Source organism: Eschscholzia californica, unplaced genomic scaffold (genome assembly GCF_041429995.1).
Source record: "Eschscholzia californica isolate CP2 unplaced genomic scaffold, dmEscCali1.0.p SCAF_2, whole genome shotgun sequence".
In the NCBI taxonomy this organism is placed as follows: Eukaryota; Viridiplantae; Streptophyta; class Magnoliopsida; order Ranunculales; family Papaveraceae; genus Eschscholzia; species Eschscholzia californica.
The window spans coordinates 44029486-44171412 of NW_028238309.1; the positions used below are offsets into that span (position 1 = coordinate 44029486).

A 141927-nucleotide genomic window follows, 5' to 3' on the forward strand; every position below is an offset into this window, starting at 1 on the left:
TAGCGCTTTCTGGGAGGCAACCCATGCATAGGACTTATGAATCTGGTAACATCTTTCCCTAATCCTGTTATTTTGCATAGTCTTCAGAACATTGAGGACAATGTTCGGTTTAAGTTTGGGGATGGGGGATTGAATTTTAGTCCTTATTTCAAAAATTCAAAAGGGTTCAAAATTTTTAATTTTTGGATTAGAAACGTGAGTCTAGTTGTTTTTGCTTGTTAATAGTTATAGAGTCTAGTTGGTTGTACTATGCTTTTGCTAAAGGTTTTTCCATGAATTTCGAGTCTTGAAGTTGTCTGTACTAGCCATGTGAGTATTAGATAGGTGAAGAGTAGACTTTTCTAAGAGAACTTAATCGATCATTAGTGGAGACTTAACCCATGTGAGATTCTGAGCCTTTCTTTTTGTTTTGAGTGATCTCTTCTGAGCTAATTCTGAGTAGAATGAAGAGCTACTCAACCTCGCAATATTCATTACAACTCAGTTGATCTCTTGAGTTCAAATTTTACAACCACTAGGGATGTTATTAGGAAGCGAACTTTACTCTTGTAGTCTGAGAAACTTGAAAACAGTGTCAACTATAGGAAGATAGGAACTTCATCATTTAGAACCCTGAGAATAAGGCATGAAGCAAAGTTGAAAGAATTTTACCCAAGGAAAAAAAAAATAATGTGAAGAAAGCATGTTATGCATTTTGAGTTTTATTACCAGAGTCGGCAGCAAAAAAAAAAAAAAAAAAAAAAAAAAAAAAAAAAAAAAAAGAAAAAAAAGTGTTTGATTAGTTTTGTTTGAGTGTTTATCCTTTAAAGTAGTTTTTGAAGATTTGAAGACGTCGAGTTCTCAAATGTTCTAGTCACATCATCATTACTGTCTATCGACCTCTAGGAAGCATTGTTAGATAGTAGATCAGGTGAGAAGAGTTGGTTAGCTTCCCCATTCCATATTAGTGGTTGTTTCCTTCTTTGAGATCAGTCGTCCACAGAATTTTAGTCCGTCTTTTTCATGTGTTGAGTTTTCCTTCATATTCATACTAACACATATAGTGAACCATTCTTGAGTGACTTTGATTTTTGAGTGTACGACCGTGAGGCAGCAGTCGAGGCGAAATGTATCGAGACGGTAATCGAGGTCTTGTCTTTTCAGAATCGAAATGATACTCATATTGGCTGGTCACGTACACTTCGAGTCTTGATTACTAGTGAAAAGATTTTTAGCGTATGTATGGTTTGATTGACTTGGATTTCATTTCTATTAACTTTCGAAAATCTACCGGATGAACATTTTTAGTCTACATCATGTTTAGACCCTTTTGCATTTTTTGATCTTTGAATTTTGTGGGTATATTCACTGCAAACCCTCACGAGACAAAACTCGTCCTCTAGGGTAGCCTAGAGGTTTAACGGCTTGTTGCACGTGCTAAGTGCAATCGCGAGTACCTGCGAAAGTGAGTTAGGATTTACTTTTCTTAGTACAGTATTTTTCTGTTTTGCTCGAGGACTAGCAAAATGTAAGTTTGGGGATGCTTGATGGGTTCGTTAGAACTCAATTATTTGTTGTCAATTTACGTTTGTTAGTCGTTGATTTTGATAAACTAATGGAATTAATTGAGTTTTTCAGGAACAACCCAAAAAGAAAGAGAAAAGAGCATAATGCATGATTTGGTGCCAAGTGAATTGATTCATGCAACAAAAATTAGTTTTGGAACTATGTTGCAGTAGAAATATCTCAAAGGGGTGAATTATAGTGACGACCACCTTTCAGGGACTTGAAACGAATAAATCAAAGTTTCCAAAACTAACCCACGTGCAAGTATGAGGATGATGTCACCGTGGCCATTGAAATAGATTTACCCTCTCTGTTGAAAGCAAAAGGGTCCCACCATCCATCATATCACTTTGTGGGTATGATTCATATTTATCCAACTTATTTAATTGACCCAGCCTCCATCTCCAACGAGATTCCGGGATGGGTTTGTTAGTGAAATTTTGAACCCTAATTTAATCGACCAAGGGGGAGATATAAAGGGCAGTTGGGAAGCAGAAAAGGGGCATCGCTGGAGTTGAAAACAGGAGAAGTTGGCCGAGACTTACATTATTTGTGAGCAGGACTTGAGTACAAAATCGGGTAGCAAAGGAGGAGCAAAGGAACTAAGAGTTTCGGTGATATTTTTTATTGTTACTTCTCTTTTGTTATCATTCTGTGACTATGACCATGATTATTGTACTCATGGGTTTCTAATCCTCCATCTAGAGAGGATGATGAAACCCACGAGATTGCTTTTAGAGATACAGTAATAAATTAATCCGATACTCTATTGTTCTTCATGTATTGATTCTCACTTGGTATTTATTATTTAAATTAATTTTTCATTACTCATGCTTTTAGATTTGATATATCATGCTTAGATTAAGTCTTTGATGGTCTATTCTTATTTGTTTGATGAGTAATAGTTAAACTATTTTAAATGTTAAAACGATAGTGGATATAAAGCTAAGACTGTTTTAAAGAAAATATTTTCCGGACTTTAGATACATCATATTCTATAGTTTGAGTGATAAAAAAGTGTTTGATTAATTTGTTAGATGTTCTTTCTAAGTATTTCGTGGGTGGATTCAAAATCTCTAGGTTTTTTTTCCGTATTGATTTTCTTTCAATCATTTATTATTTTCGCTTTGTTATTTAACTTTATCATCAAAACGATTTCGAAGTTTCTTATTCACTAGTTTAAGATTAAAATATAGTTTCGACTTGTCTTCGTGGGATCGACCCGTACTTGCTAGGTCTACACTACATAGACCCGTGCACTTGCGGGTCGATCCCACGAAGACAAGTCGAAACTATATTTTAATCTTAAACTAGTGAATAAGAAACTTCGAAATCGTTTTGATGATAAAGTTAAATAACAAAGCGAAAATAATAAATGATTGAAAGAAAATCAATACGGAAAAAAAACCTAGAGATTTTGAATCCACCCACGAAATACTTAAAAAGAACATCTAACAAATTAATCAAACACTTTTTTATCACTCAAACTATAGAATATGATGTATCTAAAGTCCGGAAAATATTTTCTTTAAAACAGTCTTAGCTTTATATCCACTATCGTTTTAACATTTAAAATAGTTTAACTATTACTCATCAAACAAATAAGAATAGACCATCAAAGACTTAATCTAAGCATGATATATCAAATCTAAAAGCATGAGTAATGAAAAATTAATTTAAATAATAAGTACCAAGTGGGAATCAATACATGAAGAACAATAGAGTATCGGATTAATTTATTACTGTATCTCTAAAAGCAATCTCGTGGGTTTCATCATCCTCTCTAGATGGAGGATTAGAAACCCATGAGTACAATAATCATGGTCATAGTCACAGAATGATAACAAAAGAGAAGTAACAATAAAAAATATCACCGAAACTCTTAGTTCCTTTGCTCCTCCTTTGCTACCCGATTTTGTACTCAAGTCCTGCTCACAAATAATGTAAGTCTCGGCCAACTTCTCCTGTTTTCAACTCCAGCGATGCCCCTTTTCTGCTTCCCAACTGCCCTTTATATCTCCCCCTTGGTCGATTAAATTAGGGTTCAAAATTTCACTAACAAACCCATCCCGGAATCTCGTTGGAGATGGAGGCTGGGTCAATTAAATAAGTTGGATAAATATGAATCATACCCACAAAGTGATATGATGGATGGTGGGACCCTTTTGCTTTCAACAGAGAGGGTAAATCTATTTCAATGGCCACGGTGACATCATCCTCATACTTGCACGTGGGTTAGTTTTGGAAACTTTGATTTATTCGTTTCAAGTCCCTGAAAGGTGGTCGTCACTATAATTCACCCCTTTGAGATATTTCTACTGCAACATAGTTCCAAAACTAATTTTTGTTGCATGAATCAATTCACTTGGCACCAAATCATGCATTATGCTCTTTTCTCTTTCTTTTTGGGTTGTTCCTGAAAAACTCAATTAATTCCATTAGTTTATCAAAATCAACGACTAACAAACGTAAATTGACAACAAATAATTGAGTTCTAACGAACCCATCAGTGGATTTGAATCAGGCTATCTCAATGGTTTCGTATTGTGCTTCTTCTTCAGAGGCAGGCAGGCAGCTCAAGTTCGTGGTAAAACTGTATACATTCGATATTCTAATAGACATGAAATTGTAAACAACAAAAACTCTGGAGACGTTGCTGGGAGTGTCTTGTTGGTTACCATTAAAGGTGTTGAAGCTGGTGATGTTAGCATAGATGTTATTCACTTGGTAAGCTCTTTTTTTGAACTATTACGCTTCTTTACTTGGTGAGAATCGATGTCTTCGATACTTCCTATGACAACTCAGTCGTAACAGTGTCGAAATGGTATTTGGTATTATAATGACTACAACAATTTGATTTTCGAGAAACAAGCAATTAAGCATTATGTAACATCTGAGGGTATCAGTGTTGGTAAAGAGATAATTTATTACTTCGATAAGTTTCATTCTTATGTGTTGGTTTTGCTGATTATCTTGATTTTGTTCTCAGAATGAAACCACAAAGACCACAACTATTCTCTTACGTACACGGGTGGTGGATGTTGTGATTGTGGAGATGAGCTGCTTGGAAGCGTGAGGGCTTCTATTTGAAGCATAAAGGTGCTGAGAAGATCCAACCTTTGCTAGAAGAGATTGCGTTTAAGTCAAATCCACTACTAATGTTTGGTCACATGAACAACAAAATTAGAAGAAAAATTCACAGCAGCTGTAGCTGCTAAATGGGGTATATCCACTCAAGAAAACTTTTTAAATCTGTTACAAATTGGTAAGGATTTAGTGAATAAACCTGTTTCAAGATCTAATGTGGAGACTGATATGTTTGAAGTGGCTAAAGATGAAGGAACAAATGTTGATGCTCTTACTCGATTCGCTAAAATTCTTTCAAACGAAAGCCGTAGTCAACATGGTTTCGAGTTGCTTGTTTAGATTGTGTATGACTTACTTGGTTTTAAATTCAAGGTACTTCATGAGGACCAATTTGGGGATTTCGTTTGCAATGTACATCATGAGGGCTTGTTGGTGTTTTGATTTTCTCAAGTAAGATCTTTTGCGGTGTTTGTTTTTTTTTTTTTGGGTAATTTCTTTTGCAATCTATATTTTGCAAACACAGTTTGCAGTTTACATTATGCAAACACATGTTTGCAGTACAGATTGGTGCAAACACGTATGCAGAACAGATTGTTGCAAACACGTTTGCATAACAGATTGTTGCAAACACGTTTGCATAACAGATTTTTGCAAACACGTTTGCATAACAGATTTTTGCAAACACGTTTGCAGAAAACCGTAAACGAAAAAAACACAGTTTTTTCCTAGGTTTTTTTTTTTGAAAAAAAGTATTGAAAGTGGATCTTGTTAGAAAGCTAATGAAAAATCATTTCTAAATATATAATTTTTATAGAAATCCGACATCTCAAACAAAAGTTATATCGATTTAAAATTTAAAGAAAAATAAAAGAATTTAGTTACACAAAATGACAAAAAAAGGTATTTTTGTATTTGCACACTTTTTGACCTGAATAATAATTTTCAAATATTTTGTGCTTTTCTACTCATTTTCAATATTAGAAATTACCTCATTATCCACCCTGTCATGAGGTTGTTGTTTTGATTTTATTTAAGGTTGTTTCTCTGTTTTAGTATGTTTGAGATTAACTCTATTAATTAAACAACATTGAGTCATTGAACACAATCTGATTAATGTACAGTATCACAATTTTGATTTGATAAAAAAAAAACGTGGAACTGGGAAATTTCATAATTTATTGGTAGTTCTTATTTTATTAAAGGAAATTTGGTCAAAACTCCCTAAAAATTTAGACTTTGGTTAAAAAATATAAGTCAATTTTTTTTGTCTTCAGCTCCTTGAGTACTTTTATAATTTGCAACACATTGCGACAGCTTTGCAACGCCTTGCGACAACTTTACAGCACCTTGTGGCAGCTTTGCAACGCCTTGCGACAACTGTACAACTGTTTTACAACAGCTTTGGAGCGCCTTGCAACACCTTAGAACAGTTTTGCAACCCTTTGCAACACTTTTTTAAAAAATATTGGGCTTTTTAACTAAACAGAATGAAATATTTGGATTAAAAAAAAAAGGAACAAAATTTGTGTTTTTAACAAAAAAGAATATAACTTGTTTTTTAACTGAAAAAAAAAGTTTCAAATTGGGTTTATCAAATTCTTCATTAATTTTTTATAATTTATATTTATCTTATTTGAGGATACAACCTATGTTTTCAGCATAGTGAAATTTAAATTAAAAAAAATCCCAAAAGTAACACTTAATATCTTATTTGGTAAAAGATATCTTCTCTGGTGCAACATTAACACAATTGTGAGAGAGAAAGTGAGTGAGAGTCTAGGGTTGGTGGCAATTCGGTCAAAACCGTTGGGTTTTCGTCCAAACTCACTCCTAAAGGAACGGGTTTTGCCAACCCGTTTATTTAACAGCTCAGGTATGGTATGAAGTTAAAAAAAATAATCGAGTTCCGGGACGGGTTTGGTATCAGATAGTAATCCCCGCCCCTCCCCCAGTAGTATGTTATATATTAAATGTATATTACATTTAAAGTTGTGTTTGTAAAACTTTAATCTTCCATTACCAATTTATTTTTATAATATTGGAGTAGTTATAGTGTTTATGGTTGATAAACTCAAATTCTTAGTATAAAATTTTGTTAACAATAATATATTACTTCAAATTAAAATAACTTTTTCGAAACAAAATACGAATGTTGTTTGAACCCGACTCATTTCATATTATACAGGACGGGGCGGTAATGCATGGTTTAGCAATTTTAATTGGGGTGGATATCGTAATTGAATACTCACCCCGATTAATTATTGGGACGGTTATGGTAAGACCCGTTTACTAACGAGACGGAATTGAGAAAGGGGATCAAACCCTCCCTTTCACATCCCTAAGTGAGAGAGATTGAGGTTACAATAAATTCGGTTTAAGGAGTTGAGTATTATTCATAAAATGAAGACAGGGTCTTCAAATGTTTCTAAGTTTTTCAGGAACCATAAAAATGACTAAATACAAAAAAATAGTTGAAAAGACACCTAAAAATATAACAATGACAAAGTTGCCCTTCTGTATGATCTATTTTTTCTTGGCCCGTTCCTCTCTAACTGTATCTCTCTTACCGTTTTCAGATCTAGGTTTTCCACTGGCGAAGGGTCCTCCCTTTGTCGGAACACTGTTTCCTTTCCATTTTAGTTTGTTTTCCCACCATTAATAATCTCTCGGATCCTCCATATTGTAGTTTTTTGCAGAGTTTCTTCTTTGCAGAGAAAGGGAAGAAATCTTCTTGCTCTTTTTTTTTTTTTTTCTCTCTCTTTCTATCTCTACAGTTTATTGCATTGGGAGTTACATCATTGGTGATAAAATCGTTGGAGGAAGTGAAAGAATATTATTATTTAGACCATCATTTCAAATCAATCACTAAACTACGTTATTGGACAAAAGGTGGAGTTCTTCGTAATGTTCCGATAGGTGGTGGTTGTCGAAAATCAAAGAAATCGAAACAAAAAGCGAATCATGATCTTATTGATGAAAGGGTAATTTTGAAGATGGGTTATTTCTAGAATCTGAAAGTTTTAGTAGTTTGATGATGATGAATGGTTCAGAAATTCCAAACAGAATTAATTCAAATTATCAAGGATGGTGTGATTTCCAAGGATCAGTAATCGATTCTGATGTTGCCGATCTTGTTATTATTGATTAATTGATCTTCTCAGAAGAATTGATGTTGGTGGTATTATGATATGCGACTTTATCAAGGATAATTAATCTACTACAACAATGACAGTTGAGAGGAATGTAAATTAGTATTTTCGTTATTATTTGTATTTTGTTGACCTTTAGGGTCCTTTCATCAGTGATCTTTAAGATCCTTTTATCTTTCGACCTTTAGGGTCATTTTATTGAGTTGGTGTCTAGTCTCATTTCTTTCTCTTCATGAGGCACTTTGCATTTAAATGTATGCAACTCTCATGAAGTTTTTAGAGGAGAGAAATAATTATGATCATCCATGTAACATTGCGATTTAATCGCTTATGACTGAAATTTGTTTCGCTTGGTTTCAAAAAAAAAAAAAAAAAAAAACTAACAATAACAAGATTGATTATAAAATGAGTTTGACAATCATTTTTCTAGCATTTTCTCAGCAACAGATCGTACAACATTCTAATTTTTAGATGAAGATCGGTCTAGAGAGATCAACAATATGGAATCAGATCTTTAAATTCTTAAGACTATCGTTTCTCTCACTAAATTATATGATTTTAAACGATAATTATTTATTTTTTATACAACTTTGATTACCTAAACTACATTAGTTCGCTGAACACCAAACAATAATTTTTTGAAGACAAACTTCAGATTGTTCAAGACAAACAACAGTTTGTTCAAGGTAAACAAAAATTATTTGTTCAATACAACAGTTTGTTTAAGACAAACAACAATTTGTTCAAGACAAACATCAGTCTGTTCAAGACAAACATCGGGTTGTTCAAGACAAACATTAGTTAGTTCAAGACAAACAATAATTATTTGTTCGATACAAGCAATAGTTATTTGTTTGATACAAACGGTTGAGGCCAATAAGATAAAAGGTTATCTGAAAAATAAAAAGAGAAAAAAAACAACGAACAAACAACTGTTTGTTCAAGACAAACAATATGGTGTTCGAAGTAAACATCAGTCTGTTTAAGTCAAACATCAATTATTTGTTCCAGATAAACTGTTGTTTGCGCGATACTTGTCGGTTCAATACAAGCGGTTGGGCCAATAGGCAAAAGGTTACCTGGAAAATAGTGAAAAGGAAAAAAGAAAGGGTTAATTCCGTTTATCTACCAATTTGTGACCTACTAACTGTTTTGACTCCCACAAGTGTCCGACAGTTTGATTTGGCCCCAAGGGCAACAAAAAATTCAACCTTTTCTGCCCATACCCTTGGAGGCCAAAATGAAATTAACTCTGAATTTTTTTTGAAAACATCAAGGACACCTCATCTCCTCTTAGTTATTCCACTTCATTACATCTCACTTCCATCTCATATCGCCACCTCATCATCTTCTCCGTATGTCGCGTACCGACTAATTTTTCCAACAACCTTCAAGCATAAAAAAAAAAGTTATTTCTTCTTCACTTTCCCTCTTTCTTCTTCCTCTTCTCCCCTCTTCTTCTAAGTCTTTGGGACACTCACAACTAACTACACCCCTTAAAAAATAAGAATAATTGTTTTAACGACAACTCAAATTAGGTAACGATATTTTTTTTTTGTTGAAAGGGTAACGATATTAATAACATAAAACTATTTTGAGTGTTTAGGTTGATTTTTAGAATGAAAAGTGGCATTCGGGAATACATGTACGTGGCCACTTTATATTAGGGTTAACATCCTTTTCACTTAAGGGGGCATATTTACCTTTCAGCTCAAAAAGTCACATGGTTGAATTTTGCCTTCTAGTTTTCATCTTTTCTTCTCTCTCCTTCATTCCATCTCTCCTACTCGTTTCTCTCCCTCTCTCTATCTATTTCTCACACTCTCTCGGCCAACTATCACTTTTAGAAACACCACACAAATAATTAGATAGTGAATATTTTTCAAATCGTGCAAAACCCACTCCTCAAACCCAAATAATAGGTGATTTTAGGATTGGGGAAACAAGCAAAACAAAGACAAACAACTAATGTTGATGTTTACCAAATCATCTTCATAATAGGAGTTTGATGTTGGATCAAAGTTACATCTTTTTCTAGTTAGGGTTTGATATAGGATTTTTTTCTCTCTGGTTTTCTGAGAGGGAGATCGAGAGAACGTCAGTGAGAGGGAGAAAATCAACATGAGAGAAAGACAAAGATAAGAGAGAGGATGAGCAGAAGAGAGAATGAGATAAAGATTAAGGGCAAAGTTCAATCAAATGAATTTTTGGGCTAAAAAATAAATATACCCATTAGGTCAGTCTTGATTCCCCAGAGAATTTCCTTTATGTCCCAAAGCGACATTCTTGGCAAAAAAATCTTTTTAGGAAGACTCAATCCTTGTACCTCCCTCTCACAATCAAACGATTATATATACCAGTAAGACTACACACTTAACAATGTATTTAGTTGGTTGAGCATTTATATGGAACAATAATACTCCCTCCGTCCTATTTTGTTTGGTTGTTATTCTTTTTATGGATGTCCCAAAATGTTTGATCACTTTCCTTTTATAACATTCATCTTGATGAAACTTCCAAGACTACCCTTTAGTTTGAATACCATTCAAATGTTTTAATTGGTTCTACACTTCTACCAATGTTGTATTTAATGAAATACTCTATATTAAATGAGGGTAATTTAGGAAAAGTCTTTATATTTGTCAACAATAAATAACATTCCTTAATAAGTTGGATACCCCAAAACTACAAACAAAATGGGACGGAAGGAGTATTTTTTTTTTTTTGAAACAGAACAATAATATCTTTCACATATATATATGTGCTTCCCTCGTGGGGCCACTTGGGAGTGGGGTCAGGGTCGTGGATGGGCCAGTGCGGGCAGGGCGCTCGCACTGGGCCCCCCATCGCAAAGGGCCCATTTAGTTCTTTAGACAATCTTTAGACATTGGGTGGTAACGTACAATAGCAAGAAGAGCAGATTTACTATAGTGAATGAGTCTCGGCTCAGCTGGTAAGTTATTACATTTTTGCATACCTGGTCGTGGGTTCAACTCCCGCTACAAGCATTTTTCAATTTTTTTTGTAAGTTGTAAGGCTAACTCTCTCTAGACATCTCTCACTTTCAAATTTCTATGTAATCTTTTTCCCTTAGCAATTTTTCTCTATAAATCTATCTTTCCAAACCTTAATTTTCAAATTATATGAAAAGGAAAAAACCAAAGCTCTAACTTTTGTAAAATCCTACACGAATTAGGGGACTTTTATTTGGTTAGGACAATCACAGAGCAACACCATTCATTTGAGGTAATCAATGACTTATTATAACGTTTTACAGATAATTATTTCAAATTTGTGCTTATTACTTCGTTTATAAAAGATTTTTTATCTCAAAATTTGTATAAAAGAACCCCGATTGAAATTTGACACTGGGCCCCAAATTTGTCAGCCACGGTCCTGAGTGGGGTGGGGGCAGGGGGCGGTGCGACTGCACCTCTTATCACTCCACGCTCCTGGCTGCCTGGTTCCCAATGATAGTAGCTTGAATATCTTGGACGTGCATACCGAGGGACGAATTCTTCAATTGCTCCCTGTTCTATGAAAAATCTCTAATTGTTTCAAAGTTGAACTAATCACCGCAATTGATTCACCAGGATCATCCAATTTAGGAGATAATATGTCTAACATTTCTTCATGTTTATCAAATCTTGGTTAAAATTTATTTTCTCACTGATAAAATTCAATCCTTATTTATGTGACCCCTATTGAGAAGAAAAACTAGGTGATGAAGACGGTGAGCTCCTTCAAGTCATATTACTAGTCCAGGAAATTGGGTCGAAGGCCCTATTTCTTGTATTTTTTTGTTAAAAAGACAAACCATCTTTTTTACTAGCTAGGCCCCAAGTAAGTTATAAAAATAGGCTTGAAGGACATTTTTAAAAGCACCAACTTTTTAAGAGTCAAAAATACCCTTCATTCAATTAGAAATACCTAGTAATAATCTAACTAAAAAATTAGGAACTTGAGTTTTTCTCATGAACGAACCAAGTTGGATTGTCGAGGCCGATTAGAATTTCTGGGGTTTGAATTGATTTTGGCTATAAGATAGGTTGATGTTTTTAGGTTTTGGTGATTTAATCTATTTGCTTGTTGTTTGAAGAGGTTTTTAAGGGGTTTGATTTAGTTTTTGGTTCTAAATTCTAGAGAGAGAAAGTTTTATATACTTTCAATGGAAGGAGAATTTGATAGTGTTTCAAGGTATAATCCAACTTCTTCATTGCTTTATTTTCATTGAGTTATGAATGATGGATGACAATTTGTTAGTTTTGATGTTTATGTTCAAACTTATTTGTTGGATTTATATGGAAGTTGTGAAAGTATAGTTGATGCATGCAATGTGTTTGATAAAATGCTTGAAAGAGATGTTGTTGCTTGGAATGCAACGTTAATTGGTTATACAAGACTTAGGTAGGTTCAAATAGCTATAAAGTTGTTAGATGAAATGCCTATGAGAAATATTTTTTCTTGGACAATCATGATTGGTATTTATGTTCAAATTGAGAATTTCATGAAAGCTTTGGAAGTTTTTCGAAGAAATGTAAAATGATGGTGCTAGAGCTTATAAAATGACTATTATGAATTTGTAGGGGTTTTAGCTAGTTTTTAGATACAACATTCTATTAGACAATATATAATAATTTGAACAAATTTCATGTTAAATCAATTCAAAAACTAATTTGCATGGCATTGCAAGGTGTTTGCAAGGCTCTGCAAGGTGTTTGCAAGGCTCTGCAAGGTATTTGCAAAGCTTTGCAAGGCTCTGCAAGGTGTTCGCAAGGTTGTGCAAGGTAGCAAAAGTCATGCAAGGTGTTCGCAAGGCTCTGCAAAGTTTTTGCAAGGCTCTGCAAGGTGTTCGCAAGGCTCTGCAATTTGTTTGCAAAAACCATGCAAGGTGTTTGCAAAAACCATGCAAGGTGTTTGCAAGGCTCTGCAAGGTGTTTGCAAGGCAGTGCAAAGTGTTTGCAAGGCAGTGCAAGGTGTTTGCAAGGTATTTTCTTAGACTGGGGTTAGGTTGGTCTTTTTACTGAAATTGAAATTTACATAATTGCCATCAGGGAGGTGAAGCTTAAAAAACTTTGATGAATCCTTTTTAACCAAAGTCATAATTTCTTAGGGAGTTTTGGTCAAATTCCCGTTACTAGTCACAGATGTAGACTAATCAGGCAATGTAGAAGCCATACAAAAAATATTGCTTTTTTACATGTATACCTTAGTAAAAAAGACTACGAGTTAAATCAAAATAAAGATATGAATCAAAGTAAAAAAACATAAAATAATATTGATTTACTTTGATCTATAATAACTGTTTTTGGAGAAATTTCGTATTTTTTTCGTGAAAATGATCACTGAATTTTTCTAGTCTACTTTCGTAATTTGCAACAACTTGCAAGAGATTTGCAGCAGCTTGCAACAATTTATAAGAGTTTTGCAACGGTTTCCAGCAAGTTTACAACAATTTGCAAGAGGGTTAAAGACACTGGATTTTTAACTAAACAAAATACAAATATTTGAGTTTTTAACAAAATGAAATACAAATATTGAGTTTTTATCCAACAAAATACAACTTGTCTCTCGAACATAAAAATTTGAATGAGTTATTTCCTTTTTGCCCCCTACTTTGTGATCAGCTTCTTTTGTGGCCCCCTGTTTTCGGTAAATTCAAATATGACATTTTTAATGTAAATGTCATAACTACCCTTCCAATATATATTTTTCAAAATAAAATTAAATAGAAAACATGAATTCCACCTAACCTCTCTCTCAATTTCACATATCTCTCCACATCACCTCTCTCTCTCTCTCTCCAACTCAACTCTCTCTTCACCGACGAAGGTCGCCGACCGACGACCTCCAAACATAAAAAAAACTCTCATCTCTCTCTCTCTCTCACGAGCAGACTTCGTGAACAGACCTTGAGACCTTCGTCGGAGAAGAGAGAGGTGAGTTGGAGAGAGGTGAGGTGGTGAGAGAGAGAGAGAGGTGACGTGGAGAGAGATGTGAGGTAGAAGTGACCGGAAATCATGCTTTTTATTTAATCTTATTTTGAAAAAATATATAGGAAGGGTAGTTATGACATTTACATTAAAAGAAATAACTTAATTTAAAATTAGGTCTTCCGCCTAATTGATATTAGCAAAAAATTAGTTGACTTTTAGCATATATATAAAGGAGCACACTCATAATTATGACAAAAAATACAAAAAAGTATCATTACATAAATTTGTGACATGATAATTCTGTTTAATAGATATACTCACTAAATGCTATGTTTGAGACAAGGGCTGGATATAGCATCAGACTTAACAATCACTATCCGAAATTTGCAACATAAAAATATTACTATTCCAAATATCATAATAACAAACATAAAAACACCACTACAATTATTTATTTGAGAAAATAACTACATACTTCCAATATTGATTAATTAGAAGTTAGTACTAGAATTAATCACCAATAATATAAATAGCTTTAGCTGACTGTGACGGTGGTGGTTGGAGTGTATGAAAAAATAATACGATTATTGAGTGATTGTAGAGGTCTTGCATTATCCTTCTGCATTCATCAAAACAAATGATAATCACTAAACATACGTAATTTCAAATTTATATTATAAGCACATCCGTTGACACTTACATTGTTAACGGCATTTTTAAATAACTGTAGTTGTTCTTTTGAAATAGTTCTAATCTGAAACATATTAAAACATATAAAATAATCAGAATTAAATTAAGAATGTGAAAATTACTTTTTATGTATAAAGTTGAACGAACTACTATCTTAATAAAACCCTAATAATTTTACTTACATTTTTCTTGATTGTCCAAATAACAATTTCGGAACAAGGAGGAGTAGTGAGAGAACCCAAATATCTATAGTACTCCAATCCATCAGAGAAAACCCTTGGTCTAAGTTTTCCCACGGGAACTTTCTTCTTTCCCTTAATTATTTCATTGATATAGGGTTCCAACTGAGATTAAGTAGTAAAACAAACACTTATAAATATATTGTTGTAAGTTGGTTATATTTATAGTGTTTTTCGATACAAATTTTGTCATTTCAAAAGAAAGAATGAAGAAATTTACCACTTTAATATTGGAATCTTCGTTTCCGAGTATATATAGGGCAGCGATAACAGCGTACTCATCCTTTTCATTTTTATGAACCATATGTTGTTCTAAATCAAACCTAATCAAATTTAAATATTTAAGTTAATCGAATAGTTAGATTCGTCATCGTCACCTAATATATATTATCATACATTAGAGAAGAGAGATAGAGACTTATTCCCATTGATGGTGTGCTCCGAAGGTGAATGCCAATGCATCTGTAGGAAGGAGTAATTGGTGCCGTTGATTTGAATTGAACCAGCCTTACCAGCCTTAAACTTAACCTACAAAAACAGACCACCATAAGTAGGATTTTTCAGTTTTAACGGACCTCTCTTTGCGAAAGTAATAACTACAGTTACGTTAAAAAACCGTTGCGGTTAGTGTTTCCGGAAAAAACTGTTGCCATTTCTAGACCTAGTTATTTTTCTTTTTTTGAATATTGAGACCTAGTTATATGTAATCCATGATGATGAAAAGTATCTAATGGTATATAGGGAAACGAGTAGTGCTGCTTAAGTAGATAATCATGTCTAAGACTTACTTCGAGATTATGGCCTTTATCTATTAAAGTTGCTTCAGTGGAATCTGCATAATTTTCTGTAACTTTTTTTGATTCATCCATATCTACCAACCGATCATCCGATACGTTAATTGGAGACTGTAAATTTCCTTTATTACATTCACCTCCCCAATGCTTAGGTCCTTTATCGCCTTCCGAATAATCAAAGTCTTCTCCATTTTATCATCATCACCCAAAATCATAAATTAGTAAGGAGTATTAATCTAAACATCAAAGTTTATGAAAACATAATTAAGGGGTGTACAATCACTAAGAACCTAACTCATAGCCAAACAAAGCATTAACGTGTTAATTTTTCATCGGTACAAATTACAAATTTTGATATATCTATATGATCAGGGTGGTGCGACATCACCTTCCGACTGATATGTTATGTAAAATATATGAGAAACTGAAAGAAATGTACTTATCAAATTTTGAGCTGAGACCCTTTCCGCGTGACAAACTTTAAGAGTGATGGAAATCCTAAATAGAAAAGAAAAAACTACTCTTTGTAGTGAGGGCCTAAATAATGAATGAAATGTACAAAATAACAAATGAAATGACTCTATACATATATTATATATGTACGAGGAATGATACAACCACGGGGAAGGTAGAAAGATTGGGGAAAAATGAAATCGAGGGCTAAGATTTTTCGGAAACTTATACGCAAATCTAGAGAAAGTTGATCTTCAAATCAAAGCTGTTTATACATAGATGCAATCATGACAAGTGAGTAAAAGGGAGTCTTTGTATAAGGCCTCTGTGCTATGGTACTATTGTGGCACCTTTATTGAAACCCATAGGACAGATGAATAAACCAACTTACCAGATTCTTGAGATGAGGTTAATACTGATTTCAATATCAAAGCCATAAATAGAAATTTGAGAATGGGGATGGGTTTGTTCAGCTTCCTCATGTTTGAAATATTTGGAATCAGGTGGAGAATGAACTACTTAGATGGTAGGGTTTATATAAGAACCCAATCCGAGTGTACAGTATCTGTGTCAGAGTATATTCAAAATTGGCAAACACATGAATTATAGAAATATAAGAAGAAGCTTGCACAAGAAATGTTTGTTGGCCTCAAATGTGTAGGATCTTTCCTTAGAGTATTGCAATTTCTAAGAAAACGAAATAGTATTTAAAATTGACAAACTAATCAGAAATATTTACTATTTGTATAACGGCGTAAGTAGTTGAACTGTTTGACTGAGCAACCATATCATGATCGTGGAATATTTTTTTGTGAAGCGGCGAGATCTGAACTCCCATGTTCTGATTGTACTTTACCAAATTTCGCCATATTTTCTTCCATCTAATGAGATACTTGAATAACGTGACGAATCGAGAAGACGAAGATCCGAGACCAACAAGAGTTGAATATTTGAAGACATTCCAAGATATATGAAGATCCAGAAGATTTAGTTTTATTTATTTAAACTATCTCATGTAATGATCTTCATATATCTTGGAATATCTTCAAATATCTTCAACGCTTGTTAATTGTCGGATCTTCGTCCACTCAGTTTCTCCTCTCAGTCCGTCTCGTTATTCAAGTATTTACATTAAATCAAGTATTTACATTAAATAAAAAAAAAATGGAATATAATCCGTCTCAGTTTGTCCTCTCAATTGTCGGATCTTCATATATCTAGGAATATAATCCGTCTTGTTAAATCTAGTATTTACATTAAATCTCCTTATTAAAAAAAATGGGCCTTAGTAACACCATCAATCTAGTATTTACATTAAATCTACAAAAAGTCCAAAATTTTACAATTGTGAGATTCACTAGACAAAATTATTTTTGAATGACACCGTTATCTTAATACATTAAAAAAAATGTAAATGACCTACGACATTTAATATTGAATTTCATGCAACTTAGTTGAGTTGCGTAAACAACATGCATCTTTCGACACATATCTACATCTTTTTTTTTTTGTTGTTGAATAACACATATCTAAACAATTAACACATTATTGACGCATTTGTATTTGTATGAAAAAAAATTAAGGATTCGAAAATATGGACTTATTACTTATTCTTTACTAATATTGGACCTTAAACCCACTATATTTTTATTTTGGACCTATTACCCACCGAACCTCTTAAGATATTTGATTTGATAAAAAGAGTGGGGCAGAATCTCATAACTGAGACTTAATGTGTTACTGGATAGACGGTTAATGTCTTACTTTTTTTTTGTGAAGTACCTGTTTAGTTGTTACCAACAATAAAGAAAAGAAACCTTCAACAAAAAAAAAACAATAAAGAAAAGAAATAAAAAGCTATTCCAGGGAATTGGAAATCCAATTTCTTGTTGTCTTCTTTCAAGACAGATGTTAACAGTTTTAAAACTTTAGTTAATTCCTATTTGATCCCCTATATTGTGACCAACTTTCTTTATGTCCCCTTGTTTTTTGTAAATTCAAATATGACCCTCTTTTGTTAACACCGTCAATTAACTTTGGTGGTTAACTCTTTCGTTTCCATTATGGCCCTTGTTATAAAAGAGATTTTGAAAATTTAAATTTGACCCCTTCAAATATGGGTTGATTCCCAAAAAAATTTAACTTGTTTAGAAAAAATTAGGGGACCAAAGTAGAATTTCTTTTAAAAGATATTAAAGACACTTCTCTCACCTCGATCTCATCACTTATCTGTCCCACGTCATCATTCACCTGCCACCTCATCATCTTCTCCGGCGATGGTCGCCGGCCGCCAAAAATTCCGGTGACCATCAATTTTTTTTCTCTCTCTTCTTCTTTCTCCATCTTCTTTATTCCCTCTCTCTCCCTCCTTTCTACTCTCTCTCTCTCTCTAAAACTCCGGGCCATCAAAATCAAGAGCCAAAGAAGGCAATTAGAAGAGGCAGACACTAGTACCTGAAGGAGTTGAAGGAGATGTCCTTCGACCAAGATGGCAATGCGAGCAATATGTCGGATAGGATAATTGATGTGGAAGATCATCAAGTCCGATTGATTTAAGGATCGTAGAGTTGTAGCTAGAGACCAACTACGATCGTCGAATTACGAAGTAATTCGCGGCTAACTTCGATCGGATCCTACAACGGGTTACACATAAGAGTGACAAATTGATCTAGGATATGACTAGTGGGAGTGAGATATAATCATGGGAGTGTCCCATAAACATATCTCATAGGCCTAAAAAGGAATTAGGCAAAGATAGTACAAAAGGGCCAAAAACAGGGTTTTTGGGCCTTAGCCGATTCGGGCACTTCTAGGGCTCGGATTGGGCTGATTTCTGGAGGGACGTTTCCTTATGTTATGAACATTAAATCTGCCAATTTTGGCTGGGTTTGGACGTCATCTCCTTAGGGAATTGAGAAAATACCAATAGTTGCTATTTTCGACTATTTCCCTAAATCTTATTCTAAAGGGTGTTTTAGGAAACCTAAAAGGAGGTGGATTCTTATTAGGGTTCTATATAAACACTCTTAGGGCAGAGAATAAGGTGTGGAATTTCTCTCTAAGCTTTCTTACTCTACCACATCAAGTAGAGAGGAGAAAGTGAGCTAATTCCCATTAACTATCTATCTAGTCAAAGAAGAAGGTGTTCTTCTATCCAACCACCATTGGTGTGCTAGCTATACAACAAGGTGGGAGATCAAATTGATTGCTCGTGTCCCAAGTAGAGGAGCTACACTTGAAGCTCTTGGTCTTCTTCAATCAATTCAACTAGTTCGAGGGAAAAGCGATTAAGGTAATCTACTATCTCCATTAGATTAACTACTAGTTTTGCATGTGATCCTGGGAATACTAGTGTAGACATTAGATGTCATATTTCCGCTATAAACACTAGTAGAATGGTGTAAATCCCTACAGTACCCACTTATTTAATTTTCGTGGACATAACCATGCTTCGTTCATGCTCAATTAATCCAGAGCAGCGGCTTATTGTCCACGAATCTAGCCCTAATTTATAAAAAGTTTTTTTGTTAACCGAATTGGCCAAATAGTATTATCAAGTACTTAAAAAGAGTAGCAAACTTTTAATCATCATCAGAAATAGAAATGTTTTTCTCATCCACAGTTAAAACTGTGTAGGAAGGTGTCCTAAGATAATACTTTCAAATTTCATCATGTGATAAAACTCAATATAAAACACTAATCCTAGATACTAAATATATAGATCTAAATATAGATTCAGAAGTTAAACTAAACATCATTTGGAGATTAATCCTCATATCAAGTGTTGGATTATAATTATTTATGCTTCATCGCAATCATAGATTCATAATCAAAGAGAAAAGTAATTGAATTTGGAATTAAACAAGAAATTTTGGGGGGAAATTAGATTATTCAGTAGTGGCGATAATATTAGGTTCGATTCTGCCGACGATTGTCCTCAATTTTAAATCAGAAGAGGGATTTATTATCCTCATCGTTACTAAGATTATGATATGTTGACATAATTTGCCAACGACGGGAAAATTAGATTACTCAGTAGTGGCGACAATATTAGGTTCGATTCCCTTTAACTTGTGATTTATTCATCATGTTTTCTATTCTGATTTTGTTTTTATCTTCCCGTCGTTGGCAACTTATGTGAACATATCATGATCTATTCATCATGGTTACAAAGTTATTTTTTTGGGTTAATTCCGTTTTGGCCCCCGATTTGTGATTAACTCGCCGTTTTGGCCCCAATAAGTGTCCGACAGTTCGTTTTGGCCCCAAAATCCATTTTTCGGGCAGTACTGACAACATCAAGTCAAACCTAATACTTTTCAATACCCAAAATACCCCTCAAACCAAATAAAAAGTTGATCTTGAGTTGTCACATCTAGTTATTTAATACCCTATTATTTATTTTCCCAAGACATTTACTTTCTTCTCCATTAATTTACTTTTTCTCCATTAACTTCATCAGTCAATACTCAACTCCCTCCATTAACTTATTTATCTTTCTAAACTTCTTTTTTCACCAACAATAAAACTTCCATTAAAGCTTTCTTAGCTTCATCTTCATTTTTATAAGTCTTTTCATGATGCAGGCGCATAAACGTGTGGGCCCACGTCCACGCGTGTCCACACCCTATTGGGTCATAATAGTAGTTTATTTAGTAGAGGAGAAGTTACTTTAATTTGATATTTCTTTAATTTTAAGTTTCTATGTTTGAGTAGTTTATTATTTTAGGAATTCTAGATTGAGTCTATCTAGGAAGGTTTATTATCTTATAAAAGGAGATCTAGTCTATGTTATTATTCACCTTGAAGAGAAAAACAATTGAGTTATTAAGAATTTAAGTTTAGTTTATTGTTTCTTACAGTTTTCTTTAATTGTTCCTAGTTTATTTTATTGTTCTTTAATTATTCCGCTGCGTCTACCTCAAGTGGTATTCAGAGCCAAATTTTTTTTAACCAATCACAATGGTTAATCCTACCGTTCCTACTCCAACAATCAAAGAGAAGACACCAACTTTTGCCTCCGAATGGGACAACATCAACAAGAAGTTATCCTCGGTTACAAAATTGGAAGAAGCTTTCGAAAATTACAAGAAGGAAACTATGGAAAAATTCGAAAATCATAAGAAGGAAACTATGGAAAAATTCGATCAAGTCAATGATTCGATCATGATGCTAGCTAAACAACTCGAAGGCATATGTAAGTCTCCCTCTTTTACCACCACTCCTTCATCTACTACTTCCATTCAAACATCATTACCACAACCACTCCCAACCACAACACCAATTTCAATTCCCCTACTTGGTCAACCTATCACTAACCCATGCCCGACCACTTTCCTCCCACCGATTCACATCAACCCTACATCACCACTCTTACCAGCTTTCCCATTAACATACATAAACCCTACAACCACTCCAACCACACCACCTTTTTCCTTCAACGACAACCAATCTACTACCAACCCAAGTATAACCCAACCGTACCCATTCCAGACCCCTCGACAATATTATTCACTAAGCACCATTCCACTCGAAACCCACCACCAAAACCGCAACCCCGAACCCTTCTCCAACCAAACATTCCACCACACATATACAAACCCTAATTATGTAGGCTACAACCTGGATTCTATAGGCACCCCTAGTTTCCCTATACATAATATTCAAATCCCATCTATAGCCACCACCCAAATAACCCTACCCCAATATCACCAACATGTTCCTGTTTCCCTCCCAATCTTTTGGTGTCAAACACCATCACCAACACAACAAACCTCTCCTTACTATTCCATATCCCCAACACTTCTACCAGAAAATTTTGAATCTTCCATATCCCCAACACTTCTGTCAGAAAATTTTGAATCTTCTCCTCAAGTTGAAACTCAGTTATCAACACACCCAAGTAATCAAAACCCAGAATTTAGTGAAGGAAAAGAAGAACAAAAAGCAATTATCAAAACCCATCACAACCAAGAAGAAGAACAACAAGAGAAACAATTAAGAAAAAGAAGAACAAGAAGAACAACCCAGAATTTTCCGAATCAATTATGTCCCACATCACCGCTTTCTCTATCAAATCTCTTCCTACCAAATTTTCTTCAAACAATTAAGAAAAAGAGGATCAATTTCCCAATTCTTACAATGAACCTATACTCAATGGTCAAAGATCACATACCAATTGAACAACTTCCATCTAGGTTTCACATATCAATTGAAGAAAACAAACAGTGGGCTCCAGGTATTGATCACGTTAGAGTACATAAACTACATGAAGATGAACGTGGAAAAGTCAATTTTGCGTGGCATATCTACACTACATGGTTCCATATCGATATCTTAGTTAGCGATGGTTATGCTTATACTTTGGCTATTGATGAAGTATTTTGGAAATTTGTTACAATTACTCTTACTTCACACTTGCTCATAGTACTTCACACTTTCTTGAAGATTCAGTGGTTGAGCCTACCGTGGGAAGATGGCGAGATGAACATTATTTATTCACTAAGGTTAATTTTGCGAGAATCATTGGCATATGAGTTTGGGTACGAGGTTGACGATTACTTGCACATTAGTATCCTTCCATTCCAGTGCAAACTTCGTTCGAAGTGGAAATTACGGATCGCCATGACAAAGTTCATCGTCTGCGGGTGCATCAACTTGTTTTCTTCATCGAAATCGGTTCGGGACGAACCTTCTGGGGAACAGGGTGCTGATGCAGGCGCATAAACGTGTGGGCCCACGTCCACGCGTGTCCACACCCTATTGGGTCATAATAGTAGTTTATTTAGTAGAGGAGAAGTTACTTTAATTTGATATTTCTTTAATTTTAAGTTTCTATGTTTGAGTAGTTTATTATTTTAGGAATTCTAGTTTGAGTCTATCTAGGAAGGTTTATTATCTTATAAAAGGAGATCTAGTCTATGTTATTATTCACCTTGAAGAGAAAAACAATTGAGTTATTAAGAATTTAAGTTTAGTTTATCGTTTCTTACAGTTTTCTTTAATTGTTCCTAGTTTATTTTATTGTTCTTTAATTATTCCGCTGCGTCTACATCATTTCCTGAACCCAATTTTTGATGAATTTGATGTTGCTTTCCATATGTTAGTTCTAATTTATGAACTTCATTTGAAATTGGGGAAGTGGAATTCATTAGGGTTATCAGTTAAGTAATTACTGAAGTTCAATTGCTTAGTTAATTTACTTGGATTTATTTGATATAGAGTTACTCCATGAGGCTTCAGCAATCCCACGAAGAACTCTTCTTTCTCTCTCTAGAAAAAAAATCTCATCATCAAAAGATAAGGATCACTGTCACAGACTTTTCCCAAATTATGATTGCTGAAGCCTTTCACTCAAACTTGAAGATCTTCCACCATACACAATAAATAACCTAATAGCAAAGCAAAAAAAAAAAAAAATCAAATAACATAGAGAAAGAGAGAAGTAGAATTGCTTACTCTTTGGACATAGTGTGATGAACGTCAGACATATTGCCCTAATCTAGAAAAATCATGATTCGTTAATGATCCAAGCATGAACTAGTAGATAATGTTATCAATGAATAAAAAATCAATTTCAGTCCTCATTTTCAACTTTCTTTTTCTTCTCTATTATATACCTAATCCATCTTCATGGTGGTGGATTAGCTTTTCTAGTCTCACTAGATGATCAATCAGTTGGAATTCTTGACATTAGTAAAAATCATGTTGGGGTTGGATTTAAACAACTTAGTTGCTGAAAAATGATTGATTGGATACTATTGGGGTTGATCTCAAGAGTGAAAATCTAATAAATGTTTGGATCGGTTATTATGGGTCAACAACTTAATGTTTCTGTTTCTTATTCAAATCTCTTCAACCTAAAAATCCTCCTTTCCATTCAAAATCATTTGAATATTTTGCGAAACATTTCATGTTTGTGGAGTTTTATGGATCGACTCAAGGAAGTAGATAGATTAGTATGATTTCTTTGGTAAAAGAACTTTGCTAGAGATTAATGAAGGAGAAAAAAAAAATCTAGAAATGGAGAAGAAGGTGTCTTGGGGGAAGGAAATGCACTTAATAGTTAGGGTTAATTGATGTGACAACTCAGGACCAGCTTTTGATTTGGTTTGAGTAGGGGTGTACACGAGCCGAGCTCTTAACGAGCTGCTCGAGCTCGGCTCGACTATTGCTCGTGCTCGACTCGAATATTAACGAGCCCGAGCTTAACACGAGCTCAAAATCAAGCTCGTTTACATAAACGAGCCGAGCTTGAACATTCTTTAGTGTATCACGAGCTACTCGTGAACAGCTCGTTTAACATACTCTTATAATAGTATAGTACATAATTACGTATTAGTATTGAAACTTGTACATGAAATATCAACCATTAAAAAATTATCGGAATATGAATCATTAATCATTATTATTGTATGTGACAAATGATCATTGAAGTATTTTGATGATTTAGAAAGTTTTAATTTGAAGTATTTTGATAAACGAGCTTAAAACAATGCGAGCTCGAGTTCGAGCTCGAGCTCGTTCAAACTTATACGAACCGAGCTTGAACAAGTGGACAACTACTCGAACGAGCTCGAGCTCGAGCTCGACAGTCAAATACACGAACCGAGCTTGAACATCTTACTACTCGGCTCGGCTCGACTTGAGTACACCCCTAGGTTTGAGGGGTATTTTGGATATTGAAAAGTATTAGGTTTGAAATGATGATGTCAGCACTGCCTGAAAAATTGATTTTGGGGCCAAAACGAACTGTCGGACACTTATTGGGGCCAAAACGACGAGTTGGTTACAAAATGGAATTAACCCTTTTTTTTAACGTTTTTCCATAAATATTTCTCTTAATATCTTGTTGTTTCTAATGTATTCTGGTACCGCTTTTTCGTTGATCTTTTGCCGTAATCGTTTTTCAACATAAATATGATTGTCTTTCGAAGCGTAGTTTTTTTCTTTTTGTCACAGACAACTGTTTATTTCTATTTGTGTGACCAATAAAAATACTTATTTGTCTAACAAACAAGATTTTGCAATAAACAACCTGTTTTTTGCCTTGAACAAATTGATGTTTGTCTTGAAAAACAGATGTTTGCCTCGAAAAATTTGTTGTTTGTTTAATATTTTTTCCCTTTTCATTCTTTTCTAGATAACCTGTTTGTCCCAGTAGTGCAACAGTTTGTATTGTTTGTATCGAGCAAACAACAATTGGAAAAACATATCTGATTTACAAAACATCGCAAACATACATAAAAAACAATCAAATATATACAAAAATATATCAAAGATAGATAAAAACATCATGAAACATCTATTTGACAGATTTAAAAGAAAAACTAAAGTTTCATTAAAATTTATAACATATCAAAAAACCTCATCATAACTCAAAACAAGTTTGAATTTAAAAAACAAACAATAGTTTGTTTGAAAACAGACAAAAATTTTTAGAAGCAAACAATTGTTTTTAGAAAACAAACAACTGTATCTACAGAAGGCTAGTTTGCCATTATTAAAAAAATGTGAACGTCAACCGGGTGGGTGGAAAAAAATGATAGCAGAAACTGCCATTAGAATATATTTTGGCTTTTCCACATATTGATATTCTGGTGGTTTTTTTTTTTCATTTGATCAAATTATTTTGTACCGAACTTGGTAAACGTGAATTCATTTTTGTTAACAATGTTGATAATATCAAACTTGGTTCCCCTACTAGTTATATTCCTTTGAACAATGTATTTCTTGTGTCTTTTCTTTCAAAAGATTTATTTTCGGTTTCTCAACTAACAAAAGATCTAGATTGTTGTGTTGTTCTTTTTATCGTGATACAATTTTCGTATGGGATCGCGAAGGGGGAATTAGGTCCTTCAAGGTCTAAACAAAGGGGAACTTTATAGTGCTCGGGGAACACACTAAAAGATTTCTTTAAGAGCCCAATTGTTGAATTTTTGTTTCAATTGGAGGTCTCCAATCAAGCATTAGGATTTTTGCAGATGTCGATTGGGTTGGTGACCCAAATTCATGCCGGTCAATCTCAAGTACTTGTGTATATCTTGTTAATCATCTGATTACTTGGTCATCCAAGAAAAAACCAATTGTTTTAAGGAGCAGTGCATAGGCGAAATATAGGGTTATAACCTACACTACGGTAGAGCTAGCATCGATTCACCCCTTAGGTACTCAAAGGTGTTGTCGTTTTTCTAAAGACATCTCCAACTCTATATTGTGGCAACGTTTAGGCCTGTAAACGGTAACTCATCGGATCAGATATAGGCATATCCATATCCGATATCCGATAATTATCCGACAGATATTATAAATCAATATCTGAATCCGAATTCGATAATATTAACGGATATCGGATCCGAAACGAATATAAAATTTTATACTTTAAGTTTAAATTTGTAACCATTAGATCTAACTAATAAATCTCAACCATACATTTTATATATTATTATTAATAAATTTTTATTTTTATTGTTTTTATATTACTAATCGGATACGAATATTTATCGGATCGAATATTGGTGTATCCGATATCCGATAAGCAAATATCCGATAAGTAATATCCGAATCCGTATCCGATATTCGAAATTTCAGATATTTTCTTGAAATTCGAATATGGATAAGGACAGGATGTCAAATATTCGGATATCCATTCACAGGCTTAGCAACATCTGTGCAACGTCGACGACCCACAATCATTTTCTTCACTTTCGAAGCAAACAAATTGAATTAGACTATTATTTTGTTCGAGAAAGGGTTGTTTGTGGTTCATTACATGTTCGGTATGCCCCGACACAAGAACAAATTGTCAATGTTTTCACCAAAGGACTGGTCAAAGCTCATCATTTACTTTTATGTTTCAAGTTTTCACTACGTGATCCAGACGTTCAGATTGAGGGAGGAATGATAATGATACGTGATTCTCCAACATGATTGGAGATGATTTTTTTAATTTCAATTCTTGAGTTTTGATACCTGTCTATCTTATTCCCATCTTTAGATTAATTCTTTAGATTTGATTACATATATTACATCTAGGTGCAAATATTATTTCCTTAGTTAGATTGTAACTCAATTAGGATTATAAAGAGTCTATGAATTCCATTCAAGAGGCAGATAAATCCACTCTTTCAATTTTCACATCAACAAAAACTATTAAACACAAATACCTTAGTTAAATTGACTTGAGAACAGTAAATTACAAGGGAAATAGTTTAGCGAGTCTAAGAGAGACTAGATACAACATCGAAGTACCGAACGTACTAAATAATAACCATTAAGAAAGTCATGACAGTTCTCATGAGTACCGCCAACGTTTATTTGTAATACTGCCCAAGATTGAATCCACTAAATCTTGCATTATGTTTTATTCAAGTAGATATTAGTTTTTCATGCTAATCAGATGTCGGCAACGGTACTAGAGCCACTAACTGACTCAAGATGAAGATTGTGTGTTTTGTAGAAGAAAACATTACGATCATTGAGCTTTTGTATAGGTCTTGCATGATCCTGTTGCATCAAAATAATAATGAAAATAAGTGAAAATATCAAACACAAATATGCAATTAATAAGGCATATTTTTGCAACATACTCCGCCTGCCGCTTTTTTAAGCAACTCTAATTGTTCTTTCGAAACAGTCCTTATCTAAAAAAATAAAACCAATCAGAGTCAGTTTAAGAGTATGAAGAAACTTATTATTAATAGTAATATTTTGAGATATAATGTTTATGCATAGGATTAGATAACCTAATTAGTATTTAAAATATGCAAGAATTTCTTACCTTTTTCTTGATATTCCAAATAACGCTTTCAGTACAAGGTGGAGTAGTGAGAGAACCTATGTATCTGTAATAAGAATATACACCAGAGTACTTAATTGGTTCAATCTCCCCTATGTTCACCTCCATTTCTCCATCAATTATTTTCTGGATAGACCCCTCCAACTGAGATTCATAATGAGTAAAACAAACGTCAATTAGTTGTTACTGGTTCGCTAATTACATAGATTCTGAAAGATAATTAAAGATGTTTTATCACTGTAAGAATAGTCCCACATGAGAAAAGGGTGATCTAGTAATCAAAAATATAGTGTCGAGGTCATCTCTTCTCATTTGTCAATTGATTTTGAGTTGGATGACCACAAATTTAACAATCATTCTATTAACTTTTCTTTACGAACCGATTTTTAAGTGTAAGTAGAAATGTTGAGCTTCTGAGTAATAGGATGGGTTAGAATCACCATTTCTTGTATGGATCTTGTTTGATTATGATACATATCTTTTTTTTAGTATAACTTTATACTTTATCTTGTCAAAGCGAGGGCCACACGTGATAGACTTAAAAGCCACATGTGCTCTACGTCACCCGAAAAATAAAAACACGTGTTAGGCTAACCACGCCACACGTGAGGGAGAAGGGTTGTCTAGCAACCAAGAATATCATGACTAGGTCTTCTCCACTCATTGCCAATTGATTTTGAGTTGGATGACCACAAACTTAACAAATACATATAATACATTGTAACTAGGAAATATTTTACCTGTTTAATAAGAGGATCCGGAGTTCCCAGGCTATATAGTACTGCAATAACAGCAATCTTGCCTCCATCAGTTCTATGAACCATATGAAGTTCTAAATCATACCTGATCAAATTAGCAAATTAATACAAGGTTATGTAGACATATTATCGATCTATTCACGATTTGCCCAACCAACATTTTATTGGGAGTGAGAGTGAAAGAGAAAGAGAGAGATACTTTATGTTATCGATAGAGTGCTCAGAAGGCGTATGCCAATGCATTTGTCGGAGAGGGTAAACAAGGCCGGTAATTTTAATGGAACCAGCCTGGCCATTCTTGATCACAATCTACAAAAATGAATTACCAGAATGAGGACAATAGTTAAACAACAAAGATTTGTTATGAGTTTAGCCAATAAAGTTGTGCAATTAATCAAGATTAATAATGGATTTACTTTTACAAGAAAAACAATTGTTTAAGACTTAAGCCGTCACCATATATAAAACCGTAACACTTACAGCAATATCGTGGTCTCTTTTCTTTAGAGTTGCTTCGGCTGAAGGTTTATAATCTAGGATAAGTTTTCTTGGCTCAGGCAAACCTTTTATAGAACCTCCACTCACGTCTATATCAATTGGTGATTGTCTTTTCCCATTCGTGCATAAATCACCCCCATCACCACCGCTTTCTGAATTATCAAAATTTCCTTCGTTTGTGTTATACTCACGAAAAAAAAATCATTAATATCTAAAAGTTAGGATAGGTATTATTCAACAAATGGATGGATAAATAAAATACCTGATCCTAGAGATGGATTTAGTCTTGAATTGAAGATGAAAACCATAAACACAAATTTTAAAACCAGCATGGGTGTGTTTAAGTTCTTCATGTTTGATACCCAATCTAAAGTATTTTGGAATTAAATCAAACCAATAGATGAGAAAAATATTAGAAGTTCTAATTGGTAGCTGAGATGATGGTATAGCTTAGTAGATGAAGAATGAAATGAGATGATGGTGGGTTTATATAAGAATTTAATCTGATACTTCCTATTATTAAAAATTAATTTTTAAAAAAACGTGTAACTTTCATGAATGAGTAGCTGTTTGCTAATAATTTATGGGGATTAAGTTCTTAATAATATTTCTTTTTTTATTTATCTATTTATTTATTAAAAACATGTAAATTTCATGAACAGCCATGCAATGAATTATGAAAGTTATGGTCATGTGCAGGGATATGTGTGGTGGGAGGGCGGACCATACGCCTGCACTCAAGGGCGGACCGGCGGAGCCACATGGAAACCATCTTTGGCTGAAGGCAGAAGTAAAGTTTCGTATTTAAGTGTTTTAGGTATATTTCTTACACAAGACATTTCCAGCCGAGATGATACGCTGACTCCCCTACACTCACTTGGTCAAGAGATCGAATCTTAGATGGTACTCTTTTTTTGGTCTCTCTTTTCATCCCCAGGTTTTAACATTTTTGGTCTCTCTTGTCGTTCCCAAGTTTTATGTATAGTATATTAATTTATGTACAGTACATAACAAAATGTCTTATACTTTCTTCTCAGAAAGTGTAAGAAATTTGAAAACTGTATGTGACGTAATCATATGTACAATATGGTACATAAAATATGTTATGTAAATTTTTATGAGAATAAGTTACGTTTTGCAAGGAATGTATAGGAGATTTAATTATGCAAAGTACATAACAAAATTTTCTATACTTTCTTCTGAGAAAGTGTAAGAAAATTGAAAAGTGTGTAGGACATAATCATATGTACAGTACAGTTAGTTGTGTACAGTACATTTACCTATGTGTTGTACATAACAAAATGTCTCATTTATGTGTTGTACATCTCATCACCTCTCTCTTCTTCCACATCGTCTTCTCCGCGAAGGTTGCCTGCCGACCAATTTCCGGCCGACGACCTACAAATATTAAAAAAAAAAAATATATTATTTTCTCTCTCCTCTCTCTCTCTAAAAAAAAGTAATTTTAATTTTCTCTCCTCTCTCTCTCTAAATACTCCGGCGAGAGGGTTTCCCTTCGCCGAAGCTAGGTTTGTTAGTGAACAGACCTTGTTGTTCAGTTTACGAACAGACCTAGCTCCGGCGAAGGGAAACCCCTTCGCTGGAGTATTTAGAGAGAGAGAAAATAAAAAAACAATTAGAGAGAGAGAGAATAAAAAAATTTAGAAAGAGAGAGAGAATAAAAAAAAATTTAGAGAGAGAGGAGAGATAAAATAAAATAAAACTTCTTTCTAATATTTGAAGGTTGTCGGTCGGAAAATTGGTTGGCCGACGACCTTCGCCGGAGAAGACGATGAGGTGGCAGAGAGAGTTGATGAGATGTAGGAGAGAGTTGATGACTGGTTAACGGTGTTCTAACGGTAACTGAAAAAAGGGCTATCTGGAAATTTTTGATAAAGTTAGGGGCTAGGCAGGAAGTTGGTCACAAAGTTAGGGGCTAGGCAAGAAGTTGGTCACAAAGTTAGGGGCTATTTGGGAAATAACTCATTATTTTAATTTATTTTTTTTTTTTTGAAATTAAGCGAAACAGATTTTCATTCATAAGTGGTTAGATCACAATGTTACACGGATGATTATAATTATTTCTCTCCTCCGGAAACTTCATGAGAGTTACATAACAGGAAAAAACTAAAAGAAGCGTCGCCGCTGTGACCGAAAAACCGCCGCTGTTCCCGGAAAACCGCCTCCGTCACCGGAGAACCGCTGCCATCACCGGAAAACCGCCACCACCATAGAAGAATTACCTTCCTTTTCGACCTCTCTGCCCCATCTCCACTGCCACAGGAAAACCACGAAACACACCACCACCTGTAAACACAAGTCAACAACAACACCACAAAATACCACAGAACCTACCGCCACCACCACCACCACCCTCACCATTAAACCCATCCATATCTCCACATTACCACCACCATCACTGATTCACAGAACCCGCCATCACCACCACCGCCACTAACACCACGTTACACACCACCAGGTCTGAAACCAACACCACCACGAATCACACAACCACAGCCATATTTAGCCATTAAATCAAATTATTCCACCACCATATTCAACCCCACCACCACAACCACTAATCACCACTGGATTTCCACCAAATCCGCAAAACACCACCAACCTTAAACCCATCACCACAACCAGATCGTGCCTTCAAATCCACCACCATAACCAAACCACCACCACCAATACCAATCAACACCACCGAAACTCCACCATAACCGATCACCAACACCACCACTTAACCCATCACTTCGAAACCCACCACCACCACAACCAGATCTTCCGCAAAGTCAAAGCACACCACCACACACCACCAAAATTTAAGAGGGAGAGGGGGGAAAAGACTGAACCCTCGCCAAATCTGGCGAGGATATAACTAAACAAAAACGATAGGAGGAAGTTTATTGAGAGAGAGAGGGAAGAAGGAGGTTTAAAGTATATTGGATAAGAGAGAGAGATTTGAACGAAGAGTGAAAAGGGGTTGCGCCACCAGCAGTTACAAACCCTCAGCCCGGGAGCATTTGTTAAGATTTCATTATTTTAATATTATCATTATTGTCTAATCATATGAAATAATATGTATGTACCAATATTTCAAAAATATATTTTTCAATGTTTCTAGACATTTGTTGATATCTGTGGGCATTGATGGATAATTGACAGATATTTATTATTTAATATAATATAATGATACAATAATATAATATAATATAATGATACAATAACATAGTAATATAATAATAAGATAATATAATAATAAGATAACATTATAATAATATAATATAGTAATATTATTATTACTATAATATAGTATCATAATAATTAATATTGTGATATATTATTTATTATATATTATTTATTACATATTATTAACCTAATTTGATATTATTTTTTTTTTTGAGAAATCGACCATGATCTACGTTAGTTGTTACAAGGGATTGATATATCATGAATATGTGATGAGCACGATAACCACCTAATTTAAACCATAATGAAAGAGGCCTAAAACCCGACAATATGAAAGAGACCTAAAGCCCGACAAATTTATTACAATATTTACTTTATATATTGCGTAAATTATATGGGATAAATCTTGATGGCAAACTGCTTCCACCAACACTCGATCCAAAACCTCATGGGCATAAGAGGGGTGTCCAACCGTAACACCAAAGGTGGCAAACTACTATAATAGAGTATTATAATAATATAATAATTAACAATATTGTTATATATCATTTATTATATATTAGTATTAATCTAATTTGATAATAATAATCATTAATATTATCTTCTTTACTGAAATGTCCCCAAGTGTCCTCAAGTGTCTTCCACATTTTTAGAAACATTCTTTCTCCAAAAGCTCCCAAATTTACACTAAAATGTCCCTATAACCAATTTGTCTTGAACTGTCCATAATTTTGTGTCTCAAACGAATAACAGAGACGTTTCGGGACATTTGAAATGTCTCAAACAAAGAACACAGACATTTAGGGGCATTTAACCGATAACACAGATATTTGAGAGCATTTAACCGATAACACAAACATTGGGGGACATTTGAAATGTCCCCAACCAATAATACAGACATTTGGAGACATTTGAAATGTCCCCAACCAATAACACAGACATTATTGGACATGCCCTGAACCACTACCACCTCTGTCATTCAACGTGGCTTTACATATTAATAATACGAGAATTTGGACAAAACTCCCTAACAAATTATGATTGTGGTTAAAAATATTACATGTAATCCTCATCTGATTATCTTATTCTGCATTTTTCACATTTATCAAAAAAAAAGTTGAGAGTTATTAAGAAGTCTTCTTGGGATCATTTAGTAGGATCTAAAGAATTTGGGAGAATCTCTCGTTTTGCATGACATTGGGAGAATATTTGTTTTATCTTTGAGATTAGGTATATTGATTTAATATTTGACAAACATAGTTTGCTTTTAATATTTGTGATCGACTAAATAAATTATTAGTATAATGGATCATATTTAATGAGTTCAGACCTGAATTATATAATTTAGGGAAGTTTTATAAGGCTCTCCCATTTTTGTTAAAAGGCCTCTCCGTGATAAACACAGACATTTAGGGGCATTTAACCGATAACACAGATATTTGAGGGCATTTAACCGATAACACAAACATTGGGGGACATTTGAAATGTCCCCAACCAATAACACAGACATTTGGAGACATTTGAAATGTCCTCAACCAATAACACGGACATTGTTGGACATGAAAAATGCCTCCTAATGCCCTGAACCACTACCACCTCTGTCATTCAACGTGGCTTTAGATATTAATAATACGGGAATTTGGACAAAAATCCCTAACAAATTATGATTGTGGTTAAAAATATTGCATGTAATCCTCATCTGATTATCTTATTCTGCATTTTTCACATTTATCAAAAAAAAAAGTTGGGAGCTATTAAGAAGTCTTCTTGGGATCATTCTAAAGAATTTGGGAGAATCTCTCGTTAGGTATATTAATTTAATAATTGATAAACATAGTTTGCTTTTAATATTTGTGATTGACTAAATAAATTATTAGTATAATGGATCATATTTAATGAGTTCAGACCTGAATTATATAATTTAGGGAAGTTTTATGAGGCTCTCCCATTTTTGTTAAAAGGCCTCTCCGTGAATTTATTGACTGGGTAAATAGTCATTGACCTTGTTGGGATAAAGAGCCATCCATGCAATGGTGTAAAAAACTCACTTTAAGGTTGTATATCACCCACATTAGCAATTTACATATCTCAACACTATATCTCTCCAAAACTCAAATCTCTAAACATTCTTCTTCTTCCACTTCGGTGATAACCAAGCGCTCAAAAAACTAAACCTAGGATTTGAGGAAGATGAAAGAGGAAGAGATGAAGATGAAAAGAGGAAGAGAGAAACCGAGATAGAATGAGGGAGAAATGTAGATGAAAATGACGATAGTGATAGAGGTGATAGATTTTACAGAGAGAGAGAGAGAGAGAAGATAAATTGAATATGAAACAGAGTTACTGATGCTACTAGCCCAATTTTCAGTTGGCTCAGACTGAATTATGCAATATTTACGGATCGAGCCCACCGTAAAATGTTACATAGCTCGACCTGAGCACACCGTAAAATGGTACTTCGGCCCGAGCCCACCGTAAAATGTTACATAATTCGGTCTGAGCCCATCAAGAATTGATCCAACATCTACTGGCTCAATTTTCGGTGGGCCCAAGCCGAATTATGTAACATTTACTGCTCGAGCCCACCGTATTTACCACCAATAGCTTTTCGGTCTGGTGCGGCCGGAAAGCTCACTTGGGGTTTTCTTCCTCTCTTGATTTTCACCCGCTTCCAGACGAAATGCTTCCAAATAAGGTCCGCAAATCTTCTTCCTTGTGTTGCTAACTAGTAGAATCAAATATTCAACCAATGTAGTTTCAAAAAATCGAAAAAAACTAAACCTAGGATTATGAAGAAGATGAAAGAGGAAGAGATGAAGATGAAAAGAGTGAACGAGAGAGAATGAGGGAGAGATGAAGATGAAAATGGCGGTAGTGATAGATTTTACAGAGAGAATTGAAGAAGAAGATGAAACAAAGGTTATGAGGAAGATGAAAGAGGGGTGGGGCTTTTGATCAGTCAAAGGATTTTTTCTTGGTTTGAATAATTTTGACCTAACTGCGTTAACTTTACCTTTAGGTCAAACTAGAGAAGGGAGAATGCCTTTTTCTAGAGGGGCCCTTCTAACCAAAATAGGAGATTTGAGGGACACTTTTAAAGGAGGGGCCCTTTTAACAAAAATGGGGGGCCCCTATAAAATCTCCCTATACTGTATATACTAGGTAGAATCCGTACCTTCGACACAGACACTTTCGTTAAGCATTGTACGTGTATAAAGTGGTAAGCTTACTGTTATCAAAATACCATCACATAAATAGACACTTGGTTATTATAATTATTTGATCTCTTCACTAAAAACAAACCAAACCGAATATTTGAGGATGTAAATTTTCAAAACTAATAATAGTATACAACCAAAATTTTGCTTATAAATTAGAATTGCTAACTACCATTATGCAATATGAAAAATATAAAAACTACAAAATCTGTAACAAAATCATTATCAGATATTCTTATCAACTTCTTTGATTTAATTCTTCAATTATTTTTAAATTCTGCAAAATGTAATGGACAAAAGAAATTAGAATTGACTAAATCGACAGAAGTTGAACTAAGTCGTGCGTCATATTTTCCTCTTGATTGCAATTTCTTTACCTTCTCCACAGCGGAAGAAAAAAAACAAAAGATCCCTTTTAATTCAGCAAAAATTAATTAAAGTCAAACAGATAAATTCCTAAAAATGTTGAGATTAAAAAGTTACAGAATTTAGTGGCAAGAACTGAGTTTTTGACGATGGGGATTTAGTCTTAAATTTGTTCTGATCTTCTTTCTATTTTTGGAAAGTTTTTATTTTCGGTGACTTTTGACTTTTTGACCACTTTGACTTGCTTCTCTATTTTTGTCGTGTAGAACAATCAGGAGCGAAGGAGAAGGCGCAATAAAGAGAAGCTCGAGGAGAAGAAATTTATAATTTTATTTATTTATTTTGGTGAGAGAGAGACTTTTTAACTTTTTATTTTTGGTTTTAAATTTTGACCCTTTTACGGGTTCGAACTGTGATTTGTGAAGTCAAGATACCCTCAATGTAGGGTATGTGTAGTATTTATAGAAGAAGTAAAGTGATTACAATTACATGAGTACCCTTATCAATAATGATAAATACAATGTGTATATACAACTATACTAACACCCCCCCCTCAAGCCGAACGTCCTTGAAAAAGAGAGAGCTTGAAACGTAATTCATGAAATCTAGATGTTGATAATCCTTTGGTGAATATATCCGCTACCTGAGACTTGCTAGGAATGAATCTCACTTGTAATTTTCCATCCTTTACTTGTTCTCTAACAAAGTGAAAATCAATTGCCGCATGTCGTGTACGTGAATGTAATATCGGATTAAGTGCCAAGTATGTGGTACTGATGTTATCACAATGAACTGTCGGTGGTGTAGGTAACATAATGCCAAGTTCTAGGAGAAGGTTTTGAACCCAAATTATATCGGCACTCGTGTGGGCCACCGCCCTATATTCAGCCTCGGTGGAGGATCGAGCCACCGTGGGCTGGGTTTTTGAGGCCCACATAATGAGGTTTGGCCCAAAGAAAACACAGGAACCAGTGACGGATCGTCGGTCATCCGGTGAACCGGCCCAATCTGCATCTGAAAAACCAAGTAAGGGAGAAGATTGTGCTCGATGAAGACGAAGGCCATCATTCGAAGAACCCTTTAGAAATCGAAGTATACGTTTAGCTGCAACAAGATGAACTGAAGAAGGAGCATTCATAAACTTAGAAACCTGATTGACAGCATAGGAAATGTCCGGTCGAGTCAATGTTAAATACTGTAATGCTCCGACCAAGCTTCGAAAGTATTGAGGGTTTGATAATGGCGACCCATCTGATTTGGATAACTTTTTACCTGGTAATACTGGTGTGGATACGGATTTACAATCCATCATTCCAAAACGACTAAGCAGATCATTGATATATTTGTGTTGAGTGAGAGTTAATGTGTCATTGCCCCTATGTGCTTCCATACCAAGAAAATAAGATAGATTTCCCATGTCTGTCATTTCAAAATTTTGCTTGAGACTAGTGATGAGAGAATGCAACAGAGATGATGAAGAACCAGTGACTAATATGTCATCTACGTAAAGTAGTAAAATAGTCAACCCAAGTGAGGAACGATGATAAAACAATGAAGGATCAGAGATGGATTGAGTGAATCCTATTTGAAGAAGGAAAGAACTGAATTTCGAATACCATGCCCTAGGGGCTTGTTTTAGTCCATAAATCGCATTAAGAAACCCTTGAGGTTGAGTCATAAACCCTTGAGGTTGAGGTTGAGGTTGAGGTGAATCGCTTTTTTTAATCTACAAACATGATTGGGAAATTCCGGACTAATAAACCCTTGAGGTTGAGTCATGAACACAGACTCAGAAAGTTCACCATTAAGAAATGCGTTTTTAACGTCTAATTGACGAATCAACCAATTTTCAGAAATAGCCGTTGACAAAACAGTTCTAATAGTAGGAGGTCTTACCACCGGACTAAAGGTTTCCTCATAATCGAGGCCTTGTTGTTGTGTAAACCCTCGAGCAACCAATCGTGCCTTGTAGCGTAAAATCGTGCCATCCGAACGTTGCTTGATCTTATATATCCATTTGCAATCAACCAAGTTCATGCTAGGATCATAAGGAACCAGAACCCAAGTGTTGTTTTTATTTAAAGCTGTGATTTCATCTTTCATGGCCTGCTGCCAATAACTGTTTTTCGAAGCTTGAAGAAACGAATGAGGTTCTTCTATAATAGGAATCTTAGAATCAGATGAGAGAGATGAAGAAGAAGATGTTAAAAGTATTTTCGGTTTTCTTGTGCCATCTTTGCTCCTTGTAACCATTGGGTGGATTGAAGAAGTTGATTTGGACGGAGGAGGAATAGTTGGAGAAGACGAGCTAGAATTAGGGTTTGTGGGATTTTCGAGTGAAGAAGGTACAATTGGTAAAGTTAAATTAGTACCTGTTGGGACAGAGGAATGGACAGGTTGGACCACTGGTGAAAAAGAGGTGGTGGGTGGAGGTGTGCTGGAAAGAGAGGGGACAATTGGAACAGGTGAAGAGGTAGATGTGCTGACATGATCAGAACGGTCCTGCTGACTAGGCAAGGAAGAAGGACGTGGGTGAGTGGCTGGAGAATGAGATAATGTGGGGACAGCTGATGAAGGCAGAGAACGTTGAGATGGTAGGGTGACAGGTGGTGATAATCCGACGGAAGAAAATGGAGAGTGGAGATTAATTCGCCATGGACCAGGAGAAGAGGAGAAATTAGGGTTTTTGTGTTTGAGATGTGGTGAAGAAGAAGATGCAAAAGGAAAGATATCTTCATCAAAAAGGACATTCCTTGAGATATAAACCCTATTTGAGGATTCGTCAAGACAACGATAACCCCTATGTTGTGGACTATACCCCAAGAAGATGCACGGTTTGGATTTGAAGTCTAATTTAGAAGATCGATAGGGAGATAGTAGAGGAAAACATCTGCATCCAAAGGTGCGAAGAAAATTGTAATCTGGTGCTTTATTAAAGAGTTTCTGATAAGGAGAACAGTCATTGAGTGTGGAAGAGGGTAATCGATTAATTGTGTATATGGCAGTGAGAAAAGCATCTGGCCAAAACTGAAAAGGAACAGAGGCCTGGTGCAACAGACAAATTGATGTCTCGACAAGATGACGAATTTTCCTCTCTGCTACGCCGTTCTGCTGAGGCGTATGAGGACAAGTTCGTCGATGAAGAATTCCATTTTTGGTAAGGAAAGTGGCTAAGTTTGAATTGACATACTCCCCACCCCCATCAGTCTGTAGTATTTTAATTGGTGCAGCAAATTGATTTTCCACCATTGATTTGAAGGTTTGAAAAATGGAGTAAACTTCTGATTTGTGTTTTAAAAAGTAAATCCAGGTGAACCTGGTATAATCATCCACAAATAGAAGAACAAAACGATAACCTAAATTTGAAAGAACAGGGGAAGGTCCCCACAAATCAGAGTGAATCATTTCATTAGGTGAATTAGTCATATGATGAACAGAGTTAAATGGAAATTGATGATGCTTTCCAGAAACACAGCTAATACATTGAAATTTAGGTAAAACAGTAGAAGTTAAAGGTAGATTGTGCTTGGTAACTAATGATTTGAACTTTTGAAGATGCACATGAGCAAGACGACGATGCCAAACAGCTGGAGAAGCTCTTGTGCCAGGAGACAATGGTTGAGTAAAGAGGAGAAGTGGTGGAGAAGAGGTTGGAGCATTGGATAGACGAAATAACCCATCATCAATCGTTCCTTCGAGTAGTATCTTCCCTGTGGGAAGATCCTGAATATAAAAACCAGAACGATGGAAAATAGCTAAGCAGTTAAACTCTTGAAGGAGACGAGATAAGGAGATGAGGTTTTTCTTGAAAGTAGGAACAACAAGAGTATTTTTAAGTAGAAAGTTGTGATAAGGTAAAAGAATGTTACCAGCAGCAGAAACAGAGGCAGTATTGCCATTGCCAACCATTACATGTTCAGGAGTTGAAGCTTCAGAACGAGCAACCATAGAAACAGAGTCGGAAGCAATGTGAGTTGTAGCTCCAGAATCAACGTACCAGTTGGGATCAGTTGTGATATTATCAAGCCCCAAAGTAGCAAAGGATTGGTGAAGATCATTGGGACGATGAATACTGTAGCATTGACGAGCAGTGTGGCCAATCTTCCCACAATATTGACAAATTAATGGTTGTCTTTTAGGAGGTGGTCCTAAAACAGAGGAGCGAGAATAGCCACCTCTGTTATAGTTTCTACCACGACCACCACGAGGGGAGAAGCGACCTCGACCACCAGAGCGACCAGAAGGATTATAGGGTCGAGGAGAAGGAGGCATTGAAGTCATAAAAGCTGTTGGGGATGGGGTTGAAGCAGCAAGAAGCTGAATACGACATTCATGAGTAAGAAGAAGAGACTGAAGTTCTGAATAAGAAGGGGGAAGAGATCTAGTGGTGATGGAAGTGACAAAACTCTCATAGTCACTTCCTAGGCCAGCTAAAACAATGAGTACAAGCTCATCATCAGCAACAGGGTGGCATATGGCCGCAAGAGAATCAGAAAGGGATTTGAGGCGAAGAAGATAGTCAGAAATGGAGAGATTTCCTTTCTTGGTTGTCTGAAGTTGGAGCTTAAGATTCATAAGCCTTGCTGAGTTGAGTGAGGAAAAGGTTCTTTCAAGAGAATCCCAGACAGCCTTTGAAGAGGTGAGACCTAGAACCTGAGTGAGTATTGGTTCAGTTAATGTGGCATTAAGCCATGAAAGGAGCATCTGGTCCACTCTATACCAGTATGCAAAGTCAGGGTTTGGGAGAGGAGTGGTGGTTTCAGAAGAAGATGGAAGATATTCAGGAGGAGCTGGGAATGTGCCATTAACAAACTTGAACAAGTCTTGAGAGTGAAGAATGGGTAAGAGTTGGCTCCTCCAGAGAAGGTAATTGGAGCTGTCAAGTCGAATAGAAATGAGATTTGAGATGTTGGTTAGAGAAGGAAGTGTAGAAACAGAGGGGGATGATAAGTCTTGGGAAGAAATGGTGATTGGAGGTTGGTTAGGAGATTCGGCCATTAGAACAGGGTAAAAGGAGAGGAAGAAGAGGAAATGTTGAAGGAGATGGAGAAGAAGATGATGGCACTGAAAACCACAAAAAAAATCAGAGAAAGATGGCTCTTGATACCATGTGATTTGTGAAGTCAAGATACCCTCAATGTAGGGTATGTGTAGTATTTATAGAAGAAGTAAAGTGATTACAATTACATGAGTACCCTTATCAATAATGATAAATACAATGTGTATACACAACTATACTAACACGAACACTTGAAGAAAGAGTGGTTTGGGTCGTCTACAAAGGTCATCGCCCGTCTTGAACGGAGGATAACTTTCTTGATCACCCACGAAGCTCATGTAAGTGGGTACTTGTGTGAATTCATGTGCCTAATTGTTTTGCCGAACTGTTTAGTGTAATCATCTATTATATATAGCGCAATGGTCTTTTTTGAGGTGGATTGTACGATTTATCTCCAGATATTCATGATCGTTGGATTTTTATCAACAAATTTGTTATCTAACTACTGAAATCGAATTTGAAACCCACTAAATCAGAACTTCCTTAATTTTCTCCCACTTTTTTGATAACCACCTCTATAAACCCACTATATCTACCGCCAAAACTACCCACCAATGCACATTTGTGATTGCAACAAAAAGAAGTTCCTTAATTTTCTCAATAAATCTAAACTAATTTGAGTAGTTACATTTAGACTCCCTCTCTCAACGTGGGACATTCGGTTTTAATTTCATCTTTAAAACCTCACAGTTTCTTTTTTACTTCTTAAACTCTAAGAAGTTCTTTATCCGATTTGTCTGTGAAGAGATCTTCTTTTTAAACTAAATTTGGTTTCAATCTCCAAAAAGTCTTTCTCCTTTAAAATGCAGGAAGTTCTTATGCACCAGGTGTTTGAATAAAATTCTCCACTGGACAACTGGGGTTATTTCCGAGTACATAAAATTAGTTATATGTTTTGTAAATTTTTTTTTTTGTTGAGCTTACATGTTTTGTAATTTAGTATTTTAACTTTTGTATTTGTGAATGTTAATATAATGCCTATCTCCTTATCTTCAGTTTTTATTGCTTGACTGAATGTACTTTTAGTTTCTTACTATTTTTATATTTTTGAGAGATTGTTATTTACATTTTTGTTACTGTTGTATATGCTAATTTGGTTGTGAACCAAACTTTAGTTCTTGTCTTATGTTTGAATAAATGCTTGATCCCTCTATTCTATGAAGTATTACACTCACAAATGTCTGAATCCCTTTATTCTCTTCATTAGCACATTGGTTTTCTTCTTCAGTTTGCTGGTGAGGAACAATTTATTTCTTTGGTTTTTTTCGTTAACTTATATTCTAAATTATCCGAACTAATTGTATGTACCTGACTAACAAAGTAGGAGCTAATGTTTTTCATTCTCCAACGAAAAAGAGTAACCTAAGCATGAACAAATATTTATTCTTAATTTCTTTGTTAGGCTTTTCATTCTCAAGGTCATTGAGTTATACTCTTATCTTATATTTTGTTTTCTTCGTGACTTCATAGATTTGTCCTCTAGTTGTACGCAGTAGTTATATATGGTACGGAGTATCTTTTTATGGTTGATAACCAAATATATATGTACATTATGGATGATCAAATTTATCCTAATCTTTCTATCTCTCTAATTCTATTTACCTGTACTTCTAATTTTGTCTTTCCCATATTCTGTTTGTTTCAAGGAATTATCATAATCGTTAGTTATTTTCTTCATGACCAATTTTTTTTTTAAATTAGTATCATTGTAATTTGTGCTTGAAAGACTTGCTAAAGAATGAAATATATGTCTAATTATATCTCTTTCATCTTCTATATTATGTATCTCTCACACACTATATATCTCCCTAAATCTCCCTTCCAACTGCCACTGTGTGCTACCACCCACTTGGGTTGCTCCCAAATACCATAATAATTCATAGAAACAAAATATGACAATCTTTTGATGTCATTGTGTTAATAATGTCATTCATATTAAATGTCTAACACTTTTTTAAGGGGGTTTGAGAAAGTAAACAAATGAACAATGTTGATAGAGTTAATATTTGTAAAATGAAACTATAAAAATATTCATATGTGAAGTTATTCGATATGAATTTTCTGATCAAGTGAAGTTAACTTATCCATCTTGATAGTTACTATAGGAATTTTGTAGGTCCTTTTTTCCTTATGAAAGTTTTTTTTATTCATCATTTAAGCTCAAAGCTCATGTTTATGGTATCATTTGAGTAATAATCAAATTTATTCATTGCCTAATTTGAAGTTCTTCCCCTCTTTGACAGTAGGTACAATCCGTTATATGATTAATGATAAATAAAATTAATTAGTTTGGACTTATGTTGCTCAAGGTTGATACTTTGATTATTGATATTATTTATTCATATCGAACATTCCTATTGTAAAGTTATAGATATAATATATAGGTATTGGTTATATTTTAGGTTTTACTGAACCACTTCATTCCTCCCCCTATTTTTTCTTTTTATTGTCTTTATCAATCAAGTGCCACATTATTCTACTCGGGTATTTTTCAAATTTCTAATTTTACGGGTAATTATACATATTATCCTTTCAATGTAATTTCTACACGGGTAGTTTTTCAAATTTCTATACGGGTAGTTATACATTCTTTTAACAACTAGGTGTCCACCGGAAGATCCCTTTTGGCTTACGCCTTCATGTATGAGCCAACCTAAAATATCGCGATACATACACGTCTAGGTTATGCATGACCCTAATATACACGTACCACTAAGACACTCAACACAATCGATATACACGTCTAGGTTACGCATGACCCTAATATACACGTACCACTAAGACACTCAACACAATCGATGAGGAGCAAGGCCACATATTTTAGGTTGGCTCATACATGAAAGCGTAAGCCAAAAGGGATCTACCGCGTCCTACGGACGCGGTGGACACCTAGTTTTAGTAAGGGCACTAACCCAGTTACAAAATAGGAGTCTGATTTCATCATTGTTCTCTTGCCCAATTAGGAAATAACATAAGCGTTCACCTCACTTGAGTTAAAATTTGGTTTAGACATTAGCCTCTAAGATATGGAACTCATAGGATCTTTGCAAACAATTTTAAAGCTCGATTATTATCCGGGCATTCCCAAAGGGAACGTGTCGAGCATACAATTCTTTTCAAAATCCGCTTCCAGAAGAGGAAACATTGTCAAAGGTAAGACGATTATCTAGCTTTCAAAGTTGATTGTCTCCTAGTGAATTGCTTGACCATTGTACTGTGACGGAGTAACCCTTATAACAATCATTATTCAAGCTTTGTTACGAAGTAAGAGTTGTCTAGATTTTTAGGTGAATCTGACTAACACATACACTAAATCTAGGTCTAATCAACCTGTTGGTAGATTTTGTTTAGGTTGCTTGATGGAATCAGCTTGATTGTGTTTTTTTTTCAAAACCAATAAATCACTACGGAGATCATATAGGAAAACAAGCACAATCAAGCTGACTCCCTCAATCAACTTAAACAAAATCTCGGAACAGCTTGACAAGAATGGGTTAGTCATATTCACCTAAAAGTCTAGACAGCTCTTACTTTGTAACAAAGCTTAACCATGATTGTTATAAGGGTTACTCTTTCACATTAAAACGGTTAAGCAATTCTCCAAGAGACAGTCAGCTATAAAAGTTGGATAACTGTCCTACTTTTAACAACGTTTCGTCTTCTCGAAACAGCCTTTGAAAAGAATAATATGATCGACATGTTCCTTCTGAGAATGTCTAAATAATAATCGAGGTGTAAATTATTCGCAAAGATCCTATGAGCTCGGTACTTTAAAGGCTAATGGTTAAACCAAATTTTAGTTAAAGTGAGGTTTAAGATCGCTTATGTTGTTCTTAATTGGGCAAGAAACTGTGATGAAATTTGACACCTATCTTATAACTGGGTTAGTTCGTTACTAAAATGATTACACTAAAAAGTTCGGCAAAGCAATTAGGCACACAAATTTACATAAGTACCCACTAACAGGAGATTTGTGTGTGATCAAGAAAGTTACCTCCCGTTCAAGATTAGCGGTGACTTTATATACGATCCGGGCCACTCTTCTCTTAAGTGTTCGAACCCGGGGCTTCTTTGATTTCGGTTACAAATTAAATTTGCCCCCGAATTTAGGGTCAAAACTTGAACCAAAAATTAAAAAAACTAAAAAGTCTAAAGTCTCTCTTTTAGCAAAATAAAAAATTGTAAATTTCTTCTTCTTGAGCTCCTCCTATTTGTTGCTCCTTCGCTTTTTAGTGTTCTAGACATCAAAAATAGAGAAGCAAGTCAAAGTGGTGAAAAAGTCAAAATATATCAAAAATAAAACTTTCCAAAAATAAAAACAAGATTATAACAAATTTAAAACTAAATTCCCGACAACGGCACCAAAAACTTGATGGACCTGAAAGGTCTCCACACGTAAGTATACGAACGTCAAGTAATATCTCGGTAAGACTAAAGTCAATCCCGCAGAGACTTAGTCAAACTTATTGTGAAACCTTATAACTAGCATGGTTTCTCTTTAAAAGTGGTTTTGGTGAATATAACAAAATATTGAAACAAAAAAAAACTCAATTAAATAGTAGTATAAAAATCAAGACGGGTGAAGAAAATCTACGGTTTCGAATTCCAAAACTATGACCTATTCATTTATATATTTCTTTTCTTTTTTTTGTTGAAGGGTCATTCATATATTTCAAGTAACTCAAGATTTGATAACCTCAGAAGATAATTTCTAACTAAAATCGAATACACAATCATAAACTCCTTAAATCAATCAGTGCTCACAATGACTATGTATCAACTAATAAGCATAAAATATTAAGGGTAAGATCCAAATATAATACGTCAAATCTGAAGCATAGATAGTAAAGCAGAAAATCATAACTTGAATACAAGAAGATTGATAAACCAAAGGATGAAGCACATCAAAGATGATCATGTGATAAAAAGGTCATTATTCATGCATATCAAAATATCATCCTGCCCCTAGATTAGATGATTAGCTACTCATGTTCAAGCAAATGTTAATATTCAAAGTAAAGGAAAACACACACATGATTTCATAATTTGGAGTGCTTGAACAAGATAACAACTAGTTAGTATGAAAGCACAAGAGAGAAAGTGGAAGAAGAAATTGGGATTTTCTCACTGAAAATTATTTTCCCTCCAGCAGCCAAACGCACTCCTTAAGAAGAATAATTTTCCAGCAAAAACTCCGGAACCAAACAGGTCTTTCTTCTCAACAGCAAGTCTCCTCTCTTTATTCTCTTATTCTTCTCTGAACTCTCTGTTGGTATTAATCTCTCTCATTAGATTTGAAGGAATGAAGAAGGGAGCAAACGAAGACCCAAAATCGATCAAGAGATGGATGATGAAGTGATCTTCTTCTCCAAGAACGAGAAGAAGATGATGATTCCAGCCTAATATATGAATTAAAAAATGATAATTCCAAGATGATGATTTAAAAATTGATTAATAAAATAATAGTCAATACAATCAAATAATCACAGTGAAATAATCCTCTCCAACTCTCTGCCTCTCTCTCAATATTTTCTTTCTATTCTGTTTCTCTCTCTCTCTCTCTCTATTCTGTTTCTCAATTTCTCTCACTAATAGAAAAGAACAGAGGAAGCTGGTTTTTTTTTTCTGTTCTCTTCCTTCTCCTTTTATAAACGAACAGAAACAAACTAGTAGCAACCCCACTTTCTCTAAGAAAATATCTCCTTCAATCTCAATCTCTCTCTCTCTCTAATTTCCTAATTTTCTTCTTTTCATATGGAAATCTCAAGAAATATCTTTCCAAATAGTCTTAGATCACTCCAACTTTCCAGCTATTACAATCTCTCTACAAATCTCTCTTTCAATATCTCTTTCCTTTTCCGTATCCTTTCTCCAGCAAAATAAACTCAAAATCTTTATCTTTCAATTGGCACCAATCACTAATGAGATTTGGGTGCTTCTAAAGGCACCGGGCTAAAAGGCTGTTAGCATCCATCTCTGTTAGCACCAGGCCCAACCACTCCCTTCTCTATTAGCACCAACCAATTATGTAGGCATCGATCCCTTCTCAGTTAACCCTAATCCCTCCATCCATCTCTTACAAAATCTGAACCAAATTGAGAATTCCAAACTTTCTCTATAAGCTTTCAAAACCAACTATGTAGCCACCAACAACACAAGCATGGTCTCTCTCGAAGGGCTCAAGTGTGACTTGTTCCGATGGTTTGAACTGATCTTGCTGCGATTTCTTCACTTCTTGTGCAAAAACTGCCTCCGCTGGAACTGTTGAGCCTATGCAGTTTGCCTATTGACACACAAATAAGCTAGTAAGAATCTCTTAAATATACATAACTATTCTCTTCATATGTAGATTTGGATAGAATCAGACGATTTGGATATAATCTCCATTCTCTTCGGAGTTTAAAGCTACATATGTTGGCAGTGGCTTCAGGCTAAGAGTTATTTGTAAATTTTACCAGCCATCTCAAGCAGTAATATGTTTCCCAATATGGACTTCAATCCATCGAAATATTAATTTGAGAGAGAAAAAGAACGGGGATTTTTCATCATAACAAACTAAGTAGTTGAAGATTTTACCTGAGTTAGGGGCTGTAAAATGTTTGTTCCACCAACTGCAACAAAGTTTATCTGTTCCATTGAGTAGCTTTTTGAATTCTCTCTTCTGTTGCAATTTCCAGTGACGACGAGAATATGAAAGTCTCTCCATTGAAAGCTATAATGTTAAAACCTAAAAGTATCCTCAGGATTTAGTTTCAATAGAGCTTCAGAAACAGGTTTCTTCACACTCCCGAGTGGACTTCCTCTCATGCTTCCACTTAGATCAATAAGGAATACCACTTCCCTCCTGAATAGCTATCAGTTTACAAGAATGACATAAGGGTGAAAATCATAATATATTATATAACCTTCATACAATTCTTACTAGATTTTAAGCAAAAAGAGGTTCGGAACTCTCACGACATAATTTCTAATAATTCACTTAAGAGTCCTCTTCTGCCCGATAAGAACTTCAGGTTACGGGTCACAATGACCAAAACTAATTACTCATACGTTTTCACTCTGGTTGTTGTTAGGGAAAAGGTAGAAGCAGAAAATCTCTCTTTGGTCAAAATCTTCCATTGATGGAGAGTGTAAGAGCAACCCACCCAATATATCACCCGAAGAAACCTGCAAAATATTTAGAGAAACCAAGAAAATATGCTTAGTTGACATTAAATGAAAATGGGTTACTTCTCAAAGAATTGAAGAACCGGTCCACATACATCCTTTGTATCTATATATACAACAAAAGTGTAAAGCAACTAACCACTTCGCAACTGATAGGATATGAAAAACTGAGAATTGAAGTCCTTATCCTATGCACACAAATAAGCTAGTACGAAGAAAAATCAATTGGGATTCCTTTTGCTTTGGAAGAAAAAGATGGAAGAAGTCAACGAAGGTTAACATCACCCACATTAAAAACCGGTGCTTATAGAAAACTCAGGTCAATGGCCATTGACCCGAGTCAATAAAATTTTCGGATGCTAACAGCCTTTTGACCCGGTGGCTTTAAAAGCACCCATGAGATTTCCTTACCTTTCCATTTTGATTCCCCATCAATCTTTCTAACAATCTATCAGGAAAAGATTTCCTGTTGAGATTTACGAAAAGGAAGGAGATAGGCAGCGCCCAATCTACGTGTGCTTTGGCAAGAGGGGTAGAATCAGTGCTTTGCGGCGTATCGGGAAAAGATGCAACGCGCTCCTTGTGTTGTCACGATAAATCTGGTCGTCGAATCTAGTTGCGAGCGGAGGGAACATCGTAGTATCACGCGACACATTACACGGGATCAGAGCCTAGAGAAAATCCCGAACATGTCTCGCTCGTGCCTATCGGTGTACATAAATTTTCATATCAACTCTCCGATCTGTGCCGTATGTTTTACTTTGGCCCAAACTTGGACTTGGTCTAACATTTTCTTACGGACGATTTGACTTTCTGCTTTCGCCATTGGATTCGTCTTAGACTCTACTTTTCAACTGAGTATCAAAATTGACAAAAATTTCCAGAATCATCAAATGACCAAAATGACGCTCATGTGTATTTCTCCTGTTTTTCACGCTCAACTCCTTAAAAAACACCTGAGTAAGACAAATAAGCAAATCATAGAAATAACATTTCAAAATGGACTAGCGTACTAAAGTTAAAAGAATGAGATCGGATATTTTCATGCCTCTTCACTTACACTAAAGATTTTACTCAGTCAATTTTCGATCATTTGTTTTTCAACCTATTTAAAGGTCAGACGTCAATTTACATTCTGTCTATGGTGATATAATGTCATCACAGACACTGATTACACAATCATCCACTTTCTTTGACGACCTTTCGAAAAACAATGCTCTCTCGAGAATGTTAAACATCTCCATTATTTTCTTAGACTTAAGGTTTCTAGAGTTCTAAAGGGCATTTTTCAGAGGAAATAATACCATAGACATTCTTCGTGGTTCAAGCCTTCTCGGCGCAAAACCTAGTATTTTTCTTATGGAACAGCGTTTAAAAATGTTACCTACATATGGAACCCCTCTATACGACGCAAAGTCTTTCAGTCGTCTCATTGGTAGACTTATTTATGTGACTGTTACACATCCTGATATTATATTCAGTGCATTATCTCCATTAGTTAATGAAGTCCTCTTTCATCTCATATGGATGCGGCAACTCAAGTACTACGTTATGTGAAAGGAAAACTCGATCACGTGATCCAGCTTTCCTCTTCTAGTTCTTTGACTCTTTCAGGGTTCACTGACTCAAATTGGACTAGTTGCTCACTTACTCGTCGTTTCACCACTGGTTACTTTATCATGTTTGGTGAGAGCCAGTTGTCTTGGCCCTCCACGGAACAATCGACTATTTTTCGATCTTATATCAAGGAGGAATACCAACCTCTTGCTTCTCTGACTATGGTATTGTTGCCAAACCAGTCTTTCATGTGCCAATCAGGATGCCCTACATATTACTGTCAACCCAGTCTTTCATGAATGAATTTAAGCATATCGAGTTTGATATTCACTTGGTTCGTGAGAAACTCGCTTAAGGTCTTATATAGAATAATCATTTTCACTTTATTGATCAATTAGCTGACATTTTTACCAAGCTGCTTGCTTCTGACTAATTTTATGTTGTTATCCAGGGGGGATCTTATTGATCAATTAGCTGACATTTTCGCTTTATTGATCAATTACCAAGCTGCTTGATCAATCAGAAAGAGTCTTCTTTTACTTTCTAAATTCTTGTATTTCTATTTTTCTAATTCTATTTGTGTATTATATATCATTATAGACTCACCTTTTTTTAATCTCAGTGTTATTCCTCATCGTTCCTTGTTCTTTGATAGCAAGTTTGATGTTCTCACATTTCGTACACATTTTCTTAAATGTGAAAATATAATGTGAGATGGCCCATCCTTTTCTTACATATAAGAATTCATCATCTAATTCGATTTTCTGAAATCAAAGTTGGATATCTGAGATTGAATCATTCATGAATACATTGTGTACCGACATACTAGTTTGAAAAGCTTCCAGAAAGTTGTTTTTTTGGGCAGTTTTCTTTCTTCATATCTTCTCTTTTATCTCCAATCTCCTTTTGCAGAACTTCTTCTAAACCTTATCTCGCTATTTAAACTTCCCTATGTGAAAATCTTATTCATTTTCCCTCTGAATCTAGATTCAGTATGGTTGGGAAACAGGTCCAAAACAAAGGATGCCTATAGGCATGGAAAATTTCAACTCCGTTGACGAAGGGTCAATGAGATTATGTCCTGCTTTTAGCCCAAACAGCAGTGCATATAGAATTCCCCGAACTCAGACATGTAGAAGCCCCACTAGGCCTTACCCCAAATGTTCTTCAAACTGAAGTTGGTGATTCCTATTGATGTTACCACTACTATTTGTACGAGTTGATGATCTAAACGTTGCTTTTCAAGTCGCTCGTGCTCAAATGATCAACCAAGATGAATGCATTTAAATATGAATTGTTCGGCACAGTATCACTCATTAACTTTCAAAGAGAATGTATTGGAACATTAAACAAAGATTCTTTCAGCAAATGCCTCAGAATTTCTCTGGGTATAAGCAATCATGAGCAATCTATTTCCTGATCAAGCTAGTCCAAGACTCAATGGATATCATTTTTGCTTATCAGTTTGATCTTCGACTAACTAATTATAGCTACATTTGGTAGATGAACCTAAACTCAGTAACTTCTGTTTCAGTATAGATTTCTCACCATCACCAAGAGCCCAGAGCACAGCCACCACAACCACCAGTGTTGGATATGTCACTCGTTTACTCGTCTATTGTGTCGCTTGTATTATACAATTTTCATCTATATATGTTGTATCTCCATATAGTTGTTACAACTTTATATGTATGTACTTCATTTAAAAGTAATCTCGTAAGTTCGGACAAATACATCTAATATTAGTACTCTGTACAAAATTTGAATTCCATATTACAGTAAATCATTAAGGACAAACAATAAGATTAAAAGAAAAAAGTTTGATAGGATAAGATAACAATCATTCTCATTCAACAAAGCCAAACCTAGCCTAGCCTATAACTCTCTCTCTCTCTCTCTCAAATGAAGTTAGATCGCTTCATCCCTATGATAAACTATTGTACATAGTGCCAGATAGACACATACCCATCAACCATTCCATCCTACTTAATGTTCTATGCTAATTCTAAATGTTGAAAGAATTAGATCAAACATATGATCCATAGACAAATATAATATATCAGTGGAGAATAACCCTTTGGTACTTGTGGGAATTGATGGATGAATCAGAACCTTCACACACCACTAAACTTCTCTTTCTCTTGTTAACACCCCCACAATTATGGCCATGAACATTGATCCCAAATGGTGTTGGTGCTGGTGATGATGGTGGTGGTGGTGGTGCAGATGGGGAAGGAATTGCAACTCCAACTGGTGGGATCTCAATGGATTCTAATGGTGGAGGTGGGTGTTTCCATTGTGGGAGTGGCCCAGCCAACAGAAGTGTCTGAAGCAATGGCCCAGCATTCATCACTGCCTGTAAAAATTTCCCTTTTTCCGGCAATGGCTTCTCTGGTGTTAAGTGTACTAGTGGTGGTGGTGGTAGTGGAATTGGGTCTAAAGCCTCCGCCATAGCCATCACCGGGGACGACACGATGCTCTCTTGACAGTCTGACGAGGATATTCCAGTGCTAGAATCTCCTCCTCCTCCGCCTCGTTTCCATGCTTCATCTTCAATGCTTGATAATCCAGAAACATAAGTTATTTGGTGGAGTGGTTGATGGTATAATTGTTGTTGTTGTTGAAGTAAGAGTTTGTCAATGAGAAGATTATGAAATTGTTCTTTAGCTTCGTCTCTCTCGGAAATGACTCTGTTTAATAGATCTTTGAGGTAAGTTAATTGTTCTTCTCTCCTACTAATCTCCTCTTGAGCTGCGACTTTCGCCGTTTCTAGCTCCATAGTTGTGTATAACAAATTATACCTCAAGTCTTCTATACCCTGCATAATTTTAAGCAAACTTATTAACAAGATGTAGTTATGTAATTAGATAAACTCATTAGGAAATGAATTAGAGCAAGAAATTCTTTACATTTCCCTGGTTGAAGTATGCCCAATTAAGACAACTTCTTGAACCATCCATTTTCTTCTATAATGTATTACTCAACTTGAATTGAGTTAGAGAGAGGGGGAGAGAGAGAGATGTGGTTGGGGAGGTAGTATAGGGTAGTAAGGTTATTCACTCTTTATAACAATTACTTTATTACTGTTAACTTTTGAGAATGATATGACTATTTCTATATTTTTCTTGTATAATGGATTACAGTTAGGGTTTGTAAATTTAAATTGAATTATTGAAAGGTTAATATAAGCTAGAAATGTCAATGAGATGTTACTTAATTCGTATGGGTACAGAGAAAAAGTGTACATGTCAATAGTACTGCTCTGTTGTGTTTCTCTTTCTCTCTAGATTCTATTCAAATGTATAGAAATATAAAGAGACTAATTTTAAGAGTCAAATAAAGACATAAAAGAATTAAAAACTCCAAATTAGACCTACAAAATCTTTCGTGATCCCTCCTTCGAAATACTTTTTTTTACTAATCAGTGTTGGATCGAAAAAGGTGGTTAAAAGCACTTTGCAAGAATTCTACCGTTTCCATGGAATGTTCAGAGGATCAAAGTCGATAAAGCTTTGTTTGTTCCTTAGTTTGTTGAAAAAGGCGTCAATGTGTGATGCTATTAAACTTTTTCACTGAATTATAGTGATTTATAGTCTTCGTTTGAAATGAAAATAACGGTATATAAATCTTTAAGATGATCTTGTTTATAGCCGGCTTAAAAATACAAGGGGAAAAGATGCATGATAAAAATGAGGACCCCATCTTCCCATGCCAAGAGCAAATGGTTTAACCGAAAAAATCATTTCAACTGTCTATAAATCTTTAAACCCTACATCATCAACTATAAAATTAAAAGAAAAAATAATCTAAAAGCAAATAAATAGTAATGAATATAGTAGTTTACTAAAAGACGAAAATATTGGTATTTAACGCCCTTTTAAGAGTTAGTTGAACATTTTCATGGACAAGTAACAAACCAACAAGATGACCAAGAAAAAGAAGAGGAAATATATATCGTCTTTAGATTAAATATAAGAATATAATAATCTTCCAGACCAGATATAATAGGTTACATTATTAAAACATCCACCAAACAAAAGAGCAGACATCAAAAATCATCAATAAGATTCTTTTTACCAACACAATCTTCACTATATAATATAAATTCTATTAAAAGGTGAAACAAGGATAATATTATTGTTTCTCGCTTAATTGTGTATAATCACATGACCATCCTATAGTTATGCTTTCAACATCAAATAAAAGTAAATGATTATTCCATGTTGTCAAGAGACACGATTTGTAGTATATAAAGGAGCTACAACATCAATCCAACTCCTTCGGACTTGTTGATATTGTGGTGGATTAGTCGTTATTGTACGCGGCGAGAACTTTGTTCAATTGTTTGTAGACACAAGATTTGTGAAGGGCATTGAAAGGCTAACACTCCAAAGTGCGGGCATCCTCACGTGTAGCCTAAAGAGAATTGATGCTGACCTAAATGATGTGAAACTAAATGTGGTTCTTCTCAAGTTGAATCTCTTACCCATTCTTTAAACCAACTTTATGCGTGGCCTGAACACTATGTTATTATAGTACTCTCGGAGCATCGAGGCCTAGGCTGGACTCTGGAGCTATCACAATGGGATGTGAGAATTGGTGGTGCGGTCTCGTGTGGGTCCATCCAACGAAGAGCACTATATACGTGGGTTTGTGACCCACTAGAATCTCAATCGCGTCACCAAATTAAAACACAGAAAATAAAATATACACTAGCATCATTTCAAAATATTTTGTTTATGCAGGGAAAACCGTTGGATTGAGTAACCCTTGGAGTTTTTAATTGGAAGTGATCATCCAACGGCTTCTATTTACTGATGATGATGACGTTGAAAAGATTTTTTGTCTTTGGGATAATAAGTCTTTTTCACATATCACTATTTCTGACGCGTTTTGTGTAGATTTATGGGACCTTCCGATCTGGTATTTCCCTTTAATTAAAATTAATTACTTTCTCTCTCTCTCTCTCTACCTCTCATTATCTGATATGTTGCTTTCAATCTGCATGTGAGAGTGATTCGTTTTACACTGTTGAGCAGTTACTTCGGTTGCTTGTGGGAGTTGTCACCGACTTCATTTTGAATATGACGCGTTTTATGTGTCCGACTGGATTTTTTTATGTGTCTGACTGGTTTTACATTCATTTTTTATTTTTGTAAGTTTGTCAATGGATATTCACGTGTCTGAATATGAATATTTCACATCCAGTCCGTATCTGTATTCGATTTCTTAAAAAAATTTAAAATTTCGGATATTAGATACGGATTTGGATATTTCTTATTAAATATCTATTTATCGAATATTGGATACGGATATATCAATATGAAAAATATGGGAATTGGAAAATTAAATTTATACCGTTTATTCACTACAGAAAATAAAATTTAGGTGTTTGGTTCATCACCATGCCTACATACATGGTACATTCTTTATATCTCCTCTATTTGAGCTCCAAATTGAAACTCTCTTAGCAAAATATAATGTTAAGAAAATAAGTGTAAGAGGAGTGTATGTTTTTGTTATGTTAGATCACTCGTGTATAACTGAAATGATATTTTGTAATCTCTCATTCATTTGATAAACATTTCACCTGAGGTTTCATGATATCGGAGCTCTCTCATTATGTTTCTTCATGCATGCACCTACGCAAAAAGCTCAAAAATGAAAATGCATCAAACCATATCAACTATTCAAGATCTTGTTGCTAATTGAATTGTTAAACCAGTTTGTATGTAAACTTCGCTTCAGCTGGCAGACATCTTCACCAAGAGGCTCCCACTTCAGAATTTTCATCACGTCCGAAGCATACTCATGCATGCTACTAAGTCTTAGTTTAAGATGGAGCGGGGAGGGCAAGGTTTAACGATTTAGCAATGTTTTGATATGTTAGATCACTCACTATATAAGTTTAACAATTTTCTGTAATATCTCATTCATTCAATACACGTTTCACCTGAGATTACACGGTTCAAGTAGACAACATCAATGAAGAAGTTGGGTGGCACTATACTTCTGCAAGTATGAACAACACCCTCGAGTGAAGATCATTGAAGAAGTAACAGATGCGAGTAACTTCATGTTACTTATACAAAAAGATCACAGGTTAATACACAATCACTAAGATGTAAAAAAATGGCGAAGATTACATAGCTAATTTCCATTCTGCAACTCATTCTGGTCTTCTCATTTTGATGTTAACGGGAACTTCCTTGTAAGACTTAACTTTCACTGCTGCTCTTCGAGTTGGTCTTCCAGTTGAAGATCTTCGCAAATCTGGGGTATCATTCATGGAGAAACTTGTTTCATCTTTCTCTTCTTTGAATGAGGATGAAGTAGTTTCAGTTTCGTGCATTGAGTCGTCTGGCAGTGGATGCACAGGGAATTTTGCATCATCTACTTTGAACAAATCTTCAGTTGGTTCTAGACTTTTGGACTTAAGTCTGGTGGAGTGCCTTCTCAAAGGAACCCTTTAAAAAGCAAAAGACAAATTCAAACAAGGGTATTATAGGATACTAACAACACTTGCTGTAAAATCCATATCTGTGTACTGCAAAGAATCGGGCAAACCTTATTTCCTCAAATTTTCCAGTAGCATCCTGCAGTTCAGGCGGCTTAAACCTAGCAGATTGTCTGCGTGAAACTATCCTGCTTAAGGGAAAGAAGGAGAATGAATACTCGGTTCATCGAAGTCATTGAAGTTATCAAACTGATGTTGAGGAATTGGCCGAGAAATTCATGGAAGAAATCATATGCAAATTCAGACATACCTTTTGTTGTCAACCTTTTCTTCGGCAGATTTTGGTTGATCACATTTAAACTTAGCAAATTTCGTTCTATTGTCAACCTTTCCTTCGATGAATTCTGGTTGATCAGACTTAAACAAAGCCGATTTCCTTTTGCCAATGAAGACAGAGATGTAAGAAATTGAAGGAAGAATCATATATATGATGATCATGTTCATGCCTTTAGTATCAAAATAACAAAATAACAAAATGACAAACCTTTTGTTAGTCTTTTCCTTCATTGGTATTTGTTCAGTCACAGCAGAAAATTCAGGAGCTGCAATTCATTCATCAACACTTCAGAATCAGCGAGAAAAAAAGAGAGACGAAAGGAGGAATATCCGATTCAAGGGTTGAAGAAATTACATTGATTTGTTGATTGACATCTTTTGATAGGATTACTCGTCGCGTTTATCTCCTAGAATCCATGACAGTAAAATAAGGTATAATGATGGAAGGAACCTAAGAGCAAGATACTAACAACTTAACGATATCAACTTTGATACCTTTGTCTGAGCTTTTTCATATGGTCCCTTCTTATCGTCTCTCTCCTGTGAAAATAAGCGTTCATTGCTTAGTGAGGCAATGCTCTTACTGCTAATAACAGGCAAATATATCGAAATACACTGACCTGTAGTTCAAAAATCTTCAGCAAAGCATTCCTACATCCGATCTCGTGTTGCATTGCTTTTAGCTAAAAACACACATTTCCATATGAATTAACAGAGGCAACAAAATACGAAGGTCTAACAAGAGTCTTCACTAGAACTTATCAGAAAAAAAAAAATATTCACAACTTGGGCGTTCATAGTAATCTTACTCGGTCTTTCCCTCTGTTGAGTTCCTGCGGAAAAAGTAAGAGAATTACAACCAATCAGTTCATCAACCAATCACCCATTTCTACAGATAAAAAAGATCAATAACTGATGGTTGAAATTGGTAAGAAAACAGACCACTAACATATTACTATTAGCTTGAGCTAGCTGCCAATTTTGTTGCTGAGTTTTCTGTAAATTGACTCGCATTTTCGTCAACTCAATCCCAGCCAGTTCGATGAGTTTACTATCAACCAAAAGTAAGAGAATTAACCTTCCAAAACAAATTTAGAAGATAAAACAGAACAAAAGTAACCCTTGTTTCGTAAAGCAATAGATCTACATTGAAATTCAATCTAATAGAGTGTAATAAGATAAAGCTAGTAAAAGGAAAAGTAGATACTTTCTCTCTGCAAGAAGCTTCATAAGCGCCATGTTTTCCTGAAATGAAAATTTTAAAAGAAGTATGAAAGACCATTAATAAGCTAATTAAACAAGTACCCAGAAAAGAGATACAAGAATCCAGTAAGAAAAATAGTACCTTGTGAAGTTGTTCAATGTGATCTTGAGATGACGCTGAAATTAGTTCTGGTTTCTGAACTTGATTAGGGGAATTGACTGTATTAGTGATATCAGATAGTCCTTTTCTTACAGCACTCCCCAAATTGGGTTTCTTCTTCTGATGTTTCTCTTCATTCATCTTCTTCCCTAATAATCATAACAAATTGCATTCAATCCTACATCACTTATATACAGTTAAAAACCCTAGAACAACAATCAAGAAATTCTAATACCCAAAACTGAAATTTGAAAATGGGTAAGCATAATTTTGGTTTTGGTAACAAAAGAACGAAATCCCCATGATGCTCAGAGAAAAAGTAGTTCAAGGGGATTCAAATTAGGGTTTCTTAGAACATGTACGAAGAATATGATCAGTTACTTAGCTTATAAATAAAAGCTTATAAGAAGAATTAAACAATTACCTCCACGTTCACAATTTCCTGTATCGTGAAACACAAACTCTTCCATGAATAAGAAAGAACGTATAAACCCTAAACCTAACCTAACTTTCTCTCTTTTCAATGGTATAGAAATGAGTACGAGATAGATGATCAGTAATTTCGACCGGACGGGAAAGGAAGTCAGCGACCTGAGACAAGAAAATAGGGATAGAAAGGCAAAGTAGGAACGGAATTAGAGGGGTCAGTCAGAGTTCAACGGCTCTCCGGCCGGACCTACTAAACTGGCAGTTATATATATACTAGTGAAGTCATTCCTAGTGAACCACCAAAATGTTATGGGTTAATTAGGATAACACTTAAATTGAAGATCTTTTAGCTTCTCTACGAATCGGTAAGATTCGAACTCTAATCTTTCTTGTAAATAACAAAAGCAATATGGCTCAACTAAAGTGAGCTCTACCAAATCTATGTTGTGGGTTAATTAGGATCGTACTTAAATTGAAGATCTTTTAGCTTCTCTACGAATCGGTACGATTTGAGCTTTGATCTTTCTTGTAAAATAAACATACGCAATATGGCTCAACTAAAGTGAGCTCTACCAAATCTCTTTGTTCCACTAGGATTACACAAAGATCCTAAATACTCACGCAAATAAGTAATTCTTTTAATGAATGGAAAATCAAAATTTGATCATTTTATTCAGAACCCCACTGAATAAGAGTTAAGAATAAGAATATTGATATACCTGTATAGCATGTAGAAAAAAAAATTCATAGGTGTCCATTATAATGTTAAAGGTGTTTTCTTTCACAAGTTTCCCCTCAAATTTACCTTAAAGGAGGGATACTTTTAAAACTTCCCTAGTAGTAACAATATTTGTTACTTGTTAGTAATTGTTTTTTTCGATACGACCGTGTCAGTTAATACGACCACTTCATTACAAAAAAAAAAAAAAAAAAACGAAAACAAAAGAAAAAAAGAAAGTGGTATAAGGCTACAATCCCACTAATTAGTTTGTTTTTTTTTGAACTCCCACTAGTTAGCTTTTTTTTTTGATGAAAGTCCCACTAATTAGCTATATGGATGGAAAGGCAAAGTAGAAATGTATTTAAAGGGTCAGAGTTCAACGACCCTCCTATTAAAAAACTATACGAGTGAATAACCAAAACCTTCATGGTAAACTAGAAGCATCTTCAATGCAAGACATAATTTTAAATTCTTAAGTGTCACGTAGGATGTTAGAATTTTTCTTCTACAAAAATTTTTCCAATGCAAAATTTAATTGAGATCTTAAGATAATGCTAAAGAATTTAACTTTGAGATGTCTCAATTACAAACTCTATACTTGAGTGTCTTAGGTATCCTAGTCATTTTTCATATAAAAACAGTTCAATCAGTTATTTTGGATAAGTGTGACCGTCTATTTTTTTGAGAGTTTGATGGAGATCATATCTGACGGATGGTATAAAATCTTTTTTATGTAAATAACTAAAAAGAGAAGGGTATTAGTGCCAAAATCGTTTATGATCTCCCTACGATAACTTTAAAGAAAGATTAAGAATACTTTCATCTTCGCCAATAGGGATTTGTCGCGTCCGTAGGACGCGGCAGAAACCTAGTCAAATCTAATGTTAGGACCGGTAAAAAATATTTCTTTCTCAACTATTTTTTCTTATTAAATGTATGTGTGAGATATGTAACTATTAAGATGGCAAAACCCCAAATCCAAAATCTTTTATTTCTTTTGAGCAAAAAAATTTAAACTCTGATTTGTGAAATATGTATGTTTATGTATTTATTTATATATATATATTATTGCTCAATAAAAGTTTAGATTTTCAAGCTCGAGAGATTTACATAATTATTAGACTATCAACTCACATGTAATAACTCATTTGTTTTATCCATCAATTAATCCTTTTGTCAACAATCTTTGGTCAAAGTGGTATGAGAATCTCCAATGCAAGACTCAAATGGAAAAATTGAACCTTAAGATGATGTGGCAACATATAATATTGAGATGTCTCAAGAAGAAACTCAATATTTGAGATTTCTTTTGAGTATCTCAATTGGCCACACCAATATTTTTATATTAAAACAATAGAAAAATAATATTTATTTGTTCCAAAACAACTGCTCGTATCCTTCTCTTTCTTCTCCAACAAGTTCCCTTTCTTCTCCAACGAATTTTCTTCCCACTTTTTCTTCAACACAAAGCTAAGGTATGTGTTTCTTTTTCTAGATTTTTGAAAGATAAGTTTATAACTTTTTATCTTTATTAATTTTGATTTGATGTTCTGAAAATCTGATTACAAATTAGGTCTACTTTCATCAATCTTAGACTGTGTTTCAATTGTCCAACAATGAAAACTAATTAGGTTATTTTTATTTGTGAAAGTATAATTATAAAACTTTTCTCTTGATTCTTCACTTTTCATAAAATTAGATTATAAGTCAATGTATGTTCTTGTTTTTTGCTTATTTTAATCAATCTAAAATTAATTTATTTTTTGAAGTTTCATAAATTTTAGGTTATTTGATTTGTGAATATCAGATTATAATATTCCTCTTTCTAAATTTTTCATCTTTTTCATAAAAATCATATCAATGCGGTTTATTCACAAATCTGACTAGTGTTTTGCTTCTTCTTTTTCTTTTGATAACAATGAAAGTTATCAAACTTTTAAGTTTCATAAATTTTTCTTTCTCCTGACTTGTGAAAGTCATTTGATAGATTTTCTCAATCTCATGATGTCTCACATAAATTTTTGAGTTTCATAAATCATAGGTCTTTTTTGTTTCTTTTCTTCTTTTAATCAAACAATGAAGATATTTAAAAAATTAAGCTTCATAAATTTTTGTTGCTTTTGATATATAAAAATCAGATTTTAATTCGATTTGTTGTTTTATACAATTTGCAGTGCATAATGTCGATATCTAGTTCAACATAGACGTTTGAGAGTTCGACTAGTAGTGATGACCCTTATTCTTGCACAAATTGCTCACTAGATGAGATATCAAGTGATATCTCAAAATCTAAAGAAATAACACGGAGCTTGGCGGAAGCAGTTGGAATATATATTCAACTTATTGTTGCAACTACAATGATGGATCGTAAACGCCTGCATGGTGGATCTGTTTACGGCAGACATTATATTCACGGTGAAAGAAAGGTTTGCCATGATTTCATAATTAATGATTACTTCAAGGGTGAAGATTCGAAGCATTTGTCTGAGCATTTTCGTCGTCGTTTTCGGATGGATATCAGCCTCTTCAATCGAATTTTACTTCAAATTGGCAGAAACAATAAATATTTTACACTACAAATTGATTCTGTGGAAAAGAGAGGATTAAGTCCACTATAAAAAGTGATTGCGGCGATCTGTATGCTTGCATATGGGTGTTCAATTGATCTTCTTGATGAATATGTACAAATAAGTGAAAGCACTGCAATCGAAAGTCTTCAATATTTATGTGATTCTGTGATTGAGATTTTTGAAGAAGAATATTTGACACGTCCTAATAAACATGACATCGAAATGTTACTTTAAGAAGGAGAGAAACGAGGTTTACCTAGTATGCTTGGCAGTCTTGATTTTATGCATTGGCATTAGAAAAATTGTCATACATCATGGCATGGTACACATACAAATGGTTTTAAAAGGGTACCTACTCTGATTTTAGAGGTTGTTGCATCACAAAACTTATGGATTTGACATGCATTTTTTTGTATGGTCGGTACACATAATGATATTACTGTTCTTGATAGGTCCCCATTATTTGATGATCTTATACATGAAACGACTCCAACATGTAATTTCGTATTGCAAGGTCATAAATACAATATGGACACTACCTAACTGATGGGATTTATCAAGAATATGCTACTCTTATTCAAACTATTTCTCAACCATCTAGCATGAAAGAAAAAAAAATTGTCAAGCAACAAGAAGCTGTAAGGAATGACGTGAAACGTGCATTTGGAGTGTTGCAAAGCAGATAACATATTATCAAAGATTTGTCCTGTATGTGGCAGGTAAAGGATCTTGGTAAGACTATGAAGACGTGCATCATATTGCACAATATGATCATTGAGAGTAAGCATACTCAAGGAATCGATCTTGATCGCTGTGAGCCACATATAAATGAAAATGCTACACATGTCGAATTAGAGCGTAATATTATGTCTTTCTATCAAATATCATTAGTTGGATGAATCAAATTCGAGACAAAAGTGTACACAAAGAATTAAAGAATAACCTTGTTAATCACTTGTTGGAAATTTATGGAGATGTAGAAATTTAACTTCGCTTAGACTAGTATTTGATTTGCTTTAGTCTAATTTCATGTTAATTTAGTTGATGAAAAAACTTAACTAAGTTATAGTATTTGTTTTGCTTTAGTTTGATTTTGTAGCTATTTTAGTTGATGAAAAATTTAACTGGGTTTTCGTATTTTATTTGTTTATTATGAAATTCGTCGTTCCGCTCTGGGGAGTTCTTTCAAGTGCTTCATACATCCCGTGGAATTTGTTGACAGATGTTTGTATGGTTTTTCATCGCCATTGTAAGATTTTGACATTTCTTGACTCATCGTGTGTTCCCATTTTATCATTTCAATTGTTAAAAATGCGATCCCACATACAATGACTAGTCTGATCTTTTCCTACAATCGCATCAGTAGACATACAAATATGACTTTACAAGCACGATGTCCTCATGTACAGTCCAACGCCGATTAAACGCTTGGTTTGTCTTTTTGGCTCCTTTGGAAGCAACAGAAGTTTGGGGATTAGGAGCACTTAGGAGAGTTTGAAAAAAAACCTTCATTACCATGTAATTGTTCATTCATAAGAGGATGTGTAGCAAGATCTCGATTTAAACCCCTAGGTTGAAATAGGATTTCTGGCGTGTTTAGATTGGGTGAATAGAAAAACTGATTATAAGCAACATGTAATTGCAGTTGCTCATTTAAATAGTCAGTATGTCTCTCTGTTTGGAGAGAATTGTTAACTGTGACCCTCTCATTGTGCTTATCATATTGTCGAGACTCCATAACTCTATAGTCTTTTGAATCCAAGAGTACATGCAAACAAAATAAGATAAAAATAGTCATTGAATATTATTTATGATTTCAGACATGTTAATAACAATACAAACACATTAATACTTATGAATTAAAAGAATTCATGTGAATGAAAATTGATAACAATAAAACTAATTCAGCTAAATAGATGTATTTTTGCAACTCATTATTGGTCGAATGTATTCAACAACTTCATCTTTTCTAAGAATGGACATCTTAGTCCAAGACTCACTTACCGATACTTCTCCATTATCCATACATTAGTATGAAATTTGTTAATATCATCATCAAATATTCAAAGATGGTCACTGAAAACAACATTCAGTGCACTGATGTTGAAAACTTGTCATTAACAAACTTAGGAGGTATTGACACTTCTTTAAATGGGTAATGGGTAATCTAAAAAGTTTATTATTAATAGATTATAAGGAATTAGGTCTAAATATTACTTCATCCGTCCCAAAATGAATGACCTAATTTCCTTTTTGGGTTAGTTCCATTTTAATGTCCCATTTCTAAAAATAAAGAAAAGAACTTTTCGTGCTTTCCAATAATACCCATTACTTTAAATTTAATGACAATTTTATTTAAAAGTAAGTTAAACTTTTCATTGTGTTGTAAAGAAGTTAATGAGGGTACAATTAAAGATATTATGTTATTTTTTAAAGTCAAACTTTAATTAATGATCAAAATAGGTCAATAACAATACAAACACACTAATATGGTGAAGTTTAGTCTTTTGAACCCAACTTTTGTTCAATGAATAGAACAAAATGTACTTAATTGAGAACTAGAGTAAATTTTTCGTGTATGGATAGCATGATATGGTGAAGTTTAGTTCAAGTAGGGCCAGAGAAGAGAGAATCAAGGTTTATGTATTGAAAGCCATCAATACAAACACCGGATATAGTATATAATTGAACAACAAAATCCATTTTGCACTGAGTTGCTTTTGAATTAATATAATTTAGCTTGAGAATTTCTACGAACAGTTGATGAGCGAAACTCAGAACTTGCACATGTTCGATAACAATAGTTAGGGTAAACAAATTCAACAGTTACAGTGATAGAGACGAAACTTTGCACTTAATATAAAAATTATGATGATGAATAAGAGAAAAAAAAAATTAACAATGTAATCAAACTAGTTTACTAATCTAGAGATTTTGACGATGGAAAATATCATAAATCTCATTCATCTATCACAAGTAGAACTAAAGAACTTGAAGAAAAAATTACCTTTGTTGCAATTGATGGTTCTTCTCTCTGTAATCTTCAAAGAAAACTGAATTTTCGGAAAAAGTAATTCACCAATTATATTTAGCCCAAAATAATGAAATCTTCCTCCAAAAATTTAAACCCAAAAGCTCCTCCCACATTTGTGAAAATGTAATTTTGGGGAGACCATTAAAATTTTGGTTTTTTTTTATAATTTAAAATCTTATAAATAAATGCCACCTAACCAAATTTCAAGATTTTAGAGTGTTGCATTGGAGATGGGTTTTAAATTGAGGATCTCAAAAGTGACATGTAGGAAAGGGAATCTCAATTCACACTCAACATATAGGACTAATTAAGTTTTTCTGAGTTTTACATTGGAGATACTCTAAGAGGTTTAGTTTTCCATCTTCTAGGGCAAGAGTTCAAGGTATGATGCCAATACAAAAAGAATCAATTAATTCTTGAAGCATGATAAAATAACTTTACCAATTTAAAAAAGTAGTTACTTCTTTTAGGAACGCTCCAAAATATAAAGAAGAAAAACTCTATTCCTCCCTCCAACTTTTCCCTCCCCCAACCCGTTTGGTGATGTGGTTGTGCCACGTCACCAACCTAAAAGCAAAGAACAAAGGGAGAGATGGAATTACCGTGACTACTAAAATTTTGTTGATTGAACTATTTCTTATCCCTATAATATATCCTTAATTAGAAACTAGTCCCCCTTATTTAGATTTAACCCTAATAGAAAGAATAAGATCTGGGGTGTTGAGAAGAAAGAATGGTCAAGATTAAAAGGGAAACCTTGTTCCTTGGAACCCTAACCCTCACTTCTCTTCGCTGTCGCTCCCTGCATCTTTTCTTTCTTCGTCTTGCCAGCAACTTGTTCATCGAGCCTGTAATTTTGCGTCGTTTCAGGAGCAAAAGGTACCCTTCTTTATCACAACCATTATCATCATGACTACCTGAACCAATAACTATAAGAACCCACTAGTAATGCATTAGATATTAAAAATTTTATACAACATTGAAGTTTTAAGTTTATGAATTCACATTGCTATATGCGTATGTCCAAATTTTCAATTGCATTAGATATTTAAAAATTGAGTTATGTATTCGATAAATTAATCTTGTTAATTATTAACTAATTTCTTTTAGAGATTGATTGATTTAGAAATCTGAATTTCATTCGGGAGGAACTAGGAAAGGTAGCTTCAACACTTTCTTCCTTCTCCAATCCCTCTCAGATTAATGTCTTCAAATTTTAACCAAGAAGCAGCACCAGGTAGCTCCAATGTTCATCTTCTACATATATCTTGATTTCTTGAACTCATACGTTATTATTTACTATTTGTATTGATAATTTATATATTATCTTCATATTTTGAACTTATTCTTAGTTAATTATAACATGTTTTATTATTTTATTTTATTTTGATTATTTTTCTTTGTTATCTTGTTAATACATATTTTGTACAGAAGTGCAGTCGGATAACAATGAGAATGATGTATTTGAGATAATGTCTGAAGATGGAGGAGATGAAGAAGAAGAAGTTAAAATTGGAGAAGGGGATGAGCAACCGGTTCAAATTCCATCAGTTGGGTTAGAATTTAGTCGTGTTGAGGATATTTATGAATTTTATCTCATTTATGCGAGAAAAACAAGGTTTGCAGTAACGAAAAGGACACGAAAAATGATAGATGGAGTTTTAAGGTATGTTACAGTAATCTGTGCAAGAGGCGAAAGAAATAAGTCAGATAGAAACAATCTCGTACGACCGAAACCTAGTATGAAAATTGGATGTAAAGCCAAAATTAGAGCTAAGTTAGAAAACAATGGGAAACAACAAATTAGTCAAGTCTGTCTCGAGCACAATCACGACGTTAGTCCTGGAAAAGGTCGTTACTACAGATGTAATAGAAAGATTAATCCACATGTCCAGAGACAACTAAAAATCTCAGACATGGCAGGTATTAAAGTTAGTCGGAATTATAGACAATACGTGGTGGCAGTTGGTGGACACGAGAACGTTACGTTTCGAGAAAAAGATGCTAGGAATTACATTTAAAAAATGAGGAGGTTACGCCTTAGAGAAGGAGATAGTATGGCGATTCAACAATATTTTCTATCTATGCAAGGGAAGAACAATGGGTTCATGTTCAGTATGGATTTAGATGATGATTGTCGCTTACGCAATGTTTTTTGGGCAGATGGGAGGAGTAGAGAAGCATACAAAGAATTTGGCGATGTTGTGACATTCGATACCACATATCTTACTAATAGATATAAACTTCCTTTTGCTCCATTTGTTAGTGTTAACCATCATGGACATTCTATTCTACTTGGTTGTGGTTTATTATCTAATGAAGACACAAAGTCTTTTATTTGGTTATTTAGGACATGGCTTTCATGTATGGGTGATCGTGCTCCCGATGTCATTATTACTGATCAAAGTAAAGCTATGCAAAATGCTATTGAGAAAGTATTTCCTGCTACGAGACATCGTTGGTGTCTTTGGCATGTAATGAAAAAGGTTCCGGATAAGTTTCGAAGCAACAAACAGTCACTCCATAAACTCAGCTATTCAGGAGTGTATATACGAGACTTATAGTCCGGAAGAATTTGATTATAAGTGGGGTGATATGATAAGAAAATATGGGTTACAAGAACACGACTGGTTGGATAATCTCTATAAAGAGAGAAAACGATGGGTACCTGCATATGTGAAAATGAATTTTTGGGCGGGAATGTCTAGTACTTAACGCAGTGAAAGTATGAACGCATTTTTTGATGGATACGTGAACTCAAAAACCAGCTTAAAACTTTTTGTTGAACAATACAACGTCGCTTTAAAAGACAAAGTTGAAAAAGAGTCTGCAGCAGATTTTTTGTCATTTTCATTTGAGCTTGAATGTGTAACTCCATTAGAAATTGAATTGCAAATGAGGAGTATTTACACACTTGATAAATTTAAAGATTTCCAAAAAGAAATGATTGGAATGATGGCATGTTACGTGGAAGAAGTTAAAGAATTTGGTAAAGCATTTGAATATGTAATTGTAGAGTGGAAGAAGATTGGGGACTCTGAAATCACAAAAAAGTTTGCTTATAATGTTTTGTATCATCCAGGTGAATGTGATGTAAGATGTCGATGTCATTTATTTGAGTTTAAGAGAATATTGTGTCGGCATTCACTTATGGTGTTGTGTAGAAATGAAGTGAAGGTAATACCCGATAAATTCATCCTAAGAAGATTGAGAAAAGATGTGAAAAGGTCTCACACCAAGATTAATGTTAATTATGGGGGTTGGGATACTACACCGCATCAGAAACGTTATGAGAGTCTATGTCAAGTGTTGACTGAAGTGGCCGATATCGCAGTTGTGGATGAAAAAAGTACAGCTCATTTGCGACAATGGATAAAAGAATATAAGTTGAAAAATAATAAAGATGATGCATTGACAAGTAAACCTAGGGATTCAGGTTTTACTGTTAACTGTGAAGACAATGCTCGTGAAGACATTCGTGATCCAGATTTTTGTAAGTCAAAGGGGCGTCCTCGAGTGAATAGATTGAAAAAGAAAACATACAAATCAAAGAAAAATGTAAAGCCTTTGATATACTACATTTAGGTTGTACTCGTGCTTGTAGTAGCTTATATTTTATTTATTTTTGTAGTAACTTATATTTCATTTATTTTGCAGTGTACCACATCTCCAATTCGTACAAGTGTTCCAATGAGTAATCTGATGTCAACTGGTAATGTGACGACAACACATTATCCAGTGCCAACATATGACCCTAGGCCAACATATGATCCTATGGCAACACAAGAATGTGGCTTACTTCGTCGTAATTTCCCGCCAAATGACGCAAAGGTGGTAATTTATATATTTTGAAATTCATGTTTTAATACATCATGATTAAATAATGATTTTTATTTATGTTTCTATGTAGTCTAACATGGACCTGTTGTTGGGAGTTTATCATTATGATTACTATCTTCATGGAGCCTATAGCGGAAACGATGGGTCGGCAAGTACTTCAAATTATTAGTCGAGGAATGAGTAGAAATTCTTGGTTGGATACTCTGAATGAAGACTATTTAATTTTGTGACTACTTTATGTTTCAGACTATTAGTAGTTCAGATTTATTTTGGTTCATACTATTATCAGTTTTAGACTATTTGCAGTTTAGGTTCATTTTGTTTCATACTATTTTTCGTTTCAGTCTAATTGTTATTCGGATTTGTTTCAGTCATAGTTGAATACTTTGGATGAAGACTACTTAATTTCGTGACTATTATCAGTTTCAGACTATTAGTAGTCCAGATTATATGTATTTTGATTTAAGACGATTTTAGTTTTTAGTTTCAAAATACTCGTAACTTTTTTTTTCTACTCAAATCTTTCGACTTCGAAAAATTGCTTTATTTTCCAAATCACCCACCATTCCAATTTGAGAAACTTAGAAATTCAAATACTAACAAAACCTAAGACAAAATATGAAAATAAAAAGAGGAGTTCTCAACAAAAAAAAAAAGTTTCGTACCAAAACCAGTTTTCAATGGGGTTAAGACCTAGACTCCGGTCATAAATCAACATGCAAGGTTGATTATAAATAGGAGGATTTGTTTGTAAATAGGTATATACTTTACGGACCAGAAATAGATAACGCAAAGAACCACTTCTTAATCCCGTGATTCCGTCTCTCATTGTATTCCTTGCCCCCATGTTGATGACGTGGCAAAGCCACATCACCAGACGGGCTGGGGGAGGGAAATATTGGAGGGGGAATAGCGGCTTTGTATAAAGAATATATATTGAGCTAGGTAGGTCAAATGCACATTTCAAATTCTTTTATATGCTTAAGGACTTCTTCATAGATCGTTTCATTAACAAGTGTAATGGTAACACCATCTGCACTCATTGCAAAAAAGACGGATTACTCCATTGAGTGGTGTTCCATAGTTATTTAGATCGTAATTAAGGTACCACCAAATGGTAGGGGTGAAACGGGTGGACTGATTTTTTGACATATTTGAACAGGTACTTATTATGGTGGTCTGGTTGTTATATGGAAAAAAAACTGTACAAAATAAAATAGATCACCCGTTCAAAAATCGGTCTTTCAGTCCGGCCTTCGGTCTTAGACGCGATGAAGATCCCGCATTCCGAAAAGTCATAGTTGTTTCTTCTTTCAAACTTCAATGTCAATTTCACAAGTACTCTAAAAAATTGGTCCAAAATGGACTCCCCAAAGTTAATTAGGGATTCGGCCACATAAATAAATAATAAACTGATCATCCCAAAAGTGATGCACTGTTGTACAACCCAGTTTTCCCTTTTAAAAGCGTATATTATACAGGTCTGCTAGTACCTGCTAGTCGAGATTTCCCACATTAGATTAATTTAAAATAACATAAAAAACTTTTATATATTTTTTTTTTCCTTAATTCCCTAATACATAACATTTACTTCGGTTCGCTACGGAGCCCACAGACATGTTAGAAAAAAGACTGAACCAAATTTAAAGACTATTTCAATCAAAAAAAGACCAACCATTCTAAACCACAGTTTTTTTGTCCGGTTTTTCTTGGTTCGGTCTGATTCGGTTTTCATCCGTCTTTCAGTCTCCACGGTCTTCAGTTTCAGCCCTACCAAATGGTCTTTAGGTGTCTAGGGCTCCAACTATTTCTTTGGAAGACTGTGACAACATAATTTCCCTTATTCTAGCCGCTACACAAGGTGAATAACGAGAGGAATTTCCCCACTTCCATCTTCTTATATTATACACTAGGTATAACCCGTGTTTGCATTTGTTATAAACCACCACGGACACGGGTTGTTTGCATTTGTGATAAACAACCAAAAAAAATATTAGAAATTTATACATCTCATTAGTCGTTATCTAATAGAATCCTCACTGGAGAAAAACTAACCAGAAGATCACTCAAACCTCGTCCACAAGTATTCTCTAGAATTTTACAAACTATTTGTTCTTTCAAGGAGAAGCAAACTATACAATAAAGTAAAAAATGAAAAGTAAAAAAAATACGTAATTATTTGCGTTGAAGTTTGTTGCATTTATTCCCCATTAGACAAAGCAAAACACTATTTCCACCACATAATTATTGGTGTATAACTCCAAAAGCCAATAAAGAATACAAACTTTCTGAAAATATGTTAAAATACGCGAAGTAAGAAAATCAGTGTAATCACTTTTGCCCTGCAATATATTTATATAGTTTAGCTTTATGACCCCATAATCTAAGCGATTACATTGCTGAATAAGAAATCGAAGCTCGATTGCAGCAAAACAATATACAAGCACACAATGCAGCCTTCAATCCTTCAAAATAATAATTGAAAGCCTGTACGAAAAAAAATTACAAACAATTAAAATTTGAATGAATTAGCAGGAAATAAACACAAGAAAACACAAAATATGTCAAAATTACACAAAAAAACCTCCTCAATGTTGAAGTTACACAAATTATGTATTTCAAAATCCTAATGGTTCTTACATAGCCACAATCTTTTGAAGTTCTAATGCACTCCAAAAGCATTATTTGTTTGGACCCTTATCTATATGGTTTGCAAGGTTTTTACATTCAAGATACCTTATGCCAAATAAAGAATGTTTACCCTAATCCTACCATTTCCACGTACTCCATAAGTGATCAGTGTTAAAATAAAAGGATAAACAAGTAGGCACATTTACCTGTAAAAATAGATAATCAAAACGAAGAAAGCATTAGCTCAAAATGAAACTCGACCAAATCAAAACTAAGTAACCAGATCAATCCAATTACCTGATGATGAATATAATCATTATCACTAATTCACTACTAAATTAAACTTCGGAATCCAACTAATTTGTGTGCTTTCCCATATATAAATCTTTATCCTGACTATGAATATAGTTCAATATCACTAACAATTTCATATTAGATTCTACAAAAATAGAAATGATTAATAATAAACCATGTGGAGAAGGAATGAGTTTTCTTATTTTAATGCACGTGCGATGAAGCTGCAGCATGAACAACTTTTTTCTGAAATATTGAAGAAAATAGAATGTAATTAGAATCAAAAGATGAACTTTTTAATAGAATTGTAGAAGACTTGTTCTTTTAGACTCTAACATAAAGAAAATAAGCTAAAGACCTAAAGGTCTGAGAACAATTAGTCCTCCTTTAAATCCTCTCGTTGAATGCCTAATGGAACTCTTCGCCTTGCCGAATGGTCTTCTCCAACCGTTTGCAGTCTCTTGGGTTTTGCTTTTTCTTTAAGTTAAGGTTGTCCAAAAAAATGTGACTGAGGAACATAAAACGCTTGGGGAAATAAGGAGGTGCATGTAAGATTAATTAGCCTAATTAATTTACATTAAAAGCGAGATAAGAAAGAAAGAAACGCATAATTTTAATTCCCAATACCCACCACATTAATTCATGCAATTAGTGTTGTAATTAGATAGATCTAAAGGCCACAACTGAAGCTCAACCCAGATTGACGAATATGATATCATGGATGAACGGTTTTTATGATAGATTTAAAGAGAAGGTGAACAAATTTTATTTTTTAAAAGTAGGTAATAGATCTAATGGTTGATATTAGAGAAAATTCAGAATGAACGATCAGATTTATGTTTCGGTTTGTCCCAGTCAGCACAAAACATTGTGTTTTGTTATATAGATTTGTAAAGTATCGTATTTTCCTTAAATGTAAACCCAATGTAACTCTATATGCATTCACAACTAAGAGCATCTCCAATGTAAGACTAAAAAAACTCTAAAAATCCAATGTGTCAAGTGTAAAAAATTGATCTCTAAATGGTCTCTTTCCTATTTAGTTATCTAGAGATACTTTATTGGAAAACTTTCTCTAATGCAAAACTCAAGAGAAACTGTGTAAAATTAATTAATTTACTTACGTGACACTTAGAGATCTTCAAGAGGACACTTTAGGATCTCTAAAATAACTACCGCCACCTCATTTTAGAGATCCAAGTTAAGTGTTGCATTGTAGATGGATTTTGAAGAAGAACTCTAATAGAATCCTATGTGACACTCTAAGATTTAGAGTTTGAGTGTTGCAGTGGAGATGCTCTAAACATTAATAAAATTAACTTATCTTTTTTTAGGCCGCAACTTTGGGGAATAAAAAAAAGTCTCCAGGGAATAAAGATTTTAGTCAATAAATATTGACTCAGGGGCATATGTGTTTTTAATCCAAAAATTAACTTGATCAAACGTTTCCCCCTAATTCATCTTCCCTCCTTCTCTTTCTCTCATATTGCTATCGCTCTTCCACTGCCACGCACCATTTCTATCTTGTTCTTTAATTCTTTCCCTCTTCTTCTCTTAGTTTCTCTCTCTCGATTCCTCATTGTGTATCTCTTACTATATCTCTTTATTGCTCTCAATATCCATGTGTCTCGACCTCTCATTGTTTTTCTTTCACTCTTTCACTATTTCTCAATCGATCTCTCATTGTTTCTCCCCCTCTCTCGCACAGACACAACTTCGGCAAAGGAAAATGTTTCTTTCCTCGGAACCTGACATCGAGATTTCGCGGCCACGAGCTCTGTGATTTCCACATATGGATCTATACAGACTGGGAAAGAGACTACAAAAAAAAGAGATAAAGACTGCGGGAGAGATATAGATAGTGAGAGAGCAATCTGTCTGCACGAGAGAAAGAATGAGAGTGATCTCAATAAAAGAGAGAAAGAGAGATCTAGAGTGCGAGCGACAGAGAAATAGTCAGTGAGAGCGAGAGAGAGGGTAACAGTGAGTTAGAGGGTAACAGTGAGTTAGAGAGGAGAAAAGATGAAAGAAAAGAAAAGGGAATGGTGGTCGGAATGGTGGTGGTGGGAAGTTGGTGTGGTGAAGGTGATAAAGAAGATGAATTATAGGGGGCAATGTGTAGGATTATGAGTGTATTTAATATATTTAATTGTCTAATGTTCTAAGCGGAATCTCAAACATCTATATGTTTAACACTAGTTTACCAGGATCTATACATGAACATATCAATGAACTAGAATAGAAAGAAGATTACCTCTAATTGCTTTCCCACGAACTAAATCCCGACCAGTATTCGGAAGATAAGAGCTCCAATTGTCGCTCCTCTACTTGAGACACCGAGTATATAACTTGAACTCCCTCCTTCGAGTTAGCTAGGACCTTGAAGGTTGAGATGAAGAACTCCTTCTTCTTGACTAGATAGTTGAGAAAAAACTTCTTTTCTCTCTCTCTCTGAGATGTATATTCTGAACTCTTTCAGTTGACTTGTCTTTTCTTTTCAGTCAAGTCCTCCTTTAGGTTTGTCTAATTAGGTCCTTATATAGAAATCCCTAGAAAATGTGCCAAACTAGGATTCCTAAAGCCTAATTATAAGATGTTTCCCAAAACACCCTTTTAGGGTTTCTTAGTGTGGCCGACCAACATAGCCCTTTATGGGCTTCCTTGGCCGGCCCACTTAGGGCCTAACCGGCCATGTAATGGCTGGCCTCTTGCTTTGGTCGGCCATCACATGGCCAGACCACCTAAAGCCCTTCCGGGCCTCCCTTTCGGGCCTCCCTTTCGGGCCTGGATGAGTTTATCTTTCTTCGGACTTCTCCGAACTAATTGGACTTACCAATAATGGATCCAATCCACTTATTTACCATTCTCTTTCTAGTCAATTCTCTCCGTTCAAATCATTACTCTTATGTGTAACCCTTGTAGGATCCAGTCTATGTTAGCCGCGGATTACCGAAGTTATCCGACGATCGAAAGCGGCTTCTAGCTAAGCATTACGATCCCTAATTGGACCGGACTAATGATCTTCCGAGTAAGGTCATCATGATCCTATTCGCCAAATCGTACGCATTGCATCCTTGGTCGAAGGACATTCCTTCGAAAGGATACCATTCCTTCTGACCGAGGGAATATATCCTTCACAATGTTTGATCAAGTGAGTCTTTAGACTAAAATAAAATATTCCCCCGAGAATATACAAAAAAACATGGATTCTTTAGAGAATTTATTCCACAGAGATTTTTCTTTATTCCCGCAAAGGCGCGACCTTTTTTTATCTCAATTGAATTCTCCATTTGTAATTCCCTAAGTTGAAAATTTTAGTAGTAAGGCTGGCTCTAAAGGGACCGAGCCAAACGACTGTTAGCGGGCAGCCATTTCGTTGACTCGGGTCAATGACCATTGACCTGAGTTCTCTATAAGCACCCAGTCAACCAACTTAGGTGAAGTTCACCTCCATTTTCTTCTTTTATCTTCTTCTTCCAAAACAAAATTCTTTTTTTCTTCCAAAACAAAATCCTAGGTTGTGGACTACTACCGACATTCTCCGGCAACCACGTCGACACCTACTAGCAGCCACTCAAATAAGCGGAACCATCAATCCGAGTGAGATATTCATCTTTCAACTGTGTCATATCATCTTTTTAAAAGAAGTCAACTATCATCGATATTCTTAGGTCCCGGGTCAGCTAATCCGCTTGGTCCTCTATGGTCCCGGATCAGCTGATTCGTTTTGTCCTCTTAGGTCCCGGATCAACTAATCCGTTTGATTCTCTTACGTCCCGGACCGGTCCAGTCCGTCCGATAGATTTTTAGGGCAAATTAAAATTTTAATCTTTTATCACTATCCGTCTTCACCAAATGATTGTTGATTCTAACACTTCAAGAGTGAAAGGATGATTGAGAGCAAAATTTGAGGTTTGGTTTTGAGCTTTAGAGAGAAAAATGACGATTTTTCTCCAAATTGATTTTCAAATTATGAGATTCAGATGGAAGTAAGGGTTAGATGAGGCCGGTGCTAACAGAGAAATTAGTTGCTAGGCCTGGTGCTAATAGAATCCGCCCGCTAATAGCCTTTTGATCCGGTGCCTTTTAAAAGGCACCCTAGTAGTAATTATGTTTGACGAATAAACTGTCACAATAACTATATTTTTGTTTTGATGGTAAACATAACTGCATCATGATGGTAACCAAATATTTTCCTCCAAATTATATCAGAGAAAATAGCAATCTTTTTCTCAATTGAATCATTATCGATACTCCTCAATTATATATACCATCCAATGGTAGAGTTGGATAAGGAGAATATTTCATTTTGGGTCCATATGTTCTAACAGATGCATTAGTTAATTGTACTCTCTCTTGTTTTGAAAACAATTATTGATTTAATTTTTTTATATGGATCCGAAAAAGAACAAGTATAACCAATAAGAGTAGGTCTAGACCATTGATACATGATAAAAACTATATACACGGTGAGAAACAAATAATAATTATTTTATTAATTTGGTACATGTAGACAAAAATGCCACTCACTGCCAAGATTAAAAGTTACATAGAAGTTGTTTATTAATAGACCATTGAAACCTGATTAGATCTGTTTATTCAAAAATACACCGGCTAAGAATAAGAATAAAAGTATTAATATATAATATTCTCTTGGCAGTTATTTTTTTTTTTTTTTTTGTTGAAAAGTAATATATTTATTAGCTAGAAATTAAAGTTCTAATACAATACAACTTACAAAGAAAATAAGGTACATGTTTCCAAACCTTCGATCTATTTTTCTTTCTTGCCCATTTAGCCAACTTATCCGCTGCTTTATTGAAGTTCCTGCTTGTATGTGAGAATTTAACTATTTCCAACCTCCTTTTTATTTCTTGGATTCTATTCAGGGGCGGAACCAGGATTTTTAGGTAGCCTGGGCAAGTCTAAATATGATGTATTAAAGAAAAAAAAATTAAAAGTTATTTTAGGGTCAATTGTAGAAGATGGTAAAATTTGGAGGTCTTTTTTGTAACTTATTCATATTGCAAGGGCAAAACGAGAATTAGTCTCAAGAAGTCTTAAAAACGCCCCCAAAAACCGTAAGGACACCTCTTCCCTATACAAACTTTGACTTAATGGAGGCGCCTTTCCTAAGTATTGTGAGCGCCTTAACCTTTACCAAAGAGGAGCCAAAAAACAAAAGTTTTTGTAGATCATGTGAGTCGAACACACGACCTCTGAGGCGCAAGTTAGAGTCTTACCCACTGAGCTACTTGCCCAACTCTATCTATATCTTTAATAGAAAATTATAAATACAGCCTGGGCCACTGCCTAGGCTGGTCTTTACATAGGTCCGCCCCTGATACTATTGATATGTATTTGTGATTGCCATTGAATATTATTCTTTCCTTTCTGTCGATATTTTATGATATTAATGTTGTCACTTTCGATAATGATTCTTTTATATTCATGAGATTCTGCCCATTGCATTCCTTTGAGAATCGCAATGGCTTCACCTTCCTCCGGGTTTCTGCTTCTTGAAGTGTATGAGACAGCTTCGACTAATTTAGATTCATTGTCATGGATGATTAAACTGATACTAGTAGTACTTTGTATGTCTATAAATGATGCATCCACTTTGATTTTTAAAAAGGACGTTTCAGGGGGTTCCATTTTCCTTGTTCTTTTTTGGTTGTTGTGTGGTTCAAATTTTGAATTTGTGGGAAAGTCGTAATGATAGTAATAATTTTGTCTAGCGTATTGATCTCATGTTGAAAGCAATGGTCACATCTCGTCTTCCATATGTTCCACATAATGGTCGCATAATGAATTTTGTTAGCTGTGTAAGCCGTTTGGACATTAATTTCCCAGGAGAATTTTCATAAATTAAGTGTATATATAATTCGTAGCATTGTAATTTACCCAAATTATTTCTCAATAAATATGAGTTTAGTAGGATGAGAGGGCAGAACTTTATGTTACTTGTATTTTTTTCTTCGAATTGTACTATTTTCTTCTACGCTCATAACGTTTAACGGTTATGGTGCTCTGAAATCCATATTTTGCCTGTCCGACTCGTTCGAATACGCTAATGGTCACTGTACATAATTTTTCGTACCCGCCCCGTTTACCATTTTATTCGTGGGAAACCCACTGGTACCTTCTCTTGGCCCTGCTCCCGACTAGAGTTCAAATGGAATATCGGTCTGGGGGCCAGTATCAAGGTCGAATGGATAAATATGCCCATTTAGATAAAAAAAAATTAAGAGTTCACCCTAGAATTCTCCTTTTTCTATGGAAAATTGCTCAAAATGTTCTACCACTGAATAACTTGTTACATATATACATGGACAACATCCAAACTCTTTGTCCATTGTGTTAAGAATCAAATGAATCTATAATTCATCTGATCCATGAATGCAGAATTACTACAACTCTGTTTGGCTATTTCACTCCATCTCACCAGCAGCTAGATTCACCTCTTACATTTGAAGACTAGTTTTTCAGATTGAAATTTATTGATCAACACATAGAACATACTAACACTCTCACTATCATGGAAAAGGTCTCAATCTTTCTTTGGGAGTTATGGAAGCACAGATGTGAGATTGTTTTTCAAGGAAAGCAGCTAAATTTGACAAACATTATAGCTTTGATCAACAGCTCTCTAAATAGCCAAACAACATTACTTGGAACTTATCACATCTCACAAACTTCTCAAGCTAACACCTGGACTCCACCACCTGAAGGAACCTTAAAAATTAATTATGATGTGGCTTGGGATAAAGAATCTCTTCATTCTTATGTTGCTATTATTATTACTGATTCAACAGGATCAAAAATTGCAGACAAATCAAGATTCAACAGCAGCAGATCAGTAGATGAAGGGGAGGGGAAAGTTTGCTTGCATGGGATCAAATGGGCGAAAGAACATGGTTTCAGAAACATCATTTTCGAAGGAGATTCAGTGAACGTGTGCAACTTTTTGAATGGAATAAAGAACTCAGCTCATTGGACTTCTAAGCATACTCTAATCTCTATTAGGGAATTTGCTCCATATTTTGATAAATCATCTTTTGCTTATGTTAATAGAAAGTTCAACAGTAAAGCTCATAATTTTGCTGTGAACTCTAGGAAAACAAAGACTTGTGTTTTATTATGTTTTCCTTCTTGCATCTTGGACATGTCTATCTAATTATCAATAGATGTTATTTTATTGAAAAAAAAAAGAGATAAAAAAAATTAACATCTACGTCTCGCAGGTTGTAGAAAAAAATGACTTTAAAATACGTCAATACCTAAAGGCTAAAGAATTTAGAACCGCATGATCGGCATCTTATTCCACTTTTATGTTTGTGTAATTTGGTGTAGAAACAGTGTTTTTGTTATTTTATTGCTTTTCCCTGTTTACAGTAGAAATGTTTTATTGAAGTATTCAATTACGACAGTTTAGAAGACTGTGAGGGGACTGTGGAGAGTAAGAGAGAGAAAGAGGAGAAAGCTAGAGAGAAAGAGAGAGAGAGATCTTCTTCTTCTTCTCCATTCTCCACTACCACCTCCAGTTCCTTTCTCTTTCTGCTTCAAATAAACAAAAACCCCAAACCCCCCATCAAAACACTAGTACATTTCACTGATTTATTCATGAAATTATGCCCATACCCATATTAACTTCATCCTGTCTTCCGACAACAACCCCTCTCTCTCTCTCTATAACTCAGAAGGTTTTACTGTCTGAGCTCTGACTCACACTACTAAAACCATCTCTAAGTTCCAATACCCCCATTAAAGATGCTTACGAACACCTGCATTATCTTCATTTTTCTCCTAATCTCCTCACTTTCCCCCATTTCCAAATCCACCCACCTCAATCTCACTCTTCCCCATCAACATCCTCACCCTGAATCAGTCGTTCAAGAACTTCAAAGGTAATAACACTCACACTCTCAACATGGGTTTTCCTTCTATTCTGTTTTTCTTACTTCTCTCTCTCTCTACTATTTCAAGATCAAATTTTTAGGGTTTCTCTGTTTTGTTTTTTTGTTGTTGCAGGAGGGTTAATGTTTCCATCTCAAGAAGACAAATGTTAGGGTTTAACGAGAAAGATCAGTCAAGTAGTTGTCTAACCGGAAACCCAATCGACGATTGCTGGAAATGCGAGTCAAACTGGGCAACAAATCGTCAACGATTAGCTGATTGTGCAATCGGATTCGGTCAAGATGCACTCGGTGGAAAAGGAGGTCAGATCTATATAGTAACCGATTCATCCGATTCAAACCCAGCTAACCCAACACCAGGAACCCTAAGATACGGTGTAATCCAAACCGAACCGCTTTGGATTATTTTCTCAGGTAATATGCTCATCAAATTAAAACAAGAGTTAATAATCAACAGTTTCAAAACAATCGATGGTCGAGGATTTAACGTCCACGTGGTCGGCGGTGGATGTATAACCATCCAATATGTTAACAACATCATCATACATAATCTTCACATCCATCATTGTTATCCATCTCCACCTGGGAACGTAAGATCGAGTCCGACTCATTACGGAATGCGAGGAAAATCGGACGGTGATGGAATATCAATATTTGGAAGTAGAAAGATCTGGATCGATCATTGTTCATTATCATTTTGTACCGACGGTTTGATTGATGCTATAATGGGGTCAACAGGAATTACAATATCGAACAATTACTTTTCACATCATAATGATGTTATGTTATTAGGGCATAGTGATGATTATACACCTGATGTAGGGATGCAAGTTACTATCGCGTTTAATCATTTTGGTGAAGCATTGGTACAACGTATGCCTAGGTGTCGACGTGGCTATATCCACGTCGTTAATAATGATTTTACTCAATGGGAGATGTACGCGATTGGAGGTAGTGCTAACCCTACTATCAATAGTCAGGGTAATCGTTATACTGCTCCGTCTGACATCAACGCAAAAGAGGTAACTTTTTTTGTTTATGTTAGCATATGAAAATCTAAGTGGACAATAGTAGGATAGCTCGTGGTTGGCCCAAGTTTCTTAATAGGAAAAAAAATGTGTTTGAAAATCTAGGCCTTTTGTTTTGTCGTTGAATTACGTCTAAAGATTTTGTTCAAGGACCCGGATTGGTGCTAACATGTGAGGTGGGTGGTGCAGGTGACAAAGAGGGTAGAAACGGAAGACGGAGAATGGGCGGATTGGGATTGGAGAACGGAAGGAGACGTGATGGTTAACGGAGCTTTCTTTATTCCGTCAGGAGGGAGTGGGGCCAAATATGTGAAAGCTTCAAGTGTGGAACCCAAATCAGCTGGGCTAATTGAACAACTCACTATGAATGCTGGTGTCCTTGGTGGGAATAGGTATGATTATTTTTCGACAGAACATACTAACAATTAGACAGTTTATTTTTCTCATATTTTTTCCACATTAGCACATAAAAAGGGTACTAGTTCAACAAAAAGCCTGCAGATTTCTACCGGGGGCTCACATCGAGCGTCTGTTTCGGCCTTTCGCGCACGATATGCTTTTCTTTCTTTTTTACTTTTTCTTAGTTAGATAATTTAGTATATTATATTGAAGACCATTGGATTTTGTATATCCAATATCCTATGGTGGGAAAAGATATTTTTTGGCGGGTCCTCAGGCCTAACAAAAAGGCCCACCAAAGAAACCCTTTTCTGCATCTTGGAAAGGCAGCAAGTGGGGGAGGGCGGGGGTGGAGAAGGAGGTGGGTAGTAGGGGGGGTCCGGGGGGACGTGAGTTGTTTTATTCTATACAACTGCGTGACAGCAAATATGTGGGCCCACTTATTGGACATAGACAGTCAAGAATCACTTCTGTACTACTTATTGGGCTTCCAGTAGGCCCACCAGATGGGTGAAACTCAATTAAGGGTTGAAGTTTGTGTTTTTTACAGGGATAATGGAATGGGAACCTATGAAGGATTTGGGGATGGTGGTGGCGGTGGTGGGAGCGGTAGCCGTGGTGGCAGCAATGGAGGAGGTGACGGTTTCTTTGGGATGCTATTTGGGAGCGGAGCTGCAGCACCACCGTTGATGTCACATTCGACATTATTAGTTTTAGTTATTGTGTCATCATCCATGTTGATTTTGTCCGCTACTACGCAACTTGGTACATTTTTACTGTTTCTTCTATAGCATTATGCCGTTATTGTTGAATTAAACAAAGAAATGGAAAAAAAGAAAAAGAAAGGAGTAGTTGATATTAGCCTTATCTTTTGCGTTACTTTTTGTCCTCAAATATTTAGCTCTGGAAATTCTAAAGTATTACTAAACTATGAGATCGTTGTACATCACTTGGGTCAATTTCGGAGTTTAAGTTAGTAGGTGCAAGTTCAAATTTGCAAGTATCGAGGCCTTCTAGGTGGGTTTAAACGACAGTTGAGCCTTCGCCATGATCCTTTGCTCTTTTTCTTTGGTTCTGGGTGGCAAAAGTGGTGACAGCATGGCTATTCGGCATTGGGTCCTTTCAAGGAATGTGAGAATAGTCCTTGAACAAATGTTTGTCTAGGGAAGATGTGCAAAATTTATAGATTTTTCTGCAGGATGAAGATTTAGAGAGAGCTTTAAAATCCATGGGATATATTTCGGAACCCATGTGAATATGAGAGGGAGGCTTTTATTACTTTCCATTCATTAAGTTTTAACTTTTCTCAGTCTTTGTTTTTGAGATATTCTTAGAACATGGGTATGTTTCTAAATTCACAGCATCTGGTTGTTCAATCAGTTGCATATCTCATTTACAGTTATACACATATTCACTCTTTAACTGTCACTACTTATCTTAACTTTTTTGGTTTTACTTCATCCACTTTTTCTCTATCTAGGAGACAGAAATATTTAGTACTAATAAGTAAAAAGAAACACATTTGCAAAAGCTTTATTAAACAACTTATTATGTACTAGAACTACCATACCCATCTCTTTCGGTCGAATATGGATTCATAGCCGAACCCACTACATACAAGGAGGTGCACTCATAAGGAGTTGAAATGATGCATTCTTAAGGTCGAAAGTTGAATCCATAAACTACATCAGACAAAAACGAAGTTTGAGTTGTTTCAGATAGACTGAAAAACTTGGCCGAAACATTTTATCCGGAATTAGACTAATAGTAATATGATAAGACAAGAAGTTGCAAAAGAACACGATGCCAACATCATCTTTCTTCACTTCTAGACTAACACAAATAGATTGTTTATGAGTTGGAGAATCTTATAAGTTGTACATGTGTTGATGAATTCCTCCATACGTAAATGACGGAAAAGTATTGCAAATCAAGTAAGCCAACCACTATCATTAATACCACAAAAGATCATGAGACTGTGTGTATCTTCGTCATCGAAAATGACTTATGTAAATTAGTGTTGATCCAGGGAAAAAAGAGTGGGGCTTTCAAAAAGTTTTTGTGCAGCATTTTTGTGGTCAATCTGAAAAGCAAAAAGAAGTGCAGGTGAAAAAGATAGGATCACAAAACAATCTAAGCTTCAATAGAAGGAAGCTTAATGTTAGAAGGAGTATGTTCTTGGACAACCCGAATCTAGTATCTACTGATGGAGAACATCTTGGGATTTAGTGGGAGTATCGTCGCTCAAGTAAAACCCTGTAGAAGCAAGAAACACAATTTGCTTGAATCCCAAGTGTTCAGCGCAGTTAAATTAATCAATTAGACATGGAATTCAGTTTCGATTTTCAAGTTTCGATAGAAGTTGTACTCCATCAGAATGTAACTAAATTCAAAGCATTTGATGAAGTAAAAAAAATAACAAGTGAGAGGGAGTAAAGTTATACCTTGCCATTATTTTTAAGTTCTTTTTCAACTGGTTCCATAAATTTTGTGTTGCCAAACCTGGTTCAATCCGAATTTAAAAGGGAATGTTAAGTTGTACTCGAACCATTGCCCCAATTTGAACTTGGAGAGGACATACATATTAAACTCTTCATTACAAGTATACTTTTTGCCCATTATTCTCACACGCCCCCTCATTTGTGGCCACTAGGGTTTTGGAGTATGTGTTGTCTTACCAACTGAGCTATCAATGGTTGTCAAGCCTCTGAAATATTAGGCTCAGTAGTTAAAGTCTAATCCTACTCAAATTCCTGTGGGTTTTTCCAAATCACAAGACTCTTATTACTTTTCCAAATCTAACTTATCCTTTTCACCGAAACAGGAAAAGATAAAGAAGGTAGGTATCCCAATTATCATAATCTCTATCTAATCCGGATTACCTTAATTTTCCTTATAAATACAAGTTGACCCAATTCACTTCTATCTCACCAATTCCCTCATCTTTCTTCCTTGTTATCCTTCACCTTCCTTATTCTTCTTCTTCTTCTTCACTTCTATACAAGTTTACAGAGACTAATGGATTTGACACCGAGATTGGCAAAGACAATGAATGGAGGAGGAGAAGGAGGATCATATATGTCATGGTTTCCTTCTGAACTACCCATGCTTCGTGAGGGTAACATTGGTGCATCCAAACTCTCTCTCCATAAGAATGGTCTCTCTCTTCCTTCCTACTCTGATTCTTCCAAGGTTGCTTATGTTCTTCAAGGTATATAATTAGATTTCTTCTTCTTATATTGTTTTTTTTTTTCAATTGTATTGATCACAGAACTTATAAGGTTTAATGTTTACATAAATGGGTATTTGATTTTGATGTTCATCTTGTTCTATTCATCCACGAAATCGATTCATTGTTGTAAACTTGTAATATATATATAAGAAACATAATACATGTTCATTAACTTATTAGTTATTGTTTAATTGAAAATAATCGACATGTATTAATTGAACGAATATATGAAGTAAAAAATCAGAACAAGTAATTTGTCTCTAATGGCGCTTAGATATGATCAGACCCATTAGTAGAACAACCCTGGATGGATCCCCTTCAGAGAGCTTTTAAAGGTTCAATTATTTCTTCGTTTATACTGACTAGCCCGACCAATCCATGTTTGCAAGAGTGGCTTCTATAAACCGACTCCCACTCTGATGAAATTCCTTGTTCCCATTATGGGTTTGAATCGTATTTGTATAATATGTCCTTAAAAAGGTGCCAAGCGTTGAACGACGAACCTATAGTGTGATCATAAAAACTCATGTAAACTAACCATAACTGGATCTTCTTTATGCTTTTCAGGCAGCGGTAGGGCTGGAATTGTCCTCCCTGAAGCTGAGAAGGAGAAGGTGATCTCTATCAAGGAGGGTGATGCAATCGCCCTCCCCTTTGGTGTTGTCACATGGTGGTACAACAAAGATGACACTGAACTTGTAGTTCTCTTCTTGGGGGATACTTCTAAAGGTCATAAAGTTGGAGAATTCACTGAGTTCTCTTTGACTGGTTCCAATGGTATCTTTACTGGATTCTCAACTGAGTTTGTTGGTAGAGCATGGGATTTGGAGGAAGATAAGGTGAAAGAACTTGTTGGAAGCCAAAACGCCAGTGGCATTTTTAAGCTTGCCGATGGTGTGAAGATGCCAGAGCCAAAAGAGGAAGACAGAAACGGGATGGCTTTGAATTGTTTGGAAGCGCCTTTGGATGTTGATATTAAGAATGGTGGACGTGTTGTGGTCTTGAACACACAGAATTTGCCTTTGGTAGGAGAGGTTGGACTTGGTGCTGATCTTGTCAGGTTGGATGGGAGTGCAATGTGTTCCCCTGGTTTCTCTTGTGATTCAGCTCTTCAAGTGACATATATCATTAGAGGTAGCGGCCGTGTTCAGGTTGTAGGAGTAGATGGTCGCCGTGTCCTGGAAACAAGAGTGAAGGCTGGCAACTTGTTCATTGTTCCAAGGTTCTTTGTGGTCTCAAAGATAGCCGATGAGGATGGTTTAGAATGGTTCTCCATCATCACCACTCCAAAGTAAGTTACTATAACCTTTTCTATGTCTAATCTATCCTATCTTCATTATCTTGCAAGTGTTTATCTAATCAAGTTTTCTGAGTTCTTATTATTGACGTTGATTTTGCAGCCCTATATTCAGCCACTTAGCGGGAAGGACGTCGGTGTGGAAGGCTCTGTCTCCTGAAGTTCTTCAGGCTTCATTCAATGTTGCACCTGAAGCCGAGAAGCATTTCCGCTCAAAGAGAACTGCTGATGCCATATTCTTCCCTCCACCAAATTAAGATTAAAGAGCGAAGAATATTAGTACTTTTTTTTAGGATAGGAAGTTTTTAATAAGGAACTGTGATTACTTCCTTACAAGTTTAGTTTAGTTTTTTTTTGTCTGCAAATTCTTACAAGTTTAGTTGAAATCAAGTTAATATAGATTGAAGACAAGTTAAAGTTGGGCATTGAAACATGGCAGTTTTATTTTCCTCTTATCTTTCTCCTTTAAAGTTAGACATTGAGGCTTGCTCTTTCTACTTGAATGCCCAATGAATTAAACCTCTTAGCCATGGGTGTTCTTAATTTCTTTGGTCTTTCTACTCCCACACCATCGGATGTCACAGGATCCACCATTCTTGTTAATAACTCTACCATATCGATCAGAAAACGAAAAAAAAAAGTAGCATGTAAGCAAGAAAAGAGTACTTCATATATCCAAGGGACAAAAACGCTAGTAACGTAACTAAAAGGAAACATGTTTTCAAAAGCTTTATAGAACAACTTATTATGTACTAGAACTAACACAAACCACATCTCTATTACGTTAGGGATTTAGAGCCGACAATCGAAAGCACTAAATACAAAGAGGTGCGCTCATACTGAGTACATATGGTGACTCATGAACATAAACTTGCTGCATGAACCCGTACACGTTTGGAGAGATAGATAGATAACCTTAAGTCCTAACGATCTTGAAATGAAGCATTCATAAGGTTAACAGCTGAGTCCATAAACTGCAGAACAAAATAAGAAATTAGGGTTACTTGGGAAACTTGACCAACATTTTTATGCAGAACAAGAAAAATAACATAACGATAGAAACAGAAAAGCAAGTAGTTGCATCACACATCACACCAAGATGATCTTTTCCCATTTATTCACAAACATGAGTAAGTTGTCTATTAGTAAAACTTTATACAAGTTGATGGAATCCTTTCCACGTAAATGACTATATCATTGAAAAGAATCAGAAATCAACTAAGCCGAGAACTACCACCGAAACCAAAAAAGGATCGAGAGATAGGTATATCATTCCTCTTTGAATTTGCCTCCTCTAAATTAGTGTTAGCGAAGGGAAGCCAAATTTGGGATATCTAAAAGTTCTCAAGACACGGTCCGAAAACTGTTCCTTGGGGTTTTTTTCGGTAAGAAGGAAAAGATGGGTTCTTCAAAGAAACTTCATAACCTTTTAAGCATGTCCAATCAAAGTTAAGATTCACCAAGAACAAAATTTGATTAAATTTTAAGTTTTTAGTAGAATCTAATTACCCATTTATGTAAGCAACAATTCAGTTTGAACTTTCAATAGATAATATTGGTCATCAATATATAATTGAATTCAAACCAATTCATCAGCTAGAAATTAATAAAGGGGAGGACGTAAAATTATAATACCTTGCCAAGATTTCTGAGTTCTTTTTCAACAGGTTCCATAAACTTTGTATTGATATGAATAGGCCAAACCTGATTAAATCAAAAATCAAACAAGTTAAAAAGGTTGTATTTTTATGATTTTAGTAGGGTAGAGGTTTAAGTAGTACCTTGAGACCCAATAATTTAATGGGAGTAATCTGACCAGGGACGAGACAATCTGGTCCAGCTGCTTCTACAAAAGCTTCTGTTCCAAAACCTTTTCCAATTGGATCTTCGTGCTAAAAAAGAACCAAACAAATATTAGTCAGAAACCCTAACTCAATTCTCTGTCACTCATCTAAAGAGAGAGAGAGAGAGATTCTAGAGAGAGAGAGAGAGAGAGATTATAAAGTACCTTCATGACAGCGAGAGCGTAATTGGAGTTAGGGTTTTGAGGGAGACGAAGGAGAGGGGAATGGTGAATTTTAGGGATAGGTTTATTATTACCACCAGGAGATGCTCTCCATGGCGCGTCCTTCTGTAGTGCTGGTGCTCTCTTCCCTGTAGACATCTCCTTACTTTCTCTCTCTGCCTTCGAAGCTCTTAGAACGAACGACGTCTGAAATCAAAATCAAATGTCTTCCTATCTAATCCTCATTCTCTCAGATTTCCTTTCAATATTATTATAGCGCCAAAAAAAAGAGGATGAGGCTCATAAACGTTTTCCAACCTTTTGTTTTTCTAGGGTTATCCCACTTCGAGTCAAATTTACCCAAACATTAGGTACACAATTTTATCGTCTCAATCTGAACCAAACGAGCCTAAAATCGATATCTAAATTGGTTTCCACAAAGTTGAATATTACACTTAGAGAAAAATATCTAACTCGAATTAATCAAACCCCGAGAATAGAGTATAGACTTCATGAAAACAAGCAGTGCCATAAGGCGAATTTGGCCCTAGTCATTTGCTAGCTCTTTTTGAACTTGAAACGAAGAGAGTAGAGGGGAAAGTATATACGATGACATAAAGATGAAAATTGAATACTTCATTTTTTTACTTTGTTGCATGAGAAGAATACAGAAATCTTCGGTATGAATGAATAAATGATTCGTACTAGCAAATATCCACATTTTGATTTCATATATACCTAAGTTACATTTTTCTTCTTTCTTTTGTTGTTGAATCCCTAGCTTTCTTGGGCCTCCTTTATTTGCTTGGATAAGCAGATGAGGAAGGACTACAATGGGAATTCATCTTCGAAGAGAAAAAATAAACTAATGTTAAAATTGGTACATTCCTATGAATGCCTGAACTCACCCCATCTTCGTTACTCGTCGATGACCATATTGTCTTCCACTCCACCCTCTTCATTTTCTGCTCCTATCTGTTCCAATCTTTTCCATATCAATTCTCGTCGTGCTTCTAGGTCTTGCTTTTGGGCTTCTCTCTCTAGGTACTGCCTTTGGCAGTCTTCAAAAAGTTCGCTATCCATCTCCAAGAACATCTTTCGAACATTCCCAGTTAGCCCCTGAACTGCTTGATTCCAATGACCTTGTGTGTTTTTCTCCAATGCTTCGAATATAATTGGTAAAACTGCACTTCGGTTTTGTGCAATCAAGCTCACTATGTGTTCGTTGTTCCACAGAAACAGAGCTCGTTCTGCAACCTGCCATTAAGCCTACTCTTAGTACACATTTTGGATTTCGTTGAGAAAAGTACAATAATATAAAATACAATATAATTTTCTTTCAGAAATTACACCAAATTTAATGTCTTCTAACAATGTTCACAAAATTGTATTCTCCTTTCACGTAAAGATCACGTCAGGTTACATATTTGCTGCTAACTTTAATGTGAGTTTTACCTATTAAGCTTGTCAAGTTGTGATGAGAAACGGCAGTTTCTTGAGTAAGGCAGACTTATGCTCAAGAAGACCTTCCAAAACTGGGTTATGATGTAGCGCCTTGTCTTAGATATCAGCTAGCCCTCTTGGATGGGTTTGGTACCTAGATTGGCCAAGTGGGGAAGTCTAGGGTGGTCTAGGGCAGCTGGGCAGGCCCATGCCTAGGAAAAATCTTATACAATGTGGAACTAGGCCAGTGGATCTGGGTGAATGGTGATGCCTAAATGAAGGACAATATGGTTGGTATTGAGACAAATGTTCCATCAGGCTTGTGAGCATCCAACTCAAAACCAATTTTCACTGAGTAGAAATACACAAGATCTTATATACTAGGCTATGAGCTTTCTCCTTGCCCAATACAAGCACGCACTATTAAGGCAATAACGAAGAATGTCTTTTATTATAGTAAAACTAGTCAATAACTAACGGTGACGTGTTTCTTTTATGAAGATTTACTCATACATTGGGAGATACCTAATCAAGGGATGGGAAAAGAAAGATCACAGTAGAAGTTAGTCCCATACCTGGAAATGAGAACTATTGAGGCATCGTCCAATTTGTCTGAATAGAGGAACCGTGCAACGTTGAAATTCAGAAGATTGTGTTGCCTCAAGCACTTCCTCTAGTTCCCCGAGAAAAAGAACCTCCTTCTGACAGTTTGTCACCGGCCAATACTTCAATAACCCCCTTATAACAACATCTGCTAACTTATAATCCTTTTCTACAAACTGAGCAATACAATATGTCAACTGCTGATGATATAAAGCAATAGATTTAGGCTTGTGAAGAGGTATAAGAGCTCGAACAAGAAACAACTTGTGTTCTTCCTTCATGGGAAGAGCAAATCCATTTATTATACTCCCCAAAATCTCAAGCAATTCACTAACTCCACTATGCCATTGTGTCTCAAATATGAATCTATAAAAGATATTATTGATCGATTTCCTTATAAAAGGACGATGAACCATAAATTTCCCATAAATTCGATGAAGTATGGTCTTCAAGTAATCTCGTTCACGGGGATCTTCAGAATCAAACAATTCAAGAATTTTCAAAACGAACGAATGATCAATATAACGTTTTGATATCTTAGTATCAGTCTCTGATGAAACAATATACCTTAGAAGTAACTCATATACAAGTTGTAAATGAGGCCAACTTGGTTCAAGATATGGTTCTTCTTCTTCGGGATCAAGATTTTCATTGCCGGTATTCTCATGGGAAGCTGGGGGAAGGGGACGGAAAATGTTTACTGAAACCATTCGTATTAGTTCTTCTTGACATGATCCGTTTATCTTCCCTGAACCCGATTGAATATAATCTATAAGTTCAAGAAGGGTTTGACGCTTCGTTTCCTTTTCCCTAATCATTTTCATTGTGTCCGAAAAATCAAACAGGAGGCTACAAGTCTGTAGCTTACGGATAAACAAGATTTGACGGTCTGAAGGAGAAACATCTTTGAAATATGGAAGAAATTCAACTACTCCTGAGGAACCTGGGATAGTGGCAGCTATGGTTGCCGGAGTTGGAGCTCCACCACCACCACCACCACCTTGTTGCTGTGAATTGGCAACAGAAGAAGCGATGGTAGTTCTAGAGGCATGATTCACAGTAACATTAGATCCAGAATTTCGATTACCATATGCAGCTTCATTGGGATCTGATTTAGGAACTTTACGATGCCCACGTTTTATGATTTTATTAAACATCTTACTCTAAATACGAAACCCTAATTAGATATCAGAATCCTAAATATTTACCTAGCTAGCTTTCAATCAGAAACCCTAGAAATGGAACCAATATCAAGAACAAATGAATAGCATCATAATAATATAGTAGTAGAAATCTAAATTACAACACTAATCAGAACTATAACTTCTGTTTCTTCTTCTTCTCACTAAGATCTATATAAAACTCTGTTAGAAATGAAGAAGAGATTGATGAAGGAATACGAACCAGAGGAAAAAAAAGGTACCTTTTTAGAATCAAAACGTGGAGAAATTTGAAATAAATGAGAAAGAATCACCCAAACCATTAGCAAGTGATAATCGCTGTAATACATCCAGATTGATCTCAAACTTATTAGTACTAGGTTTTGAATACCCGATTCATTGGAGATTTTAAGAGATTGAAAGGTTAGAGAGAGAAAATTGGGAGTGGTGATGATGATGAATATAAGCGATAATTAACGATAAAACCTAAAAACAGAAAATCGGAAATATAACTATAAAGGATTTAATTATTGTCTTAATTAGATAATTAAATCTATTTAATATACATTATTGCAACGGTAAGAAATTTTTAGTATCCTCCCTTGTTAGGTTTACACTCTCTATTATGGTCGTCCTTAACTATATATAGTTGATGTTCCTTCTAGAGTGAATCTCTAGGTAAATGTTCTTAGAATTTAGTTGGTGCGCCCAAGCAATTTTTTGTCTTTCAAAATCATTTGAATGAATTTAATTATTTTAATTTATATTTAAAAAATGTCGAGATCTTTGGATGAGTTTGTGGAAAAATAAAATCTCATACTTTTTCATTAATTGTTAAAGATTGAGGTATTTTGTAACTGTACAGTTATTATTATATAGCGATATTACTGAACTTTTTAGTTGAGTACGAAATTCTTTAGCCATTCAAATGAGATTTACATATGATATTTTAGTCTCACTATTAGTAACTAATTGAAGTGGTATCTTTTATCGTTTAAAGAGTGGAGATCTCATTAAAATGATGATATTTTGGTGATTTAAGGGGATTAAGAAAGAAGAGAAAGTTGTTCAACAAAAAAAAAAAAGAGAGAGAAAGTGATGGTAAAGAATAAGACAAAAGTAGGCACACTTATTGACTTAAGGCACTAATACCCAAGAGCTTGGCTAAACTTATCCATTGATTAATATGTGTAGGGCTGAACTTATCCATTGATTAACGTGTGTGCTTATAAGCAAAAATAAATAAAAAGATATGGTCCATAGTTAGTTAGTTTTATCCAAAAAGGGGGGCGGGGAATTGGGGCATATCACTTTAGATGGGGTATAAAGATTTCCAGTCAATAGAGTTTGACCTAAATTGACTACAAAACAACTTAATATTAAGTCTCGAAGTGAACATGTTTGTTTTTACTCTCTAATCTTCATCTCATCACCACTTGCGACCACTACCTCCTTCGCCCACTACCACTAATTTTCCGTCACTTTTTAAATCCGCTCTTTTTATTCTATGGCAAAACAAAAAGATTTTCTTCAATGGAATCTCGTTTGTATAAGAAGGAGAACCGATTTCTTTTTCAGACAAAGGACATATGTTCGTGAAAAACGGACTGATACTCTTCGTCCGGTAAGAAGATCAGATATATCTTTCAGACGAAGGAATTTCAACAAAAAAATAATTTCCTTTGAGAAAGAGAGAGAGAGAAAAAAAAATGCGTGTGTAGTCTACCTTGGTGGTGAAGATGAAGTTTAGAGATAAAAAAACACATAAACTTAAATTTAGTTGTAATCTAGTCTATTTGAATAAAAGGAGATTGACCCAAAATCTTACCAAAAGGTATGGCCCAATCTAAAGCACCCACCATCCAAATATACCCTTTATTTAATACTATTATCCTTCAACACTTAACAAATGTATCAACTATCAAGTTGTACTTGCAATATTGTAGTGGTCATCCTTCATAAGAATTATTTCCAGTATAAACTAAAAGCTACATTAGAAATAATTTAACTACAACTTTATGGGAACTGAATATTATGTTTGATCGAGCTCAAATACTTTCTAGCTAGCGAGCAAATAGTTTATTCTTTCATTTCTCCCATGCATCGGGCACATACATATTCCTGCACATTATACTTTTCTTAAGAAAAAAACAATGACCCACCTTACCTCATCCTACGTTGACAATGAGACACGATGGTGAATGCTAATTACCCAATTGTCCACCTGTAGGAGATGATCTTGGATACTTGTGACGAATTTCGTATGTTTTCATTCAATCTTTACATGTGAAGTGGTTGAAAATGATATGCATTAAACAATTATTCATTTACAGAATCGTTTGTACATTGAAGAAAGTTATTCAATTACAATGAGAAATCATAATAATTTTACACAAAATATACATGAGAATGACAAGATCATACATATATCAACAAAAGATTGATGTATATTTGCAGAGGAAGATTTCGGGTTACTTTTTTTTGTTGCAGAGAAAGATTTCGGGTTACTTACTCGGGCAGGATCGGTAACTTAGAAAAACTACTACCTCGACCTCCACCACTAAGTGAATCATAACCAGATATGTCTTCTCCTTGTCTACTTGAATTCTTAGATCCAGAGAATTGAACAGCAGATTTCTTCTTGTTTAACCTAAGAGGTAGAATTTGCAGACGTGGGTTCATCTCCGTGCCTGACTTCTCTGCTGATAATTGATAGCTTTCTACGAGCTCTAGTTGCCTCTTGATTATCTCAGAACGTCTAGGAAGAAGTTCAACTGGCTCACCCCCAGGAATCACAATATATTCAATCGCTAGTCGAACCTCCTGATTGAGAAGTAATATTATTAGCATCTATAAAAGTAGTTTTCAAATGGAAGAAAAGAACAGAAAAGGAAAACGATTCAAACCTCTAAGGCATCAATCTCCTCCAACGAGGGTTTTCTTTTTGGTGCATCATCTTCAATTTCGATATCTACTGACGAAGGTTGGAGTGGCCGGTTCAGTGTAGAACCAAATGATTCCATTCCGAGAATCATACGAACCGCCTTAACCATCTGAGCCATGGTATTTGACTGAAAACGGAAAGATTACATTGAATTATTCAGAACATACATAGTTGTTGAAGTACTTGACAGAGAAGTAGTTTTGTACCTTGATAACAAATACAGGCAACTGGTGGAATTTAGCTACACCTCTGATCCATGGATTTTGCTTCAGCTCCGTACTCGATGCCAGAATTGCATCTGCTACTCCAATGTCGTCAGAAACACCTATGACATCTTCCAGCCCCATCACTTTTGCCACTTGTAGCAAATCAGCTTCCAATATCTAAAATAAACCCAATTTCGTATATTTAATTAATGAGATTAACTGTTATGCTAATACAGCAATCAAGCATAAAGTCTAAGAATAGTCCCACATGGACAAAAGGTACTATTTTTCTGACAAAGGGTACTCTCGTGACCAATAATATAATATTGACAGCCCCTCTACTCGTTGTTAATAGGTTATTAAGTTTTGAGCTGGTTTTCCGCAAACTTAATATATTACACTATTACTGTATTAGAGATAGGATTTAACGGTCACATGTGATCCACGCCACCCAATAAAGACACGTAATTGGATGAAAGAGCATCATATGTGAGGGTCCAGTGAGAATAGTCCGGACCAAAGGAATCTCATAACCAATATATGACCTCTCTATTCACGATCAATTGGTTTTGACTTGGATGTCCACGAACTTGATATATACTCTTCAGAAGATGGACTTATTAGGGAATTGGAGTATTAGACTACTAAGGTATTAAGAATACCCAAACAACCTTAGTTCAGAACGAGGCAGAGAAAAGGCAAGTAAAGTTAGTTACCTTGTAAATGTACACAGAAACTGGTGATCTCTTGCTCATGGATCTATTAGAATTCCAACTCTTCATCTGTTGCGCAGGATATTCTGCAGAATCTTGAGTGGGAGGTGTTGTAGCATCACTGTTCTCATCACTAGTGGTGTCGTACACTTTTAATTGATTCTTATCAGGGGTAATGGTAGAGATCACAGGATCAGTTGATTTCGTATCCATACGTCGAACTTCAACTAGAGGAGATTTTCCTGTTAGGTAGAAACATAGTTCTGAGATTATCCTTTGACAAGACATTTAGATAGGAATAAGTAATAAATACACGAGAGGTTTAAAGAGAAGCAGGTGAAGATAATGTACCTGCCAGAATAGCATCTACTGTTGCATCTAGTCTGTGATGAACACGACATTCGGTTTTCGATGTTAACTCAATGGCACAGGTAAAAGTTGGAGGTCCTTTCCTCTCAAGAATTGTTTTCTGCACTTTGCGTTTTCTTGCTTCCTCGTCACCAAGTGTAACACTCTGTTGTTACAAAAACCGATAGTCAGATGTTAGTGTGGAGTTTTAGTTGGTTTGTAGCTACATATACTGAGTCCAAATTATACAAAACAAAGAAAAGCATTTCTTTATCAACTTCTTCACACAAATACGATTGCTTAGTAGTGCGTTCATACCACCAAACTAAAACATGTAAGAGGTAACAAATTGAAATGTGGGCGTTCTTGTTTTGCACCTCTATGCCACCAACAAGGATCTGAAGTGAAGGATTCTTTATTATATTTTCAATTGTAATTCCGTGTGCCGTCCCAACCAGTTGAACACCTCTTTGGGCGATTGTACTAGCGGCTAATGCTTCAAGCTCTGTCCCTATCTCATCAATTATGATGGCTTCTGGCATATGATTTTCAACTGCCTCAATCATAACCTGAAAAAACATTACACAGACTCGTACTTCAGAGGAATAACAGCTATTAAAGTGCGAATTGGTTGAAATTTCTCTTAGTCTTGCAATAATTGAAATAGAATGACAGAAAACAAGGCTTACACTATGCTGCATATTAACATTTGGAACTTGCATCCTCCTAGCACGACCTATGCCTGAATGTGGGACATCTCCATCACCTCCAATCTCATTGGAGGTGTCTACGATAACAACACGTTTCATGTGTTCATCTGCCAGCGTTCTTGCCATCTCCCTGTCGGGGAAAAAGTAAAGTTACTAAAATTATGAGGTTGTTATGACGGAGAACAAGCAAACCAAGAAAAGTCATAACTGCAGTAAGCAATCACACAAACACAAGAGATTTACATGGTTCAATTGATGAGACCTACTCCACGGCAAACAATGACGCGATGATTTACACTATGAATTAGGAAAAGATTATAGAGATTTCTCAAGAGTTTTAATATTTGTAGCTCACTAAGACCCTACCACTGGACCACCTCTAGGCTCTAGCACTCTCCCCAAAACCGAAATATAGGATATCCCTTTACATTGATAACAACCCCTTATAAGAATAGAGCGAACATAAGTAAATGGGTCGGGCCAAAATTTTGACTTTCAAATGGATTCTCGGGTCGCAACCCGGGTTAGACATCGACCCATATTGAAGGCACTTCCAACAAAGGCAATTTTTCGGAAACATAATTATTAATACTATGATTTTGCATCGTCAGAAATAATCTGAAGAAAAATTCTTAGTTACTCCACGAAATTTATTAACTCTTCCAGATTTCCTTCTTTCCCAAGACCACAAAAACCAATAGCTATATGAAGTTCCGAATTAACAGAACTTGTAGTGAATAATAACATCAGGGAATAGCATTTCAATTAAGAACAATATCACCCATTTAGTAGATAACCGAAGTACAACTTATCATACAATACCTGATCAAGGTTGTTTTGCCAACTCCAGGAGGGCCAATAACTAATAAAGAACCTCCTCCTTCAATCAAATCATGGATCATCTCTGCACTTCCAGATACAGCTCGGCCCACTCGACAAGTGAGGCCAATTATTTGCATCTTACGGTTTCGCATAGCACTTATTCTGTGTAAAGAACGATCTATACCAGACCGATTATCATCAGAAAAATCACCTACCTGCATAAAGTAAGTAGCTTTATGTCAAAAAGTATTTGATCTTACTACTTAAAAAGTTCTAAACCAAACAAAATGTATTTAATTATATATTCATTTTCCAAACCCATTTAACAATAAATTTCGACTTCGATTTGTATGGCTCCACAGAATCTATCTCCCACCATTATCATAAATCATAATTAACTAACAAATGATGTCCCTTTCTACAGTTCTTCCAATCCATAATTTTATTAAGCATCTCTAATTAAACAAATTAATTAAATGGGTCCCTAATTTTATACCTATCTAAGAAGTCAAACAACATGAAATTCACTCTCTTGGAAACTAATCAGAATTAAATTATCTAACCTATTTACCTTAGAAATCGCATCCTGTAGATCATCTAACTTCACTGGTTCCTCAGAAATTACCCAATCTCCAGAAGGAAACCTAGCAATTGGCTTCCTACCCAAATCCAGAACTACCTCAATTAAACTACCAATCTCTTGATGCTGTAAAAGTCCTCTTCTCATCCTCGATGGAACCAATTCAAGAAACAACTCAAGTTCTGAAGCAGCTGTGGATCTCGAGGTCGATGTTGACGATGAAGCCAATTTAGATGAATTTGAAGAAACCCCATTATGAACAATTGAAAATCGATCACTGGGTTTACGGATCGAAGCTGAAGAACGAATAGTCGAGGAAGTAATTCTCTTATGCACACTACATGTTCGATGAAATGACGAAGAGACTGAAGTTAGAGAACTTTGAACATAAGCAAAGGCAGAGATGGGTATTTGGTTAGCAGAGTTCCAAGAAGTTTGTAGATCAAGAAGAACGAATTGTGAATTCAAAGTTGTCATCCTCGATCAAGAACAGGAAAAGGAAGTGAATGAAGATTGAGCTAAAAAAAAGGAAGAAGAAGAAGAAGAAAGAAGTAAGAGAGAAGATTCGAATAGCATCTCCAATTGATTTGGGTAAAAGTACGTCCAAAATGAGGAAAATACAAAAATTTCATGATGGTTGAAAATTTTTGCACCACGAGTTTGAGGCTGCCTTTCACAGTTGAGACTTTGTGTTGCGTGTCGTGTGTAATTCCCTGAGTGCCCAAATATTATTCCAAGTTTATTCTTTTTCTTTTGATAATTTGTGAGAGTAGAGAGGGATTCAATGATTCATCTTTGAATGAGCTCATTTGCCTTGACTTGATGATGGTCCGAAAAAGTTTTGGCGTATGCTTAAGTGTTTGTTCATGAGTTCGTTGATTTTGGAGTTATTCTTGGTTGAGTATCTAGATATTATGAAGTGTTTATGTTCTACACGAGTAAACTAACTATAGGAAGAGCGAATATTTTAGATATTGTCACTGATGTTTGAATCAAAAACCTTCAATTGTTCTAAGACGTTTTTTCTTCAAAAGAAGTATAGAGGCTCTACCATCATAAAGACAAAAAATTTATGCTTAATATAATGTTTATAGACGACTTAATACTTCGGTTGACTTAAAAAGGAAGTCTTATAGGCGCCCCATTGTTGCTAAAGTTGCATCCAACAGGGACTTCAACAATAATGGGGGCTCCCCCACTAGTCCAAATACTAGAACTTCTACTATGCTTTAACCTACTATGAGGAAACATGATCTATTTTTTTGTTGAAATAGGAAATATGATCTTATGGCCATTATTGTGTTCCATGGTGTTCTCCGAATAAAATCTACAGTGTCGGTCGATCTCAGATTAATTTTGCTAAATATGATGGTTTTGGTGAATTAATGTATTATTAATTGACTAGTTCCAACGTTTTTGACATACAATATTCTGGAAATCTAATAGTTACGGTATTTAAGATTAGACCACAACCAAATTATACATCCCGTGACAAGACATCAAAATTTAAAATTTGTGTATAAGTAGGATGACAGCATGGTTAACTATTTATAGCTTACTTCTTCTCTATGCCCCTAAAGACATGGAAACTTGTTTGTAGTAATATGGGCAAAACTAGACATGATTTCAGTATTTCACATTATTTTCCATTTTGTATGTTATCTTTATTGAGTGGTAGGTAAATTGCACACAACAATGGCCATGGATCTTTAAGTTCACTCTGCCTTAAATGGTTTGAGGCATTAATATCATCATCATCAATTATATGTACCTAATTGTCTCAAATAGTGCCCCACTATCCTCCACCATTTATTCGATCCCTATTCCCTAGCATTGGTCAAATGTTGTCCATTCTCCCTTGTTTCCAACTAAGGACTATTCAACAAAAAAAACTAAGGACTAATAATCTCTATACCCCTACCAAGGAGAGGAAACAGAATGGGTCATAGAAATCATTCAATGTGCCCCATTTTTAGCCTTTCTAGCTATGCAAATAAGGTTTAGTACACATTTTCTGAGGTGAAACTGAAACCTAATTGTTACATTCATTCACAGTACTGTTTAAGTTTTTGTCCATTCTCCCTCATGAGACGAAAAAGTTTATAGATTTGACCTTGGCTTAAGTAACTCGGTCTCTATGAGTAAGTTGAAGTTTACAGTGTTAAAAGATTATCGCTATATCCTTAGTAACTTACCAACCTCTATCTAACAAAAACAACCCTACACCGGCTTTATGATAGTCATAGATATATATGATGTGGTGGGATATGAATGTGAAATTGAAATTGACAAACAAGGAACATCTAGTAAAAGCTTAAGATTTCGTAAATTAAAAGTAATGATATTGACTAGTAATAATATAATATGTTAATAAAAACACATACAACCTATGTAGAAATTTTAGCCATAATCGAAAAAATATGATCTCAATGCCCCTCAAGTTTGGGATCATGTAATAATATTATTATTGCAAAAATTGAAGAAATAATACTTGACTTCATGATCCTCATTCTAAGGTTCATAGTGCAGAAATGGTTGATCACCTACCATATTTACCTTTAATAGTTTATTCATTGTGAATTAAAGTGCTAAACAATTGTGAATTTTGCATCCTATATATACACTAATATATTTTATCATACTAAAATTACAACGAAAGAACTATAACTACCTAATTATTAGAAAATGCAAACCAAACCAACCTTGCTTATATTTATTTTTTTTGGTTTTCAAAATGAAAGGTAAAGTATACGACGATGTTTAAGCATTTTCTTTTCAGAATTTAGTTTAAAAGTTCACATCTTTATAGATACGAATTTTTTATGGTATTTTCAACTACTATGCACACAATATAATCTTAAACGTCCTTCCTCCAGGTTTGTTTGTTTGCAAAAAATACTTAGAGGATTATTTAGGGGATGACATAATGACGTGGAATTTACTAAAAGATGAAATTTTTTCGAAGTTTGACTACCTTAGAAATCGTTTTTGTTCCCAAATGAGGAAACATGTCATCCTCTAAGTAACAAATTTTAAGTAACTCTATCATTTCCCTTGTAACAATGGTATCTTTTAGTTCAACAAAAAAAAAACAATGGTATCTTTTGATTTTTGTAAGTTGTGATTAAGCTTACCTAATCCAAACAAAAATTTCCTAATTTACCCTTCCAAATCAATGAAATCTCTTGCTGTTACACTTACAACACTTCAAATACCCAACATGAAGGACATAACATCATTGTTTTGACTGTAATTTGATTGACAAATCATGTGTGAATTTCAACTAGATCTCATTAAAAATTTCCACTAAGAAAAAGGAAAAGAAGGTAACTAGATCTTATTAAAAATTTCAACTTTTTCAAAAAGTACTTTAAACTGAGTCATTCTAATTCATAATGTAAAGGGTAGTTTAGTCATTTACAAATCTCAGTCATATCAGTAATCAGTGCATGTGAAATTCTGTAAAAGCTCATTCTCCAGTAGAAAACATAAACAAAATATATAGTAAGAAAAAACAAAACCCACAAAAGGGATCCACTCCACCAAAGTGAACCCATAAAAAAAAATTAGTACTTCTTGCTTAAAGAGAAAAATAAAGCCAAAAAGAAAATGAGATATCAACAAACCATCTTCCTCTATTCTTCTTCTTGTTGTTCAAATCTTCATCTTCAATCTTTATTCCTTTATTTTCACTTATTAATCATCAAAAGATAGGTAAAAGATAGCTCCATTTCAACTACTACTGCTCTAATCTCTCAATCTCTGTTTTGGGTACTTTAAAATCTTTGAAGAGATGGTGGAGTTTAAAAGAAACACTATTATTAAGAACAGAAGAGGGTTTTATGTGAGAATGAAGTTCATTCATAAACAAGGTAGACATGAAAAGGGGTTTTTCAAGAAGTATTTCAAATGGGTTATTTGGATTTCATTATCTCTTTACTTCTTTAGTTCTTATCTCATTACTGGTTCTGATAAAACATCTTCACTCTCTAAACCCACCATTTCTACTAAATCAAAGAATGGGATTACTTCTAGAGCATTGATTGAATCAGATACAACATTTTTACAACAACCCAGAAACGAAAAACTTCATCTTTCTCAAGGTATGATCAAGAACATGTTCATCTTCTTCAACAAAAAATTTATGAGGATTACAAAGTTCAGTTCTTTTACTCTGTTTTTTTCCCCTCTTTTTATACAGGGTTAAACAATTTGAAGATCTATATTTATGATCTTCCTCCGAAGTACAATACAGATTGGTTAATCAATAAGAGATGTAGTAATCATCTATTTGCTTCAGAAGTTGCTATTCATAGAGCTTTAATGGGTAGTGATGTACGGACATTAAACCCATTTGAAGCTGATTTCTTCTTCGTTCCAGTTTATGTTTCTTGTAATTTCAGTACTGTAAATGGATTTCCAGCTCTAGGTCATGCAAGACCACTATTATCATCAGCTATTCAACACATTTCTTCTCAAATGCCATTTTGGAATCGGAGTAAAGGTTCTGATCATATCTTCGTTGCTTCTCACGATTATGGAGCTTGTTTTCATGCAATGGTAAGTCCCAATTTTGAAATTGATTAGTGATTTTGGAGTCTGGGTTTTGTTTTTCAAAAGATTATGATCGATTTTGTTGATTAAAGTTTTGATTTTGATTGTTTTTTGGTGGGGATTTGATCATTTGAAGGAAGATGTAGCAAAAGCAGATGGAGTTCCTGAGTTCTTGAAGAAATCAATAATATTACAGACTTTTGGTGTCAGATTCCGGCATCCATGTCAAGATGTTGAGAATGTATTGATACCGCCTTATATATCGCCGGAAAGTGTTAGATCAACGTTAGAAATGGTGCCGGAGAAGGGCAAAAGAGATATTATGGTGTTTTTCAGGGGTAAAATGGAAGTGCATCCTAAAAACATCAGTGGACGATATTACAGCAAGTAATTTTCGATCAAACCTAATTGAAATTTATTATCTTTCAATTACGAAAAAATACCCTTTAATTCTGTCCTCTTTGTTGGCGTTTGACTTGATAAAAACCTAAATATCCACAAAAGTATGAGAATTTTGCCTTTTAATAAAGGGATCAACAATAAAATAAAGAAAAATAAAAGAAATAAATTCTTAAAAAACAAAGTTTAAATATAAATTAAATTTACATTTTAAAATTAATAATGGCCCATTAAGAAAATTAATAGATCTAAAACTCAAATGTTCACTTTCAAAATAAGGAAGATCTTTTCACGTTAAGAGTAGGTACTTTTCTACTAAACTACTTCAATAATTACTGCAGGTTTGGTTCAATCTCTTAATTCATATTGTTGTAGTTGGCATCGAGCTTTGGATAACTAATCGGTTTCAGAAGATATAATTTGAATATGACTTGTCCGATATCTAAATAGATATAATCAATCGAATGAAACCAATGCTAATATAACAAATCAGTCATTTAAACTGTGAGACATCTAGAGTTAGATGAAGAAAATAATATGGTATCTTGCTTTGAATCAACTAGCAATTATAGTCAAATTTCATATATCAGTTTGGAAGAAAAAAAATAAGCACAATATGTAATATACATAATTGGGGGCATTTTAGTCATTTAAGTTAAGAATTTGAAAGGTTATTTTGGTAATGTTTTGTGTTGATTACAAATTAAGTGAATTCTAACTTTACTCTCACAAAATTGCAGGAAAGTACGAACTTATATCTGGCAAAAATTCAACAAAAATAGAAATTTTTATCTCAAGAGGCATAGGTTTGATGGCTACCAAACAGAGATCGTACGGTCAATATTTTGTCTGTGTCCCTTAGGATGGGCTCCATGGAGTCCAAGATTAGTTGAATCAATAGCCCTTGGATGTATTCCAGTCATCATAGCGGACGGCATCCGTCTTCCATTTCCCACAGCCGTTCGATGGGAAGATATCTCACTCACAGTTTCACAGAAAGACGTTGGTGATCTCGCTAAGATCCTTCAACACGTGGCAGATACAAATTTATCCACCATCCAAAGAAACTTATGGGACCCATCTGTAAGACATGCATTACTCTTTAACAACAATATCCAATCAGGTGACGCCACGTGGCAAGTATTATATTCTCTATCCAAAAAGTTTCACTTATCGTACAAAAGAACAAAACTGGTGAGCCAATTAAGTAATGACAGCTAGGATAGAATGACAGGGAGGTAGAATAATTGAAGAAAAATGGCATCATCTGGGAGAAATCACAATCGCACCTAGCTTCACGAGATCTTCTCTTAAAGGACCCCACTTGAAGGCTGAGTTGGCAAAGTGTGATTGGATGAGGACACGGTTGTGCGTTACTAACGAGGTGGTGAGGTTTGAGTCGTTAGAAGATTAACAGGGGCATATTGAGAACTTGTAGAGAAATGTGGATATGAAAATAAATAAAAGGAAAAAGGAGGGAGATGGCAACTTGTAATTAAATAAAGAAATAATAATAATAATAAAATTGTTGTTACTTTGCGGAATCGAGAAGATGGGTTTTGTTCAATGGTGGACGACATCAATTTCTTATCTGTATTTAAGAGAGAGAGAGAGAGAGAGAGAGAGTTTTTGGAGGTTGGGGGAGGAGAGGGAAGCTTTACTCAAATAAGTCATTAAATGATATGGGGATGTGTGGGGAGAGACAGTCTCCTTTCACCGGATAACAAGATCGTTGCATGTTTCTCTAATTTCCAAATAATTTGTCCGTTGGAGAATTCTCCTTTTTATATATTTCATCCTACATAGTAGTATAGAGGGTAATTGTGTTGGATATACATTTTTGATATGAGATTTAGAACAAGAATGAGAAGAATTTAGCATAAAGGTGAATTCTTAATCAGATCTTAATTAATTTGAACAAGTTTCAATCGTCAACTTGTCTGATTGGTTACTATCAAAATATTGACTGATCAAACTTATTTGAGGTGTCTAAAACAGACACAAAAATAAATTAAGAGTCCCTTAAAGCCTCTGCTGAAACATCTTCAAAAGACATTTCAACAACAAAACATAAGTTAAGAGTTCAATGTTAATCTTCATTGAACTTCTCTGCCTATTGAAATATTTTAGACATTTCAAAGAAAAAAGAGTTTATTTTAGACTCCCATACTGCATCATTAAGTGGATTTCAACATCCCCTCTCAAAGTTGGCTCGAGGATAGAGTTCCATTTGGGAATTTCAAATGCACTCATCATTCTTGTTATATATAATTACATTCAGGAGTATTTTTGCGTCAAGTCCAAAGAGAATGAGTGTAGGATGTAGAAATGGTAAGTGTATATAAATATTTCCTTCGAATTTGCTAGCTTCAAAGTCCCAAATCACTACATTTTTTTATTAAGTTTGTAGTCATCTAACTAAAAACCAATTAATAATAAGTGAAAATGACCTAACATCATGGGCGGAGCCAGGATTTTAAGTTTGCCCGGACTAGCCTATAAATATTCGGGAAATGATAAAGTTACAAAAGATTTTGACAAAAAAAGGTTCTCAGCTGATGTGGCGTGTGTAGTTTCAAACTTTGACCAAATCTAGGCCGTTGAGAGATGAAAATCACAACCGCCACATCAGCTGGGAATTTGTTTTGTCAAAATCTTTTGTGATTGTAGCATCTCTCTAAATATTCAAAGAGCAAAATTTCTATTTGCAACGTATATGCACACACAAGTAGTTTTAGAAACAATTTTCTATCGAACATGATATTTTTCAATCATTATTGTGACATGTATCTGAACTTACCAATTCAAAACGAGTGATTTTTGAACTTCCCATTAGAATAAATAAGATTTACATAAAATTTAGTTAGGCCGCGGCTTTGGGGCATAAAGAATAATCTCCGGGGAATAAATTCTCTAGGGAATCCATATTTTTTTGTACATTCTCGGGGGCATATTTTATTTTAGTCCAAAAACTCAATTTCTCAAATATTGCCCCATAATCTTCTTCATCTTTCTCTATCTCTCTTGTCTGATGAATATCAAAGTATAAGTTATGGTAAAAATCATCAATCTCACTCAACAATCTTTGATTAGCCGAAAATGACCCATTCCTATAGCAAACTCCTGTGGTCTAACCCTAATAATAATAAAGGATTGGTAGAACATGGTTTTGGAATGTGCACATGAATTACTTCTCCGAGATACTCATAATCAGTACTGAACACAACTTGAAAGAAATCCATTTCATTAATTTGGGTACTTGATGATGAAGATTCATATGAGTGTTACTTTCTGGCAGTACCCAAAATTGCAACTTTCGTCCATGTGGAATCAAATGAGGAAGAAGATCAAAGAGTAGATTTAGGGTTTGATGAATCAACAAAACGATTTAATTCAGTACTAATATTAGTTGTAGCATAATCAAAACTAGGGTTTTGAAGAGAAGTATTACTGTGATAAGGAACATATCGTTTTGGATTTCACGAGTGGAAGCAGAGGAAGGATAACCAAGAAGTTCATGATAGAGAGATATGTCAATGGTGGACTTAAATTTCTAGGATTGGAATTTACAAAATCACCAAGTGGACAATGTTTAGGATTGAAGGATCTCAAGAACAATTAGAAAAGGATAGGTGTCGGTTAGTTGTAGAACCATCACGAATCATAAGAGAGAGAGATTCGTGAGAGAGATTGTGAGAGAGAGAAAAAGAAGAGATGAAGATTAAGGGGCGAAAACCAAAAAAAATTAATTTTTGGACTAAAAATGAAAATGCCCCTTAAACTAGATTTTGTTGACCAAAATCTTTATGCCCCTGAGATTTTTCTTTATTCCCCGAAGCCGCGGCCTTTAGTTACCAGTTCAAATATAAAAAAAACTAACCATTAAAAATTTGGGTGCTTCTAAAGGCACCTGGCCAAACAGCTGTTAGCATCCATCTCTGTTAGTACCAGGCCCAAATGCTCTATTCTCTGTTAGCACCAATCAACTATGTAGGCACCAATCCTTTATCTGTTGACCCTAACTCCTCCATCCATCTCTCACAAAATCCATCCAAAATTGGGAATTTTAAACATTCTCTCTCTAAGCTCTTAAAAAACCGAATTTTACCCTCATCAAATCGCTCATAATCTCACGAATCTCCCTCAAATTTTGCTGAGAATAAGTCATTCGACTCTCTAAGTCTTAAAATCAAGCATCATTTGGTGGAGACGAAGTTGAAATCAAGCTACAATTGCTCCTTCAAGGTTGGTTCAAAAACCCTAACTTTTTTAATTTTTTTGAATAAATTTGTTGTTTGATTGATTGGGGATGTTAATAGTGTGTTGTAACATGTTTAGATTGTTGTATTATATCATTTCGAACATATTTAGAGCCATTTGTGTGAGTGTTTGATGTCTAAACAAACTGCCCTAGATTTATCAAGCTGCTGGAACGACTCGTTAGTACAAAGAAACGGACTCCGCTTCCAGTCCGTGACGGATTGGGTAATCCGTTTCGGACTGAAAGGGCTCGGATTACCTGATCCGGGACCTGGGTTTTTTTTTTTTTTTTTCAATCTTTCATATTTTTCTTTCTTTATTTTTCTCATCATTTTTCCTTCATTATTTGAATGACCTTTTTTGTAGCTATACGTGCCTATAAAAAGTTATTATTTGAAGGACCTTTTTTGTAGCGATACGTCTAAGCTTTCCTTCATTAATTTAGAGTAGGAAAACATATTTTGATTATTTATTGTTTGTGCATCACATATCCGCGTATTATTCAAAAGTTATTATAGCACCACGTAAGCAACGACGAACGCAAGGAGATGAGAACGAAACAGAGCCTCCTATTTCGACAGCAGAAACAGAAATAGGGGGTCATCTTCATTTTCAGACCCGTACTCTGGAGGTCCGATAGATCGTGCGCTTCTACCTTGTTTCAAGAATCATGTTGCTTATACGATTTGGAACAAACCGGTAAGCAAATATTATTTTCTAATTTTAGTAGTTATGATAAAATTTTGTTAATCATCAATCTAAAACAATAACTTTTTTATTTTCAGGAGAGGCCGGTGCTGAAGTTACACAACCATGCGTCTGCCGTAGTTGTGGGTACTGTTTTGAAGAAGACGAATGGGTGGGACCTGGAAACTGAGTGTCAAAGTGTTCGAGAGAGAGTCCGGAACACCGAATTGACCCACATCGCCAAATATTCATACACCAAGCTAGATCGTGTTCTACTCTCGGCATTTACAGAGCGGTGGTATGAGGACACAAATACTTTTCACATGCCGTTCGGGGAGATGACGATCACGTTAGAGGATGTGCATCGCATATGTGGTCTTCCAATTGAAGGTAAACCCGTTGTTCTGTCCAAGACGGATGACGATGATACAAAAGATCCAGATGCATTACTAGTCTCTCGTTATTTACAATTAGATTACGAAGGTGTAAAACTGCACTTAGGTAAATCTAAGTCTGTGGAGCTTAAGTGGTTGAGGGAGCAATGCAGTGGGTCGAAAGAGGATGACACCGACCTTGTCAAAGATGCTGTTGCACGGGCATACCTCTTGCATCTTTTTGGTTGTACTCTTTTTGCTGATAAGCGTGCAACTAAGGTTCTTATTGTCTATCTACGTTATCTGAAGAACTTAGATGATATTTCGACTTACTCGTGGGGAACAGCGACGCTTGCCTATCTTTATCGGCAGATTGGTTTTGCTTCGAGGGGAAGAAATCAATTGGCTACTTATCTTACTTTATTTCAGGTAATTTCATATTTATTTTTGTCTCTCAATTATTTCTTTATTATGTTAGAGTAGCGAATAATAAATGTGTATTTAACATTACATTTGTAGGCGTGGATCGATGAACACTTCAAACTTGGGGTGTCTGTTCCCAACCCAAAATATGATCCTACATCTAACGTGCCCCGGATGTATAGATGGGAGGAACACGTTTTGAAAGGCAACTAGGCATGTGCTCTAGGAAGCACTCGTGAGCAATTGGACGGTCTGACCGAGAGAGATGTATGTATTTTATTTATTAATTTTTTCCTGTGTTCTATAATACCTGACGTATGCTATAGGAATCACTCGTTAACCGTCTGTATCATGTAGGTCATTTGGGACCCATATCGTCCCTTATATTGTCTGGTGATGCACTACCACTTCCTAAATACTCTTTTTACACTGGTTGCATCGCGGTTAACGATATTGCCGAGCCCTATCACCCTGATAGGGTGTTAAGGAAACTTGGGTTGGTTCAAGTCATCCCTAAAGAACCGATTCGACCAAAAAAGGTGTCGAAGGATGGAGATTCTAAAAACTTTGGTAATGTGGCTTCTTATTGGGGGCGTTGGGAAGATCACCTACTAAACATGAGTGATAGACCGAAGGAGGTATCTTTTGCTCCGTGGGAGGCAAACGCTCAGTATAACAATTGGTTCAAGAGAGTATCTCACCCGTTTGTACAAAACCTAGCTTTGTACAAATCCAATAGACCAGAACAGTACTTAGGTTCGGTATCGTACTACGTGAGTATTCGATTTATCATTCTTTGGTTTTTTTACTTTTGAATTTGTAGCTATAATTTGTTACCTAATTTGTTATTAATCCATTGTTGTTTTTTTAGAGAGATGGAATTGATCGTGCCATTGTAGCGATTCAAGCGTCTGACGTTCCGTTAGGGCTTGAAATCCTAACTAATGCGAGGGCTGAAATGCCGCTTCCCGAATGTCCTCATCAATCTCAACCAGAATCCGAACCAAGAAGATCGTTTAGAAAAACTACGGTGAAGAAATCGAGGAAATCACAAAGGGAATGAAGTAATATATTATCCCATATATTATGGTTTAGAATCTCAAGGGTAGTCTCGTTATTTTGAATTGCTTTTGTGAACAACGGTTACTTTTTTTTAACTTCTTTTGTGAACGATGTGTATCGTACATTTTGATCTATGTTTGAACATCGTTACTCTTGTTTTAACAAGTTTTAATATCTACCGTACATTTTGATCGATGTTTGAACATCGTTATTCTTGTTTTAACAAGTTTTAATATCTATCAAACTGTAACGACTCTAAGATCTACCGAACGGAAGGTTTAGAAAACGCCACCTTAAGTACCATTGTTTGGAAAAAAAACCCGTACGGATCGGATTCGTGCCTTCCCTTCTCAGGTCCCGGATCTATGGATCCGTTCCGTGCAACGAAGTGACGGATCTATAACAGTAACCCCTGTTAGAAAGTAACGGATCTCTGGATCCGTGACATTGTTATAAGAAACGGATCTGTGGATCCATTTCTTTCTAACAGGAAAACAGTAACCCCTGTTAGAAAGTAACGGATCTCTGGATCTGTGACATTGTTACAAGAAACGGATCCATAGATCCGTTTCTTTCTAACAGGGGTTCCTGTTAGAGATTGACAGATCTCTGGATCCGTCACTTTGTGAACAGACACGGATTCAAGGATCCGTGACCTGTATGAAATTCCTGTTTTTCTGTTTCTCTTCGTTATAAACCCAGAGAAAAAAAAAGTTAAATAACGAAGACAATTAATCATCTAAATTTATTCAAATATTAAATAAAAAAGTTTGTAACTCGGTATTTCAGTACACCTTAATCATCACTTAAATTTATCACACTACTATCATGAGAATAAAATTTCTTTCCATCCTCGATTATATCTCTAACAAGTTCAAGCCAACCCGTTGCCTCTAGCGATGCATACCTAGACCATTGCGGTGCAATGGGAGGGAGTATAGAATCTTTTTTGACTTTAACGTTCATAAAGTGACCACCACTATATGTAATGCATGCAATTTTATAACCCTCAGAAGGTGGACCACTAAGTAAGGGTAAGAAAGTTGTCGAACAACCGTAAGACGAATGAACTAATATGCAATTGAAGCTACTCGCCACAACTATACTAGTGTACGGGTGAATGTAGGACCAATCTTCCGGACATGTAAAATTGAAATTGTTCGCGGCACTTAATGTTTGAGTGTATTCTCTTATTCCAAACATCTCTTTGTAGAGTGTGTTACGTACCTCAAGTTCTTTTATGACATTTTCGCGAACTTGTTTCCAACCATCTTCTAGTGAAAACCCAAGTCCTTTACCAACGACATGAAACCCACAATGACCATCGCCTGGCACATCTATAATGTCATCCAAGAATGGATCCATAACTGACGGAATCTGTCCTTTGTATCTTTTAAAATTGGGTATGGTTGCTTTCGGTGCTTTGATTACTTTGTTAACTTTACGTACTGTCTGAGTGGAGGGAACACATTTATCAACACACTTTGCATATTCAGAAGCAGATGGGTTCCTCTTAGTATCAAAGTTAGCATTAAGAACATCTATATCCCATTGATTGTTGCTAATGAGCTGAGAGACCTTGGTTAAAGTGGAGTTATTGTTGTTCAACAAGGTTCTGTCCATTTCAGGGATCCAATTATCTACCCATATATTGATATCCTTACCTGAGTGAACTTCCCAAACTGAGAGATCTTCGACTAATTTGTAGTGTTTCCTAATGTTTTTCCAGGTCCATGAGTGATGTGCTTTGATAGGGCCTGGAGTATCCGAGTTAGGGAAGTATTTGCTTTTGAGAAGTTTAGCCCATGGCGCTTCCGGATTATTCTTGAGTCTCAAGGCCATCTTCGTGAGAAGAGCTGTATTGTCAAGTTCAGGCAGATGGATACCGAGACCTCCCATGTTTTTTGGTAAACAAATACCAGACCAAGCTTTAGTACATATACCTCTTGACTTACCCAACCAGAAATTCCGCTGAACGGACTTGATGCTTTAGCTAATTCCTTTGGGGATTGCAAAGCATTGCATCTGATATCGGGTACGGCAACAGCTATGGTCGAGATGACGACCGTGCGACCAGCTTGAGATAAGTAACAATGGTTTCATTTATTGAGCTTCTTCTTAATTTGATCCAGTATGTCTTTAAATACTTTAGTCTTCTGAGCTCCTATGAATAGCTGCGAACCAAGATATTTCTCTGAAGTAGAAGCATATTTCACTTTTAGTGCTCTCATAATCATGCGTTTGAACTTCGGGTGCGAGTTCTTCGAGTAAAAAATGTTAGATTTTGCATAGTTAATCATTTGCCCCGATGAATTACTGAAGTCCTGCAAAATCTTTTTAAGAATGTGAACGTTATCGATAGTGTTTCTCCAAAAAATGATGCAGTCATCAGCAAAGAGAAGGTGTGATATCTCTAGGTCTGAGTGATTAGTGTGGAAGCCCAAGAACCTCTCTTGATTATTATTAAACATCAGTTGACGACTGAGACCTTCCATCGCTAAAGTGAACAGGAACGGCGAAAGCGGGTCTCCTTGTCTAATCCCTCTGGTCGGGCATAAAGTATTACCAGGTCTATCATTAATAAGCACCGCCATTGAAGAAGTCGCTATACAGGCGTGAATCATATTAATCCAGTGCTCATCGTACCCTAATTTCCTCATGATATCAATAATATAATTTCATTCTATTCTATCAAACACTTTGGACATATCTAATTTAAGTCCAAAACATCCTGCTGCACCTTTCATATTCTAATACGAGTGGATGATTTCCTGTCCCATAATGATGTTGTCAGTAATCTGTCTGCTCAGGACATAAGCTGTCTGATAAGGGGAGATGATGGGATTGAGGGTATACTTGAATCTCTCAGCCAACAGCTTAGTGATGACCTTATAAGTAGTATTAAGCAGACTGATGGGTCTGAAGTTCGCCGGGGTTTGTGGGGTCGTCGTTTTGGGTATAAGGCAAATGTGGGTATGGTTTATATCAGGCGGGAGATGAGCAGTGGAGAAAAAATTCTTAACCATATCATATATATCTACATTAATAGTATCCCAGTTCGACTGAAAGAAGAAGGGAGGGTAACCATCAGGACCCGGAGAATAAATATCGTTGTTTCTGTAACGATATAGGCATGGTAGGGGCCACCATTACCAACAAATCGAGATTTTGTCACATCCCGGAAAGGAACCGACGTGATTTGCATGGAACAATTGAGGTATAATGATGAAGGGAAGCCAAGTATGGTTAAAGAGATTTTGTCACATCCCGGGAAGGAACCGACGTGATTTGCATGGAACAATTAAGGTATAATGATGAAGGGAAGCCAAGTATGGTTAAAGGGGAGTTCTGACTGAAATCTTGCTCAATCAGTATCAACCGTTTTGATTTTTTTAACAAGGGGTATTCAACAAACCATTATTATTTAGTTGTTGTTGATGTCACATAATTATAGTGATACTTCTTTGTGTTATCTTTTAATATCACTATCACTCTTCTAATATCACAATCATTCGAGGAACCAATTACGCGACTTCCATTCTCGAGCTTTAATTTTTCTCTACCATAACAACTTCATAATCATAGTTTCAAAATATTAAACAAACTTACATAGTAGTCAAGATCTCGATTCAACTAATCTGACATTAAATGCTCAAGAGATATCTTAGTGCGTTCTAATTTCTCCAACCGAAATTTACATTCAACTTTACTATAGGATCTTGAAACCTTCAAAGCAAAGCTTCCCATTCCAAGATGAGATTTTTTAAGGTTCTTATACATGTGTTTTAAATAAAATCGATGAAAATGTTTGATAAACATTACCACATACGTTACTGACAACATATATCAATCCCGTTTGCCTATCCAAGGTGATTGATAATGGCTTCGGATGAAGCATCATAATCATATGCCAAATACAATCCTAAAGGTATGATGTTCTACTTTCCTTATACTCGTTCTTGCAAAAAAAAATTGCAATAGGAAACACCCCCTTTGTAGGGAGTGAACCCAAAAATAAATAAACGGATGATTAAACAGCCAAAAACGTAAACCTGTGTTGGATATGACCCCCTTTGTAGCTGGCCAAAAGTGAAAGGAACTTGGTTCAATAAGAAGACAATCCAAACAAATCATTTTTTCGAGAGCAATAGAGGTCTTTTAAAGTCAATTTTAGACAAAGAAATTAGGTCAAAAGTCAGTCAATTTTAGACTAAAAACAATAACATCCGTGCTTTAGACTCTCCCTCTTTCACAATTGCGCTACCCATATCAATGCTAGACTTATTTTACAGGCTATAGGCTTACTATATAGAAAGAGAGGAAAGGGTAAAGCAATTCATTTCTATCTGAAAAAGAAGCTTTAACAATGGCTGAAAATATCCGTGAGAGCTTGAGGATCCTGACGGAACAGTTGACGAACTTTGAAAAAACTGATTGAATCAAGGAACTGGAATCACTGGGAATCGACTTAATATCTGTTCAGGAAGGAATTTCCAAACAGAACCGGAGGGATTCAAATAGGAGGGAGAGAGATATTCTGGCGAAAATGACAAAGGTAAACCTAGATCTAACTCCTGCTGAGCACTTACTGATTCAGGATGAGAAAGATCTCAAAAATGAAATCAGCACACTAGAAAAAAATTACTCTACGGTTTTCATTAGTATTGCTGTAATTGGAAGGATAAAAAGTTCATTAGGTTTTCCCTAAGTATTAGTTAATGATATTAGTATTAGTTAATGAACTTTAGTATTGCTTTAATTGGAAGGATAAAAAAGTTCGTTAGGTTTTCATTTATTTCTTGCTGATCTTCTCTCTCTACATTGTCTTCTTCAAAAGATTTATGGTTAGTATGAGTGTGGACGGGTAGAAAGTCACACGGTTAGGGAGATCGTTAGGTGGGCACCAACAACTAGGCTTCGGGCCTTCAAATAGACAGGTTGACGGGCAGAAGGTCGGGTCTGGTAGTCGGGTAGATGGGTAGACGTGCGTCCGAGTAAAGAACGGCTACTGGTAGACCAACGTCTGGGTAGGAAGCGGGTACTGGAGACCTGTTGACCTGCACAGGAGAAACAAAACCGTGAAGTCCAAGGGGGCCCTGGAGATGGTGTCGGCCAAGGACCCTCCGACGGTCAAGTCAGTAACTTAGTTCGATAAAGTAAATGAATAAATCGAAAGTAGAGTTACTAATGATAGTGGAGTCGTTGTAGCATCGGAGGTGGCGCGACTCGTAGAGTGGCCGGAGCTCGGTTCTACGGAAAGATGAATCATATAACTTCTGGTCTACTCGGACAATAGAGTAGACTTCTGGTTAGGTAGAATAGACTTCTGGTCGAGGTAGAGTAGACTTCTGATGATGGTAGAGCAGACTTCTGGTAATGGCAGAGTAGGCTAGAAAGGTAGGGTAGACTAGAAAGGTAGAAGAGGAACAGAGAGCCTCCAACTAGATTTGGTGAAGTATCGTAGACACTTCTGGTCGGAACCTCCTTCTTTGACTAACCTAGATAAGATGTCACCGGAGTAGATGGATTCTAGTCGGAGCTTTAGTGGTGAATGATTGATGTGATCGGAGCAAAAGGGTTTCTAGAACGCCAAGTTGAGAGTAAGTAAGTAATTTCGAGTGAGAGTCAGATGATCCCTTCTGAGAATGAGGCCTCCTCTATTTATAGAACTTAGAGAAGGATAACCACCCATGGGCGCGGGTTAGTTAGATCCGGAATAGTAGGATCTCATTAGAGTGCCTTCGTAGCCGTTGATCTCTGGATGGGGCGTCGTAGCCCTACGATGCCTGCTGCCTCAGTCCGCTTGTCCCCGGTAGAATAGGCCTACTACTCCCTCAAAGTAGCGCAAGACTCGGTCTTCTACCATGACCTCAACATATAACGAAATGTTAGGGATTGAGGTGACTTGTTCTTTAACTGCTAGCCACGTGGTGGCGTGACCATACGGAGACTGAGTGAGTTGACACGTCAGACTAGGGTTGTCACGCTAGAAGAGTGGGCTAGGGCGAGCACACCAGACTGACTGGGCCTACTAAGCGTGTTGGGCTTGCTAGTGAGGAACTCTCGACGGGCTTCCATGCCAGGCTCGCTGGGTTGCTAGAGGCGCACACTTCATGTTGTATGAAGGCGGGCGTATAAGGAAGGTCCAACACGAATTCCGTCTCCATTAAGCCCAGATGTCGTTTTTGGCCAATACAGTTTATCCCCCACTCTCTGAGTTAGCATGTGACTTGCTTAGAGAGTAGTGATTAGAGGTGGAAGAGGTCGGCTCGGGAGGTCGCCTTGTCGCCTTGGGCGGTATGTCGAGATTGAAATTCGAATGACCACGAGATGTGTTTTATTTCCATGCCTTGTACGTACGTCGCAGGGACGTCTGGTCGGTGTTTTACCCCGTTGAGCGAGAGTTGCGCTCGAGTCAAGGAGACTCGTGCTTCGGAGGAAGCAACAGACGTTAGAGTATCGAGGCGCGCTCGTGGTTTGCCGCGGAAAGGGAGATGTTCCCGTCGACCGAAGCGAGGGGGACACGCGTACGCGAGAATGCCCACGCAGGGCACGACGTCCTTCCCTGCACAGGCACGACGGGGCAGAACGGTCTGCCTTGCCTAGGTAGCGGCAGGGCAGGAACGCTCTGCCCTGCCTGGGACGCGGCAGGACAGAACGTTCTGCCCTGCCTGGGACGAGGCAGGGCAGAAACGTTCTACCCTGCCTAGGTCGCGGCAGGGCCAGAGGCGGAGCCAGGATCTGTAGTATGGCCGGGCTGAAAATTGTAATAAAAGTTTTAGTTTTATTTTTTGAGCTTACCCCCTCAATACTAAGTGGGTATTTCTAATCCTTCACATTATGTAAACCAAAGATTTTTTTTTCGAGCTTACCCCCTCAATACAAAGATTTTTTTATTAATTTTGATACAAGAAAAGAAGTAAAACACATATGTATCAAGCTTTTAACGATCTCTATTTTAATATAATACAATTTTAGTATAATAACACTTTTGTAGGTTTGATTTATATGAGAAGAATTAGCTAAGAAGATGATTTTATAGAAACGGGATTTCAAAACCAAACGTTCCCTTGTTTTGAGTATTTTGGCTAGAAAACGAAAAAAAAATTTAAAGAAAGCTTCCCACAAAATTCGAACACATGACCACCACATGTGGTTGGAGGGCACTTAACCAGCTGGGCTAGAAGATTTTAGTGATTATGCTGTAGGCGCCCTCCTAAATAATAGTGAATTAACCCGGGCATTAGTGATTATGTTGTAGGCTTCTTTCTAAATAACGGTGGGTTCACCCAGGCTGCAGCTCGGGTTCCCACCAATAGCTCTGCCCCTGGGCAGGGCAGGGGCGTTCCGCCCTGCCTTGGCGCGGCAGGGCAGGAACGCTCTGCCCTGCCCAGACCTGCTGGGCGTGTATTTTTTTTTTATATATATATATATATATGTACGGATACGTTTTTGTACAAAAAATACGCGTATATATATGTATATGTATGCGTTCGTATGTCCGCATATATAGTAATTTCAGAGGTTACCTTGGCGAGAGATCGACTCTTAGTTTCTTCTCCCGGATCGTTGGACGAACGAACTCAAGTAGTGTTGCGAATTAAGTCCGCCTTGATTTCCTCTGCAATAATCAATAATAAACCGTTTTGTACGGATGGGGACGCGCCATGTGGCGATGTGATGGGTCGGACGATGTGGTCCGTTCTTTCAGCTTCACTACCCCTATATAAGGAGGAAAGGGGTCTTGGACCCTCATTACTTGGGAGTGGATTTTGGAGCAAAATTTTGGAGGAAAGAGTTGGAGAGAGAAATCTAGAGCTTTCTAAAGGTAAGTTTCGAATTTTCTCATCTGTTCTTCGCGTTCTTCGTTTGTTCTTCGTAGTTTTCTCAAATTTCAACCTTTCATTGCAAGAATTGAAGTGAATTTATATGTTTTTGTGTTTTGATTTTGTTGTAGTAGTAGGGTTCCACCAAATCATGTTTGCCTTACTTGCCATGTTAGCGTAGTGAACCTTATAATTGCTTCGTAGGATTTCAAGTATGCCTGTTTTGCCATGTTAGCGTAGTGAACTTTTACACTTGCTTCATAGAAATTCTAGTATGCCTTAGTTGTAGTGAACCTTGATATTTGCATCGTAGAACTTCTAACATGCTTCAGTTACAGCTAACCTTAGCATTTGCATCGTAAAAATTCTAGCATGCTTCAGTTGTAGCTAACCTTTATCATTTGCATCATAGAAATTCTAGCATGCTTAGTTGTAGCTAACCTTAGCATTTGCATCGTAGAAATTTTAGCATGCCTTAGTGGGCCAACAACCACGTATGGTTGCGCTTGATGTGCAAGCCTAGAGTGGCCGAGCATGGTAGGATTTGGCGTCGTACCAGACTAAGGTTGGCCGTGTATGGCAGGCTAGGTTCAGGCCCCTTCTAACCCAGGAATTTTAATTGTAGGATGAGTGACCAGATGTACCCGGTGGCCTTTGTTGACAGCGTCCCTTCGGAGCGAAGCGACGGTAGTTCGAGTGTTCCCGGAGCGCGGCCAGAGTTACCTAAAAACCCTTCGTCCACTTTAAGCGATCATTATTTGAATGAAGTGTTTAGGGAAAAACATGACATACCAGACGACGTAGAGCTTCGGGCGCCTGGTCCATTAGAGTTCGTAGACGACGACGTGCCGGGTTGGGTAGCTTTTTACGAGCATAACTTCGAGAGCGGCCTAGAGCTCCCTATCCCGTTCACAGTCTACGATGTGCTTAAGGAGTTTGGGATAGTACCGTCGCAATTGACCCCCAATGCTTGGAGACTCCTACTTTGTGTTCAAAGGTTGGGGGATGATGGCCGAGTTAACAGAGTATTTCACTGCGATGACGTAGCTGCTCACTACTCTCTGAAGTTAGACAGGGGGCGCTACCAATACCGCCTTCGTAGGGATAAGACAGCTGTGGTTTTGGGTCTGCCCGTCTCCGAGAAGAAGTGGCAACGTCGTTATTTCTTTGCTAGGGGCCCTAGTTTGTTTGGCCATCGTGATATTTCGTGGTCGCATTCGGGTTGGAGGATCGCTAGTAAGTTGCCTTTCGGCTTGGTCTCGTCGCAGTTGTACAGTTAAGTTGTTATATGTTCATTACCATCCCTTGTTTGTTTTTGCAGATTGTGCTCGTGATAACCACCGCAACCTCTCTGAGCGCTTTGCCAATTTTCCGCTTGCTAGTTGTTTGCTAGTTCCTAAGGAAGAAAGGACTTGGGAGAGTTTTCTTATCCCTAGCAAACCTATTGGTAAGCCTTTTGACATTTTCCCCTTATGCGTCGGATTGGTCTGACAGTTCCTACTGTGCTTTGTTGATCGGAAGTGTATGCATTGCAGAACCGGAGATGTCGACGAAGAGGCAGAAGAGGGCTTTAGTCATACATCCACTCCCTCCGCGCGGAGCAGGGTCGGTATCGGGGGTTGGATCTTCTTCACGGTTAGAGAAATCGTTATGTGGGCACCAACAACTAGGCTTCGAGCCTTCAAATAGACAGGTTGACGGGCAGAAGGTCGGGTCTGGTAGTCGGGTAGATGGTAGACGTGCGTCCGAGTAAAGAACGGCTACTGGTAGACCAACGTCTGGGTAGGAAGCGGGTACTGGAGACCTGTTGACCTGCACAGGAGAAACAAAACCGTGAAGTCCAAGGGGGCACCGGAGATGGTGTCGGCTAAGGACCCTCCGACGGTCAAGTCAGTAACTTAGTTCGATAAAATAAATGAATAAACCGAAAGTAGAGTTACTAATGATAGTGGAGTCGTTGTAGTATCGGAGGTAGCGCGACTTGTGGAGTGGCCGGAGCTCGATTCTACAGAAAGATGGATCGGACAGCTTCTGGTCTACTCGGACGGTAGAGTAGACTTCTGGTTAGGCAGAATAGACTTCTGGTCGAGGTAGAGTAGACTTCTGATGATGGTAGAGCAGACTTCTGGTGATGGCAGAGTAGGCTCCTGGTCACGGTAGAGTAGACTAGAAAGGTAGAAGAGGAACAGAGAGCCTCCAACTAGATCTGGTGAAGTATCGTAGACACTTCTGGCCGGAACCTCCTTCTTTGACTAACTTAGATAAGATGTCACCGGAGTAGATGGATTCTAGTCGGAGCTTTAGTGGTGAATGATTGATGTGATCGGAGCAAAAGGGTTTCTGGAACGCCAAGTTGAGAGTAAGTAAGTAATTTCGAGTGAGAGTCAGATGATCCCTTCTGATAATGAGGCCTCCTCTATTTATAGAACTTAGAGAAGGATAACCACCCATGGGCGCGGGTTAGTTAGATCCGGAATAGTAGGATCTCATTAGAGTGCCTTCGTAGCCGTTGATCTCAGGATGGGGCATCGTAGCCCTACGATGTCTGCTGCCTTAGTCCGCTTGTCCCCGGTAGAATAGGCCTACTACTCCCTCAAAGTAGCGCAAGACTCGGTCTTCTACCATGACCTCAACGTATAGAGAAATTTTAGGGATTGAGGTGACTTGTTCTTTAACTGCTAGCCACGTGGTGGCGTGACCATACGGAGTCTGAGTGAGTTGACACGTCAGACTAGGGTTGTCACTGTAGGGAATTAAACCCTTATACTAGTGTTTATAGCGGATAACGACATCTAATGTCTAACACTTGTATCCCCAAGATCATCATGCAAAACTAGTAATTAAACTAATGAAGATAGTAGATTACCTTAATCGCTCTTCCCTCGAACTAGTTGAATTGATTAAAGAAGACCAAGAGATTCAAACGTAGCTCCTCTACTTGGGACACGAGTAATCAACTTGATCTCCCACCTTGTTGTATAGCTTGCACACCAATGGTGGTTGGAAAGAAGAACACCTTCTTCTTTGACTAGATAGATAGTTAATGGGAATTAGCTCACTTTCTCCTCTCTACTTGATGTGGTAGAGTAAGAAAGCTTAGAGAGAAATTCCACACCTTATTCTCTGCCCTAAGAGTGTTTATATAGAACCCTAATAAGAATCCACCTCCTTTTAGGTTTCCTAAAACACCCTTTAGAATAAGATTTAGGGAAATAGTCGAAAATAGCAACTATTGGTATTTTCTCAATTCCCTAAGGAGATGACGTCCAAACCCAGCTAAAATTGGCAGATTTAATGTTCATAACATAAGGAAACGTCCCTCCAAAAATCAGCCCAATCCGAGCCCTAGAAGTGCCCGAATCGGCTAAGGCCCAAAAACCCTGTTTTTGGCCTTTTTGTACTATCTTTGCCTAATTCCTTTTTAGGCCTATGAGATATGTTTATGGGACACTCCCATGATTATATCTCACTCCCACTAGTCATATCCTAGATCAATTTGACATCTTATGTGTAACCCGTTGTAGGATCCGATCGAAGTTAGCCGCGAATTACTTCGTAATTCGACGATCGTAGTTGGTCTCTAGCTACAACTCTACGATCCCTAGATCGATCGGACTTGATGATCTTCCACATCAATTGTCCTATCCGACAAATTGTTCGCATTGTCACCTTGGTCGAAGGACATCTCCTTCAACTCCTTCAGACTCCCACTTGGACTTAGAACAAGTGCGATGCCTCGATTCCCGTGTCAATTTAGTATCCCATCTGATACGTCACGTCATTCAGACTTTCTTGATATCCGAGTACAACTGTAAAAGACAAACGATTAACTTTTAATCCGTTTGAGCGCGCCCACGCATTTTCAGTTGCTACTCATCAAGTGGCCTTGAGACACTCTGTACCTAATGTGATTAGGGTGACACAATCCATTCTTGCGCTCCCACTTAACTTCATGTCTATCCTGTCCTTCCCAGTATCCGTCTTTATAACCTCCTTTTACGGCGCGGCGTTTGACGGAACCAAAGTCGGACATTCCTTTCATAAGATGAGTGGAGCACTCATGTTTTGAGGAATCTCTCCAATTGTCTTTATGAGAAGTATTGACGTTCATCACGAGTGATAAACTTCTCATTTGAGGGTTATCCAGTGTATAAACCTTTTACACACCCACGTAGTCGAATAAAATATACTATTCCTATAGCCCATGAAACTGCGCTATCCCATCGACTCCCGTGCTAGTCTTCGTGAGTCATTGTTGTCCATGCAATGACCTGGACCAGGGATTCGATAATAAATATTCCAAGTTCACTTAATAGGGTTTCATTCATCAGATCACGTATCTGACAAACCTATTCGGAATGTTTTATCATCAATGGACTGTCGTTTAAACACTAAACCAAATTTAGACGACTTGTGAAATAACTCTATTATTTCTGATAACGAGAGTTGTAAATCTGAGCCTCTTCCGTAAAACTCTTTTTACCCACTCAGTTTTACTTGTCGAGCTTTAAAATTATACCTCATGCCTTAGACTCGTGTATGACTCTCACACTTTGTCTCAGGTGACAGTTTAGTTTGACTACGGATGTAATCCGTTTAAACTTTGCTAATTATCAATTAATTTGAAGACCGTTATCTTCAACCTTGATAATTTCTAGTAACTTTTACTAGAGTTAAGGCTTTTAATTCTTTATGTAGTATTTGCAACAGTTCCCGGCTTAAAATACTTTTAGCCTACTTTCTTTCCATGTCTGGAAGTTTGTTACGATGACATGTTCAACTTTTGTACTACTTCATCCTTTAGCCTTCTAGGATGTTTCTATGTAGTGTTTCGGTTTTCAAATCCGAATTTGGATATTCAAATGCTAATCATATCCAATATGATTGACTTTATGTGTTCGAATATAAATCTCTCTCTCATGCTTGTTTGCTACATCGGTGTCTTTTCAAACTCCGATTTAGCAACGCTCTTGGTCATGAGTTTTGGGCCAATACAATGAGTAAATTAGTTAATGAAAGGATAAATGGTTGATTAGGTTTTCCTCTATTTCTTGCTGATCTTCTCTCTTTACATTGTTGATGGCGGCCATCCACCTTTGGGCCTCACGCCCAATCCAACTATAGGCCCAACGGCCTAGAAGTTATATTATTATAAGTTTCCTATTTATTATTTAGGGTTTCTATATTTAAGAATATTAGCAATCAAGGAAAGTAATATTAGTAGTTATCTTATTTCCCACTTTGAGTCTAACTAGGAAAGCATAAATCTCTATATAAGAGAAGTCCAGTTTATCTTGTAAGACATTGAATTAAATTATAAACCAAACTCCTTGATTGCATCTTCTTTCTTTACAGTTATTTTAATTTATCGTTAGTTATTTTCTGTTTCTTCTTTAATTTTAGTAATGGATTCTAATGCTTTTACGCTTCCGCAACAATCTACATCAGCTGGTCTAACGAGCCTTCAAAATCCTGAAATTTTTTTTCCAACAAATTACCCGGAAAGGAATAAAGTGTTCAAATCAAGACTTACAATAAACAACAAAGTCTGCGATTTCATCATTGATAATGGTAGCGAAGAGAACATGATTTCCCAACGACTCGTCAATGCTCTTAAACTACCTACAACTGAACACCCAAATCCGTACAATGTTGGTTGGATTTCTAATCAAAATGAATTATCGGTGAAAACCCAATGCACGTTCTCGTTCTCCATTGGTTCTTATTACCGTGATTCAATTTGTTGTGACGTCGTCGACATGGATAATTGTCACCTTGTATTCGGTAGACCATGGATTTTTGACGTCGACGCTACGTATCATTTTCGGGCAAACACATTCGAGTTTTCTTGGTTTCAACGTACCCTTAAGTTATTACCATTAACGGAGAAACTCAACTCTTCGGCCGGCACCACCACATCGAGACAGCACATCCACCGACGCTCAATCAGCACCACCACCGCGACAGGTCCTCCTTGACCGATCCACACCATAAACATAAATCCCTCTCAATCACCATCACCGACGACAACCTCCCCTTGACCGAAACTCAACCAAACCCAAACCCACCACCACCGAAACAACAACCACCCAAACCCACCACCACCGAAACCGAAGCACCAACAACCCCACTTCGCGGCTTCTTACTAGCCACAAAAGATACATCAACCACCGACCGGCCACCACACCCATCCGTTAAACCTCTTCTTGACGAATTTCATGATCTTATACCCTCCTTCACTCCACCTTCTCTTCCACCTTTAAGAGATATCCAACACCAAATTGATCTTATACCAGGGGCTAATTTACCGAATTTACCTCACCATAAGATGAGTCCCCAAGAACATCAAATACTCCAGGAACAAGTGGAAGATTTATTGTGTAAAGGTTTTATTCGGGAAAGCCTTAGTCTATGTGCAGTACCAACACTTTTGGTTCCGAAGAAAGATGGTACATGGCGTATGTGTGTTGACAGTAGAGCTATCAATAAAATTACCATTAAGTATGGGTTCCCAATCCCTCGTTTAGAAGACATGCTTGATCACCTTACAGGAGCAACAATTTTTCCAAAATTGATCGCAAAGCAGGTTATCATCAAATTCGGATTCGAGAAGGAGATGAATGGAAAACAACGTTCATAACAAAGGAAGCTCTTTATGATGGTTAGTCATGCCTTTCGGCCTTTCTAATGCCCCTAGTACGTTTATGCGTTTCATGAATCAAATTCTCAAACCCTTTTTAAACAAGTTCGTAGTCGTTTACTTCGATGACATCCTCATCTTTAGTAAATCAAGAAACGATCACTTAGATCACATTAGAGCGGTTTTTGAGGTTATGCGGCAAAACTCCCTATTCATGAACATTCCAAAAAGTTTTTTCTTCTTAGAGGAAGTGTATTTTTTGGGATTCATTATCAGTAAAAGAGGCATGAAAGTTAACCCCGCCAAAGTCCGTGCTATTTCGGAATGGCCTACTCCATCCTCACCTTCCAAAGTTCGCAGTTTCAATGGTTTGGCCTCTTTTTACAGGCGTTTTATACAGGATTTCAGTACAGTTATGGCACCACTTACTGATTGCTTAAAGAAGGGTAAGTTTTTATGGGGACCACACCAAGATGAGAGTTTTTCTACAATTAAACAACGATTATGTTCGGCACCAGTATTGGCATTCCCAGATTTCTCCAAACTCTTTGAAGTGGAATGTGACGCTTCCGGCTTAGGTATTGGAGGAGTTTTGTCTCAACATAAACGACCTATTGAATTTATGAGTGAGAAACTAGGAGAAGCAAGACGCAAGTGGACGGTATATGTGTCCGAATTTTATGCTCTCTACCGAGCACTCCGTCATTGGCAACGTTTTCTCCTCGGGGTCGAATTTGTCCTTTATACGGACCATAAAGCTTTACAAACATTCAACGATCAACGAACCGCGGATCCAATGCATATGAGATGGATTTCGTTTATCCAACGATTTAACTTCGTTATCAAGCATAAGTCTGGGTCTTCTAATACCGTGGCCGACGCCCTCAGGCGGAGAGCTAGCCTCTTAACAACTATGACCGTTCACGTTCCAGGTTTTGAGGTCCTCATCAACCAATATAAAGATGATCCCGATTTTGGTAAAATTTGGGAGTCATGCAGTCAGAATCGGTCTTCAGGTGAGTTCTTTCTCTCTTCCGGTTATTTATTTCACGGTAATCAGTTGTGTATTCCTATTTCCTCTCTTCAGGAACATATTATTCGAGAATTACACAATGAGGGCCATGTAGGGCGTGAAGAGACGTTCACTTTAGTATCCGAACGATTTTATTGGCCTAAGCTCAAACGGGATGTCTCCCGTATTGTGGAACGTTGCTACGTATGTCAATCAAGTAAAGGCAAAACTCAAAATTCAGGTCTTTATACACCCTTACCGACTCCGGGTACTATTTGGAAGGATTTGTCTATGGATTTTGTTCTTAGTCTTCCCCGTTCCCAAAAAGGACGAGACTCGATTATGGTCGTCGTCGACCGTTTTAGCAAGATGGCTCACTTTATTCCATGCAAGAAAACTGACAATGCTTCTAATATTGCTAATTTGTTCTTTTGGGAGATTGTTCGTCTTCATGGGTTACCTAAAAGTATAGTCTCGGATCGTGATGTGAAGTTTCAAAGTCACTTTTGGCGCTTTTTGTGGAAGAGACTAAATACTAAGCTTAATTTTAGTAGTACATGTCACCTCAAAGTGACGGACAAACGGAAGTTGTCAACCGTTCTCTTGGTAACCTACTTCGTTGTATTATCAAAGACAAGGGTGTCAATTGGGAAACCGCTATCCCTCATGCCGAGTTCGTTTACAATAGCACCGTTAACCGTACTACAAAGAAGACGTCGTTCGATATAGTTTATACATCTCGGCCGAACCACGTCGTCGATCTTGTTCCTCTTCCATCACTCGACGAGTTCGATCCCACGGCCGACAACTTCGCCTCTCGTATTCTCTCTTTACATGATGAAGTTCGTAGCAATATTTCCATGGCTAACTCTTCGTATAAGGCTTCCGCCGACCGTCATCGTGTTCATAAAGATTTCAGGGAAGGGGATTTGGTCATGATTTATATTTCCAAGCAACGGATTCCTGTGGGTACTTTTAAGAAGCTCGACCAAAAGAAATTTGGTCCATTCAAGATTCTTCACAAAATCAACGATAATGCGTTCGTGATTGATCTTCCTTCGGATTTCAATATTTCCAACACTTTTAATGTTTCGGATATTTATCCATTTTTTCCGGACGAGCCAATTTATGACGACATCAACTTGGGGACAAGTTGTTCCACGGAGGGGGAGTATGATGGCGGCCATCCACCTTTGGGCCTCACGCCCAATCCAACTATAGGCCCAACGGTCTAGAAGTTATATTATTATAAGTTTCCTATTTATTATTTAAGGTTTCTATGTTTAAGAATATTAGCAATCAAGGAAAGTAATATTAGTAGTTATCTTATTTCCCACTTTGAGTCTAACTAGGAAAGCATAAATCTCTATATAAGAGAAGTCCGGTTTATCTTGTAAGACATTGAATTGAATTATAAACCAAACTCCTTGATTGCATCTTCTTTCTTTACAGTTATTTTATTTATCGTTAGTTATTTTCTGTTTCTTCTTTAATTTTAGTAGTGGATTTTAATACTTTTTACGCTTCCGCAACAATCTACATCAATTGTCTTCTTTAAAAGATTTATAAATCTGATTAGTTAATGAAAGGATAAATGGTCGATTAGGTTTTCATTTATTTCTTGCTGATCTTCTCTCTACATTGTCTTCTTCAAAAGATTTATGGTTAGTACGAGTAAATCTGATTGGTGTAATGAAAGGATAAATGGTTGATTAGGTTTTCATTTATTTCTTGCTAATCTTCTTTCTCAATTTCTCTCTCTCTTCGTTGTCTTCTCCAAAAGATTATTTGCAGCTTTCTTTAACTAAACAACGTTTTGGAATCGTATTGTGTTAGGAAAAACAGATGCCATGCCCGGTCGGAATCCCGGCCCAATCCCGGCGTGCCAACGTGGTGCGCCACCGGGGCATAGCATCAAACGTTCTGGACTGCTTCAGTTTGAATTTGGTTATTTTGTTTCGAGTCCCTTAGATTTCGGTTGAGTTAAAAAAAAAGGCTTGCCCATGAATTTTCGTAGAGGAAACCATCCCTTTTTCCTCGTCCAAGAGTAAAACCCTAGAAGAAAGTTTTTGCCTTGTTTTAACTAAAAATTTGTTTCTTCTACTTTGGCCGGGACTTGATCTGATCTCTCTCTACTAATCGATCCAGGTTTCATTATACAAATCGAAACAAGTTTTCATTCTCCCTTTATAGTGAAATAGTATTTTTTTCAGTGTTTTTGCCCTAATCTTTTATTCTGATTGTTAATGTGATGATTTTGATTTTTGTTGTGATTTGCCTCATTTTTCCCTAGATTTGCCTAGTTTCACCTTAGATTTTAAGGTCGGATTTTAGATATCTAATTTGATGTGATTTACTTAGTTTTGCCTAATTACTAATCTCGTTCTGCACTTCCTTGATACTATATGAAGTTTGTGAACACCCACGTATCCAACTTTTTTTTTTTTTTGTTGAAGATCCCACGTATCCAACTTGAAACCAATATAATATGGTTGAACAGTAGACGCCCCTTTGCCTATATCAAACTATTCTCACTTATAATTTTACATGCTTCCATGGTTATGGCTTGTGTGTACGACCAGTCTGTGGACGATGTTTCAAAGCTAGCCCTTTGAAACTTTTTTGCCGACAGTTATTAAGTTCAACACTACAATATATCTTAAAAATATGACTAAAGTGGTGTTTGTTTTTTTTATTGGGTCTGAATCTGAATTGTCTGAATCTGAATTGGCTGAACTGAATTGGAAGAATCTGAATTGACTAAACTATTTTACAAGTCAGATGTTTGGTTTCTAAATCTGAATCACCAAGTCTGAATTGAAAATTTGACTTTTATACCCTTATTAATCTTGTTAACCAAACAACCCTCATAAGTCTTTTTTAACCAAAGAAAGCCCTAATTACCATTTCAATTTTTCTCACCTCTTTTCTGCTCTCTTACATGGCTGCCGCTCTCTCTCTCTCTCCATCCCCAACGATTGTCTTTTCTCTCTCTCTCTAATAGATCAGAAGTGTTTTTTTTTTTCTCTCTCTCTCTCTCTCGAAGATCAGATGGTATCACTCTATCTCTCTCGAATATCAGCAGCTTTCTGTCACTCGAAGAAGAAGATCGAAGCCCTCGAACATAAGGAGCTCTCTCTAGAACGAAGATCAAAAAGTTAAGTCCTTTTTCTGCTTCGACTTCTACCAAGAGTGATCAGAAAGTTAAACCCTTTTGCTGCTTCGACTTCTACCAAGAGTATCTCTGATTTGTTGTGGTTTGTAGTGGTGGTGGCGGCTCTGATTTGTGTTGGGACTCGGATTTGATTTGTGGTGGTGCTCGGATTTGATTTGTGGTGGTGCTCGGATTTGATCTGTGGTGTGCTCGGGTCTTGGTGGTGGTGGTTCTCGGATTTGATTTGTGGTGTGCTCGGGTCTTAGTGGTGGTGGTGGCGGTGGTGTCTTGGGCTAGTTGAAATCTCAGAAGGAATTTTTTTATGAAAGGCAGGGTACATTCGTCATTTGACTCATTTCAGAAATTGGGTTCACATTTCAGACTTGTTTTGAAGTTTGAAACATGTGTGTTCTAATTCAGTCTATTCAGACAATTTCACAATTCAACTAACTTTTCAGATTTGCCTAAATTATAAAACAAACATCTGTTCAAATCTGAAAAAATAGAAAAACAAACACAACCTAAGAATGGAAAATGTCTCCTCCGCTACAAACCCTTGTGACTTTTGGTGTTTTTCTTCTAAAAGTCTAGCTTGGAATACTAGTTGTGACACAGATCTAATAACATTTCGTTGATATAGTTACTATTGGGTGGTTCTTGTACAAGCTTACAAGTAAATCATAACTATTAGCAAACATCATAAGCATGAATCTTTTCTTACTTTTTTACTCACAAAAAGAAATGGGGCTGGGTGGAAGGCTGGAATGCCCGACCTTACGCGCAGTGGCGTGGCTAGAGTTTTGGAGGCCTGGTGCGGGAATTTACACGGGACCTTTAATATAATAACGTTAAGGCCAAAGAATTACGCGTAAAATAATTAATCGAAATGTTAACCAATTTCTAATGTAATTTTGATAAAATGTCATCAAATTATGCAAATGTATGTATCTCTATGTCAGTTCCATAACTAATTTAATACAACAAAATTGTTCAAATTTCATTTCACACATCACCCGACTGGGATTCAACCAATAGACTGATCAGGCATACTATCACCGTTGATTATAGAAACAGATTAAAAACATAATTTTATTGAATACTTGAGTTATGTGATTACATATAAATATTTGATCAGAAGTGTTAATATAACAAAAATATTTGGATAGAAAATTTGATTAAAGGTAGAAATAATTATTTTTGGCTCATATAACATAGATAAATAAATAAAGAAAATGAATAATGAAAGCTTTATTAAGTGATCTAACCACAAAAGAAGAGTAAGAAAAATATAGAGTATATATTAAGAAAGAGAGGATGACAAAGGAGGAAGAGGAATATAGGTAAAAGTGGGCCTTAAAAGCTCATGACCTTAAGCACCAAGATGCTTATAAAGTTTGGTCAATTCATAAAGTTGTCCAAAACATCAAATGTAACACTTAAAAACAAGGGTAGCTTTAAAGGGCCCCTATAAGTGTTATAGGGGCCTCCCTCAAGGCAAATTTGATATGAAGTTTGTGAAGGAAGGGGGGCGCCTATAACACTTATGGGAGGTCCCTATAAAACTTCTCTAAAAACAATAGGCAGTTGGGGAGATTCGAACCCATGATCTCTTAGTGGGAGGCAAGCTACGCACCAACTGAATTGTATCACCCGTATGTGAGTTGTGCATGGTGTTCCAAATGTAGAGATTAAACTGATTCTACTAGATAGGGGCCCTAGATAGAGGGGGGCCTGGTGCGACAGCACCGATGCACCCCTCACCCACGCCCCTGCTTTCGCGAGACCATGAGTACCCATCGGTGCCTTTTGCCCGAGACCGTGACTGTCCATCGGTACCGAATAACCTGCTCGAATATACTAATATCAAAATGAAGTTTCTAGCTCTTGATATGTAGATGCTAATAATACCCTAAACAACAGTAAAGGAGCTTGGCTACCCTAACCATCCCTAAGAATTACTCCTACTGTCCTACAAGCTAACTTGTGCTCTTACATTTTCCCTTATGTTGCAGGCACCTCAATGCCTTTATGACAGCTTATCCCATTCTTTGAGAAACCAGCTTCAAGCTTTTCCTTTAGTCTGGTTTAGGTGCGGGAACATCGTCTGGTTTTTCTTTCCTCGAGTACTTAAAGATCAATTGCATTAAGGGTTTTCGAGGAGCAACACTTGACTACTTGCTCCCTGATAAACTAGAATTCAACAAAAGCTAGGCAGAAAGTATAACAAAAATTCAACAAAAAAAGAAAAAGAAAATTTGTGTGAAACACTTGACTACTTGCTCCCTGATAAACTAGATTTGGAAGTTTTAGACTTGAATTTTGACATGTCTACTAGGTCTCCAAACAGCTTATCCTCCAGCTTGGATGGTTTACTTGGTGTCACATAAGAAGGTATCTTCTGACAAGAACTTCTCAAAGCACCCACTGTCTTGCACAGAGAGACCATCACGTAATTAGGAAAATCCAAGTAAATCAAGTCCAATTAGGCCATATATAAAACGAAAAAAAATGAACCGGGGTCCATATAATGGTCCATATAATGGAGGGTAAATGAGAGTCCAACCCAGTTTTGTCAAAAAATGAGTTTTCAGTCCAAATGTTAGGGACAATTCATTTTTTCTTAATTTTCATTTTTTTTTCTTCCCCTCTTGCTCTTGGACGGGACGTTCTGATATTTTCTGACGATCTGACGCGGAAAAATACAACTTTTTTGAAAATTCAAAATTCTCACTAAATCTGGGATATTTTGTTTCAATTCCATCTTCCTTCTTATTTATATATCCAAATGTCTTAAACATCTAAAAGTTTTTTGTTCTTTTTTCAGATAATGGTTTTTTTTTGCCGCGGCTTTGGGGCATAAAGAATAATCTACAGGAGTATAAATTCTCAAGAGAATCCGTATTCTTTTGTACATTCTCGGAGAAATATTATTTTTTAACCTAAAAATTAACTTGATCAAACATTGCCTCCTAATCTTCATCTTCTCTATTACCAACACCACCACAACTTCCCAACACCACCATTTTGACCTCTTTTTTTTTTTTTTTCTCTCTCTCTCTCTCTCTCTTTCTCCTTCTCTCACTCACTATTGGTCTCATTATCTATGTCTTTTGATCTCTCTCAAACACTCAAGGAAACAAGAAACAGAGTAACTAAAAGAATAAAAAAAACAGAGAAGAAAACAAAGAAAAAAAAATAAAAATCGAAAATCCATCTCAATGGGATTTAATATTGATCAAGTTTATAGTAAATCAATACTGTCCACATCATGTTTCTTCATTCACTACAATCTCCATTACTCAAGCTTCCTTCACATTGAGCTTGTTTTCTATCACTTCTAAGTGCTTGATTTTTGTTTTTATATTAATTCGAAATTTTATAAAAATGAGAAATTGTCTATTTTGATCTTAAAGTATTTACATAAGTTTTTAATTCATTATGCTCGCGAGTTTGGTAACATGCGTGTCGCTACACTGCAGAAAGTAGAGTCCTAATCTTGTTGTTTAATGAAAAGAAATTTAAACAAAAATCATGTCTAGAAATACATTTCTAGAATGGAGTGCTTTGTTTAATAAATATGTCGGTGTGTCTGGTGGTTGGCTTGACCTCCTAGTACTCTTAGATAATCGAGGGGGGGCGTAATTGTATTCTATAGAGGTTAAGTTGACGGAAGATATGGTACTTATAGAATGGAAAGCAAAATGTTGGAGTTAACACATTGCTATAAATGCGTAGTGTAGCGTGTGTACCATGCAAGAGGAAAGTAGAAAGAGTTCTTGAAACCTGGAAAGCTCCTCTTCTCACTTGTTTGACATTATTTTCTTTGCTCTCTGTGAGTACATAAAGTTTGTAACGTGTTTGTTATCTTGTCGGTTATGAGATTGAACTTGCTTGCTGGGACTTAGGCTTGTGAAAATGTACTGTTCCGTGGTTATAAATTAGCTATTCTTTTTCAAGATGTGGTGCAGCAGGAAGGCAATCCACCTAATTCATATCAATGTCCTTGTGACAGGCGATGTTGTGAATTCGAGTTGGAAGGTTCCTAATCTTGGATTTTAAGCTTGAGATTCGAGATTTTGGGGTTACAAAAACAAAGGTCTAAGTTAATGTTTTTGAAAGAGTAAACTGAAGCGTGAAGGCAAAGTCGGAAATGACCGAATCTATCCAATTCTTTTCCCAAACACTGCCTTCACACCATCACTTAACTTTATTATCTGTCACCACAGCCATCACTGCTTCTCTCCTCTGCCAAAATGAAAACTCAAATCTTTTGCTGCAGCAGAAATAGAAATGTTACTCTTACCGTAACTTGACTCAGAAACGTTTATGAAGAAAATGAACCTCAAGTACCTTATAATAATTCCCAATCTTATTATTCTTCTCTTATCCAAGAATGCATCTCATCGAATTCTTTCTGGCGCGCTAAATCCATCCATGCTAGACTTTTGAAAAATGGGTTTAAGCCTGACACCTTTCTTCAGACTAAAATCCTCATGCTTTATGCCAGGAATGGTGAGTTATCGGATCTGTATATTACAAGAGATTTATTCATTGAAATGCGATTAAGAAACTCGACTTCTTGGAACACAATGATTCTTGATTATTCAAGTATTTATGATCATAAGGAAGTTTTAAGATTGTTTTACAGAATGCAAGAGACAGGAATTATGCCTGATAAGTTCACGTCCCTAGTGTAGTTAGGCCTATGTGGGACTAGAAGATTGTGAAGAGAAGTTTTAAGATTGATTCTTAAACAAATCCATGGTTTGATTATTAAGTTCGGAGTAGATCATAATTTGGTCGTGGGTGGGTCACTTGTTGATGGGTATATTAGCTTTGGATCATTAGTTGGAATGCAATAATTCGTGGATTTGTAAGGGTGAAGAGAAGGGAAAAGGCATGGGAAATCTATTAACACTAATCAACAAATGTATCAAACGACATGTGTTGCTCTCTGCATGTCAATGGCAGAGAAGAAGACTTCAGCCTTGAGAAGGGTAAGGTCGTTTCTACTATTCTCTGGAAAGGAGAATAATCTTGGCTTCTCTGTTCGTCCCGTTCTTCTTCACAAATTGTTCTTTCCAACAGCATATCATCAAGATCTTCCAACTCTATACTCCGGAATAAGTTCTTTCGGCACCTTTGAGTAAGAACATCATCAAGCCCTCGGATAAATAGCTTAACCTTCTCTGCGATCGATCTCACAAAGCAATGTTGAATAACAAGGTCTATATATTCTTCTCTGTTGATACTATACACGCCCATTGTCCTACCTCCAGGACACAACTCCACGATTTTCCTCCCGAACCCAGACTCATCTACTTCTTCAGTTTCCCAAACAAATGTTAATCCCAAACCATCTGAATCTATAAACTTAATATCCATTTCCAAAATATCTTTGCAGCTTTTATACATATATGGATCTGCATCCCGCACATCTTCCAAAGTTATTACAGATCTTCCGGCTAGTTGCAGGAAAAACAAACGATCAAATCCAATGCCTATTTGTATGCCGTGCATCAATGCTAAAGCGACCACTCGACCACAAAACTGATAATACTCAAGTTGTTGAGAATCTGCTTTTGCTGCAAATAGAGAGGTTGACTAAGAGAACTGTAATATAGGGTTATTTAGCGAAAGGCTGTAAATAAGCTCTAGAGAATTAAGTTACACTAACGGCATTAAAAGAACTCATCTCTTCTTCAAAATCCAACTTTCCAAAATTGGATTGTTTACGGCTAGTCCCATTTACATTTCTTCCATTCACCATTGAGTAAAATCAGTATGATTACACCTAGAACATCTTGCTTTCGTCTAGGAGTTGACGAAAGACCAGAATCTCTTTGCCTATGAAGACAAATAAATTCTTTTATTGTCTTGAGTTTAACTTGATTCCGTTAGATTAAGTTTATTTAACCTCTAACTGTCATTAGCTTAAACTTAATTGTCATCAAGTACGACTCCCACTTAATGAGTCAATGTTAATCCAGAACTTATTTACAACCCTTTCGCACAATAATCCTAAATATAACATGAAAACAGCATAAAGAGTTATTCAAAAGGTTGAATAAATGTAGAAGTCGTGAACATACCTCTGTTAGGATAGAGTCTCTGAGGGTCATGTGGGCATGATACGAACAAAGAATCTTGTTGAGTGAATAGATGTTGGCACAGCAAGAGAAGCCACTCCCTGAGTATGCCATAACCTGCATGAAGGGCTACCTCATTTTTGAACTGGGGGTTGATTCCATTCCGCAACAAAATAGGGTTCACAAGCCCAACATGTTCAAAAGAATCAATGAATAACTTTGACCTGTCAATGATCACCTTCATCGTCTGTGGGTGATTACAACCATTCTCAACCTGATCCGAGAACAACATAGCTATCAAATGTCTTCGAGATTCATTAAATAACAAACTCTTATGTATAAGGAGCCATTGATGATCATCGCCTCTCTGTGAATTCATAATAAGTTTATTTATTGAAACTTTGTGAGAATACAAGCAAGAGGAGAGGTTCTTTTCTGCAGGATGATACAACTTCGAGATCTTATCTAATTCCTTGAGAATCAAGAGATAATAGGACCATCCATGATTGAATCCACATTCAGTACATCTTGTGTACTCAACTCCATCATCCATATAAGTCAGACCAAGATCAATGCTGTTGAGCAAGTCATTAAAATCATCGTAAAATGGTTTAATCTCTTTCACATAATATGTCTGACTTACATCCAAAGCCACCAAACGAAGCGAGTCAAGTGATAGATCCTTCTCTCTCATATGTTCCTCAATTTTTGTACACATAAGGAGTGCCAATATAGAGAACTCACCGATATCACTCTTGAATCGTGCTTTTAACCCAGAAGGAACTCTACAAAAGCACGACTCTCTTATCAACTTCATATTCAGAAGCAACTTTTTTGTGACCTCCCTTACAAAAGGGTAAAAGTCACGAACAAAGCTCTTTGGTGATCTACTCTGGAACAATCTATAAGTGTTTCTAGGACCAATTGATTTCAATAGAGATTCAAGAGTCTGGCAACAAGAGTAGTACAACAAACGTTCTGAAGTTGTTTCATAATTACGAAGAAGACGGCAAAATTCCAAAATTATATTAGCAAATCGATGTTGAATGGGTATGGGAAAGGATTGAATGTTAGGATAGAGAAAGAGACGAATTGCTTCTTCGGCTATCTCTTTGTTATTTTTGATGGGGGTATGGTACAAATAGATAAGTTTGTAATGCATTCCGTAGAACTTGAATAACAACATATGGTCTAATTTCTTACGAGGTTGGAGTTTTAAGTACTTACTAATACCTGATAAAACATATTTTCCTCTACACTCACCATCATCGTCACCACCACCACGGAGGCATGAAATAGAAGCATCCAAATTTCTCAAGACTCGTGCTGCTTGCTTATGGGACTTTCGATTTAAAAGGTATTTCGTAAGAGTGCCCAAATGAGGATTAAGGTTTTCACAATCACGTATGTAAGCAATCAACTCTGATTCGGTTTTTAAAAATTCGTAGTCCTCCATCTTCCTCTGTAATAACAAATAACAAATAAAGAAAAAGATCAAACTTTTACCACAAACAGTTTTAGAGAATTATTTCTTCTACCCAAATCTGGTTATAAGAAAAGGATCAAACTTCTAACCCAAACAGTTTTAGAGAATTATTTCTTCTACCCAAGTCTTGTTCTAAGAAAAAGATCAAACTTCTAACCCAAACAGTTTTAGAGAATTATTTCTTCTACCCAAGTCTTGTTCTAAGAAAAAGATCAAACTTCTAACCCAAACAGTTTTAGAGAATTATTTCTTCTACCCAAGTCTTGTTCTAAGAAAAAGATCAAACTTTTAACACAAACAGTTATTGAAAATTAATTGTTCTATCAGAGTCTGGTTCTATAAGAAAAAGATGAAATTTTTATTGAATTAAGAAACAGAGTTGCTCAGTATGTATACTAAAAGAACAAGGTAAAGAGTAAGTCGTTTGTTATTCTTACCTCCTGAGATTATTAGTTAGCCCTAAGATTAATTGGAACGAGAAGCCCTCTCTTTCTCTCTCTCTAGAATGGAGATTGGATTGTTTGTTTTATGCAAAGGGGAAAGGCGGCAATTCTCCAGATGCGAAGGGGGAATTCCCTAACTTACTATTAGCGCGTTCTCTTTAGGGTTATTTTGCAAGGGGCCGTACCGGGTTTTGCGAAAGGGGCATGACTATTTATTATTTTGTGAAAGGGTCGTGGACTAGCATTGACCGTTAACTAAATGTTAGTAGATTTAACATCACATTACATGAATAGTTAACATCGTTGTGTAGATGTAATAGAGTCAGCTCAAGTGAATCCGAGACACTATTCCTCTACTTAGATGATTAATATCTATTGATCAAACTTAATTATGTCGTCATTTTTTTTGCACGAAGAGAGCCCCTTCAGTTTTTCATTTTTTTTTTTCTTTCTTCCACCTTCGATCTACTTCGGGTTTTTGAAAGAGGTGTTGTTGATTGAGTTTTACAAAGAAACTGTGACGACAAAAGATGAGTTTAGGTTTTTTTTTGTCAGCTTTCTGTTTTTTTTTATTTAATCTTTTTTTTTATGAGTCCTCATCACACTTCTTAAATTCATTTTACTTTCAAACTCTTTAACTTGAGTAGCTCGAGTAAAGCTGATGTTTATCTTCATGTGCTATTAGATTTTCTCTCTCATGGTTATGTCGAGTTGAAATTTTACTTCTTTTTGACATTCCACATAAATATATATTGTTTATATCATTTATTCATTATGTATTAGATTAATAGACTATGAAATTCATTGTTTAGATGTGTAACGCGCTACAAAATCTGGAAAAACAATATTTTCAAGGTAGATGTGTTAATTCCACCTTTGGGAATTTAGTGCCCAATCATATAATTTTTTAAATGTAATAATATATTTTTAAGTATAGGGTTAGATTAATGGTATTAAATTTAGCGGTGTTAGAACTTAACTGGTCAACACTAGTCCACGACCCCTTTGCAAAATAATAAATAGTCATGCCCCTTTCGCAAAACCTGGTACTTATATACGCCCCTTTCGCAAAATAACCCTTCTCTTTATTAGCAACCTCAAAGAAATAGCTAAAAGCACCCCTCATAAAAGGGTTTTACAGAAAAGGGTTACTATCTATTATAAGAGCATCCCCAACGGCCCTGGGTATCACCAAATTTTGGTGATACCCAGGGCAGTTGGTACCCAATGGCACGGGAGATCACCAAAGATCTCCCGTGCCATGAACAGTAGCCGGCCACATCTGGCCAACTACTGTTCATATTCATCAATTGTGGGTTATGGTGGGCCAGGGTCAATTTTAATTTGTTTTTGGTTCTCTTTTTGTTGTTCTATTTCATATTAGTCCTTTTTTTTTGTTTTGTTTTTTTATTTCAACTCTTAATGTTTTTTTTTTTTTTAGGTTTAGCCTCGTATAAATTTGAATTACTTAATTAAATTACAATAAAACATAAATTAAATATTTCACTAAAATATTACAAAAAAAACTACCTTAACTATTTTTATTTATACCCTTAATTACACAAAATCGAAGTATTAGTATTATCATCTCCACCATTATCGAGTTTGTGTACTCCGGGTTTTTGGAGACATTACAATACTATTAGTCCTAATAAGTGAACAACTTATTGAAGAATCAATAATGTTCATCATTGCCTTTTTTTTCCCATAGATGATCAATAAGAGCGTCTCGTAGTTCAAAATGAGCTTGTTTATCTTTAATTTGTTTGTGCCTAGCTAAGAATCGTTTGAAACGTTCGGCTTCATTTTCAACAATTTCTACTATTGGAATCTCAGAGAAAATGTTGGGTATTGTGCGATCGCCATATTCATCCTCTACAATCATGTTATGCATTATAATGCAAGCAAACATTATATCATGGAGCACATTTTTATCCCAATAAAGCGCCGGATTCTTAATAATACCGAAACGAGATTGAAGAACTCCAAATGCACGTTCAACATCTTTGCGACATGCTTCTTGCATCATTGCAAAATGTTGTTTCTTCAAACCTTGAGGTTGAGAGATAGTTTGAACAAGAGTCGACCATTTCGGATATATACCATCAGCAAGATAATATCCTGTATTATATTCTTTTCCCATTATATTATATTTTACGGGAGGAGTTTTACCTTCTGCTAAATCTGCAAATAAATTAGAAGACTGTAGTACATTAATGTCATTGTTTGAACCCGGTATTCCAAAATATGCATGCCATATCCAGAGGTCGTAAGAGGCAACTGCCTCTAAAATTATAGTTGGATCTCCACTACGTCCAGTGTATTGTCCAGCCCAAGCCACAGGACAATTTTTCCAAACCCAATGCATGCAATCAAGACTCCCCAACATGCCAGGAAAACCTCTTTCTTCTCCTTTTTGCAAGAGCTTTGCAATATCATTAGCATTAGGAGTTCTCAGGTTTTCAGGACCAAAAATTTCGATTATTGCACGACAAAATCTTTTTAAATATTTTGTCGCCGTTGATTCACCAATTCTTACATAATCATCTGTTCCATCTGCTGATATTCCATATGCTAACATCCGCATAGAAGCAGTCATTTTTTGTAAAGGAGATAATCCAAGTTTCTTTGCTGCATCACTTAATTGACCAAATTCCGGGTCATGCGCTTCGACTGCAGACTTTATCCGTAGGAAGAGATTCCTCCCCATTCTAAAACGTCTACGGAATTGAACATCAGGTTTCCGTTGTGTTTCTGAGAAGTAGTCATTCCAGATTTGTTTGTGCCCTTTTTCTCTTTCACGATTAATCGTTATATGTCCAGGAATCGAACCCTTATAATGTGGTTCATCATCTTCATCTGATAAATGATGTTGTATCCCGTCATTGATGATCATAAATGCAGCCATATTTAGTTGGTCTTCCAATTCTTCTTCTTCTGAATCCGAGCTATAGTAACTTGATGAGCCTGGGTTAGAACACATTGTTTTACTGCAAATAAGGTGTTGAAGAAGTATGTAATTTACTCTACAGGTTATGATGGATTTTAAAGACATAAAATCACACTCTTCAAGAAAAACGTCTCCCAATGTCTTACAATCTTACAGGTTCCTTACACACTTACACACTTTATCTCAATTCAATCACATAAAATCACACTCTTCAAGAAAAACGTCTCCCAATGTCTTACAATCTTACAGATTCCTTACACACTTACACACTTTATCTCAATTCAATCACATAAAATCACACTCTTCCAGAAAAACGTCTCCCAATGTCTTACAATCTTACAGATTCCTTACACACTTACACACTTTATTTCAACTCAATCACATAAAATCACACTCTTCAAGAAAAACGTCTCCCAATGTCTTACAATGTCTTCATACTCTTCAATATTTTTATCTTTGCTTCTCAATACTCAAAAAGATATGGCAAAAAACAACAATGTAAGTCGCAAACAAGCTTTCTCACCCACTGATGATATGGTCTTATGTAGGGCGTTTCTTGCGGCATCTCAAGATTCAATAGTGGGTACCAATCAAAGTAAAGATCAATTATGGCTTCGTATTACTAAAAGTTATAATGAAGAGATGGAAAATTCTGGTGGAGTATGTAGATCAGATAGGTCTTTAGACACTCGCTTTCGAACGATCTCCACTAGTGTTTCAAAATTTCGAGGATGTGTCCGGCAAATTGAGAATCGAAATCAGAGTGGTACCAATGAGATAGACATTGTAAGTATACATTATATATTTTATAAATATTACAAACAAAACGAAAAAATATACTTAATACATTTTATTTGACTTTTTTTCTACCTTGTAGCTCCAAAGTGCGAGAACCTTATTCCTTCAAGAAGACGGAAAAAGAGGATTTCAATTTGATCATGTTTGGCCTATACTAAAAGATTGTGAAAAATTTACCGTGGCCGGTCCAAAAAGAATTAATTTAATGAATTCGTTTAACGAGACGCAAATAGGGACTCCTTCATCTGGTTCTCCTGGGTTAGCATTCTCTGTTGATCTTGGTGCAGATGATAATCAAACTACACCAGAGTCCTCAAGTCGGCCAACTGGAAGAAAGAAAGAGAAGTCAAGGAAGAGGGTAGACGAGGAAAAAAATAGGGACAATGCTCGACATCACAATCGAGGCGACGAAGCACTCGAGATTATGAAAAGGGCCGAAACAGCAAGAATTGAAAGACATGCTAGGAAAGATAAGCAAAGGAACGTGGATAATGAACGAAATGACAAGCAACGTGAAGTTGATATGGCAAAAATCATTCATGAACAAAGAAAAATGGAGTATGATGTTATGCACATGGACGTCAATACAATTGCAGATCCGATACGACAAGCATACTTTCGAAGAGAACAACAACAAATATATTTTGGAAAACGAAGTGGTAGCTCGTTTGGAGGTGGAGATGGAGGTAGCTATAGCAGTGGAGGTGGAGGTGGAGGTGACTACGAAGATAATGATTTACCTCCATATTAACAAAGTAGTTTCAATTTGACATTTTAGTAAAATGTCGTATTAGCTTCAATTTTTAGGTGTAGTAAAATGTCGTGGTTTTAGTAAAATGTCGTATTAGTTTCGGTTTGTAGTTTTATTAAAATGTCGTATTAGTTTAATTTGTAGTTTAAGTCTTGTAATTTCAACTAGTTAAATTTATTTTACAAAAAAATTAGTGTTAAAAAATGGTAAAAATGACATTTAGTGTGATGAATAGTGATTTGGTGAGACTTTTAGTGTTTTGCCTTTGGGTTCCCCAATTTGAAAACACCAAAAAATTTGGTGAAGATTTTTTTTTGGTGTTTTTTTTGGTGCTAACCATTGGGGATGCTGTAAGTGAAGAGAGGGTCTATTAAGGCTTCCTAGAATCTGCCTTCTATTGCAAAGAAAATAAGAAGCAAATAAGGAAATTCATAAAGGGTTTCAGTACTGAACCTTCTTCAGGTAGATTTCTACTTCTCTTACCTTTTTAGGTGTGATTTATTTCTTGGGGTTTTTGTTTCTGAACTTTCATAAATCTCAGTTTTGTTAGAAATTCATAATGGGTGTTGGATGTTTATCTTATTAGTGAGCTCAATTGAATTAATTCAATACTAATTGGTAACATTATTAGTAAATAGTTCATAAATGTTTACTTTGATGAATGGATGAATGCTATTTAATTTCAAAAGGATTTTCAATGCGTTGATGTTATAATCGGATCTGTATATTGCAATAAATTTGTTCAGTGAAATGCGATTAAGAAACTTGACTTCTTGGAACACAATGATTCTTGGGTATTCACGTATGGATGATCTTAAACAAAATGCAAGAGACAGGAGTTATGCCTGATAAGTTCACGTTCCCTAGTGTAGTTAATAAACCCTATATGGGACTAGAAGATTGTGAAGGTCTTAAACAAATCCATGGTTTGATTATTAAGTGCGGATTAGATCATAATTTGGTTGTGGGGTGGGTCACTTGTTGATGGGTACATTAGCTTTGGATCATTAGATGATGCATTGTTGTATTTGATGAGATTGAGGAGAAAAATGTTGTTTGTTGGAATGCAATAATTCTTGGATTTGGAGGGTGAAGAGAAGGAAAAAGGCATGGGAAATCTCCTATATAATGGTAACTCTTGATGAGGGTCCTGATGATTTCAGCTTCGCAACGGCAGTTAGGGTATGTCATATGTGGTTTTATTTAATTTTTTTGCATTAGTCATATGTGGTTCTTTGTTAACACATACTCAGTTAGGGTATGTCATATGTGATTTGGAGGGTCCTGCTAATTTTTTACTTTCTTCAACGACAATGATTACCTGTTGATTCAGTTAGGAGAAGAAATCTGTACAAATTGAGAGCAGATAAAACCTGCACATAATGTGATACATGTCAATTGAGTACGAAAATTAACTAACACTATTATATTAATAATGACAAGTTATAATTTTTAAGCAGTAAAGGTGTCTCTCTTTTGATCTTTATATCAAAAATAAAAGAGTGGCAACCTCAGTTTAATAGGAAAAAACATTCACTCATTTTATGTCAATATTAAGGTCAGACAGTGAATTAGCTCAAGAGCTGTCTTAGAAGTTTTTCGCGCTCAGACATGTCAGACTTTCCCTACGATAATGTGCAGAAACTAGTATCTCTAGTTTTAAAGGTGTTTCTTCCAGGTCCCCATAATGTAAAAATTATTAATGTGCGCAAGATATGTTTTGACACACTGAAGTCCAAGCACTGTAAATAAAAATAGAGAAGCATGAAACGTTATTATGCGCCAGTAGATACTGGAAGCAGGAATATCAGCAAGTAGCAGAAACGTTAGGTGACAAGTGGAGACGCAAAAACTTATCAAGGGAAAAAATTCGTCGACGATTGGACTACATTGAAAAGCATCTTTAGGTATGTTTTTCTTCCTTTAGATGAATATTTTTCATATGTGGAGACAAAGATTGAATCCAGTAGACAGTTCTCGAATGTTACTTCGGTCACCGTGTTCGATGGTATTGAAGAAGTTCTTGACAAAAAAAATAAAATTTTCTCAATGACGGAGGAACAAGAAGAACAAAGTGAATTATCCTCTTTTAGCTTGAAAAGGTCAGCTCATTCTAGTTTAGATTTGATTAAGCCATATTCGAGTTTGGTTTATAAGCAACACGAAGATGAACGTGGGAAGATCGTTCAAGTGAAGAAATTCAAGGTTGATTTTTCCATAAAATATTATGTGGTGTTTGTGGTCTTCTTCATCAAATTAAAAGATGACGGGAGATGTTGCAATTTGTTGGAAGTTTCTTTCCTATATTTATTTTTGCAAGATTCTTTGCACTATGAGATTGAAGCTAGTGATTTCGTCCAAGTGGGTGTCCTTCGACCCCAATGCACCGTTCGCTCGAAGTGGGAATTAAGGATTGCATTGTTGAGTCTCACT

General features: G+C 35.9%; 14 protein-coding genes, 2 long non-coding RNA genes, 3 other non-coding genes and 1 pseudogene across 22 annotated transcripts; 7 read left to right on the top strand and 13 right to left on the bottom strand.

Moving 5' to 3' along the window:
* Positions 1-14252: 14252 nt before the first annotated feature.
* On the bottom strand, positions 14253-15616 carry LOC147558182 (alpha carbonic anhydrase 5-like). Its single transcript, XM_086664550.1, has 6 exons — positions 15435-15616; positions 15065-15174; positions 14867-14969; positions 14590-14751; positions 14418-14471; positions 14253-14336 (listed from the first exon to the last, which is right to left on the bottom strand). Exons 1-6 carry the CDS (start codon positions 15513-15515, stop codon positions 14253-14255), a joined length of 594 nt encoding a protein of 197 aa, XP_086520676.1. The 5' UTR covers positions 15516-15616.
* Positions 15617-19477: 3861 nt separating this feature from the next.
* On the bottom strand, positions 19478-19574 carry LOC147558183 (small nucleolar RNA snoR31/Z110/Z27). The gene has a single exon (XR_015235494.1). It is a non-coding gene; the product is annotated as a small nucleolar RNA snoR31/Z110/Z27 (small nucleolar RNA).
* A 48-nt stretch (positions 19575-19622) lies between these two features.
* On the bottom strand, positions 19623-19712 carry LOC147558184 (small nucleolar RNA snoR31). Its single transcript, XR_015235510.1, has one exon. It is a non-coding gene; the product is annotated as a small nucleolar RNA snoR31 (small nucleolar RNA).
* Positions 19713-19780: 68 nt separating this feature from the next.
* Positions 19781-19877, bottom strand: LOC147558185 (small nucleolar RNA R30/Z108). The gene has a single exon (XR_015235506.1). It is a non-coding gene; the product is annotated as a small nucleolar RNA R30/Z108 (small nucleolar RNA).
* A 7167-nt stretch (positions 19878-27044) lies between these two features.
* On the bottom strand, positions 27045-29377 carry LOC147558186 (alpha carbonic anhydrase 7-like). The gene is made up of 7 exons (XM_086664551.1): positions 29209-29377; positions 28929-29098; positions 28648-28757; positions 28431-28533; positions 27673-27834; positions 27482-27535; positions 27045-27398 (listed from the first exon to the last, which is right to left on the bottom strand). The coding sequence occupies exons 1-7, from the start codon at positions 29297-29299 to the stop codon at positions 27288-27290; spliced, it is 801 nt and encodes a 266-aa protein (XP_086520677.1). The 5' UTR covers positions 29300-29377; the 3' UTR covers positions 27045-27287.
* Positions 29378-44635: 15258 nt separating this feature from the next.
* On the bottom strand, positions 44636-46434 carry LOC147558187 (uncharacterized). The gene is made up of 2 exons (XR_015235452.1): positions 45910-46434; positions 44636-45018 (listed from the first exon to the last, which is right to left on the bottom strand). It is a non-coding gene; the product is annotated as an uncharacterized LOC147558187 (long non-coding RNA).
* A 4795-nt stretch (positions 46435-51229) lies between these two features.
* Positions 51230-52593, bottom strand: LOC147558188 (uncharacterized). Its single transcript, XM_086659748.1, has 2 exons — positions 52415-52593; positions 51230-52323 (listed from the first exon to the last, which is right to left on the bottom strand). Exons 1-2 carry the CDS (start codon positions 52463-52465, stop codon positions 51565-51567), a joined length of 810 nt encoding a protein of 269 aa, XP_086515874.1. The 5' UTR covers positions 52466-52593; the 3' UTR covers positions 51230-51564.
* Positions 52594-55408: 2815 nt separating this feature from the next.
* On the bottom strand, positions 55409-58820 carry LOC147558189 (uncharacterized). Its single transcript, XM_086659746.1, has 12 exons — positions 58086-58820; positions 57644-57810; positions 57506-57543; positions 57241-57349; positions 57108-57131; positions 56919-56981; positions 56794-56838; positions 56654-56705; positions 56507-56564; positions 56273-56398; positions 56073-56150; positions 55409-55972 (listed from the first exon to the last, which is right to left on the bottom strand). Exons 1-12 carry the CDS (start codon positions 58129-58131, stop codon positions 55675-55677), a joined length of 1104 nt encoding a protein of 367 aa, XP_086515872.1. The 5' UTR covers positions 58132-58820; the 3' UTR covers positions 55409-55674.
* Positions 58821-61320: 2500 nt separating this feature from the next.
* On the top strand, positions 61321-62183 carry LOC147558190 (uncharacterized; annotated as a pseudogene).
* Positions 62184-65618: 3435 nt separating this feature from the next.
* On the top strand, positions 65619-66436 carry LOC147558191 (protein FAR1-RELATED SEQUENCE 5-like). The gene is made up of 2 exons (XM_086658991.1): positions 65619-65652; positions 65847-66436. Exons 1-2 carry the CDS (start codon positions 65619-65621, stop codon positions 66434-66436), a joined length of 624 nt encoding a protein of 207 aa, XP_086515117.1.
* An 11282-nt stretch (positions 66437-77718) lies between these two features.
* On the top strand, positions 77719-78357 carry LOC147558192 (uncharacterized). Its single transcript, XM_086658992.1, has one exon. The coding sequence runs from the start codon at positions 77719-77721 to the stop codon at positions 78355-78357; it is 639 nt and encodes a 212-aa protein (XP_086515118.1).
* On the top strand, positions 78176-81384 carry LOC147558193 (putative pectate lyase 12). Its single transcript, XM_086659749.1, has 4 exons — positions 78176-79087; positions 79212-80118; positions 80314-80516; positions 81074-81384. The coding sequence occupies exons 1-4, from the start codon at positions 78951-78953 to the stop codon at positions 81312-81314; spliced, it is 1488 nt and encodes a 495-aa protein (XP_086515875.1). The 5' UTR covers positions 78176-78950; the 3' UTR covers positions 81315-81384.
* A 927-nt stretch (positions 81385-82311) lies between these two features.
* Positions 82312-83027, bottom strand: LOC147558194 (uncharacterized). The gene is made up of 2 exons (XR_015234304.1): positions 82968-83027; positions 82312-82779 (listed from the first exon to the last, which is right to left on the bottom strand). It is a non-coding gene; the product is annotated as an uncharacterized LOC147558194 (long non-coding RNA).
* A 138-nt stretch (positions 83028-83165) lies between these two features.
* On the top strand, positions 83166-85507 carry LOC147558195 (glutelin type-D 1-like). The gene is made up of 3 exons (XM_086659751.1): positions 83166-83734; positions 84323-85046; positions 85156-85507. Exons 1-3 carry the CDS (start codon positions 83542-83544, stop codon positions 85307-85309), a joined length of 1071 nt encoding a protein of 356 aa, XP_086515877.1. The 5' UTR covers positions 83166-83541; the 3' UTR covers positions 85310-85507.
* A 193-nt stretch (positions 85508-85700) lies between these two features.
* LOC147558196 (uncharacterized) lies at positions 85701-87594 on the bottom strand. Its single transcript, XM_086659752.1, has 4 exons — positions 87061-87594; positions 86834-86944; positions 86688-86756; positions 85701-86026 (listed from the first exon to the last, which is right to left on the bottom strand). Exons 1-4 carry the CDS (start codon positions 87214-87216, stop codon positions 85976-85978), a joined length of 387 nt encoding a protein of 128 aa, XP_086515878.1. The 5' UTR covers positions 87217-87594; the 3' UTR covers positions 85701-85975.
* A 78-nt stretch (positions 87595-87672) lies between these two features.
* Positions 87673-90882, bottom strand: LOC147558197 (serine/threonine protein phosphatase 2A 57 kDa regulatory subunit B' beta isoform-like). The gene is made up of 2 exons (XM_086659750.1): positions 89076-90882; positions 87673-88314 (listed from the first exon to the last, which is right to left on the bottom strand). The coding sequence occupies exons 1-2, from the start codon at positions 90258-90260 to the stop codon at positions 87976-87978; spliced, it is 1524 nt and encodes a 507-aa protein (XP_086515876.1). The 5' UTR covers positions 90261-90882; the 3' UTR covers positions 87673-87975.
* A 1673-nt stretch (positions 90883-92555) lies between these two features.
* On the bottom strand, positions 92556-97641 carry SPD1 (P-loop containing nucleoside triphosphate hydrolases superfamily protein). Its single transcript, XM_086659753.1, has 9 exons — positions 96578-97641; positions 96007-96221; positions 95164-95314; positions 94852-95043; positions 94478-94640; positions 94130-94368; positions 93414-93590; positions 93170-93334; positions 92556-93086 (listed from the first exon to the last, which is right to left on the bottom strand). Exons 1-9 carry the CDS (start codon positions 97061-97063, stop codon positions 92772-92774), a joined length of 2103 nt encoding a protein of 700 aa, XP_086515879.1. The 5' UTR covers positions 97064-97641; the 3' UTR covers positions 92556-92771.
* A 2435-nt stretch (positions 97642-100076) lies between these two features.
* On the top strand, positions 100077-103085 carry LOC147558199 (putative glucuronoxylan glucuronosyltransferase IRX7). Its single transcript, XM_086659754.1, has 4 exons — positions 100077-100689; positions 100788-101146; positions 101277-101527; positions 102280-103085. Exons 1-4 carry the CDS (start codon positions 100380-100382, stop codon positions 102758-102760), a joined length of 1401 nt encoding a protein of 466 aa, XP_086515880.1. The 5' UTR covers positions 100077-100379; the 3' UTR covers positions 102761-103085.
* Positions 103086-106824: 3739 nt separating this feature from the next.
* Positions 106825-108346, top strand: LOC147558200 (protein MAINTENANCE OF MERISTEMS-like). The gene is made up of 4 exons (XM_086658993.1): positions 106825-107289; positions 107380-107488; positions 107641-108044; positions 108155-108346. Exons 1-4 carry the CDS (start codon positions 106825-106827, stop codon positions 108344-108346), a joined length of 1170 nt encoding a protein of 389 aa, XP_086515119.1.
* Positions 108347-131556: 23210 nt separating this feature from the next.
* LOC147558201 (E3 ubiquitin-protein ligase UPL5-like) lies at positions 131557-136145 on the bottom strand. 4 transcript variants are annotated; one of them, XM_086659756.1, is made up of 4 exons: positions 136073-136145; positions 134990-135149; positions 133070-134528; positions 131557-132562 (listed from the first exon to the last, which is right to left on the bottom strand). In XM_086659756.1, exons 3-4 carry the CDS (start codon positions 134520-134522, stop codon positions 131895-131897), a joined length of 2121 nt encoding a protein of 706 aa, XP_086515882.1. In that variant the 5' UTR covers positions 134523-134528; positions 134990-135149; positions 136073-136145; the 3' UTR covers positions 131557-131894. The 4 variants fall into 4 exon arrangements, with proteins under 4 accessions (XP_086515882.1, XP_086515881.1, XP_086515884.1 ...); XM_086659755.1 differs by lacking the exon at positions 136073-136145 and having other exon boundaries at positions 134990-135181; XM_086659758.1 differs by lacking the exon at positions 136073-136145 and having other exon boundaries at positions 133070-134636; positions 134703-135054.
* Positions 136146-141927: the final 5782 nt, after the last annotated feature.

Coding starts and splice junctions, on each gene's coding strand:
- LOC147558182 (XM_086664550.1), bottom strand. CDS start 15,515: ATGGATGAATCAAAAAAAGTTACAGAAAATTATGCAGATTCCACTGAA. Junction 14,472..14,589: donor TTTGGACAATCAAGAAAAAT/GTAAGTAAAATT, acceptor AATATGTTTCAG/ATTAGAACTATTTCAAAAGA. Junction 14,337..14,417: donor TTAAAAATGCCGTTAACAAT/GTAAGTGTCAAC, acceptor TGATGAATGCAG/AAGGATAATGCAAGACCTCT.
- LOC147558186 (XM_086664551.1), bottom strand. CDS start 29,299: ATGAAGAACTTAAACACACCCATGCTGGTTTTAAAATTTGTGTTTATG. Junction 27,835..28,430: donor CGGATCCTCTTATTAAACAG/GTAAAATATTTC, acceptor TATGAATCTCAG/TTGGAGGGGTCTATCCAGAA. Junction 27,536..27,672: donor TTTGGAATATCAAGAAAAAG/GTAAGAAATTCT, acceptor TTATTTTTTTAG/ATAAGGACTGTTTCGAAAGA.
- LOC147558188 (XM_086659748.1), bottom strand. CDS start 52,465: ATGGATGGTTCAAGAAGTTGTCTTAATTGGGCATACTTCAACCAGGGA. Junction 52,324..52,414: donor CATACTTCAACCAGGGAAAT/GTAAAGAATTTC, acceptor AAAATTATGCAG/GGTATAGAAGACTTGAGGTA.
- LOC147558189 (XM_086659746.1), bottom strand. CDS start 58,131: ATGGAAGAGTTTGTGTTTCACGATACAGGAAATTGTGAACGTGGAG. Junction 56,151..56,272: donor GAAAAGGTTGACAACAAAAG/GTATGTCTGAAT, acceptor TCCCTTAAGCAG/GATAGTTTCACGCAGACAAT. Junction 55,973..56,072: donor GGAAAATTTGAGGAAATAAG/GTTTGCCCGATT, acceptor TGCTTTTTAAAG/GGTTCCTTTGAGAAGGCACT.
- LOC147558191 (XM_086658991.1), top strand. CDS start 65,619: ATGTCTTCAAATTTTAACCAAGAAGCAGCACCAG. Junction 65,653..65,846: donor TAACCAAGAAGCAGCACCAG/GTAGCTCCAATG, acceptor TATTTTGTACAG/AAGTGCAGTCGGATAACAAT.
- LOC147558192 (XM_086658992.1), top strand. CDS start 77,719: ATGGAAAAGGTCTCAATCTTTCTTTGGGAGTTATGGAAGCACAGATGT.
- LOC147558193 (XM_086659749.1), top strand. CDS start 78,951: ATGCTTACGAACACCTGCATTATCTTCATTTTTCTCCTAATCTCCTCA. Junction 80,119..80,313: donor CTGACATCAACGCAAAAGAG/GTAACTTTTTTT, acceptor TGGGTGGTGCAG/GTGACAAAGAGGGTAGAAAC. Junction 80,517..81,073: donor GGTGTCCTTGGTGGGAATAG/GTATGATTATTT, acceptor TGTTTTTTACAG/GGATAATGGAATGGGAACCT.
- LOC147558195 (XM_086659751.1), top strand. CDS start 83,542: ATGGATTTGACACCGAGATTGGCAAAGACAATGAATGGAGGAGGAGAA. Junction 83,735..84,322: donor GGTTGCTTATGTTCTTCAAG/GTATATAATTAG, acceptor TATGCTTTTCAG/GCAGCGGTAGGGCTGGAATT. Junction 85,047..85,155: donor TCCATCATCACCACTCCAAA/GTAAGTTACTAT, acceptor TTGATTTTGCAG/CCCTATATTCAGCCACTTAG.
- LOC147558196 (XM_086659752.1), bottom strand. CDS start 87,216: ATGTCTACAGGGAAGAGAGCACCAGCACTACAGAAGGACGCGCCATGG. Junction 86,757..86,833: donor TTAAATTATTGGGTCTCAAG/GTACTACTTAAA, acceptor TGATTTAATCAG/GTTTGGCCTATTCATATCAA. Junction 86,027..86,687: donor AACTCAGAAATCTTGGCAAG/GTATTATAATTT, acceptor TTTGTTCTGCAG/TTTATGGACTCAGCTGTTAA.
- LOC147558197 (XM_086659750.1), bottom strand. CDS start 90,260: ATGTTTAATAAAATCATAAAACGTGGGCATCGTAAAGTTCCTAAATCA. Junction 88,315..89,075: donor TCAATAGTTCTCATTTCCAG/GTATGGGACTAA, acceptor GCTTAATGGCAG/GTTGCAGAACGAGCTCTGTT.
- SPD1 (XM_086659753.1), bottom strand. CDS start 97,063: ATGACAACTTTGAATTCACAATTCGTTCTTCTTGATCTACAAACTTCT. Junction 96,222..96,577: donor TACAGGATGCGATTTCTAAG/GTAAATAGGTTA, acceptor TACTTTATGCAG/GTAGGTGATTTTTCTGATGA. Junction 94,369..94,477: donor AGTAGATGCTATTCTGGCAG/GTACATTATCTT, acceptor TCTACCTAACAG/GAAAATCTCCTCTAGTTGAA.
- LOC147558199 (XM_086659754.1), top strand. CDS start 100,380: ATGGTGGAGTTTAAAAGAAACACTATTATTAAGAACAGAAGAGGGTTT. Junction 100,690..100,787: donor AAAACTTCATCTTTCTCAAG/GTATGATCAAGA, acceptor CTTTTTATACAG/GGTTAAACAATTTGAAGATC. Junction 101,147..101,276: donor GAGCTTGTTTTCATGCAATG/GTAAGTCCCAAT, acceptor GATCATTTGAAG/GAAGATGTAGCAAAAGCAGA.
- LOC147558200 (XM_086658993.1), top strand. CDS start 106,825: ATGACGATCACGTTAGAGGATGTGCATCGCATATGTGGTCTTCCAATT. Junction 107,489..107,640: donor GGAGGAACACGTTTTGAAAG/GCAACTAGGCAT, acceptor TGTATCATGTAG/GTCATTTGGGACCCATATCG. Junction 108,045..108,154: donor CAGAACAGTACTTAGGTTCG/GTATCGTACTAC, acceptor TTGTTTTTTTAG/AGAGATGGAATTGATCGTGC.
- LOC147558201 (XM_086659756.1), bottom strand. CDS start 134,522: ATGGAGGACTACGAATTTTTAAAAACCGAATCAGAGTTGATTGCTTAC. Junction 132,563..133,069: donor GAGACTCTATCCTAACAGAG/GTATGTTCACGA, acceptor CTCTATTTGCAG/CAAAAGCAGATTCTCAACAA.